The sequence below is a fragment of the Enhydra lutris genome, unplaced genomic scaffold (genome assembly GCF_002288905.1).
Source record: "Enhydra lutris kenyoni isolate GAN:26980312 unplaced genomic scaffold, ASM228890v2 scaffoldscaffold22, whole genome shotgun sequence".
Taxonomy (NCBI): Eukaryota; Metazoa; Chordata; class Mammalia; order Carnivora; family Mustelidae; genus Enhydra; species Enhydra lutris.
Window position 1 is genome coordinate 27,229,268 of NW_019154106.1, and position 144,179 is coordinate 27,373,446.

At 43.0% G+C, this 144,179-nt stretch overlaps 3 protein-coding genes across 5 annotated transcripts in view; 2 read left to right on the forward strand and 1 right to left on the reverse strand.

Moving 5' to 3' along the window:
- The first annotated feature begins 16,011 nt into the window (after nucleotides 1-16,011).
- On the forward strand, nucleotides 16,012-39,474 carry LOC111150066 (E74 like ETS transcription factor 5). 2 transcript variants are annotated; one of them, XM_022507400.1, is made up of 6 exons: nucleotides 16,012-16,132; nucleotides 26,124-26,357; nucleotides 29,370-29,420; nucleotides 36,724-36,792; nucleotides 38,148-38,343; nucleotides 38,786-39,474. In XM_022507400.1, the coding sequence occupies exons 1-6, from the start codon at nucleotides 16,012-16,014 to the stop codon at nucleotides 38,880-38,882; spliced, it is 768 nt and encodes a 255-aa protein (XP_022363108.1). In that variant the 3' UTR covers nucleotides 38,883-39,474. The 2 variants fall into 2 exon arrangements, with proteins under 2 accessions (XP_022363108.1, XP_022363109.1); XM_022507401.1 differs by lacking the exons at nucleotides 26,124-26,357; nucleotides 29,370-29,420 and having other exon boundaries at nucleotides 38,786-38,882.
- A 6,873-nt stretch (nucleotides 39,475-46,347) lies between these two features.
- LOC111149443 (catalase) lies at nucleotides 46,348-85,175 on the reverse strand. Of its 2 annotated transcripts, XM_022506527.1 has the most exons (13): nucleotides 84,993-85,175; nucleotides 69,427-69,598; nucleotides 68,243-68,353; nucleotides 66,875-67,005; nucleotides 66,377-66,481; nucleotides 65,654-65,779; nucleotides 62,605-62,796; nucleotides 61,553-61,705; nucleotides 57,910-58,048; nucleotides 54,883-55,013; nucleotides 48,933-49,040; nucleotides 47,387-47,470; nucleotides 46,348-47,061 (listed from the first exon to the last, which is right to left on the reverse strand). In XM_022506527.1, exons 1-13 carry the CDS (start codon nucleotides 85,056-85,058, stop codon nucleotides 46,996-46,998), a joined length of 1,584 nt encoding a protein of 527 aa, XP_022362235.1. In that variant the 5' UTR covers nucleotides 85,059-85,175; the 3' UTR covers nucleotides 46,348-46,995. The 2 variants fall into 2 exon arrangements, with proteins under 2 accessions (XP_022362235.1, XP_022362234.1); XM_022506526.1 differs by lacking the exon at nucleotides 46,348-47,061 and having other exon boundaries at nucleotides 47,118-47,470.
- A 58,722-nt stretch (nucleotides 85,176-143,897) lies between these two features.
- The window catches only part of LOC111150043 (ankyrin repeat and BTB domain containing 2), a 179,549-nt gene continuing 179,267 nt past the window's right edge, over nucleotides 143,898-144,179 (forward strand). Inside the window, exon 1 of the mRNA XM_022507363.1 lies at nucleotides 143,898-144,179. This exon is cut by the window's right edge and continues 820 nt beyond it. Within this exon, the coding sequence (XP_022363071.1) occupies nucleotides 144,117-144,179 (63 nt within the window). The 5' untranslated portion in view covers nucleotides 143,898-144,116.

Here is a 144,179-nt window from a genome sequence, read left to right on the forward strand (position 1 = left end):
AATCTAACCGTGCAGGCTCTGAGGACATTATTATCAGTCAAGTGTAATTAAAGATAGCATAGTTTTATTAATCGGCTTCCTAAGGAGACTATGTTTATCTGATGGCTGTGTGTGTAATGGGTGCACGGCTTTGGGGGGTGTTCTGTGCTGCGTGGGTTGGTCTATGGGGAGGACAGGATGTCGGGGGGGCCATGGTGGATTTGGGGCGTGTGGCTAGAAGTGGCATCTCAGTGTTATGTGTGCTCTCTACATGAAGGATGGGAGTACATGTGGTAGGACTGATGGCCTGTGTGTGTGTGTGTCTGCGTGTTTGCGTGTTTGCTCAGGTTCACACAACTGGGCTTGAAATTGTGCCTGTTCCTCTACTATACCTTGCATTGGCCAGAACTCCGTTTGCCTCAAAAAACGGGCTTTTCCCTATTTGCACTTGTCTATAGAGTTCCCCAATGAGATTCCACCAGCACGTGCCCTCTTTAGCTCCTAATTGTCAGCGGTTTTCAAATCTTATCTCCAGCCCTATCTCAGCATGCCTTTAATGTCCATTACCTCAAACCAGTTTGTCAATTGCAAAAGATCCCGAAAGAGCCGGGGCAGCTCCTGAATATTGTTTGGCCTGACCTGAAGTCAACTCCACCCACCTCAGGGCGGGAGAAATGACCTCCTTGGGGCCCAGCCCCCCAGAGCTGTGCCGCATACAGTCTCCGTTCTGGTTTAAACTTGGTTAAACAGTCAGCAGCCAGGAGCGCGTCAGGTAACACTCCCAGGCCTGGATCCCCCTCTAGGAGGGAGAGCCACTGACCACAGAGGGCCAAGCTGGCCCTCTCCACCCTTCCCTCCAGTCTGTTTGCAGCATTAGAGACCCAGAGAGGCCTATTGGAGCTCAGGAAACAAAGTTTGGATGAGGGAATAAACATCTTCTAAAAAGTATTGCTGTATTTAAGATCATTAAGAACTCTTGCCAAATACCATAGCCTTCTCCTAACTCCCAAGGTTGATAAACTTTTTTTTTCTTTTTTTAAGATTTTTATTTATTTATTTGACAGACAGAGATCACAAGTAGGCAGAGAGGCAGGCAGAGAGAGAGGAAGAGAAGCAGGCTCCCTATTGAGCGGAGAGCCCGATGTGGGGCTCGATCCCAGGACCCTGGGATCATGACCTGAGCTGAAGGCAGAGGCTTTAACCCACTGAGCCACCCAGGTGCCCCCATAAACTTTTGATGGATACCAGAAAAAGGACTGAAAATGGATGGATGGATGGATGGATGAATATCTACTGTGAACCAGATGCACCCACCCGTATTATTTCAATTAATCTAGTGAGTAGCTAATATTATTCTCATTTGGCTGATCAGGAAACGGAGGCTTTGATAAGTTTAATAGTAATAGTAATAATAATCTGTAGTAGTAGTAGTATAGCCATAAGTTATTATTTAATATATGCCAGGCATTGACAGAAGTATTACTTACATTATCTCATTTATTCCTCACCCAAACTATAGAAAGTAGCAGTTTATTCACCCAGGCTTTTAGATAAGGAAATCATGGCTCAAGGAGATATGTTACTGGCTACCAAGTGGTAGCTCTGAGATTTCAACCCACATCTACCCACTTTTTCTAGTGCTGGTTTTTCCTTTGCTGCTTTTTCATTTGGCTTTTGCTCCAAGCAACACCACGTTTAGTTGCTAAATCACCTGAAAATGTTCAGCCATGTGCCATATCTCACTGGCTCTTTAGAACAAAAGGGACAACTGTTGACTCAAAATGAAACTGAATCCTGCCTGTGGGGTCTTCCCACACATGGAAAAGAAATGGAAACATTGTTTCATGAAAAGAGATGTGGGCAAGAACCAAAAAAGACACCTGTCTTCATTTCCTCCCCAGTAATGTGCGCCCTGGATGTGCACCCTGGGGAATGACAAGTTTCCAATTGGAACCTCCCCAGATTTACAAGGTCAAGGTTTAGGGGAGTTAGTGCTGATATGAGCCTCTTGGTGAGCCTGGGCGTCTTCTTAAATTTGACGGCTCTCCCCTCCGATTTATAGGTACTGGGAATCACTGGATTTCTGTTAGGGTGTGATGACATATTCTGATAAAGGGATAAATCAGGAAAATTTATAATATTGATAGACTGAAATTTTAGAAAAAGCATAATGCCAAAATTCTTATACATTCTCTGTTTATAACCGAGACTATATCTCTAAATGAGCTCCTGGACAAAACCAAACTCAGGAAATTTCAGTGTAATTCAGACCACTGTACGTTTTAATGGCAAATTGAACTGTGGAAAGTTGTAAATGATCGCAAGGAAACAGCTATTTGGAAACAATATTAGTTCACATTTGGTGGAAGGAGAAAACCCAGCAACAGAATCCCCTGAGAAATAACAGCGTGATCCTAGAAAAAATACATGGACAATGAGCAGGAGAAAAATCAAAGCTTTTGACAAGATCTCATTGCTGACCTGCACAAAATTGCCCCAGAAGAGCAGTCAGGATTTGGGGAGCCTCCTCAAACTCAAAGTCCTCAGCAACTGGCCAGAGACTCCCCTCATTCATAGCCAGGATTCAAAATCCGGGCCAACCTTGCACGAGCAGTGTTGGGGGATCCCCGCCTCATTCTCTCTTCCTACTCACCTGCAGGCTTCCTCTTATTGGAAAGACCCTCTCCTTCTGGTCATCCCACACATCCCAGAGCCTAGTGGCCAGGCCATGCAAGGATTGAATCCTGGCTCTGCTACTTGTTAGCTCTATGACCTTGGGCAAATTACTGAAGATCTTTGAGCCTCAGTTTCCCCTTCTGTAAAATGAGGATAATAACAGCCCTACTCCTTCAGTTGTTGTGCTTGGCACATAATAAGCAACCATTTTTAGCTAGTCATTCCAATTTTCATGGCCCAACTCAAATGTCACAACCCACAGGAAGCCTTTTCTGATGGCTGCAGCCCTTGCTGACCACACTCTCTCTGAAATCCTACAGCCCCAAATTCAAAGTTTGGCTTGGAATTATGTACTTCCTCTAAGTGTTTCCTCATGAATTCTCTGTTAGTGACACAACTGGGTCTTAGTTTCTTTTTAATATTCCTCAGCATACTAGCCCATTTAAAACAAATAAATATATATATAGTAAATAGAGTAATTAAATATGTATTTATAAGCATAAATATATATTAAATACACAAATATATATTTTTGAATAGATATTGAATAAATATAAATACATATACATTTAATTACTATGTTTATCACATTCACATTTTAATATTTCTGAAATCAGGATAGGCTTTAGAATCTATCTGCACCTTTAACGCAATGCTTTTTTCCCCAAGATGATGATCTAAATCAATGATGTACACCAAAATCAACAGTGTCTTAGAAGTAAGACTTGGCTGATTGATGAGGATAGATCAGCATGAGTCAGGCCACAGATTTCCCCTAGCAACGTTCCTCACCCTCCACTCTCCATCCTCACACCCTTTTCAGCCCCCATTCCAAGACATGCCTTTGGATGACAACTGGCATGAGGGAGTTCAATCTGGAGACATGCAAGACAGCGTGGTTCCCACACGTTATCAAACTACATGCATGATCACTCCCACTTAACAGGCAAGGAAACTGAGGTTCAAATAGTTAACTTTATCCAGGAAATCTGCTGTCAGCTCACTGTGGGAAGAGTAAGTCCTTAAAGATGGAATTGCTTGATTTTCTACTGAAAGTTGAACTTCATTAGTGGGGTTCCTGGATTAACCAAGCTATTTAGCCATTGCTGGAGGCACTGGTCCATTCTGCCAACATTTCAATGGCAGTACCATCAGCACTATGTCCTCCAAGCAACATCATGGACTGGCCATAGGAATCAATGTCATCCATTTCTCAAATGGTCACCCTCAATAACTCTTTCAGAAATCAAGCCCTCATACCTACCAGGGGACTGATGTTTGGTAGGAAGACAACGAAAGAAAAGTCTGTCTTCATGAGCCCTGCCTTTGAGAAGGCTTCCCCTGGTTGGACCTCTCAGATCTGAGCCTTAAAAAGTTGTTATTGCCTCAGATATATTCAAGCTGACCCAAAACATGGCAATTTTGATTAGTTTGACTATCTAGTGTCCTTCTAGCACACAGGGAGACTAGAAATACAGTCATGCAGGTGTGATAGCTGTTTCATAAAAATTATCATAATAATTCAACCTAATGAAAACAAAATCAGTATTCTTTTTTTTGTGTGTGTGCAAATGGTAGTTTATTAAAGCATGTCCAAAATCAGTATTCTTATCTTCATTTTCATTACGCATCTGCCAACCATTGACTTTGCCACTGTTTAACCTCCCTAATGCCTTCAGTGCTAGAAATCACACAAAGATCCATTGCCTTCATGAGGCTCATGGTCAAGGAGGGACTGTCAGGGGAGCTACTTCACTGTTTCCATCTACTGAACTAGGGCTCCTGGTCAGGCCAGCATGAAGAGCTGAAGGATGAGATGGATATAAGGGGCTGGGGAAAGATACCTCAAGAGGAAGTAAAGGAAATACACAATCAACCAACAAGAACTTCTTGAGCACCTTCTTGTGGTTAAGTCCATGCTGGGTGTTTTAGGGGACAATGGGTTTACAACTCTTGTCCTTACTTTCAAGGATCCTTCCAGCAAAACAGGATGCCCAAGAAAACTGGTATCTCTTCAACTTCGATTCTGCCTCCTCCAAAGGTACCAAATCCTGTCTCCTCATTAGAAAAGTTCGGATAATAATAATAATGGCACCTGTGTTGGAAGAATGATATAAGGATTCAATGATTTAATACCTGTAGCATACCTAGACACTTTCTGGCACCTAGTTAAGGGCTGATAAATGGAAGTGATTACCATTATTCACTGCAGAAGGGCAACAGTATCCTTCTCAGTATGGTAATGCTCCAAGGTCAGCAATCTCAACCAACATCCGCACTTCTCTCCAGAGACCACAATGGCCGCCATTTGGCAAGAACTGACTATGTACCAGAAATCACAGTAAGTACTTCCAGATGAGGAACCCGAGGCCTCACTGAGGCCTCACTGAGGAACGAAAAGTTTGTGCCTCATTGAATGTTCTCAAGGTGGCAGATCCCAGGAGTTCATTGTCATACACACTCACTGACAGAACACTTTTCATTCTTCAGTGTTGGAGCCAAGAGAACATTAAAAAGTAGAATTTCTCCAGCAGATTCTTTTCTAAAAATGGCATCAAGATAATACAGACAGGGATCCTGATCCCAAACTCATGCATTCCACCATCACCCTGATGCTAATGACATCATCTGTGAATTTACCTAAATGTGGTTTTTTAACCCCCTTGTGTTTTCAGCCTCTGCTGCTGGTTGAGCTGGTGGTGAGAGTGGCACATAGAAGGGGAGAAGATATGACTACGGAAACATTGGCCCAGGTTAAAGAGGGCAGGTTCTAGGAAAAGCATGGAACCTATTATATGTAGCAAAAAGAATTAGGTAGGAGTCTCGGTCTTATGTCAAGTGACTTGTCTTTGACTTTACTTCTATGGTACACATATGTGTTGAGTGTCTTCTTTGTCCCAAGAACCATGGGACACCCTGGGTACTGGGGATCAATGAGGTACCAGAATTTCCACTCCACAGTGAGAGACAGACTATGCCTTCAATAACAATGAGACCTAGAGATCTTGAACCAATAGAGAGGGAAGGATCCCCTCAGAAGGCAGTACTGAGGCCAGAGCAAAAGGACAGAGGCTCAGGGCAACCTGAGCTCCTGTGTCTGCAGTGTTGTTAACACTAGGCAGGCCTGACTTGAGCCCAGGCTTGGCCACCACCCAGTTAGGTGACACCCAACAGGACTGGAGCCTCTGTTTCTTCAAGCAAAAAAAGAGGGTAGTGATAGCTAATTCCCAGAGTTATTGTGAAAAATAACCAAGGTGAGCCAGAAGAGCATTCTAGCACAATGCTTGGTACATGGTAGACGCCCCATGTGTATACGATTGTTTCTTCGCTGACCACACACAACGACCCCAGGAGCACTTACAGATTGGTTATCATGATAGTTAAGAGGACAGGCTCTGGAGGCAGGCAGCCTGGACTAACACCCTTGTTCTCCCATTTATGAGCTGTGTGACCGTAGGCAAGTTACCTAACCTCTCTGTGCCTCAGTTCCTTTATCTGTAAAACAGAGATAATAAGTAACTCCCTCATCAAAGAGTTGTGAGAATTTAATAGCACGAATATATTAAAAGATAAGCTGAGGTATTTGTAAAGATTTTCAAGTGTTTATTTGAGCAAACATCATCCCCAGCTGGGCGTCGCCAAACTGAAAGGGGTTAGTGGCCTTCCACTGACAAGAGCTAGGGGAAGGCCTTTTACAGAGCAGAATGGAAGCGCGGCAACAAAGTAAGGGAATTATTTGATAGGCTAGAGCTTAGGCTCTTGCCTTATTTGGGAAAGGCTACTTGGCAGTTTGTGATTGTGGCTTTTAAATTTCATTTTTTTTAATATCAGTGCATTCATGATTGAGTCTGGCCTGGGTTTTGGCTTGTGTGTGCAGGCTCCCAAGACATTAAAGCGACCAAAGTCTAGTGGCCTCTTCGTGTAATTACTTAGACGAATCTAACAGCGCATGGGTAACAGAGCTCACACTTACCACTTACGTAGCGCTCCTGCCCCTCCCTCCATGTTTTACTCCATTTAATTCCCCCAACAACCTTGTAAGAGATGTACCCTTCTTCCCCATTTTATAGATGAGGGAACTAGGAGGTAAGGACGTCCAATAAGCTTCCTAGGCTCAGCCCGCTGGCAGGTGGCCAAGTAGGGATTCGAACAGGAGACCAGATCCTTCCAGAATCTAGTCTTAGTCACTACGTTGCTCTGATGAGCCTAATTAAGGGTTACCTGTTATTACCGTGCAGTTGAGACATCAGGAAGACAGGCTGGAAATTCTAAAATGCTCCATACCTTCTTCTGCCCTCCTTTCCCCCATCCCCCACCCCATCTCTTGCCTTCTATCAACATTCATAATGTGGTCATTATAAACTAAGTGTTTGATGTTGTCAAAGATCTCCACTCCAATCAAATTTAGGTTCAATGTGATAGTTAGACTTAATTAGAGTCAAATTCCTCTTTTATTTTGGTTTTATCTTAATCACCCCTTTTATCCACTGGTCCAGAAGCCTGTAATTTCCCGCATAGGCCCTCAGAGATGCCATATTATGCATTCAGGACCAGGAGACAAACAGAGGTTGTTGTCACACGCACTGACTGCCAGAAAAGTTTTCACTCTGAAGTAGTTGAGCTGAGACAGCATAAGGGGGAAAAGGTGTCATTTCTCCAAAAGACTGTTTTCCAAATACAATAGCAGAATATGATGCTTTCCTTGCAAACCTCTCTACCAAGAGGAACATATGTGTGCAGATCCGAACATAAGAATCGTTTCAGAAACCAGTGACAAGATGGGAAGTGCCCAGCACAGGGGATGTGATGTATAGAACTGTCTTGGTTCCCTAGACACCAAGGAGCAAGAGGCAAACCACAGAATTTTAGAGCTTAAAGGATCGCAAAGACCATCTAATCCAGTTCTTTGCAAACTCCCTTTCATCGCAGATTCTTTTGTTCAAAGGAAATCCTACCCTGGAGATTTATATAAAAGCTGAGGTGCTCTTATTGAATGAGGGAGGAAAGGTCTAGAGCTTGACCGCCTGGGCTCCTGGCCTTCCATCCCCAGCAAACCCCCTAAGGCCTCCCAGAAACCCCTGGAGTTTTCCAGGATTTGTCCCTGTGAATTTGAAGATCGCGCTTCTAATCCAAACTCCGCCTTTCACCCGGAGAGGAAATATGCCCAGAGAGGCTGCTGGACTTGCCTGAGGTTACACAGCAAGTTAGGGTGACCTTATCTTCCTCCAGCAATTTTTCCGTGACAGCCTGAGTCCTCCAGTGAACTGCCTTTTGTTTCTGCAGACCGTGTGGGTTTGTATTTGTGTGTTTGTATCTGTGCCCAGAGTTCCCAAGAAAACCCAACAAACAAGTCCCTGCTCTCACTTTAAAGCTTGGATTCTGCAGTTTGGACACAGTGTCTTGGCTGCCCAAGAGAGCTGGAAGCACACTGCAAAGAGGCACAGCGCTATAAACGGCTGTCCCGCAGGCAACCGGGGATACTGCGTTTCACAGCCTAAATTAGGTCGAGTTTCTGCTCTGAGGCAGGGGGGGGGGGGGGGGGGGGGGGGGGCGGTGCGTGGATACTACAAAGCAGGTAGTTCACAGCAAGTCAGGCCCCCAGCCTCGTAGCTACAGACACCTGCCTGGGCCACTAAACTTTTCTGTCTCTCCATGCATAGGGAAGGGAAGGGAGAAAGCCTCCCCGTGGCTCATTGCATCCGAAGATGCTAGAAGTTAAACAAGGTAATGTTAGAAGTTAAACAGATAAATGATGGCTTTGAGAGACAAAGGAGAAGAAAGGCCCCACATTGTCTCCACAAGCTGGCTGTTACCTTCATCAAGTTGCAAGGCACAGGCTGGAGGAGTGGTAGAGAAGGGGGTTTCTCATTGATGTGTCCCTCGAGGAAAACAGCTCACAAGGGGCTGCCCTCGCATGAACTCATGTGACCCCCAGCAGCCCAGTGGGTAGGCACTCTTATTTGCATTAGAGCTAGTTAAGTTATTAGCTAGCTGGTTAAGTTATTCAAGGTGACAAGCTAGAAAATGACAGACCTAGAATTTGAATCCCAAACCACCTAGCAGCAGAGCCTGTGTGCTTAACCCCTGCCCCAGCCTGGCCCTGCTCTTTGCCTCACAGAGGAGAAACTGAGAGAATGACATGATTTCCACAACCGCAGGACTCCGCCGGCCCAGGAGGGAGGCGGCAGAGACAGGCACCAGGGCTGGATTGCTTTCCTCTCCAGCTTGCACCAACGAGAATTCCCAGCAAACGCAGGGCATTTCCAGCAAAGCTCCCAGAGGCAAGAATTCTCATCTTGTTTACTGAGTCCCCTGGAAAGAGGGGGAGGGCGGGCGGGGACCGACAGAGGTGCGGGGGCGGGGGGCAGGGAGGGTGAGCTGGGCACAAAAACAGGATAAAGGTAAACTTTCTGCATGTGAGAACCATTCCCCCCCTCCAAGGAGCCGTGTCACACTGTATGTCACCGTCATCAAAGGGGCTGTGCGTAAACCTGAAAAACCAAACGGACCTGTCTGTAGGTGTTACTTATATCACAAAGCTACAGGTGCCTTTATTTCCACCGTACGCTGGTGCTGGGAGCACCCGCCTTCTCTTGCCTTGAGAGCCTCCTCTTTGGACCTAGTCACCCACCGCGGTCCTCACGTAAGCACCTTTTCTTTGCTCTTTTCGATGAATTGTAAGGGGCATCAGGGCTTAGAGTCCCGGGCTGGGGCCTGGGTCTTTTCATCTGGTCTGCACCTCCAGATCACCCCCACCCCCCAAATGCCAGTTCCATCAGTCACAATGCCTCCTGGGAGCTCTTTGACGGGGATTTTAAGTGCTTGCCTGGGACAGTCATTTTTCCTCTCAGGCTGTCTAGCCACCCCCTCCCTGGAACCCCCTTGCGCTAAACCAAGGGCGACTCGCAGAGAATATGTACAGGTACTCAATTCTCTACCCGTTCCTAAACCTGTCTGTAGGAAGGGGAGCTAGATTTTGCACCCAAAATAGTCAGCTTCAAGGAAAGCCCACCAGCCCCCTGGCTAAAACTCCCCCTTCTGCCTTTGGCCCTGCTCACGGCTCCCCCTTGATACAGAGAAGAGAGCTGCCTTGTTACGGTTTGGGGCCTTTTTCAGGAATTTGTCCATACATAATAGCTTAAAAGAAACCTTTTTTTTTGCCCTCCTACACCACCTCAGTGTAGACGGCTTCCAGAAAAGCAATGGTTAGAGTTTTTCCACTGTATTCTCAGACCTTCTCAAAGACTCTGCAGGACGTGGGGTTTGTGGGCATCTGCCCCCTTCTGGCCGCCACCGGTAGCACATGCCCCCTTCGCCTGAAGAAGGGGACCCATGGATGGTCTAAAACTTTTACAAGAAGGAAAGGATGTCAGAGGTCATTAAGGTCAAATGATTTAGGGAGAAAGCTTTGTGCTTTAGTCTAGTTTAAAGATACTGGGAGAGGGATCGTTTGTTCCTCTGAGTGAAGACGTAATTCTTTGTCCTCATGTTGTCGCTGAGAATGGTTTTCGTGACTCAAGGTGTTCTAGGCAGGCACTTTCAGAGTTTGGTTGTCTTTCTTTCTCAGAAGTCACCAGAATAAGAACCTTTTTGATATATTGATGACAGTTGATTCTCCCCTGCCTTGGCTCAGGCATCAAGATATTACACCCAGACTCTTGCATATATGATCTGATTTTAATAAATCTGCAGGACATCCTGAGAATGGCATGTTAAAATCCCATTTTAAAGATGAGTCCAGAGAAGAGCATGGGTTTTTATAGACCTCCCCTTTGCGAAACGAAAATAAAGAATTTTGACAAGCTGACTAGTAAAACACCTAGATGTCCCATGTCCCTTGCCCTTGTGGGTGGCAGAGGTAAGATTTAACCCCTCAAGGATTTCATCCAAAGCTGATGAGCTCTGCATCGGAACCCCCGGTAAACTGTGTGGCTTACCTTCTGTGGGTCTTTGCCACACCTTTGGAGAAACAACTAAGGACAAACTAGCAAGCTCCCTATATAAGCTAAAGGAAGATGAGGAGTCCCTCGGTAAGACGAGAGCAAGTCCATTCTCGCAACTGTTCTGCTTTCTCTCAGAAGAACAAATATTCAAGCACCCCAATTCTTTAACTACAAGTGTCAAAATAACCCACCAAGACTTCCCCCCATGTGTGCCTCCTTCGGGAGGTCCAAAGTGCAGGCAATTGACCCTGCTTTGCCCCCAGGAATCGGGACCCTGTGGACACTCAGGTTTCACTGAGGCTTTGGAGGAGGAAAAACTTCTTCCCCATTGCACTGCCCAGATGGCGGGATCAGGAAAGGCCCTTCTTAGCCCCCCGTTCCATGGTTTCCACCCTCATGGCCTTGCTCTGTCTGGTGATGTTTTAGTGCATAAACAGCCAATGTGTAGATGCTTAACTGGGTGGATTTTTGGTCACATGCCCAGAGTGAAGCTGATGATCTCTGCCAGGGTCAGGAAGGAATTTTCCTTCTCTGGCAAACTGGCCAAGCCTGGGTGGTTTGCTCCTTCCCCTCTCTCTGGAAGGCTGAGCAGAGGTGCCTGGTTAATCAGGCCATGGGCACCACACCTGTGATTGCTGCCTCTGACTCGTGTGGGGGCAAGAAGCCCACAGGCCTGTCCCTCTGACTGTGCGGACCCTTCCCTGTGCACACCTGGTGAGTGAGCCGGCTCCCAGAGGGGTTAGGAAGCCAGTGCAGCCATCGGGGACCCAAGCTTCTCCACTATCACTGTCTCATTCCAACAGGTCCCTGCAGTCAGGCTTTCTTGCACGTGGAAGGGAACCCACCGACTTCCTTTCCCTTGTGTGGATTGTGCTTGAAACTTCCCTGCTCACTAAGCAGCTATGGTGGTGTTTGGGGGAAATGGATTCTAACAGTGGTGGGTGTGTGGATGGGCAAGAGGTGAGTGAGGGTTTGAAGCGCTTAAGGGACCGGGCTAGCCCAGGCAAAGAATGCCCGGGGCCCACTAGGGAAAGTAGTGGGCATGGGAGGGAAGGGGGAAGAGGAAATCAGGGGGACTTTGGAGAACTAAAGTTAAATCTCCATTTTAGTGGCTGGATTTGACTCCAATTTAGATAGCTTGCTCGACCACAATATCCAGTATAACCGACATATGTGCATATGTGTGCGCACCGGTGTTTGGATGTGCTGGGCCATTCAGGTGGACGTCTGGAGAAAATCATGGAGCCAGGGCACGTCTCAGAGTCCCCCTCACCAGTGTGGTCAAAGGAAGAGCAGAGGCACAAGAGGCAGAATCATGACTCTCAGCCAGTGCTCTTTACAGGACGACAAACCAGGTGCCCCTCAAAACCCAAAAACATAGGCCTAGGATAGCAGGCTGGGACCCTCCCTGAATCTCCCTTCTTGTCCTGCTGCTGACTCTAGGTCTAATCCAGTGCTTCTCAACCATTTTTTTCATTGTCGTTCCCAACTGAGGAGGTTTTTTAAATAATTTTGTCATAGTCACTACCCCCTATCATTTATGCACGGTGGCCCTTTAGAGGGTCTTGAGACATAATAATGGCTACGATTTTTTTTGACCCCCAAGAACCAATTTTTCCCCTCTAAGGTCCACGTCACCCACCTGGGAACGCCAGTCAAACTGTGAGCCTGGGCCTACATATTCCTAGACCTCAATGTACTAGCTGAGAAATGGGCCCCAAACAGCTGGTTTGGGGGTTCTTCCCCCCCCACCCTCACCCTGTTCCACCTACATTAAGGAACTCTTAAGAGCTAAAATGTTCAGTTATTGCAAGGACTTTCAAGGGCCTAGGAAGCTAAGCGACTGAAGACAAAGCAGCCATTATTCCTGAACTCACACCTAGCGCATGCTGGCTAAGTAGCCAAGGGCTTTTGTGGAAAACCCAGAGTTAATAATATGCTCTCCGACTGTAATAGCATAAAATAAAAAAGAAATATGCTGCTTTTATAAAAGAAAATTTTTTTCCAAGAAGCAAGAAATAATTACAGGAAAAAAAATAGCCCTTGGTACACCTGAGAGAGTCCTTTAAGAAAACTCAATGGATATAATTCCTCATAGAAGAGATTACCAAAGGGAATCAGATTGGACGCTGTGTACAGCACTAGGGAGACTGCAGGTCAAGCGAGCAGGTTGGTGTAAAGAAGAAGAGAAATCCTTAAAAGAGGTAAATATTCTATTGCTCAGAAATACTCCTAATGTTTGGTGATCAAATTCAAGTTACCAAATGACTTTTAAGAACTATTCATGCCAGGTGTTAAGCACGAAAGTGCCCACTCCTGCTATCGTGTTTTTTTACCTGGAGGGTTTCTAAATGAAGGGGAAGACCTGGAAACAGTTCTGTTTCCTTCCATGTGGACTACACCCCTCCTTTCTCCAAACACCCCCAGGAAGGTCATGTCAGAGTTCAGCCATCTTCTCCCTCAGTTTTCTGAGATTTTACCTTTTGCCCTCACTTATGGGAGCTTTTTTGAGGTCAAGTCCAAAATGCAGAAGAGGGGTTTTGAGCTCCAGGGGCCCTTCCCTCCCTCAAAACCTCCCACCCCCATTCCTCTTCATCCTACCTCCTGCTCGGGATATAAAACCAGCAAATCCGTGGGAAAATCAGAGTCTAAACTCAGGCAGCCTTGACCTCTGTTTGATACGGTTCCCAGGGGGAGATCCATGAACATGATAACCCACTGAGCTGGTTAACCCTCTCTGGGCACCAGCAAGGAGGCTTCCCAGTAGGGTCTGGTGACTCTCCAGTGACGGCCCAGAAAGGGTGCCAGAGTGTGAGAATTTGAACTTGGTTATTTCTCTATCACAGGAGAGCAGTTCTCATGCACAGTTGATGAAGCTAACGATGGTAGATTTGCAAGCACCCTCAGAGAATTGCCCTTTGATTCTGGAATCACACAACCCCTGCCTTTCTCAGTACTGGGGTTCCATTTGATATGTAAGTGTGTTAGGGATATGTCTGTAGGCAGATGTGACTGTGAATGTTTCTAGAAAAGGAAGCAGATGATCCAAAATTCAGAAACCTTAAGAACTTGCTACAACATAATGTTGACATCCATTGGCTGTGTGACCTTGAGTGAGTTACACAAATTCTCTGGGCCTTACTTGTCTCAGCTATACAACAATGGAGTGAAGGGAAAGATTGGACTAACTCTGGACTTTCCAACACGCGGCACTCACACCACTTGTGTGATACAGGAAATAGATCAGGTCAGGGGTAGGCAAACTTTTATTTCAAGGGCCAGGTAGTTAGTATTTTAGGATATACAGGCCAAAGGGCAAAACTGATTATAGTAAGTGGGTACATATATAACCATTTCCTATGTAACTATTTACAAATGTAAAATCATTTTCAGTTGCGGCCCATTTCAAACATAGGTGGTGGGCTGGATTGGGCCTGTAAATTGTAGTCTGCTAACCTCTGATTTAGGTGATGCATGGACCAACAGTTTTTATTTAAATCCTGTCTTTATTTTTCTGCATGTTGAAAGGAGACAGACTTTCCATCTATAGTGGTGATAAAAAGTCTTCCTTTTAAATAAATGTAGTTGTGTTTAAAAAAAAAAGTGGATTTTTTTTTTTTTTAACATATTAAGTAAATTATCGGGATGGTAGGCAAATGATTATCAAGTTTGCAAAACACTGAACTAGGTGATTACTAAGACCCCGGCCATCTGAAAATTCTATATGCTTAATATCTCAAGATCCAGAATCCAATCTTTGTTCATTTAATCTTTGACATTTAACCTACCAGCTGTGTGACCTTGAGCTGTGGGATCCCCTTCACAAAATGGGGGTAGAAACACCCTATCTCATCAACATGATTGTGATGATCAGAAGAGAGAATTTGGGCAAACCAACTTTTCTAATCTACCAAATATGAATTCATTTTTTTCCCCTGAATTGTGAGAATATGGGAAAAAGCAAACTTGAAAGATTACAGCAGCCTCAGCCATTCCATTCTGCCATATTTTCAGCCTCAACCAGACACCTTCTCCCAAATCTTCCTCCTCGCCAGTGTATGCAGAGGGGAGAGCCCTACAATAAAGAGAGTGGCTTCTTGGGGCATCTGGGGGACTCAGTGGGTTAAGCCTCTGTCTTCGGCTCAGGTCATGATCCCAGGGTCCTGGGATCGAGCCCCGCAAGGGGCTCTCTGCTCAGCAGGGAGTCTGTTTCCCTAACTCTGCCTGCCTCTCTGCCTACTTGTGATCTCTGTCAAATAAATAAATAAAATCTTAAAAAAAAAAAAGGGACTTCTTAAGTGGATAAACCTGAGTTGTTACCCAAACTCTACCATCTGCCCACTGGGTGGTTTGCAGTATATGACCTAAAATCTTAGCACATCCATCCTCATCACTGAGAAAGAACCTGTCTCAGAGTGTGTTCCGAGGAGACCATGAGTCATCAATACACAGATGTAAAGTGCTCAGAACAGAGCCCAAAGCGTAGTAAGTGTATGTTCCAACTATCATAGGTCCTCCCTCTCTGAACCCAAACCCTGGGACTAGATGTGCTGCAGAATTCAGGATTCCTCAGGTACTAGGAAGGTTATACAGTATGTATATGCTGCAGGATACAGAATCCTCTTGTCGGGGTATTCCTCCTAGGAGGCATATGTATTTTACATATCTTATGAATATTCATCTAGTAGAATAAACAAAATTATAACTATAATTACAAAACTATATAGCATATGTATAATGTACACAGTTATAATATGTTGCTTATATACATATACGTGTGTGTGTGTGTGTGTGTATCTATGTTTAGTACATGGTTTATATGCCTGAATATAGATTTATGGATATAATATATATGTAACAGTATATAAAACTATATAACTAATTTAGGACTGGTTTTCGTTTTGTTTTGTGTTTTGTGGGAAATGAGTCTGTAAACACACACACAACACATACTTTCCTTTTCAGAGCTTGTGGATTTCAGAATTGGGGGTAAGGGTTTGGGGTGTATTAACATATAGCCACACTTGCCTGGCCTTCAGAAGCATATGGCTGACCTTATAACCCGGAGTTCAGGGGTCACCTGTGAGCCAATAGGAAAAGTAAAGAAAGAGGCAGCATTGCGTCCTAAGAATCTCCATGTCAAACCCTGAACTTAGCCACTTACGGGCCATGTTACGTGGGCACCTGTTGCAACCCCACTATCTAGATTTTCTTGTATATAAGATGGGAGCAGATGTACAAACCTCACAGGATGCGAGAAGGATTGAGTAACGTCGTTGTGGCAAGCACTTAGAGGGCTGCCCAGTTCCTAGATGGCTGCGTGTTTGTTATTAAAAACCAAGTGTGCCCCGCGGGGGGCTCCTGTGCGGCCCTCGTCTGCCTCCTCTCAGCCCTCTCCTGCCTTTGTAGGGTGATGTTGGACTCGGTGACACACAGTACCTTCCTGCCCAACACGTCCTTCTGCGACCCTCTGATGTCGTGGACTGATCTGTTCAGCAATGAAGAGTACTACCCTGCCTTTGAGCATCAGACAGGTGCGTAAACCTGAAGAAGCCCATCTGAGCTGGGAAGAGCTGGGGTGGGAGGTGGCGCTGGCCTCTAGGAGGCGGCAAGGCCATGCTGGGGGCTGGAACGTGCCAGCTCTCACCGGTGTTCAGGGCAGAGGACTGGTGGAGATCTGGGCAGCAGGAGGGGAAGCTTCTGCAGGGAGAAAAGCACTGGAATCCTCACCCCAACCTCTTCCCAGCTCTGTGGCCTTGGGGGACTCTACGAATGCCTTTGAATCAATTTCTTTTAGTTATTATATTTAAGCAAAAACCTTAGCCCAGAGCCTAGTACGCTGTGATTTCTTGATATCATGGATTTAGCTAACATTTGCTGAACAGTAGCTGTGATTCAGGCCCTGTGCCAAGCACCCATCTCATCCTTACAGCAGCCCTATGAGAAATGAATTGGTTATTATTTCCATTTTATGAATGAAGAAACTGAGGCACAGAAAGGTCAATGACTTATCCAAGGTGTTATGGCTCTTTAGGTTTCATGCAAGTTGACTTGAGCACCTGTCCTCTTAACTATCTACACAGTCATCTTCTAAATCATCTTCTAACCACGTTGCCCTGCAGCTATTGATATGAATATGACTGTTTTTCTCGGAGCTTCTGTTTCCTTATCCCTCAAGCAGGGATGACGAGAATCACTGTGAGAATTAAGGGAGCCTAACTGCGTAAAATATATGGCTCGGCCCAAAGCATGCGCTCAGTAGACATGAATCCCCACGCCATCCACTAGGCCTGCCTTCCCACCCTACCTCCTCTCTCGGCGGGTCTTCTCTGCCTACAAAGGAAGCATGGGGCCTTGTGCAGATCCCATGCCAGAGGAGGGCCTGCTGACTTGGCCCCAGCATCTCCCTGAGGGCCTCTGTCCCCAGGTGCTCAGGTGACTGCACAACCCAGCAAGCCTGGCAGGTGCACGCCCTGAGGCTTGTGAGGTAAGTCCTCACCAGGCTGTCAGTCCTCCCAGGCCTTAACCCCAGGCATTCCGGCTCGGCATGGCCCACACTCGGGGGCAGGAGGCAGTTGGGTCCAGGAGAGACCAAGCCTCTGAGGACGCTGCGAAAAGGCCCCCATCAGAAGGAAGCCCCCGCCTCCGACCAGAGGCCAGGGCATCACAGACACACTTGGGGTGCTTCCCTCCATAATCCAGCCCCACACCCGCTCGCACCACCAACGCAGGGGCACGCGCACGCACAGCGTGTCTCTCACCCTATCTGAAGGGTTCTGAGTCAGCCAGATACATAGTCCAAATCTCCTTTAGGCCTAAGAAACACTTTGATCCCCAGAAAGAAAATGAAGAATGTCTTCTATTTCTGACCCTCAATATTGGGCTGAGGCTAAGTTTGAAGGAGGAAAATGAAAGCTTTTGTGTCCCCATTGTCTCCCCTGCGTCCCATGATGGCAGGGTCCAGGGAGAAGGTCCTTCTGTCCACACATGCATAGCAGGGACTTGCCATCCCGGGAGCCCTCTCTTCCTGCCCATTCTGCCAGCTGGAGAGGGGGGCAGGAAGGGATGGCCTGCCTGCCCCAGGGAGGAGTTCCAGGCCTTGGAGCAGTTTCTGTAGTCATCCAGAGCTCAGACTTCAGAGCTGGGCAGCCTAAAGGCAAAGTCTGGCTTTGAGATTTGTTAACTGTAGCACCACAGCTTCTCGTGCCTTCGTTTTCTCATCTGTGAAAGGAGATAGCAAGAACGCCTACCTCATAGAATTGTTACCAGGGTGTTTATTATTATGTGGGAGGTGTTTGGGCCACAGTCAGGTGCAGGACAAGCACACACGGGGGTTTAAAATGAAGGACTCATTTCAGTTTGGGAAGATGAAAAGGTCACGGAGACGGACAGAGGAAATGGTTGGCACAATCTTGTGAATTGACTTAATGCCACCAAACTCTACACTTAAAAAAGAGTTAAAATGGTAAGTTCTAGATCTATTTTACCACAGTAAACAACAACAACAACAACAAAAACGAAGGGTTAACAGAAGTGAACACCAGTAGGCTTGCCAATGGGGCTGATACCTGACAGTCTCAGACATAAAGACACAGCCTTCTCCTGTCTGAGGCCTCTGCATTTCCAACAGTCTAATGAGAAGTTGGACTTGGTCATTGCTAAGACCCCTTCCAGAAGCTTCTCTGATTCCTGCATCACAGCTGTAGCCCTCTTCTCCCACCACCCATTGAGAGAAGACAAAGTCCCGCCAAGGCATGAATATCCCGCAGGAGTCACCCTCCCTGAGGGAGGAACCCGGCTTTTGACTGGCCACCTGGCTCTCTGGATTCCCGAAGGAGCTGACTGTCTCTGACCTCCTAAAGGTGGAGAGAAGTTGATTGCGACAGGATAGTTGAGAGCTGCCTGGACACTGGGTGGGCCCTGTAGGCCGTGGCCGTCCTCAGAACCAACACGCCCCATGGGAAGAATATCTGGTCTGGCCTCTGTGCTTTCCTTCCGAGAGAGGTGACCCCTCCATCCGAGTCCTCTCTGAGAGGGAGGCAGCAGGGGACAGCAGACTCGCCTCTGTACACTGCTCTGCAAACTCTCCGTGGTCTGTGGCCAGTGAGACATCCCCCAGCCCCACAGGAGATCCCACCTTGAATTCACAGTTGTCCCCGTGGCAGCTTCCTGTCCACGTCCAGGCTCCCCAGGCCGACACTGCCACAAACCACTGACGCCATGACCTTGGCAGGTTTTTCCTAATAACTTGGAGATATACTTTCCCAACTGGAAAAACATCAGCCACCTAGGGCTGGGAGGCCTGCTGTGCCACAGATGAAGTGTTTCATGACATGCCAGGCACTCGGTAGGTGCCCACCATTGCCAGGAACACCTCACAACTCCCCCCGCTAGTGGAAAAACAGCTGGGTCTCTCTCCCGTCTTCATTTTTCCTATTGAACCAAAGCAGCAAAGGGCCCCGTCTCATCCTTTCCAATTCAGGATGTGACAGCTTCGGTATTTCGAGACCAAAGGGAAAAGAAAGGGAGAAAGGAATGATGTGTCCACTAGAAGAACAATGTCTACAGGAGGGCAGGGAGGAATAATCAGCTTAGTCTGGAAAACCAGCTGTCTTCACAACCTTTTCCAATGGCTTTAGCAGACAGCAGCCAATTCTGGGCCTGCCACACGCTAACCACAAAGGATCAGACCTGCTCTTTGAAGCAGGCCTTCTGCCTGGCCTCCCTGCAAGACCCTGGAGTGGACTGTCACAGATTGCAAAATACTCTAGAATTTCATTAACTCCCTCAGGCCTTCCCTTCTGCTCTCTCAAAATAAAGAACTAGCGATACTGGAAAAGTTGATCGAAGTGTGCAGGGCCGGCTGTCTGACCTTGACAAGCGTATGATACTTTTTAAAGATGATTTCTCCACTGAAGTTCTGACAAGTCATGGGGTACCCTGACCTCAACACCTCATTTCTGGCTCTCCGCCGTGAACCTCCACACACCCACTCACCCTTCCCCTGTTTGCTGAGGTGACCACGCCGACATGCGGTGCCCCTCTGCTTTGGATTCTGGTTTCCACTTTGTCTGTAGCAGAACTTTCTAGATTAGGGCCATTCCAGGGGTTCCTGAGAGGTCCCTCAGGACCCTGGGTGATGGTTCAGGAGGCCGGGCTCTAGCTCCCGCTCTCCATCCCCGCCGTCAAGCAAAGCTCTTGCACCTCAAAGGCACTAAGTTCCAGCAGCAGGAGCTGGAGAACACTTAACATGACCTACTTCCGGCCCTGCCACTTCCTCAGAGGACTTGGTGGCATGTGCGGGGGGAGGGTTCACATGAGCACAGAGGACAGCACGCTAACTGCTGCATCCTAGGTGCTCGAAAAATGTGTCAGCTGTTGCTATACCTTGGGAAATTTTATTTAAAGAAGGAATTTTATCTGAAAAGGTGCAAAGCCTTTCGGGTATTAACATCCAGAAGATCAGGGACAAGGCATTTGGGTGCTACATGGGCTTTTCTCAGCAAGATTCATGTGCTGGGTATAGAAGTCCAAAAGCTCATGCAAGAGTCTAAGAATTTCTAAATCAAAACCAGACAAATCAACAAAATCACTGAAGAGTGTCAGGTGGGCCCGTGTTCATGATCCTATCCTGGGAGCAGCCCCAGAGAGAGACCTCAGCACTCACCACAAGCAGCCCACCCTCCACACGCCTGAGCCTTCTGGGCAGCTGGGGCTTCGGGACCACTTGGGGCGTGGTGCTCCCTGTGCCTTCCCAACCCCACATGCCCCAGGCTGTAGCTCTATGCTGATCCCCACCTGCCCTTCTAGTCTCTTCTCTATCCAGTTCCTTAAACTACTCCGGACTTCCCTCCCATTCCACCATCTCATGGACAATCATTCCACAGGCTTGGAAGGAATGCCAAGAAGGGCTGTTGGATGGAGCTCAACCATCTCTGGGAGGAAACCTGGAAGCAATTTTTCATTTCAGGCTCCCCTTGCCCATAAAGTCCTTCCTTTCGGTGACAAAGCCACAATTGATGATGTCCCGTGGTACCCAGTCCACTCGCCGGCTCTCTCCAGTGCGGCCCCAGGCAAAAAACTTTCCCAACTCCCTATGCTAATAAATCATACTAATTATGGTCCAGGCTGTCAAACTCGGGCCTCCTCTGACCCAGACTGTCTGCCTCCCCACGCTGAGCCCTGGGCTTGCTTTGTTCTGCTTGTCCCTCAGCTAGACCAAGGCTTCAGAGGGAGGAAGGCCTCATTTCCCTGGAGAACAAACACAGTAATAGTAACGAATACAGGTGACTTGTATTGAAGGCTTACTGTCCTCCAGATAACTGGGCTATGTTCTTTACGTGTATCATTTCTTTTCCTTTTCACAGCAAACTTCCTACAAGGTATGCACTATTGTTCTTGTCGTAGAAGGAAGCTGAGGTCCAGGGAGGTTAGGAAACTCCTTTAGGATTTCACAGCTAATATAATGAGGAGGCAGAACTGCAAATCGGGGAGGTCCTGTCCCCAGCCCACACTCAGTTAAATCCACACAATCCTCAGCTCTCTTCCAGGCCCCTCCCTGCAGGTCCCTTCCTCTTCAGGTCATTTGATGGAACCATGGAATGGAGGATGGGAACGAGAGTCTGATTGAATTCCGGGAGCTGGCAGGTTCATTTAGCATCACAGAGCCTCTCACCGAGGCTCCCCGATCAGCAGAGGAGAAAGACCGAGTTCTCCTGCAGAAGGTCCGGGGACCTAACTCAGAGCTCTAAGCTCAAACGACTCTCACAATCTCTGGTCTCACCGATTTTGCATTCTGCTGCATATCTATGTTGTTGTAATAAGAAAAGTCAAACTCTCCCCCACATTTCAGCTTCAAGGGAGGTTCCCCCAAAATGAACAGTGCTGGTCAATGTAGAAAGGGCTCGGGGCAGCAATCCATTTGGAAGAGATGGCAAAGGGACTGATCTAGAATTTTTTTAAGAGCACTTTGCCTAAGATTCAGAAGACCACAGGTGTCTATAACAAAGAATGAAAGTCGTGGATTACTGGACCCACTCTCTGGCATTTCCACGGGAGATGCACAGGCATTAATCATGTGGGCACAGTTACCCTTGTCACCCTCTGTCCACTGTAGGCGAGGGGGATGGGAATTAGCCCCTGCCCCTCCACCCCAGTCTCAGAAGCATGGGTCTCATGTGTGACCTGAGCATCAAGCATTTTACAAAATCACACAGACTGGCCAATATCCCCACATTTTGAGCAGTACTGGCCACCTCACTCACGCTGGCTATTCAAGGACAAATTAGCTTCGTTTATAATATAACTTCCTCAGTTTTTGTAAAGAAAATAAATCCAAATCTCTAGAAAGGAACAAAGTGGCTGACCTACACAGACACACACACACACACACACACACACACACACACAACATATTAGAAGTATTTGAGAAAGTATAAAGTAGTTATATGGCTAGCCCCAATATTAACAAGTATACATGAATGGTATTTAATGAGCACTTACTACATGCCTGCCTCTGTTCTAAGCACCTTCTGTGGACATTCCCTGCTGACTGTGTGGGCATTTGGGTGTGCCTCCCATGCTCTACCGGCTTAAGTGCTCCCTCTGAATTTAAACACATCCCAAGTTATAGCATCACTTGTGAGAATTCCACCCCCTCCCCCGGAATTGCTGAAAACCCCCTTAGCTGCTCAGTTCTTCCTCCCAGTGTAGCTGGCCCTTGAACAAATGTCCTGACCTACTTCCAACTTCAAAGGAGCTGACTGAGACCGTGCTTAATAGTGGCCTGTGGACATTTAGATTAAGGGTACCAGGCAGGGGAAGTGGTTCATCCCCAACCCCGTCCACACAGGCAGAAAGGTTTCAATGCTCAGCTTCTCCAAAGGGTTTTGGTTATTTTATAAATGCTCGATGCACTGAGAAAAACACTTTGTATTTCCAGACAACACAATTTGTTAAAGATAACATATCCTGTGGGCGCATAACCCTACTTTTATTTACTCTGAGTTTATCTCTTCCAAGTGGCAATAGGGTCTTCATGTCACCACAGAGGTTGCAAACCTTGTCATCACCAGAGTCTCATCCTTTTTCTGATTTTTTAAACCTCTTGTAACCTAAATTTATATATATGTAAAAGATATATATATATCTTCTACATTTATATATATATATATATATGTATATATATGTAATGTGTACATATGCCTTTGTCCAAATCTTTTTCATTCAGTCTTGGAGATGTGTGTCCAACTTGGTCCTCCTCAACCAAGAATAGTGAGGCCATGATATGACACAAAATTCTCACATTTAAAGAGAGAAGAATTGCTTTGGACCTAACTTCCTTAATGACTAGCCATATGGCCCTCGTAGAGTCACACAATCCCCCAGAACCTCCTCTTCCTCACCTATAAAGTGGGGATAATGAGCCTTGGTCATTCGGCCAGTCGGTTACACTCATTGGGCACCCACAGTGGGGCAGGCCAGTCCCCAAGCACTCCTGACTCAGGGTGAGCAAAGCAGATCTGGCCAGCTGTGTGCAGTTCATGGCTGGCGGGGGCGGGGTGTGAGGCATGAATCCTTCTGAGAAGGACACCTGAGGTGTGGGCATGGGAGGTTTCTCTGAGATGGGGGCGTGAGCTGTGGTCTTGAGGATGAGTAGGAATCAGTTAGGAGAAGGTAGATGGAGCCCTTGTTCCGGGCCAGGAGCAATCCTGAGGGAACGATGGGGCCAGATGAAGCAGAGGCCAGATGAAGCAGGCTTTGCTCACCTCTGTTGGTCTCACCTCTGCACCCCTCTAGTGAGGACAGGACCATAGAAACACACCACAACCAGAAAGCACTCCATGATGCTGGCTCTCTTTGCCCTCCATGTAGTGAGAACAGCCATTTTCCTCTCAGCTCCCAAGGCTGGGGGAAGGCCTTTCCTGGTGAGGAGAGCCCGCCATGCTTGGCTCTGGCTCTGGCTTCCTTCCAGAAGGAGCCACACACAAAGCCTGCTCTGTGGGTGAGCTTCAAAGGAAAGAGCTGAAAGGAAGGTGAGCCTGCCAGCAACACCTCCTCATGTCAGTGCCCACCTCCACCCGGGCGTTTCTCCGAATCCTCTAGGCCCATTGGCTTCCAGAAACAACATGGCCCTCTTCACGTGCCAAAGAAAATAACAAGGGGGTGGAAGTAGAGAGAGGAGGAAATGGAGACTTGGCGAAATCTTTCCATGAAAAGAAATAAAGTCTGTCCTCCAAGTGCTACACACCGATAGCCATCTCTGTTGGGGGCTCAGCTCAGAACCAAGGATGGTAGAATTTCAAGGCTCATAAACATCCCTCATCAGAATACCAGGAATGTCAAAGGCCCCCTAGGTTTACTCAAGCCAGAAATCAGTAGATGAAAGTGCAGACCAGACCTGAGAATGGCCACCCTATTTTCTCAGGAGACCCTATTGGCCGCAAGGGGCCCCCCCGCAGGCTAGTAGGCCAGCTCTAGGCAGCAACCAGCAAGTAAGGAGAGAGCCAGCCCCCTAATCTCCTTACCCACCAGGGACAGGTAACAACATTGACCTCAACCATCCTGGCAGAATACCAAACCTTTACTCACATGCATATAAAATTCTGATTAAAAATGTAAGATAAATTAAAACAAATCTATTGTTTAAGTTGATAACCCCTCAATCCACTCCATGGTGGGAAAGGAGATTTCCGGGAGGGCTCTGAGTTTTAGGGCGAGCCTCAGTTTCCTCCTTTGTGAAATCATACCTGTTTGGGAGGATTTCAGGAACGTAAGCAGCTGACACACAGGAGTTGCTCCCAAGGAAGCAATACCCCTGACAGGGCAGAGAACATCTCTCCTCCCTGGGATTGGAAGTGCCACAGACTCACTGGGGACAGTGGCAGTACATGCAACATTATGGGAGAATCAGAATAGCCTGGTTGATATTTGCTGTGGTGTCTAGCTCATGAGTGACCTTTTCTGTCGTTCACATAGCCTGAGCCACACTCTCCTCTCTGCCATTCTCCTCAGGCCTTCTCACTCTCTCTAGTTCTCTGTCTGCCCCTGCCTCTCCCTGTTTTATCTCTTCTCTGCCCTGATGCTCTGAGGACCAGTATGACGGAATGGGAAGAGCAACGGCTTTCAAGTTCTGACTAGGGTTTAAATCCTAGCTCTGCCACACACTAGCTGGGGGTTTTAGGGCAAGTCTTCTGTGACCCTCAGGTTCATAATCCGTTATCTTCCAGGGGACAAGGACCAAACCTCTTACCATGAATCTTTAGCTCACAATTTGTTGCTTTACACATAACAGGTGTTCAGTGACAATCTCAGTAATAGCATTAGAATATTCCATGCTCTGTTCTAAATACTTCCGCATATAGTAGCTCATTTAATCCACAGAACAACTCTATGACATAGGTGCTATCATTATCCCATCTTGCCAATGAGGAGACTAAAGCTCATTTATTGAACGAATGAATGAATAAATGAATGAGCACCATGGCAGCCACAAGACTTGTGTGTCAGAGGGACTAACCAAGTGCCTGGTATCTCACTTCCTCCACACCCCTTGTATGCCACCCTTTCTGTTTCTCCTTGCATTGGGACAGAACTGTGGTACACCCAATCTCTGTTCCAAGCCAGGCCCATGGCCATTTCTCAGCCTCCCAGACAAAATGGTGCCCACCTCTGTCTGGGTTTGTATGGGGCTCCTTTGAAGGAGTGAAGTGTCTCAGCTTTGGGATGGAAATTCCTCAAAACATCATCAAAACCACAAAAGCAACAATACAACCAGCTCCCCGACTTCTCTCTTCTCCACAGCTCCCTTGGCCTCTGGGCAACGTCTCACCAGCTTGAGGCCCTCGGCCCAAGAGGACCAGAGGCAGAGCACAAACCGGCAGCTAGTGTTGGCAACTGTGCCTAAGAGCAGAGGGAATCAAATCAGCTTCAAATTGTGCCTGGCACACAGTAGGCATTTAGTAACTCTCAAACTGGTTGATCGTTTTCTGGGCACTACATAGCTTACACATGTCCACTCCGAACTGTGTAACAGCCCTGTGAGCTGGGCATATTATACCCATTGCAAAGATGAGGAAACTGAGGCTTAACTGTCTACGGCCTTGCCCAGATCAAAAGCAGCCCAGCTTGGGTGTGAACCCAGGCTTGTCGGGCGCCAAAGACTGAGCTCTGGATACCCTTTTGTTTGAAACCCAACCACACTGAAGGGCCTTGCTCTTCCCTTTCTCCTCTAGTCCCCCTTTCCAAGTACCAAAACTAGGCCCCAGCACTCCCAAGCCATGACAGGTTTTCTCACAGGTCCGTCTCTCTCCTGGCCCAAGGTGCACCCGGAAGATCCAGTCTCTTCTGGGTTGTGCAGTGGAATAGATAAACCTGGGCCCCCAAAGAACACCCCAAAGCCGGAGGCCCTTTTAACTCACAGCCAAGGGATGTAGATGATAACCTGATGGGAGCCTCCTTCAGGGGGCCCCCTGGACATTTTCCTGGTGACCGCGGTCCCTCACTTGTCTCTCTCTCCTGCCGTAGCCTGCGACTCCTACTGGACGTCCGTCCACCCCGAGTACTGGACCAAGCGCCATGTCTGGGAATGGCTCCAGTTCTGCTGCGACCAGTACAAGCTGGACGCCAACTGCATCTCCTTCTGCCACTTCAACATCAGTGGCCCGCAGCTGTGCAGCATGACACAGGACGAATTCATCGAGGCGGCCGGCATCTGCGGGGAGTACCTCTACTTCATCCTCCAGAACATCCGCTCGCAAGGTCAGTGTCCGGGACCGGGCCTCAGGGGGAGGGGTCGGGGGTGGGGCCACGTGACCACGGAGGTCCTTCCCCACCTTGACACTCACACCGGGGATCTCAGGAACTGGAACGCCCTTAACCCACATTTCTCAATCCCTGGAAGTGCTTGTTTGCTAGAATTAGAGACTGTAGGTCAGAAGGAGCAAGTTACAAGGAAGCAAGTTGAGTACTTTCTTAGCAAGAAAAGAAAACCTAAAAAGACATTCAGGAACCAGGCAGATACAACAAAATAATGTATTCTGTTAAGATTTGCCACCAGAAGACACGGGGGGAAAGGGGGTTTCTGTTCAACTTTTCATAGGCAGGAGGAGAAGAAAATGAACTAGACCCTTTGCCTTTCCGTTTCCAGAAGAGACATTGACATTTCATCCGCGCTTGCCTAATGGTCAAGGATCAAACGGCCGGAAGGTGGCGCCAGTGGGATTAGTTAACATTTCATCAGGCCCCGCAAGACCAGAATGTGGATGAACAGGTGTTTTCAGACTGGAAAGGTTTCTTTGAGAACATGTAATTCTGTGTCCCCATTTCACAGATAAAGGAACTAAGGTCCCAAGCGATCGGGTGACTTCTTCAAGGTCACACAGCACACACAGCTGCTTTATGGAAAGTCAACACAAAGGAAGGGCTTTGAGTTTGGAAGGATCTGGGTTGTAACCCTGACTCCAGCACTCTGAAGCCACAGGTCCTCTGACTTCGTCTGGACAGTGGGATAATAACACACACCTTCACGGGTGACAGGACTCTGTCAAACAGGACCCGAAGCAGCACATAACGATGCAAATGTAGTAAATGGCAGCTGTTTTTGTCATTATGAATATAACCAAGGGGAAAGATATTTTAAAAAATAAAGGAATCACATCTCAGTTCAATTTTAAGAAAGACTTCTAAAATTTAGCCTCTTTTTTTTTTTTTTTTGAAAGACTGCCTCAGGAAGATACTAAAGATAAGAAGCTCCCCATCACTAGAGATAATCAAGCAGGCTAATCGCCCCCTGATTGATGGGATGCTGAGGCAGGGATTCCTGTTTGGCCAGAAAACCACAGAGGATCTTCCAACTCTAAAATTCTTTGCTTTCCCTTTGCTCTCCCCCAGCATGGATGCCCAAGGGCAGGAAAGCTATAGATGTTGGCCCTGGGCCACTTACTTCTCAGCTTCTGACCTGGGAACCATGACCCACCAGGGGTGAGGAAGGGACCAACAGACCTGCTGTCCATCGTTGTCCAGTCTTGGCTTTGTGACAGCCAGTGACAGCACCCTGCCAGAAGCAGTGGCCCAGAGCATAGAGTGGGCCCTCCGCAAAAAGGAGAAAGTCTGAACAAATCACAGTAGCTCAGGGAGGGGTTCCATTCAGAACCTTCTGAGGGAACCGCTTTGCCGGAAAATCCCCGGGCCACGGAGAGGGACGTGTTCTATCTTGAGAGGGGATGCAGCTTGGCATTGCCAGCCTTTGCCAAACATCACGTCAGTCAAGTTTGTCTCCAGACCCCTGCAGCCCCTATGCTGGAGTCTCTCAGCCTGGGCGCCTCCCTTCCCTGACACTGTTACATCCTCGAATCCCTATTCTGGGCACCGTCACCTCAGGACCCACACAAAACAAGCCAAACACAATTGTTTTTCCAACAGGCTGTATTTTGCCTCTTCTTATTCTGAGGCATCCCTGGGGTCACTAGGCCAACTCCAGTGGAGGAATTTCAGGCCAGGGTCCTTACCGTGTGGAGTAGAACTACCTACACACCACGCCACGCCACACTGTAATTCCTCCTTCAATGTTCCTCAAGCAGGAATGTACACTACGTATCGCGATCATAATACATGTGTTGAGAGCAGAGTTTACAGCATCTCAGTGTTCCCGGAACATGCTGTCTCACCTGTTACCACAGACTAATTATTATCAGCGCTTCATTCTCAAAAGCATCTGCATTTGTACAATAAGTTAGATGGTAATCTGATTATTACCTAGTTTAGGCCTTTTTTTACTGCCTGGATTAGGACTCCGGCGGTTTGGACAGCAGAAGGAGTTACACAGGGGTAGGGCCCAGTGTGATATCTGGCTCAGGAGGCATCTCAATAGAATTCGAGGGCCCAGAAACACAGGGACACTGGTCACTGGAGGGTGAGGCCAGCAGGGAGGGCAGGGGCCAATGGGTGGCTTCCACGGTAGGAGTGGAATGGGTCCCTCATCGGTCAGTCCTCCAACCTGTTCTTGGGCAGCCCTCCAGGCAGAGTGCGCCCAGGAGCCCTGGCTGACCGGAACCCATCAGAAAATGGCACATTTTCTGAATAAAACAGTTACAAATGTGTCCTGTTCCAGGCCCCTCAGTCAGTGGAAGTTAATCCTATTGGACACCAAGCTAGAAAAGACGTGTCTCTTGGCCTGTGCCTCCTTGTGGTAACTTGATTTGAGACTCTTAATCCGCGCCCCCCCCCCAGCCCACCCCATTCTTCAGAGGAGCAAACCAAGGCCCCAACATAATCTCCCAAATTCTTATTACAGCCTCTCAGTGGGTCTTGCACGCCTTTAAGCTTCCTATGTTCATCTGCCCCCTGACAGATAATAATGGCATTCAAACCCCCAAGGGATTGGAGGCCCCATTGCAGACCACGGACCCTACGAGCTGAAGTGGAAGGGGAACTCACTCAGTGGGAGTCTTGTCACAATCTGCCCGGAGACTGAGTGAGGTCACACTGGGGGCAGTGACACAGCCCACCTCAGTCAGGGCCCAGGTCCCCCTGCTGGAATGCCTGGCCTCGGGCCCCGCTCCGGGAGCCCTTTAAAAACTAGGAGACTGTCCTCTCTCAAAGGTGCCTTCAGCATGGCCTAGTAAGAGCCAGGTGTTCTCGAAGGTTCTTTCTGAAATAAAACTACCCGCCAGAGGGGACAGTTAAGTGTTCCCCTTCTCCCAGGCAGCCCCTCTCCAGGCGGGGAAACCAGGATCGTCTGGTACAGTTTATGGACTTCTTTTTCCTTCCCAGGTTACTCCTTCTTTACTGACACTGAAGAGACCAAGGCTGCCATCAAAGACTGTAAGTAACCAGGTTCAGGCGGCCCAAGGCGGTGGTGCCCAAGGCCGCTGGTGGGCGCATGGGCTTGACGGTTCTTTTTTTACCACAACCAAGAAGTTAATGACCTAAAATAGTCACAGACCAGGAGAAGACAGCAGGGAAAATGTGGGGGGCAGAGCGTGGGGTCTGGGTGTACAGATTCCTCGTCCTCCCCCAGACTCAGTTTCCCTATCTGTAAAACGGAGCGACCCTCCCTGGTTGTGGTGAGTTAGAGAAACAATACATATGAAGTGTCTGTGACCCAGATGCTCCAAGTACGGCTCTCTGTGAACAACAATTACCATAATGACTAAACCCAGGGGGCTCCGCAGTGGACACTGTCTCCATCCAAGCTCACCAAGCTTTGTAATTCTAAGATGATGGAGGCCCTCCAGCGGCCTGTTGATTCTGAGAATTAACACTGTCTCGCTTTTGCAGATGGAGGTTTAGGCTTTCATTGTTTTAAACAGGATGATGTTGTTGCTTTTGGTTCCTGAGTGCCACACAATGGCCCTGGCCTCGGGGCCACTGGGAGACGTGGGTCCTGGGCAGGCCCCTTCCCTCTGTGGACTTCAGTCCCTTTAGCGGCAGAGGGAGGACAGAGTATTGTGGGGGGGGGGGGGGTCCCGAGGCCTTAGAGGGGCCGACATGGAAGGATGGTTTCTTATGACATATTTTTCCTGTCCTGAGAGTCCCAAGCAATCAACTGAAGATTCAGGTTATGTGGTTAAAGCAGGTTATCTCATTCAGAGTTTTAGCACAGGAATAGTTGGGTCCATCAAGCCCACGCTGCAGACTTACAGAGGCCCGCCGTGCCCCACAGACCCTCACAGCCCTCCCAGGAGCAGTTCTGCCTTCAACGTGATGTTTCCCCACTCTCAGGCCAGAGGGCAGAGCCTCTCCTCCTGCCTGTGAACAAAGCTCCCATGGAGTTTCCTGGCCCGGCCTGGAATCCCTTCCCATCCATCCACAGTGGTCTGTGGCATACAAACCCTGCTGAATGACCCAGCCCAGTCCAGGCAAAGCCCCCCAGAAAGAAAGGAGCCCACTGAGGCCCAGGGGCCATTACTGATTCTGTCTAGGGGCTCCAGCCCAGGGCAGGCACCTGCCATACTCCTGAGCAGCAGAGAGTTTGACCAGTGCCTCTGCCTATAAATGGGTATCTTTTTGCCAGCCTGCCTCCCTCACAGCTCGGCAGAGATAGTGTGTCCCATAAGTTCTTTAAAAGTTGTTACCTGAGCATAGGCCTAGCCCCAATTAGAGTCATGGCAATGATAATAATAATAATAATAACAATAACAGTAATAATAATAATATTGGCAGCTAGCATTCACCAAGTGCTTATAATGAGCCAGGCCCCGTGCTAGAATCTTGGTAAAGTTCAGGTAATCTTTCTCATAACCCTGTAAGACAAGACCTTGTACCACAGAGCAACTAAAGCTTAGAGATTAAAGGTGACAAGGTTAGGAAGGTGACGAATAACCCAGGTGTGGCTAAATCTGAAGCACTTAACCCCTTCTTCCCCTCATGCATCCCTGCCTCCCTTTCCATTCATTCAGCAAACATTTAGTATACACTTACCATGAGCCAGGCCCAGGCACCTACTATGTGCCATGGCTGCACCAATGAGTGCAACCTTGGTCTTTCCCTCATAAAGCAAGCAGAGAGAGAGAGAGATGTTAAACAAATAATCCCTGTCGTAAGTTTGCAATGGCTAAGTATGATGATACTAAAAAACGAAAAGGACAGGGTGACGTGTTGTGTGATGGGAGACAGATTACATTTCAACTGGGGACAAGGGAAGAACTCCTGGAGGAAGAACTATTTAAATTAAGTCTAAAGGATGAGCAGAAGTTAGCCAGGAAGAGGGAAGAAAAGGGTACAGGGCATGAGCAGCAAGTGCAAAGGCCCTGAGGCAGGAACGGTTTTGGAGTCCTTGAGAAAGAATCAAAAACCTAGAACCAGGAGGCTTGATGCAGTAAGCAGTAGCCACAGGCGGCCATGAAGTTTAATTAAAATTAAATAAAGTGAAAATTCAGCTGCTGAGTCACATTCCAAGTGCTCAATAGCACAGGCAGCTAGTGGCTACCTTTTGGGACTGCTCAGATTTCCAGCTTCATGGTTCTCCTGGATAGCACCCTGGTAGATCGTCAGCGACAACAGCAGGAGGAGGAATGGAAGCTGAGGCCAAGAGCAGGGCAGGAGCAGGTCACATACGGCTTTTGAGTTTGGATTTCATTCTGAGCAGACTTGGAAGCCACTGAAACAGGAAACAATAAAACCTCATCTGTATTTTAAGAGGATCCCTCCAGATTGCCGTATCTGGTCAGGAAGGAGCCCAGCCAGGAGGCTGCTATCCAAGAGGCAGAGTGATGGTGGAGGCCCAGACCAAGTGATGGGAGGGATGGAGAGAATTTTCTGGAGATAAAGGTGGTGATAAGACATGGGCTCTGAACTGGCATCTCTATGGAGACAAACCCTTCGTGATGGCAGCTGCCCCAGGCTCTGCCCCATGCAGGCCCTGCCAGGCTTACCAAGGAGAGAGGCACCTTTTCTAGACCAAATTCAGGGCTAAGTGGTCCGTGAGCACACTGAAAAGCAGCACCACAGCTCTGCCAAATGGCAGCCTCCACTGCCACAGCCAGGAAACCGTGGTCTTCCCATGTGGCCCCTGAGGCCCATCTCTGGCTCCCCCACAGCTCTTCCAAAGCAGAGCCCCTAACATGTGGTTTAATAAGAACAAAGACAACGGACTGACAGATTATCCAATGAGCCTGTTCTAGAAAATGCAGGATGTATGATCACGATGCCTATGGCCCGGCTGTTGTTTTGTGATCTTGGTCACCCCCAATGCAGAAAGGAGATGTGCTGGCCAGAGGCCAAGGCCGGGCCAACAAGGACAGCTGACATCCTAGGGCTGCAAGCAGCATTCCCATCAGTCTGCAGCAAAGACGAACATCTACCCTGACCAACTATGGAGCCCTGTGTCCCGGGCACCGCCGGGCGGAGGGTTTTACCTGCTCTAACTCACTGAATCCTCATTCTAACTCCTTGAGGTAGGATGCTTGCCCCCATTTACATCTGAGGAAACCAGAAGAGCAGGAACTTGCAAAGAAGTATACAGATGAGATTCCAACTCATTTTCTCGAAGTCTGTGCTTCTATACATTGGGCCATTCACCACATGCACACACGTATGCACTCCCATATACACATGCACACACATATGCACTTATGCACACACACACATACATGCGCATATGTACACACACACACACACATACGCAGACACAGGTGCACATACCTCCAAAACCTTCCCTTCATTCCACTGCCCACCTCAGCTGAGATCCAAGGCTCCAGACTCTTCTAGGTTTGGGCCCAGGTCTGCAGTGACCCAGAGAACAAGATGATTTTTAACTCAGTACCTGCGGAAAGGGCCCAGCCCCGACAAGCTCTGAAGCCATAGGGCTGGCCCAAGTGATACCCCCCAGCCATTTGCCACTTGTCTCTGCTCCTCCCCCCCCACCCTTTTCTCACCCCCACTGACAAAATGCCAGAAAACCAAGCCTGCAGGCCTCGGGTCGCCCCAGGAACCTTTTGTTCTGAGGCTTAGAGCTTCTCCTCCTGGCATGGAGGGTGGGCTCTCTAGCAGCCCTCGTGGCCTGGGGGACATCAAGAGCTGGTTTTGGAAACTGCCCCTCCAGCCCCCGTCTCCGCTTCGGGACTTCAGTCAATGACCAAGAATATATCCTGTGGCCACTTTTCAACAGTCTCCAGTCTCAAGGCACCGAACCTCTCCAAGTCGCACAGACAGCAGAGAGCCCAGGCTATGTTGCCCCACACCAGGCACCGCCCAGTTGCGGGGACCCCTCTGACAGGAAGATAGTTCAGAGTCCAGGGAACTGTCGCCAGTGCGCAGGGGACATCTGCAGGGGAGTTCAGTGGGGTCCGGGGGCTACCATGGAGGTTGTGACTTGGTGACCCCTCTCAGCCCAGCTATGCTGGTGACAGCTACTATGCCTTTGCCCCCACGGCCACCCCACGGCCACCCCCAGGAGAGCGAGCTGGACCCGGGAGTAGCATCAAAGCCACCACTGGGAACTGGGAGCAGACAACATAGGGACATCTCTGACAAGACCCACAAGGAGAAACCCCCCACGGGCCACACAACTCCACATCACACTGACCTGTCCCGGGATCCGCCGACCAAGCCAAAGATCCCTCATCCGCGGCACACAGGAGAAATCCCACACATGAAAAGGGCGAGGTTTCCCTCCCTCTTCTTGCCATTTTGGCATTTCAGGGCAAGATTTCCGTCTTCTCACCGCTTCAGAATTCACCTGGTTTTATCTCGCGCCTCTGTTTGCGTTCTCTCCTCTTCAAAGATGAAGTTGAAGCAGCGCTCGACGCGCCCTGCAGGTGGCGCCAGGCAGCACGGCGCTCCGCAGGCAGAAGGGCCGCCCGCTCGCCTCCGGTCACTGCCCTGCGGGCCCTGCCTACGTGCTCGCACCCCCTCCGCCCGGCGGCTCTGTCAGCTGAGTCCGCCAGGGCCTCCATTTGGGCTTTGCACACCCCTGCCTGGGTGCATGGACCTGGTGTTCCCCATCGATGCGCTTCCAGCCCATAGCCCGTGAAAAAGGTGCAGAGGGCACCCTGAAAGCTGAAGGCCCGCGTTCCTGTCATTGTTCGTTCCAGCGGACATGCGCCGTAGCTACTAGAGCCGAGGGCTTAAGGCCAGTGGGCCTGGGTGCAGAGTTGGGCTCTGCCCCTGGCCTGGCACGTGACCAGAACTGTGCCCCGCAAACTTCCCCGGGGCTGGCTGCTTGCCCACTCCTCGTCCGGAGTCTTGTCCACTGGCTCTAATTAAGAGTGCAAGGTTGCTCACCCCCCTTCTCCTACCCCCAATGTCTCCCTACCCTCACCCTGCTTCAGTATTCTCCACAGTTACTGCTTGTTCGTTAGATGTTTGTACCCACTTGGATGTAAGTCCCCAAGAGCAGGGACTTGCTTCGGCCTGTGCCTCCGGCACCCGGCACCAGTGAGCACACTGTGGCTCAACGCTCATGAATGAATGAGCGAATGAGTGCATGAGCTGCAGTGAGCCTCACTGTGCCTCCATTTACTTCTCTGTAAAATGGGCACAGAAATAGACGTTCATCACAAGGACAGGTGAAATTGAGTGCCTGGCGATGCTAAACACTCACCAAACACAGCTAATAAGTATTCACCAAGTGTGCATTGAACACCTACTATGAAAGACAAGATAGAGTAGTAATTCTGAGAACAGACCTGCTCTGGTTCAAGCCCTGCCTCCACCACTCTGGATAAAATTCTTAGACTCTCTGGGCTTCAATTTCCTCCTCCATAAAATAGAGGTAGCCCTAGTCCCACATAGGGTGGCTGCAGGGACTGAAACAGATAATGTATGTGAAGCACTTAACAGGCATCTGGCATTTAGTAAGTGCTCTATAGTAGAGAAGAGATGAGGTCTGTCCTTACAGTGGTGTGGACTAGTGCTGTGATACTAAGGAACACACCGGTGTGTGGAACAGAGAGGGGATCTAACCCAGACGGAAAGTTCAGAGAAGACTTTATGAAGAGGTCTGGAGAGTACAAGTCAGCTCAGTGGAACTAGGGAGCAGGGAGCCATGCAAAAGCCCTGAGGCAGGAGAAAGCCAAGCAACACCGGGACCCTCTAAACCAACAGAAGGGAAGAAGTTGGGCAGCAGCAGCAGAGAAGGCCAGATTGCTGAGTGGGGATCAGTCTGTGAAAGTCCTAACAAGCATGGCGGCCTTCGTCTGGGAGACAATGGGGAAGCAACCGCAGGACGGTAAGCCAGGGAATGACATGAGCCAGTGGCACTGAGATTGCCCTGGGCAGCAGTGTGGTACACGAGACACCATTCCTTTCCTTGACAACATACTTAGTCTTTCATCCAGATTATGACATAATATACCTACTAGACTATACCGTGTATATGGTTGCTATAGACTAGCATCTGGTCTAGCGGCTGCCCAGTACATTACTGAGCACCTACTATGTGCCATGCTCAGGGCTACGTGTTTGGGGGATACCTCTGGAAACATGAATCCCTGACTTCTGATGGGAACAGAGAGTGAACTAAATAAATAAATACACAATATCCTATGTTCGATGATGATAAGTATTGTGGCCAAAAAATAATAAGGGAAGTAGACACAGAATGCTGGGTAGGAGTGAGTGTGTGTGATTCCACTGAGAAGGTGACTTGGAGTGAAGATTGAGAGGAGGGCCCAACCCATGGATATCCAAAGAAAGAGGCCTTAGGGCAGAGGGAGGGCACGTGCAAAGACCCTGGGGTAGAAGGTGAGGGGGAGTCTCAGAAAGAGGCAGGAGGCCAGTATGGCCAGAGCAAAGTGAGCCAGGGGAGCGGCAAGGCTGGGGAGATTGGGCACTACCTCTTTTTTTTTTTAGATATCATATACTCCTTTGAAATAACGCTGTGCACATGTCTCAGATTGTTACTTACAGCATGAGTCCTGACTGAGTTCTGTATTGAGTTGATGCCTTGCTTCCTGCTATTCCTAAGCTCTGGTCTCTTTGCTTTTACTCGTGTCCCTTCTAGTGTGTTCCCCACACACTAGTCAGAGAAGTTCTCTTAAAATGTGTATCTTGTCAAACTCCCAAGTCTTCACTTTATTCTTTGAACAAAATCCCAAGTGCTTACTGTGGGCTGGCAAGGAAGGCCCCGTGGGCTCTGTGGGCAGCTGGCTTCCCCAGCATCATCATCTAACCCCCCTCCTCCCCGCCCCTGGGAACACCACATGCCTCACTGGTTCTCTGTCTGTGCTGCTCCTTCCCTCTGGATGCCTCTCTCGCCTCCTCACATCAGCGTAGATGACTCCTGCGCACGAGGCCCTCCTTGGCCACTCTAAGCGGGCAGCCCCCACCAACCCTTCATTCTCTACCCCATGTCTTGCTGCTTTCATAACACTCACTATGAGTGACTTGTTTGACTTGTATTGTACCTTGCCCACGAGTCCTTGAATTCCAAGTGCATGGGGACCAGAACTGTCTCGTTCTCGCTCGTTCCCAGCACAGAGCCCAGAACCTGGCACCAGGCAGGTCCCTAGTATTTGAATACAAATGCCGCCCCCTTCAAAGGCAAACACCTCCGACCTCCTCATGACCCCCAAAGCGCCTCCTGTGGGATCTCCTACCACAAATGTGTCCAGTTCATAGTTGCTCATTTAGGTGTGCCTGGAGGTCTGAACTCGTTCTATTGCTGTAACTCGTTCTATTGCAGATGCTGATTCCAACTGCTTGAAAACAAGCGGCATCAAAAGTCAAGACTGTCACAGCCATAGTCGAACAAGTAAGTGTAGCGAAGCCCTTCCTCATTTCTAATTTCCTAAAACCGTTCAGGAGACAAAGTACTCTAATAAGCTTGGACACTGAACGTTTGAAGGGGACCAGGGGCTCCCCAAAGAAAACAGCAGATAAACTGTTATCAGAATTACATTTCTTTTCACTTGGACATGATGTTGTGAGAATTAAAATGGCGAAGCGAAGAAATTGTCTAACCATGGTGAATTTCTGAATAAGGGTTTATTTCTCCCGGTCTGCTAAGGGTCCTTCTCTCTCTCTCTCTCTCTCTTTATTTATTTATTTGACAGACAGAGATCACGAGTAGGCAGAGAGGCAGGCAGAGAGAGGGGGAAGCAGGCTCCCTGTTGAGCAGAGAGCCCGATGCGGGGCCGATCCCATGACCCTGAGATCATGACCTGAGCCGAAGCCAGAGGCTTAACCCATTGAGCCACCCAGGCACTCCAAGGGTCCTTCTCTCTTAAGTCCTCAGGGATGATAGTAAACGCCATGTGTTCACAATTCTCATAGCCTTTCCTGGCCCTAAGACAGACCTACCCAGGGCCGAATCAAGTCTGCCCCACTCGATGCCAGTCACTTTATTGTTAAACCATAATCCTCCAACTTCTCTCATGAGGTAGGTAACCCTCTGGTCCCATTTTACAGATAACTGGAGAGATTACAATTACAGAGCTACAAAGAGGTGAATTCAGGCCCCAAACCCAGGTGGTTGGACACTAGAACCGGTCTTAATGACAACTCTAATGGACCAAGAGAAACACCAGCTTCTCATGAAAAAATTCATTGTAGGATCAGTCTGCCAGACTGGCGTGGCTATGGGATATTAGTACCATCATACTGTCTGTCAGAAAGATCATATGACTGTCATTTTATTAATTCCTAAGAATTATTCCATAGTTCCACAGAGCAAGGACAGACTGGGAGCCACGGTGTTTCTAGTCGGTATAAATTCGGTGTTCCTGTATGTGTATTTTATGATTGCTTTGTTTTTTTAAAGATTCTATTTATTTGAGAGAGAGAGAGAGAGAGGCAGTGGGGTAGAAAGAGAAGCAGACTCTCCATTGAACAGGGAGCCCAATGCGGGGCTCGATCCCAGGACCCTGGGATCATGACCTGAGCTGAAGGCAGACACTTAACTGACTGAGCCAGCCAGGTGTCCCTTACAATTGCTTTAATAGAAGAGAAATATTTCACAGCCCAATGCAGGTCCAAGTAGAGCACTTGGTCATAATATGGAAAATATCCCCATTTAAAAAGCAGCAATTCTCGGAGTTAATAAGAAATGGTACAACTCTTAGAATTTTTTTTTAACTGTTAAGTAACTTTTTTTTTCTTTCTCAAAAGGCCTCCAAAGTTCTCATCTATGGGAATTTGTGCGAGACCTGCTTCTCTCTCCTGAAGAAAACTGCGGTATTCTGGAATGGGAAGATAGGGAACAAGGTATTTTTCGGGTAGTAAAGTCAGAAGCCCTGGCAAAGATGTGGGGACAAAGGAAGAAAAATGACAGAATGACGTATGAAAAGTTGAGCCGAGCTCTGAGGTGAGTTAATAGCATGAAACACCATGAGCCTTTGGGCAGAGTTATACAGAACGGCCAGCCATAGAAAATTAAACTATGTTTTTGCAGCTTTTTCCTTGATAATCGAAAGGTCATGAGACAACACTCTGGTTCTTAGTTACAGGTGGGATTATAGTTTGTAAACGGACACGCTGTCCTTCTCATTCTTGGCAGTGGCCCTGGGGATCACTCTGAATGCCGGCCGTCCCACACATACACATGCAAAATGCGTTTTGATCTGAATGTGGTGAGGCTTAGCCTTCAAGGTGTCTGGGAAAGGTTTAAGTGTAAGCTGATAACAGGGTGTGGAAATACCAGGGTTACCAAAAACCAGCCTGGTCACCGGAGAGGAATGAGGAGAGTGTTTCTGTTGTCTTCCCGGGGTGCGGGTCTCCCCACATTTCTCTTATGCTGTCTTTCTCAGGTACTACTACAAAACAGGAATTTTGGAACGGGTCGACCGAAGGCTAGTGTACAAGTTTGGAAAAAATGCACACGGGTGGCAGGAAGACAAGCTATGATCTGCTCCATCATCAAGTTCCTTCTACGGATTTCTTGTCTTCTCAAATAATCACATCGCAATAGACATTTGAAAGTCTCGTTGTTGTTGTTGTTGTGTCGCCGTGTTAACCTGCAAATGTGCTAACATTTCTCCACTTCTCAGCTTCCATTCGGATTCAGAGTTGTTGTTGTCTGCTCCCACGGTGAAGCAACCCTTTAAGGAATTCTGTGTTTTCTTATCCAAGGGAAGGAAGGAATGGTCTTTTGTGGTTCCCTGACAAACATTCCTCCCCTAATCGAGAGTTACAGAAACACGATAGCCCGTGCTATTGGTGCTACTCTGAGAAAAAGGACCCACTTCTGCCATTTGAGATTCAACCAGGGGCTCCCCTTCCAAAGGCTCAAAAGTTTTCTCATATTTAACTGTGGCAGCTCGCAAAGGAAAAACAGGAAAAGTGACTCTTTGGTAGTTATTTTGGTAGGAGGGGGTGAGATGTGGGTAAGACAGACCTACTGTAGATTTTAAATCATTAAAGCCAAATGCCATAGAAAAGTTGCTTAATTAATAAAAGAAAAGGGGACATGCTTTGTTGATTTTGTTTTTGTTTTTGTGTTTTTGGACCCCATTCTGGAGGGCATGATTGGATTTAGCATAGGGAAATAATAAGCTTCTGAACCACAGTATCTTTGGGGGCACTCAGCCAACTCCCACGGCCATCTTTCGAGGGCCACACAGTTAAAATTAGGCACATTATTAATTCCTACTGAGTTTATTTCTCCTCTTCTCCTGGTGGTGGTGGGAAGGGAGGGTAGCTGAGTTAGTCCACAGATCCTCGCACCAATTTCCAAATCACTACTGTTTCTGATCCGAGCCGTCAACACCACAAAACTGTAGCTTGTTCATTCTGTCTGCGGCCCAGACGTTCAACCTTTATAGAACGGGCCAGGTCCTGATAACTCTGTAATGGCTGATTACCTGAGAAGTCTCCTTTGTTTTGTCTTCCTGGCATGTACTCAAGCTCTAAAACTATTTCCTTGATAAAAGAAGGAACGGTGAATTGCTACCAGTAAATGTTCACCGGTTAAAGTCTGCACTGACATCTCCTCATCGCTCACTGGTAGGGAAGCCACTGGTGACCTGCGATGAGGCCGTCTGCCCTGAGGACTGCTACCCCAGTAGAGTGGGGGGGCTCTGTGCAACCAGGCACTGAACCACGAGACAGGCTGAGGACCTCTGTGCTTAGAGCTTCACTTCGTAGCAATTTGTTTTTAAAAAAATGTGAATTACTGTAAAATAATCTATTTTTGGACTCATGTGTTTTCCAGGTGGATATAGTTTGTAAACAATGTGAATAAAATATTTAACATGTTCAAGTGTCTCCGTGTTGTTAAATTCGGCAAGGCAGGTTCAGGAAAGGGATAGCGACCTAAAAAACCTTTTAGGACACTTCTGTTGCTTAGCATTTTGGAGATGGAGATTTTTAAAGAGCCCCAAAAGATGCAAGAAATATATGCAATGATCCTACCCACCACCTCTACATCCTAAGACAGAGGGTCCCCTTGCAAAATGGAATATATGGGCCAGTGGGACCTTAGAGATAGGTTTTTGTTTGGTACACACACACACACAAATGCACACACACACAAATGCACACACACGCACTTTTTTTTTTTCTTTTTTGCTATTTGTTTTGAGGTTTGGTTTTGTTTCTTACTATGAATAGTTAGTTACCTTATGTAAAAATCAGGGGGTTTACAGAAAAATCCAGATTTCCAGCTTCTTTTAAAAAATCAGATCTGTCAACACTAGTTCCTCAATACATTGTGGCAATAATTTCCTGGAGCTAAGTAGAAACAGCCCCTTGAGGCACAGCATTTGGTCACCAGTCATACCTCTTTCCAGGCATTCAGCTTTGTTCTTGCATTATTGTGGTTGGTTTTGGTTTTGGTTTTCATACATCCAGAATGCTTGTACATTTTGAATTTGGGAACCCCATCCTGGCCATCTAAAGAGGTAAGTACCATGTCAATGGAAAGGATCAAAGCCCACAGTCCCACTAAAAGAAGAGATTGTCCAGAAAATTGGAAATATTCTAACAGGAAGTAACGAGGAACTTCTGGGCAGAGCTTGGAAGGAGCAGAACCAAGAAGCTGAGGCAAGGGGATGGAGGGAAATGAAGTAGGGGCATAGCAGCTTGTGGGGGGGAAGGGAAGAGTAACAGGGGCCTCAAGCAATTCACAGAACAAAAGCATTTCTCCCTCTGCCACTCAAGAAGTTTTCCCTTTACAAAATCATTGAATCAGCATCCTCTCTAATTAGGTTCCTAGTGCTGCCCATGAGAAATTAATGGAAGGCTTAAAATTTGGAGGCTTAAAACAAGAGGAATTCATTCTCTCCCAGTTCTGGAGGCTGGAAGTCTGAAATCAAGGTGTTGGCATGGCCATGCCCCTCCCTAGGCTCTAGGAAAGAATCCTTCCTTCTCTCCTTCAGCTTCTGGTGGCTCCAGGCCTCCTTTGCTTATGGCTATAAGATTCCAATCTCTGCCTCCATCTGCATGTGACCTGCCCCTCCTTCTCCCCTTTGGTCTCTTAAAAGAATACTCATCACCGGATTTAGAAACCATCTTAATAATCCAGGAGGATCCTATCCTGAGACCCTCTACTTAATGACACCTGTAAACTCTTTTCCAAATAAGGTCACCTTCACAGGTTCCAGAGGCTGGGACATGGGCCATCCTACTGGAGGACATCATTCAGCCCACTATACTCTTTAAACTGTGAACTTTACTTAAACATAAACCTTCATGACACAATTCACTGAACAACCGAAAATACAAAGAGCTGCTTAAAGTACCCCACTTCCAGCAAACGACACTGAAGCAAAACAAAAACCTAAAACAATGTAAAATTCACTTCTCAAACAGCCAAATGAGGGACTAAGATCCTTTAGAAAAAAGATCACAATACAGCTTTCCACAGAAAACTTTCAGTATATTCCTGTGTGTTTAAAATTGTCCAAAATTCAAAAGTATACAGAACTTTTTGAGTTCACCTCTACCAACCTTTCGCATCTTTAAAAGCTCTGGTAACGATTTTAAAGCCTTCCATTTTTCTTATCAGCTCCTTTAAAGTGAAATTTGGCCATTTGCTTTGCAGTCCCATACTAAGAGGCAAAGAAATGGCCAAGCAGCTTGGCCACGTTCCTCTCAGAAAAGCACGTGCTAAGTTCTTAAAACTCATTTCCTTAGTAGATCAGTTAAAATGATACTCCTTTATCAGGGAAACACAAAATTAACATATTTTTAAACCAAAATTCTGACACTGATTTTGAAAAGAACGAGATCCTTCCCACAGCTTAAAAGCCCAGACCTAGTCCTCTTTTCAGAAGAGCAAGCAATCAATTTTAAAATACCAGGAGTTGAGGGGCACCTGGGGGGCACAGTCAATTGAGAGTCTGACTCATGGTTTCAGCTCAGGTCACGATCTCAGGGTTGTGAGATCGAGCCCCGCATTGGCTCCACGATAAGCACGGAGTCTGCTTCAGTTTCTCTGTTCCTCTTCCTCTGCCTTTCCCACTCATGCACGGACTCTCTCTCAAATAAATAAATAAATCTTAAAAATAAGGAATATAACATAACATAATGTAACATAACATAACATAATGCCAGGAGCTGATCTTTAGACAGCAGTGTGCCAGAGGTTAAGTGAAAACGCCTTTAAAAGGCGAGAATATGAGAAATGAAAACATGTGTCCCCACAAAAGCACGCATGTGAACGTTTTCAGCTGCATTATTCATCTCATAGTGGCCAACAAGTGGAGACACCCCCATGTCTACTGACTGATGAATGGGCAAATAAGACACAGCATATCTATACAATGGAACATTATTTGGCAATAAAAGGAAATGAAGTACTAACACATGCTACAACGTGTAAGAACCTTGGAAACATTTCACTAAGTGAAAGAAGCCAGTCGAAAAGACCATACACTGTAGGACTCCATGTAAGTTAAGTGTGCAGAGGAGGCCAATTTCACATAGCAGCTGGATGGGTGATGGCCAAGGGCTGGGGCAGGATTCAGTTGGGGGAATTGCTAATTGTATAGGGTTTCTGGGGGGTGGGTGGAGTGCCAAAAATGTCCTAAAATCAATTGTGATGACTACACAACTCTCTGTATACACTAAAAAACCACTGAATTATATATTTTGTTTGGATTTTATGGTATGTAAATTATATCTCAAAAAAGTTCTTATGCAAAAAAAAAAAAAGAGAGAGAGAGAGAGGGAGAGGTTCCAGTGATCCATTGTGTTAAATACTGCTAAGAGATCACGTGAGTGAAGAATGAGAATGGACCATTGGATTTCTTTTGTTGTGCTAAAATATATATATACAAAATTTAATATTTTAACCTTTTTTAAAAGCTGTATTTGAGAGGGAGAACAGAGGGGAGAGCAGAGAGAGAGGGAAAGTCTCAAGCAGACTTCATGCTAAGCGTAGAGCCGGACATGGGGTTCAATCTCATGACCCTGAGACCATGACCTGAGCTGAAACCAAGAGTCCCTTTCTTAACGAACTATGCCACCCAGGCACCCCTATTTTAACCACCGTTAAGTATACAATTCAGTGGCATTAAATACATTCACACTGTTGTGCAATCATTACCACACTATCCATCTCCAGAACTTTTTCCTGTTGCCAAACTGAAACACTGTTAACTATTAAACACTGTTTCTTCCTCCCCACCATAGGAACCTCATGTAAGTGGAATGATGCTATATTTGCCCATCTGCATCTGGCTTATTTCCCTTGTGTCATGTCTTTAAGGGTCATCCATATTCTATCCTGTGTTAGAACTTCCTTCCTTTTTAAGCCTGAATAATATTCCATTGTGTGGATATACCAAATTTTGTTTATTCATTCATCCATCAATGGACACTTATGTTTTTTTCCGCCTTTTGGACATTGTGAGTAATGTAGCTATGAACACTGGGTGCAATATTCCTTCAAGTCACTGCTTTCACTCCTTTTGGGTATACACCCAGAAATGGCACTACTGGATGAGAGTATTGGATTTTAGTGGCATGGAAGCCACTGGTGACCTTGGCGAGGGCAGCCTGATTGTAGTAGTTTCAAGGAAGGACAGAAGACAGGAAGGATAGCAAGTAAGTAAAGGAAATTCTTTTAAAGTATTTTTCAACAAAGGGGGCAGTAACAGGAGAGCCCTATGAGGACAAGAGAGGATTTGATGAGATTTGGAATAGCAGGTTTGCAAGCTAACAGGGATGAGGTAGGAGAGGGCAGGGGGATCCAAGAGCAGGAGGAAAGGCATGGGGTCAGTGCACACATGAGGTCTGGCCTTCAGCAGGGACAGAGCTCATCTCTGTCAACAGGAAGGAAAGGAGAGCATGGTGATGTCGATGCTGGCAAGTTGGAAGACTCTGGTGGAGGAAAAGATAAGGAAGCTATTCTATCCTTGGTGAAATAAGGAGCTGAAGGGAGAGGGGGAGCCAAGCAGGAGGATTTACCAAAGAGAGAAAAACAGATTTCCAGGCAGTACTGGGGGCCCACTTGAGGTTTGTGGTCAAATTTGTAAAAGCCCAGTCAAAAGGGCTGTGGTTTGCTTCGGTCATGGTCATTTCCAGTGCGGAAACTGAGTCGCTGAGAGGCATCCTTGACCAAGGCTGGGTTCTGGAGTAGTTCTTATTTAGAACTAGATCAAATATAAACAAAGTAAGAAGGGAACTAAAGACACAAAGAGGGTGATGACCATTCAGAATTGATTAAAAATCCCAGTAGTGTGGAAGAACTAATGGGAAGGGAAGTCTATGGTAGATTAATGTTCAGATAGACACACACATACACACACACACACACACACATAAAGAGTCACATCCATGGATGGAGTACAATTTCTCACACTTGGAAAAAAGAAAAAAGAGTAGGTTTCCCTTTCTTGCATTCTTGCACTTCTGCCATCACTAGGAACTAGCCATCACCATGTGTCCCAGAAGGATGAGAGACATGTGACACAGAGCCACATCAACAAACTGCCACAGCTGAGCCCAGCCTCGATCAGTCAATCCCTAGCTGACTTGGAGACATGAGTGATATATGATTATTGTTTCAAGTCACTGAGTTGTGAAGTGCTTTGTTACAAGGCAGAAGCTGACCAAGATGAGGCCCTGGGATACTGAGCTGGAAAGAAGTGGTGGTCAAAATCAATATTTTGAATAATGACCGTACAATCCTATGGACATAGAACAATTAATGGTCCCCCTTAGCGATGAGGGAACTAATACTGAGAGGTGAGGCAACTTGCTCAAATACCACAGGTGGAAAATGGCAGAGCACGGATCTGAATCTTGGTCTCTTGTGGTTCTAAAGCCTTTGTAATATCCTACCTCTTACTAATTTTATTCTCCTTAGGAATTTGGCTCAGAAACTCTCAGGATGTATTTTAATGTCACCTAAAAGGAATATAATTGGGTACTGCTGCCCAGGAAGTAAAACCTGAGGAAGTTAACCTCATCAATATTTATCTTTGAAAATTATAAAAAGAGGTCTCCAGAGGACAAAAGTGGAGACACTTGCAGGTGTCAGATTGTTACATACCAGAAACATGTTAGATATATGTGATTTTTAACTACTGACTTATTTCTAGAGGACAGAATAGACCAAAGCAGAAAATTATCTCAAAAACCCCATCTTTGTGTTTATGACCAATTTTCAAATAAACTCTTTCCCCCATGTCAAACTACATTAATTTTTATGAGTTTATCTTATATATTTAATCATATAAAAAGCCAGAACTGTAGTAAAGTCACTAAATTGAAAGTATTCACCAGCAGGCACAAATGGACAATTTTACTCTCTATGTTGGCAAACAGAACAGTTTCCAAACACACTCAAATATAGGAAGGATTTAGGCAGGAGAATTTGGCAGGGAGGGGTAAAAAAAAGTTTGAGCTGAAGGACTGCAAGTTTGTATCTACTAGGGGTCCAACAGTTTCCTGTAGCCCAAGATCCCAGGGAATTTCTGAGAGCGAGTAAAACTGGTTTTGAAGAGCTGAGGTGACGGGAATAAGGATTTTCAAAGAAAAAAGGTTTCATTCAGTACTCAAGAGCTCACGTCTAGAGTATTCCATTTAAGCATGATAGGCAAAGATGATAGGCAAGAAAAAAAGAAAGAAAAGAACCGGAGGTTCTTATTTTAAAAATTCATAAACGGATAAGGAAGTGAACTAATGGACAAGAGACTTAAGTAACTTTCAAAGTTGGAAAATTTGCTATTTTCCCAGTAGGATGAAAAGTTCTGGTCCAGAGTTTCTTAGAAAACTGTGTCTAAAGGCTACTGGTTTAAACAAATAATATAGTATCACTGTAATATTGGTATTCTCAGTTTTAAGGGTAAGCATCTGAAAATACATGATATTCAGGCTAAGAGTCCAAGATATATACGGAGCCCAAAGAAATCAAACACCATTCTTCTTATGTGCAGATTATTTTATTGTAAAAATGTAGCAATTACAAATCAGTCTGTTGCAAAATCAATGCTATATGAGCATAGATGTAATTCCAAGTTCAGAAAAATCTGATCAGTTCCAGGCAGGAGTAAGCATTAAGCTATGATGTCAGTGAAATTATTTTCAAAAGACATCAATGCATTAAATGTGTTTTTCCTATACAGAACTGAGAAAAATGAAAATTACTGAGTAGATGATCTTTTCTTCTTATATAATTACAGCCATATTTTTATACAATAAGGCCATGAGATGATAAGTAAACATACTAATTTCACCAAGATTTTTTTCTCATCAAATAAAATCATATTTCTTCCAGAAACTGTCATTCTAGTCATTTTAAGTGAATAATCCAATCAACTGTCAAAAGCGAGTATGTTTTCTTTTTACCATTATTAAGCCCTATCCTTATTCCCCCCCCAGGGAAATAGCACTAAACGCCAATGCTACATTATTTGCGATAGAAACCTGGATTATTATTTGAAAGACATGGCTTGTGATTGTGCACCAAGCCCAGGAGAATCTTCTATCTGGCAAAGAATGGGTAGGTGTGTGAACACCATGGTTTGCTTCTCAGATGGAGAGCAACTTGGGGCAGGCCCAGGGCCCCGACTCACAGGTTGGCTTTCTCCCGTGCCGCCAGGTGGGACCCATGCTGCATAAAGGTGTGAATCGCATTCTGTTTTAAAAGAACAAGACCAACAGGTTAATTAACTCGCTCAGCAGCAGCAGCCCGGTGTTCATCTTGGCTTTAATTTGTGCTCACATGAAGATAATAACCATTGGGAATTGCATTTACCTACATGACCTTATGTGGTCCAGAGCTAAAGCAAAGAGGGTGTGCTGTGCAGGTGAGTTCTTTACCTGGCAAGGGAGTGTCTGAACAGCTTGGAAAATTTAACAGTTGTCCCTGGGAAGAATCATCACTAAGGAAACCAAACTTTCCAACCAAGTCTGATCCAGAACACCCTTCCTTTACCCCAGCCGGGCTGCTCTGGGCTCACCTTGGGTTTCTGAGCATTGTATTCATCCAAAAGAGCCTGGATGCGGGCCCCATAGTCAGGATGGACATCACTGAAGTTCTTGACCTAAAACCAAATGACAAAAATGTAAACTGACCCTAGCCCCTCTTAGGCTGGCCTCCGGCACGCGTGGCACAGTGTTTACTCTGTAGGAGAGGAAGGAAGGCACAGCAATGCAGCGTATAATACCACAGAGTAAGACTGAGAGGATTCGGGGGAAACCCTGGCACACACCGCCTGAGCAACCTTGGAGAAGTCATTCCTCTGAGCGTCAGTGTCCACTCCCCACAAAATGAGTGACATAATGAAACCTACCTCAGAGAATGAGGTGAGTGGCACTTGCTGCACATAAGGAGCGGGCCTCGGGGTGACTCTACAAGTCACAGTGATTTGTAGACCAAGACGGGCCCAGACACCACCTGACTTCAAAGTGAGGTGTACAAAGACGGTGGCCCGCGCTGGGCAACTCCACATACTTCAAGCAGGAGTTCCCAACCACAGGCTGACCCTGAGCGGACAGCAGGAGGGGGGCACTGTGAACCCCCAGGAAGCCTTACAGTTTCAGCACAGGCAAGAGAAGAAGACCAAGGGTTCAAGCCCAGTTCTGCTGCTTACACATTGTCCCACTCGTTCTCATCAGTGAGATAAAACCCGCCCCCGCCTACCTCACAGAGCAAGCGTCCAGCTCTCAGCTGCAGAAGGAAACGTGTAAATAGTGTCTCCGCAGTTTAAAAGGTTATTTTTAGACACACACTTGTGAGAGACAGTTAAAGACACAGAACTTTGCCTACAGAGAAAGTGCCCAGCCTGCTGGTACTTGTCCCAGGCCTTTGAACACATCCCAGAGAGCTGCCGGTCCAGCTGTCCCTTTGAACAGAGAAGCAGCGACCAAGACAGGCAACTACAGGGTTGTCTCAACTTCCAAGAAGCTTACTCCTGTGGCAGGCCCCAAAAACTGCGAGCGGGAAGGCTCCATGAAGCACAGTGAGGTGCCGTCAGAAATACCCTGGCCCCTCAGCTCAGGAGTTCAGCCTGAGCTGTGGCAGCGGCTCAGTGCTCCCCAGAGACAGTGCAAGTTTCCAGCTACTTCTGAAGGAGGGTTAGGTGTCATGACACCGAGTGGTTAGAAGATAGGCTCCGCAACACAAAAAAAAGCAATCCGTATTTCTTATTGTCTAAAGTTGAAGCAAAATTGGGGCAGGACCCACATTTTTATATTGGACAAGACTCTAGCACAGAACTTGGTGGCAGTCGATGAAGAGCGTAGGACAGAATTCACCCTGAATTCAACTCAATTATTACACACTGAACAAAGAACTGAAGGATGAGCGGCTATGCCACATTCCCTGGAGAAAAAAACATGCAGAGTAAAGAATCGGGGGTGGGCTGGGGATCAGTCCTAATTTTTTTTTTTAAGTCCAATTAGCTCAAGCAGAACAGAAGCGACATTCACTTAAGGGTTCTCTCACACAGCTGCGCTCTCTCCTCCGGCCAGCAGATGTCACCCGCCGGCTGAAGTATCACTCACCGCTTTCTTCTGGATGAAAAGCTGTGCATCCTTCAGGTGGCCTGCGATGTTCTTGCACAGGCGTTTCCTCTCCTCCTCATTCAGCACCTTCGTGTAGAACGTCCGCACCTGCGCAGGGAAAATGCGCAATGCGGTATATATATATATATGGATTATATATATAAATAACCAGTCTGTTGTGAACAAAATTCACCCAATGTGCTGCCTTTGAAATGAAAAAATAACTTCTCATTGGTGTAATGAGAAAGTGTTTAGAACTGAAGGGTAAGCTATAATTCTAGCAAAAACTGTCATTTGTATGGAGTTCCTCACATTTCGTTTTGTGGAACAGGGAGAATTCAGTTGACAACAGCTCTCATAACTGCTTCTTGGAGTCATGTCCTTTGTAGTCAGTGTTTTTAGATGTCTCTTACAAGCTGAAGACACAGTAGAGCCTACAATTAAGAATCCCACACCTTGCTACAGACACGTCCAGAGCCGGCAAGCCGTCATCAAATGGAAACTTAGCATGATACAACCTTTGTTCAATTCATCCAGAACCATAGAGGAAGAAACCCTAATTCATTAATATATACCTTAGTTTCTCAGAAGCAATGCTTTCTTGGAGATGACACATGTTAATAGTTAAACTGTTTATATGATTAAGCTTGCCTCTAATATGAATATCAATCGATTAAAATGAAAAATAGCAACTTAGAAGTAAGGTAGATGAGTCCTAAGGGCTTTGCTCACTTCTGAAACCAACCATTTCTAAGTAACAACTATGATTTTTATTCTAACATGTCATTCATTCATTTATTCAACCATATTTATTTATAAAGTTTCTATAATATACCAGGCACCATCCTATGTCCTATTCTACTAATGTTTATAAAGTCCAAAAATACCCAATTATCCAAAGTTTCAAATTCATACAATGTCAAAGTGTTCATAGCTTTTCTAAGTGTGTTATCAAATATCAAGCCATAAAAACATTTTAAAAATTTGAACAAATTGGGGCGCCTGTGTGGCTCAGTGGGTTGGACCTCTGCCTTCGGCTCAGGTCATGATCTCAGGGTCCTGGAATCGAGCCCCGCATCGGGCTCTCTGCTTGGCGGGGAGACGGCTTCCCGCCCGCCCCCGCCTGCCTCTCTGCCTACCTGTGGTCTCTGTCTGTCAAATAAATAAATAAAATCTTTAAAAAAATTTTTTTTGAACAAATTTTACATTTGAAACCAAAGTTTAAAAAATCAAACTTTGGGGGCGCCTGGGTGGCTGAGTGGGTTGGGCCTCTGCCTTCGACTCAGGTCATGATCTCAGCGTCCTGGGATCAAGCCCCGCATTGGACTCTCAGCTCGGTGGGGAGCCTGCTTCCCCCTCTCTCTATGCCTGCTGCTCTGCCTACTTGTGATCTCTCTATGTCAAATAAATAAAATCTTAAAAATAAAAATAATAAAAACATCAAACTTCGGACATGACCACAATCCAAACTGCATTACGGGGATTTTCTCAGATCTGTCCCCCAATTCACTAATTCTCTCTTCAGCTATATCTAACACACTGCTTAACCATCCACTGAGATACTTTAGTATGTTAAATTTTTATTCGAAAGATTGTACTTTTTGTTTCTAAAAACATCTATTTGGTTCTTTCTTAAATCTATTCATTTTTGTTTTCCCATATCTTATTTTTATCTTGTAGATCATATCCCATTCTCTATCTCCTTGAATACAGTATACATGCTTATTTTAAAGCCCTTTTAGATTATTCTGTCATGTACATGATTCTTCCACCTATGGCATGTGCAATTTCTCAGGGCACTGGATTTCCCTACTTGTACTATAATTCTTCCCTGGGGCTCATCTCCAACAGGAGTTATCTTCTGCAGAACCATCACCTGCGTCCAAATTGTTAAGGGGTCTTGTGATTTTTTTCACCATTTCTGCAAAGGGGCCTAAAGGGTTCGCTGACTCATTGTTTCTCAGGCCAGGACTTCTAGGTGGTTCTAAGTGGAACAAGAGTGCAGAGACCTCACCTAAGAGGAGGAGAGTAGAAGAAGGGATGCCCAATTTCTCAGGAAGTATAGAGCCCACAGGCTGGCAAGCTGTAGCCTCAGTCTGGTGGATAGTTTTCCCCATGGAGTGCCAGTTCCTGACTCTCATCATTATGTCACAAGTCAAGAGGCCAGTTCTAGCTCTCTGCAACACATGGAGTCTGCAGCCTAAACTCCAAGCCCCTTGGAGTCATAAAATCTTGATAAAGATGTAAATAAAGTCTGGTTACCCACCATGATATATATACCTTTGATGTTCATGCACTATTATGATTCCTTTTTCATTTCTAGAACCCAGAGATTTAATTTTGTTAGTTCAACTACTTTTCTTTTTATTTTTTAATCTAGCATGTCCATGTATGACAAATAGAAGTGTGGCCTCCTATGTTCCATCAGTCTATCATCAAACTAAAAGGAAATTGGTCCTGCAGTTTCAGTGGTGTGCTGGAGCCCACCTGCTTATGAGAGCAGATTGTTATCTTTTTAAGAATTTTGTGAGTTGTTGGGGCACCTGGGTGACTCAGTGGTTTAAAGCCTCTGCCTTCGGCTCAGGTCATGATCCCAGGGTCCTGGGATCAAGCCCCACATCTGGCTCTCTGCTAGGCAGGGAGCCTGCTTCCCTTCCTCTCTCTCTTTCTCCCTCTTTGCCTACTTGTGATCTCTCTCTCTCTGTCAAATAAATAAAATCTTTAAGAAAAAAAAAAAAGAATTTTGTGAGTTGTTAAAACACGGTTGTTATTAAAAACTCAATTATATGTTTATATATAATTTACATACTTACAGTTAAATTACATTATAAACAAAAATAATAAACCTTCAAAATGTATGCTTAATTAATACACTATTACCTATGTTCCTGAGATGATTTGTGTCTACTGTATTACTACAGTAGAAACAGAACAAAATAGTGTGATACTGAACCTCATGTCCCAATGCCACAGATGTAGTGACGCCATGTTCCTAGCTTGGAATCAGCTCTAGAGAATATTTTCACCAAGAAGACTGACAAACACTATAGGTTATCTGGGTGGCTCAGTTCGTTAAGCCGCTGCCTTTAGCTCAGGTTATGATATCAAGGGTTCTGGGACAGCGGCTCTGCCAGGCTCCCTGCTCAGCAAGGAGTCTGCTTCTACCTCTCCCTCTGCCCCTCCCCCTGCTTGTGTTCTCTCTCTCTCTCTCTCCCTCTCAGATAAATTAAATCTTAAAAAAAAAAAAAAAAAAAAAAGGAAAATTTACAAACACTATAAACCAGGGCTTTGCCCCCTGTACACAAATGTTAATATTTATCAACACACCACTCAATAAAACCCACATAAAATACTTGCTCTCCCAGAGATCTGGTTAATCTAGCTCCAAGAGAGTAATAAAAAAGCACATGAACAAACACAAAGAGAAAGAGCGCCCCTCTCTCAGCAGGTGGACAACTCAGCCGGTGGCTGCAACAGAAATAGTATGGTCTCCCTACCCATCTGAACCCGGCTTCCGCAGTCACACTGCTCGGGCAAAAGGCAGGCGGGACTTGGAAGTCGAACTGGGGAAGTCTCCAGGGAGCTCTGATCTGCACAGCCTTACACCTGGCTAGCAACCACCATCTGTACACACAGCTCAGCGGCTCAATGCAGAGGGGCATGGACTCCACACACAGGACAGCTGTTCAATTTCATTGACCCGATAAAGATTCTAAATGGTTTTATCAGCTCCAACACCTAACCATAGAACTTTGATAGCAGGACCAAATTCTTTTCAAAGGAAACGTGATATTTTTACTAGTATACACAAATTGAGAGAATGATTTTTCTTCTTTCGTAAGCTTTTTAAGTGTTACAGCCCTATGGTAAAGGGCACCAACCCTAAGTGTGGGTTCAATGATTTCCCAGTGAACATACTACGCAACCACCACCCAGATAAAGAAGAAACATCACTTACACCTCAGAAATCTCCCCACCAGAGTCCCTCCTTCCGGTTATTATCCCCCTTTCTCCAACTGCATCCCCAAATGTAATTCTTTTGACTTCTCATATTTTCAATGTGTTCTGGCAAATGTGCTTATCTAAGCTCTCGTTGAACAGCTGCGTAACAGGAACAGTCTTGCACATGTCTTCCGGTGCTCACATGTCTACATTTCTATTGGGTTCCTACATAACAGTGTACTTTACCAGGGTCAAAAGACACACACGTGTTTAGCTTGAATGGATACTGAGACACAGCTTCCCAAAACAGCTAAACTAATTTCCACTCACAGGAAAGAGAGCGTTGTTTCTCGTTCTCTCAACATTTGGTGTGGCCAGTCCTAATTCTAGCCACTCTGGTGCCTAGGTAGTGCTATCTCTTTGTGGTTTCATTTCGTACATCCCTGCTAACTATAGAGATAAACCACTTTTCTGTATGTTTTTCATTCATTTGGATATTGTCTTCTGTGAAGTGCCTGTTCAAGTCTTTGCCCATCTTCCATTCCTTGGTCTTTTTCCTCACTGCTCTGTAGGAGTTCGTTATATATTCTGGACATGGGTCGTTAGTTAGATGAACTGCATATATGTTCTCTCACTCTGTAAGCCATATATTATCTAAATTAATTTTTGCAGAGGTAGTATTAGCTAGTTTCACACCAGAGCAGAACTCATGCAGGCAAAATTCTTTGAAAGGTAGGGACTGTAGTACAATATATTGGTATCATCCGCATCACTAAAAATAATGCAGTAACTACAAAAGGCTTTTAGAAGATGTTTCATTTCATCTAAATCTGGTTTACATCCTACCATGCACGCATCCCTTTCAAATAAAGATGTCTTCATGGTGAATTAATTCATGTATTTAAATATCTTTTACTTAGAACCCACATTTATAAATTGAAAAAGTAGATACAGTTCCTATTCTAATTTAAATAATAAGTTTAACACCAACCACCCAAACCGAGCTCTAGGACAATTAGACTTTTAAATCTCCTTTTTCTCTTGTGTGAGGTCTAAGTTGTACTGGACACATTAATGAGGAGGCTCCTCTTTAAAGTGACAGGGTCTCTTTCAGTGCACCCACCGAGAGAACCTCACTCGGACAGCTATCGGTGATCAGAAAGAGGGTGGGCTCTTGACCTGGGAGGGTAGCCACAGGCTGGCCAAAAGTCAATGATGCAGCCTAGAGTGAAAACACCAGTCAAATCAATTCGACTCCCTCTCTCTAGAATCTGACACAGAAGTACTGAGAGAGAGAGACAGTGAAAAAGGATCCCCCGAAAAAGTAGTATATGGAAAAAGAAGCCATAGAGAAGAGTTAGGCGAAGGTCACAACAAAGCCACAGCAATGTTAAAACAGAAGCTATGAGGAAGCGAGGAGGAAGTCAGGAGGACACGGTAAGAATAAGCAACTGGTACTGAAAAATAGAAGCCGACAGGTGGAGTAGTTCGGTCCCCTGAACCGTGCCGGTGACCAGGGCGCCCTCCAGTGGACACAGCCACACTCTTGCTATGGAGGCTCCTAGTGCTACTATGAATCCTGTTCTAGTCCCTTAAATCTGGGCTGTCCTGCCTGGCTTCTCAGAAGCGGTTTTACTTAAGCTTTATTTACACATTTCTTACATTTCCATGCATCACTGCTTCCCCAGTGGCCCCACCTATAATCCCTTCAACAAAATTTGGGGGAACCGAAAGAAGTCTCCATACCTTATACTGAAAGAGCACAGAAACACAACACTTCAACTCCATCTAATAAAGGCACTGATTTATGATTAGAGACATCTTCTGTGAATTCAGTTTAAGACATATTAGACACCTTAAGAGGGGAAAATTGGGGCAGCCTGGGTGGCTCGATCAGTTAAGCGTCTGCCTCTGGATTTCGGCTCAGGTCATGATCTCAGGGTTGTGAAATCAAGCCCCACATCGGGCTCTGTGCTCAGCGTGGAGTCTGCTTGCGATTCTCTCTTACCTGAGTGACGTTATCTTCGTTGGCACTGTTGAAGCGCTGCACATCTGGAGAGCACTGGCTGCTATGTTCCAGGGCAGAAGGCTGCTGTTCCGGAGCACTAAAGCTATTGGGGTAGTAATTCGGAGCACCACCTTCAAAAGAAAACCATACAGATTCACTTGGGGAGGTGAAGAATGAATTAAGTCTACAAGCAGTCAATGTAGTAAGATATAATTCAAGTGGCGATCCCATCTACATGTATGTCCCGACACATATGCATGTGTTTACACACACAATCCATATGCATGTACAAGCCATTTTTAACATCTCCTATTTAGCTATAGGCAGGACTCAGATTCCTAGAGAATAATGCCACCTTCCAAATGCTCTCATGGGCAGTCCCACTCTGAGTTCTAATGAAGAGATCTTAAGTCTTCTTGAACACTTCAAGTGATCTGTTCTTGAAAATCTTCCGCTGCTTACTGGTACAAATACATTTATACATGTTTGATTTGGCCCCCACAGAAGATGAGACCCAAAGATACATTTCAAATCTGAGCATTTCATTTGGGATTGGGCTCAATTCAAACACTGAATCACAGAATCTTGGGGAGCAACTGAAAGTTCTAGCTCTGCTCCTTTAGTATACAGACACAGATAAACCGAGCTCTGAGATGCTAACTGCCTGGGCACAGTCATGTGGTGGTTAGTGCTAGAGCTGGGATCTGGGATCTGTCTGCTCTCTTCCATCCCAGCACAGACTACACTCCCATTACAGAACTCTATTTCACTATTTCTTCAAGGTTATTAAGATTCTCAGAATATCTTTCTTTTATTGACTACGACTTTATTCAATTCTAGCTTTACTTTCACTTCCTTCTACAAGTAAATAAAAAAGGACTTTAGTCCTTTAGTTTGATATTTCTAGTATGGCAGCACTCATTTATCTGGACTTATAGAAGAAGTAATGACAAATGCAATCAAAACATATTTTCTGACTTCTGGAATAAATTAAAAGGCCTTTTTTTTTCATTCTGGCATATTTGTCTTCCTAACTGCTTCAGCTGATGTTGACTGAAGCTTGAATTGCCTGAGCACATGTTGCCTAAGCAGGAGTGGCCTAGAAACCTCTTGAGTGTTTTGAACAAACCAGTCTGAGGTTGGAATTTTAACCAGCTCACTGCCAGGACAGATTATGCAGAGTGGATAATCAGGGTGTCTACAGATCACACCCATCAAGGCATCAAGGGCATGTAGGACAAAGGAAGGCCCCATACTATTATGAGGCCCAATCATTAGCCCTGGAGATTCATTCCAGGTCAGCGTTATCTATCTATAAGGCAAAGTGCTCCAACAACCAGCCACCACAATGGTCTCCCGCACTAAGAATTAGCTTTTTGAAATGTGCCAATTTGAGTAATTTTAAAATTCTGCCTCCAAATGAGTTCTGACCTTTTCTCAAAGTGGGAGTTATCTTCAAGTCACTGACTACTGGGAATAATTAAGCTCTGTCATTAAACTTCAAGAGCACAACCCAAATGCTTGGCTTTTAAAAGTAGGCAAAGGGTGTGTCAAAATGTATCTTTGAATAGTTTTTTCATACATAGGCCACCATAATGGTAAATAAGAAGGATAAACGTGAAGCAAGTACTTATTAATGAAGTTCCAGAATATACATGAACCTCTCCAATACAGCCAGTCTCGGGAATGAAAGGACTGCTGAATATGAAAGGAAGAAATCACTTTAGAATAAAAATGCAGAAGACCGACACAGGAAGTATCAGTTACTTTGGGCAACAGCACATCCCCTGAGCTCTGCAAACCTCAGGGAGAGGTACTGCAAATTCCTGATGTAATCAGTTAGTGAGCAAGTAAACTCATTAAACACATAGAAAAGGCTTAGTCAAAATGGTAACAAATGCAAGGCACAAAATCATATAAACAAAATAATCTTAAGTCTCCAAAAAATAGACACAGAGAAAACTGGCAGGAAATAAAGCAAAATGCCACAGTTGTGGCCTCTGAGTGTTGGGGCTGTAAGTGGGCTTATTCTCCCCTTCTCTTCTCCAAATTTTCTCTAGGGCACAATGTATTATTTGTATCAGAGAAAAGCAAACATTGTTTGAATACAGACATCTATGGCTATAAATATAAATCAGTAGTACATTTTCTGAAGGGATCACTGTAATCAGGCTCTTACTAAAACAAATGTGCCCTAAATGGTGGGGGGGAAGAAAATTAAGATCGATATTAAACTAGAGAGCATTAAAAGGAAAAAACATTAATCAAACATTCTCTAATTAGAACAAGTAATAAAAAATAGAGGCTGTTTTTACATGGGCACCAAAAATAGTGAAAAGAAAAAAAAATCATAAATTAGGCTGTTTGTACATGGGCACCAAAAAGAGTAGTTAAAAGAAAAAAAAATCATAAATTTTATGAATGAGCTCCAAAGAACTAAATACAGTAGCATCTCATCTCACCAGTTGATTTACATGAATTCAACTATATTCACTTTGAAAAAAAAAAAAAAAAAGTGAGGGAGAATTCCTTGATTTACTCTGTCTCCTTTATTCTAAACTGCCCCATGCCCTCAAAACCCCACCTACGTTTCTTCCTCCTTGGCCCCAGCCAATTACAACGGAAAACAAGAAACAGGAACTCTTGCCTTTGCACTTCCAAAAGTCTTAAGTCCTAGTGATCCAAGAGTGATAAGGAACTGTCCACTTTGTGAAAAGTCTTTGAAACCTAACCCCTAAGCTGAATGCTACTCTTCAACAGCCATGAAAGATCTTTCTCCCACCTTCCATGATCTGATGGACGGCAAGGAAAATCTGAGATGGGAACTCTTGATTAAACATATCAAACAGGTAAAAAATATGGAGTCTTCGGGCAGTTTAAACCATCCTTGCTTCATGGAGCAGAAGGTCCCCTTGGTCGTCTTCGCAGAGGAGGAGCCCGAAGACCATGGGCCTGGCAGGGCCTCCCCCACCCTCCGCTCAGCGGCACCCTCGGGCTCCCCCCGTCTCCCAGACATCTGAGGCCTACCCTGATTGTCGAGCATGCACATGGGGCCGTCACGCTGGTAGTTGGCCACTCGAGCACGGAAAGGACAGTTCACAGGTATCTGAAGATAGTTGGGTCCCAGGCGGTGACGGTGAGTATCAGGATAGGCAAAAAGGCGGCCCTACAGTTACAAATGAAACAGGCGCTGACTATGTGCAGTCACACACACAACAGAATGGTCTGCACACTTGCTTCTCAAACTTCAAGCACGAAGCACTCTCTAGAGCGTTACCACCAAACCCTGCCGAGCCCCCCAAAAGAGCAAAGTTTCGATCTCATGAGTTCTCCCGAACTGAACAGTCCTTAATCTTCTCCGTCATGCAGCCAAACAGCCATGAATCTTCATACCTGTTCCAGAAGAGAACTCTTTTTCTTCTCCTCAAATAACAAATTAGTGCCCTGCCTTATATTATTTCCCACTCTCAAGGATGTATCATATTGTAAAATACATCTGCTAGCACCCCACTGATTGGAATCCATGTCCTTTCCACAGTGATCTGGCTTACCACTTTGGGTAACACTTTAAAGTTTAATAACATGATCTTGAGAACATTGTTCATGACCATACAGCCACTGTCACCCTCAGATGCTCTTTAGTTCCCATCAGAGTGATTTCAAAGTCCCCCTACCTGGCTGTCCACTTTCAGCCCCTCTTCCACCATCACTGTCCTACATGTTCCTACCAAAGGCATCGGCCTCAGCCGCACACAGATTACATGACTTACCTACTCAAAAAACCTCAAACGTTTCCTCACTGGTCACCGAATGGCTAAGTAAGCACAGCAGTTCTTCCATGCTGTACGTATGGTTTCTCACATCCTCCCTAGCGTCAGAACTCACAGCTAACTGACGTATGTTCTAAAACAACTGAGCCAGGGACTGATATCTTGACCACACCTACTAAATAAAGCCCTTTCACCTTCTAAACACATTAAAAAAAAAAAAAAAAAAAAAAAAAACAAGACAGCACAGAAATTTAAAATACGTTTGCCACAGCCAAGTTAATACTGACAGAAATTATAGGATTCATTCATACAATTCAATTCACTAACAGAATTGCATTTCAGTTTATCATCTTTTCTCAGGACCCTCTTCCCAACAGTTTCAAATGAAATGTCTCAGACACTTGGTTTTTGTTGTTGCAGAGAACATGGATATGATCTGTGGTCCTTTGCCCTGGGCCGAGGCCTCCACCCAATGCTTCTCAGGTCTTCTAACTGTATGACTCAGTGTTGTTAACTGTCTCCATGTCTCACTGTGGCCCCAGAGAGCCATGGTGACCTGGATCATGAAGAGAATTTGGATAATATTTGTTCTTCAACCTATTCCCTCAATACCAGAGTTATGCAGGCTTAGCTCTACCTGTGACAAGTTCATGCCTTGGCAAATCCCAGTAACCTCCTTCAGGTTCAGCTCCCTTCCAACCCCAAGGCAGGGAAAGTTGGATGCCCAGGGTCCCAGGGCTTGGCCTCCTTTACTCCTTTCATACAAGCACTCCTTCCTGTGCTCTGTGAGCTGCTTGGCTCTCCTTCTCTATTCCCTGACCTCCAGTTCACCAACTGGACTGATTCTACTTGATATGCACACATCACATTTCTCAAAACCGAAAGGGACAATCGTACAAACTTCTACTCAAGCACTAAAGTCCCCTCTAACTGATGCTCAATGTACCCAACCTTACTTCTTCCACTCTAGGAAAAAGTGACTGTTTACAGTTGAAATACACCCAACATGGTCCGCCTGTACTCAGGCCTCTCTCCTGCCCTATTTTATCTCTGCTGAAAACTGAAATCCTACCCATTCTTTAAAAGCCATCTCAAGGGGTGCCTGTGTGGCTCAGTCAGTTGGGCATCTGCCTTCGGCTCAGGTCATAGTCCCAGAGTCCTGGGATCAAGCCCCACATCGGGCTTCCTGCTCAGCAGGGAGTCTGCTTCTCCTTCTCCCACTTGCCCTGCTCATGCTCTCTCTCTCTCACTCTCAAATAAATAAAATCTTTAAATAAATAAATAAAAGCCATCTCAAATGCTACCTCATTCTTGAAACTTTGTCATCATCCTCCTAACAGACAAGATTTCTCCTAACTCACATGACATTCTGCCTTATATTATAGTTATCTTATGTTTTTATATGTTATCGCAGCCACAGCAGTCTATCTTATGCAGAGAGATATTCAATTTCTTTTAGTTAAGGGGCGCCTGCGTGGCTCAGTTAAGCATCCAACTCTTGATTCTGGCTCAGGTCATGATCTCAAGGTTGTGAGATCGAGCCCCGCATCAGGCTCCACACTGGGAAATGGAGCCTGCTGAAGATTCTCGCTCCCTCACCCTCTGCCCCTTCCCCTCACAAGTGGCCTATCTCTCTCTCTCTCTCTCTAAAATAAATAAATAAATATAAATAAACGCGTGTGTGTGTGTGTGTGTGTATGTGTGTGTGTGATACAGATCTATATGTTAGTTAAACTGAACTGAAACCTAATGAGAAGCTTATTTTCTATAAAAACCTTAGATGTTCCTAATGTCAAAGCAGAAAAGTTACTATTAAAAAAAAATAATACTGTGAAGTTTGTAAGCCTGACGATTCACAGGCCTGTACCCCTGAGGCTAATAATACATTATATGTTAATAAAAATTTTAAAAATAATAATAATAATAATAACAGAGGGGCACCTGGGTGGCTCAGGTTGGTTAGGCAACAGTCTTCGGCTCAGGTCATGATCCCAGGGTCCTGGGATCCAGCCCCACGTCCAGCTCCCTGCTTAGCAGGGAGCCTGTTTCTCCCTCTGCCTGCCACTCCCCCTGCTTGTGTGCTCTCTCTGTCAAATAAATAAAAACAAAATCTTAAAAAAACAATGGAATCTTAGCTTGTCTCCATGGAGAGTGACACCTGAACCAGAGTCAGATGCTTACATAAGAAGTAGCCATCAACCACGGTGGCCTGATCTTGGGTAATAATCCTTCACCTCTGCTTCACGGTCAGAGTCCAAAAACACAAGAGATTGATTTACTCAATAATTATTAAGCCAATTATTTTCCTACTGATTTCTGGTCCAAAAAAAGTATTTTTCACTCTTTCTACTCTTGAAAGAGCCTAGTGGAGAATAATGAAAAAAGAGTGAATGCACAGAAACATGACTGAGACAAACAGCTAAATTAACCCACTGTCTTCAATCACTGGTGACATACGTTCAGTTCATAAAAACCATCTCCAGTCTCTTTTTACAGATAGAAAAATTCAAGCATCACCATGGGAGAGGAAATGAATCGAGTTATACTGACCAGTTAACGATATTTCCTCCCATCAATAATAGACTGAATGAAGAGTGCTTCACTCTACAAATATCTGAGGCATTTCTCTTCTTTTAAATTAAAAGACTAAATATCAAAGTCTTAGCATACTATGAAATTTGCTTTATACTGTAATACTGTAACATCAGGATGCTTCCATCAGACTCACAGGAACTAAGGACCCAGATTAATTAACATTTAAGTGATGTTCTAGTTAATTCTTCATATATAGGTCATGCCAAATTAGAGCATGTGTATGTGCGTGCGTACACGCATCCGCACATTCACCCATGCACATGCCTGCACGCCTGTCTCAGAAGATCTTACTCCACCAAGCTTACCTGAAGCATTTTGTCAGGGCTGGGCTCAATGCCAGGTGGCATGTTGCTTGGGTCAAATGCCAACTGTTCAACCTCAGCGAAGTAATTAACTGGATTCCGGTTTAAGACCAGTTTACCAACTGGGATAAGAGGATAGTCCTGGTGAGGCCAAATCTAAAAATAAATGTCATATTCACAATTACCAAACAACCAACTAAAAGAAATTAACGTACTTATTAAAAATACCAGTTTTCGAGGTGCCTGGGTGGCTCAAGTTGATTAAGCATCTGCCTTTGGCTCAGGTCATGATCCCGGGATCCTGGGATTGAGCCCCACATCAAGCTCCCTGCTCAGCAGGGAGTCAACTTCTCCCTCTCTGTCCTTACCCTCACCCACCTTATGCGCACTTGCTTGCTCACTCTCTCTCAAATAAATAAATAAAATCTTAACAACAACAACAAAAAAACAGCTTTCTAATATAATGAAGCCAATGATAATAAGTGAAAATAATTTTTTAATCCAGTAAAGTGAAAAGAACTTCAGGTGAGTGCACTGGTTACATCTTTCACAACCGTAAACAGTAAACACGGACATCTTCCCCAGGCAAAAGGACATCAGCTTTTCCAGCTCTGTTCCCTGCTGATAATGAGAGATCAATCCACTTCGAGGAACTCAACGAACTTAGCAAAAAGGAATTAGAAGTGAGATGCACAGGCCAGGAAACTGCAAAGTGGCTGCACTGTATTTCGTACATAACTTCTCTATCGTTACAAATACTTGACTGGAATTTGTAAAATTAGGTACAAAGAGACTTAAAAAAGAAAACAATTGAGGGGCGTCTGGGTGGCTCAGTGGGTTAAGCCTCTGCCTTCGGCTCAGGTCATGATCTCAGGGTCCTGGGATCAAGCCCCACATCAGGCTCTCTGCTCAGCAGGGAGCCTGCTTCCCCCTCTCTCTCTGCCTGCCTCTCTGCCTACTTGTGATCTCTCTCTCTCTGTCAAATAAATAAATAAAATATTTTTTTAAAAAAGGAAGAAAGAAAGAAAAAACAATTTAGTTGTTAACATACTCACCTTGGTAAGATCAAATGGATTAAATGGAAAGGTTTCTGCCTGATTAAAAGTCATGACCTGGATGTAAAATGTCCAAGAGGGGTAGTTGCCCGTGGCAATGGCATTGAAAAGATCCCGCAGGCTGTAGTCAGGATCTTCCTGAGAAAGTCTTGCAGCGTCTTCGACAGAAAGGTTTTTGATGCCCTGGTCAGTCTACAGAATGAGAGAAAGCAGCTCAAACTGAAATGTCCTGGCAAACTTATGGAACTTTCATCAGTTATGCACTGAAGGATGACGAGGAACACAACTCAGACTGGATTTTCCTTGTTCAAATCTGATACAAATGGGAATTCACCAATAAGAAATTCCATTTGGTTATCCTGATTCTTTTAAATGCCCAGGGAATCTGTATATACATTTCACATTTAAAATTAGTCCTATCTTTCTCTTTCTGTATCCTGTATCATTTGAATTTTTTTAACTATTAACATTTACTTTCAATTTCTTAAAATTGAAAAGCCAAGAAATTTTTGGCATAAAATACACATAACATAAAATGTACCACTTTAACCATTTTAAAGTGTCCCCTACCTGGCTGTCCACTTTCAGCCCCTCTTCCACCATCACTGTCCAAGAAATTTTTGGCATAAAATACACATAACATAAAATGTACCACTTTAACCATTTTAAAGTGTCCAGTTCAGTGGATTTTTTTTAGTATATATCTCAAAATATGGTGGCCGGATCACATGGTAATTCTACATTTAATTTCTTGAGGAATTTCAAAACTGTTTTCCAGAGTGGTTATTTGAATTTTTACACTCATGTTACTTTTCAAATCAGAAAAAAATAAAATAAAATAAAATAAAAAAATATTTTTAAAATAAGCAAATATTTTGCATGAAGTAATTTTTGAATTCCTGTTTTGTAACAGCTCAGATCAATTATTGAGATTGTGCTAGCCAGCATCCCTCCACCCCTACTCTCTTCCTTTTATTTTTTTTTCAGAAATCACAGGATCATAGTTCACAGAGCTGAAAAGAACTTCAGTAGAGCCACTCTGAACCAGTTCTCTACCTACGAGTAGGCAAAATTAGTATTCTGACTTCCCAAGCAAGCTATGAAGAGCCAACTAACTTAGTCACTTTCACCAACGCTCCTACTATCACACCATACTGCCTTTTCAACAGATTCTCTCCTGTATCTTATTCTGAAAGATCCCCACAAGCCAAGCATGGAAAGATTTCCTCAGTAAAGTCAACTCTGAATCTCTACCACAGAAATCTCGAGTCTCTCTAGCTGGTGGCAAGATTTGAACCCTTCTTTCTACAAGACCAGAAGCACAGTCACCTTCCAGATTTAAAAATGGAGGTCACCATCTGCAGATCATCCAGAGAGCTAATACATTAAATTGAGCAGTAATATTGCAATACCTTTCTGATTTTAACTGAATCCCTTGGGCTTAGAAAAGACTAGTCATAGGTCAGAATAATCCAGATTGAAATATCCAAGTAGGTCTTGGGCTACCCCAGGGCCCTCTGCTCAACAGGCCCATAAGCAATCCAATCCTTCCAAGGTCATGGACAGGTACTATTATTATCCCAATTTCACAGTGACAAAACTAGAGCACAGAGACCTTTTAATAATATGACCAGGTCAGAGTTACCTAGAAAAGGGAAGATCTGAATTCACAACTGGTCTGCCTGCAAAGCTACCACCACACAGGTGCCCCAGACACAGTCATTTAGCCCTAGCTCTCAGTGACACAACACTGCTCCCTTTGGCAGCTACAAGCCAATGGGACAACTGTTGCTTAAAACTGTCCACTGCCAAAGCTTATATATCCAAGTTATAAGTATAAAGAAGGGAGACAGTTTTCCTGTTTGATATACCTACATAAGTTGTTCAGAAAAAGATTAAGACAAGACAGAAGGAAACAGGTCTTGGGATAGATACCATTAAGGAGACTATATTTGTCCCAAGTCCACGACTGTTCTGTGCTTATTTTAGCAGTAGTATTTGGAAACATGTTCTTAGGCAACCAGATACTTTTTAAAATACCTTCTAGAGTTCTCTGAGACTACTACTTATTGTAACAAATGCCAAGATCATTATGAAAGAGCTCTTTAAAACACTTCAATTAATTAATATGTTCTCAAAGCTTCCCCCAAAGGTAACTTATTTGATATGATTATATGAAAGGAAATGAAAAAAAAAAAAAAAAGATTTTTATTATTTTACATTTGTAACTGATTTTACTTTTTTTTGCCCTGTTCATAATACACCCTCAATAAATGCTAAATAAATGGATCGATAAGTTAAAAAAAAAGTTAGGAGAAATGTTTCTGGAAAGATAGCATCAGACTGAAAGTGATGGTGAGGTTGATACTAGAGAAAGGAAGTCCCCATTTCTGCCATAGTCCCCTCCCGGACCACAGAAGATGTCTATGTTCAGCACAATGACTCAGGGCTAGGAAACACAAAGCACAGAAATCTCAAGTCTCTCTAGCTAGCAGCAAGATTTGTTTTACTCTGCTAAGGCTTGATTCTAAACTCCAACAAAGAAGTCTAGAAAGCTAGGCTAAACCTGGTAGAAATCTTTCACATAGCCTGGAGGCCTATACTATCTCCTCTCATTTGAGGAGCCAAAACCTTAGGTCTTCCCTCTTCAGGGAGAGTGTATATTCACCTGCCAGCACCAGAACATTAAGCTAGAGAACCAGCATTAAATGAGCATTTTCCCAAATATTTACACATTGCTCCCGGGGTCCTGAAGAAGAAAAAAGCTTAACCATTGGTAGTAGCTGTGTACTCCTATCCTCCGGCCACATAGAAAGAGGAGACCAAAGAGAGCCCACCCAGTTCCCTTAACTGGGCAGCGGGCATCTGTTCACTTGGGCAGAGCCAACATTGGAGTCCTGGTCCACGTCACCTGGACCAGTACCTCTCGGTCTTCAGAGTGGAGGTAAGGGAAAGGCGAGAAGGGGCCTTGCTCTTCGCCCAATCCTCAGGAATAAAGAAACATGGGCGGTAGAAGCCTTGTACCGTCTCCCCCAAAGGCAATATGTACCTTATAATGGAATTTGCAATAAACTGCCTCTCCCTTCTCATTGATCAGCTTAAAAGTATGCGATCCGTATCCATTCATGTGCCTGTGTCCATCTGGAATCCCTCGATCACTGAACAAGAAAGAAACCTAAAGGAACAGGAAAATAAAGCCTAACATTTCTGTTTCAATCAAAACATCCTAGATTTTTTAAAAGATATTCCTAAGTTTTCCAAGAATCTCTTGATGCCATGGAACTCACTAAGCAAGTTCCCATAGGAAAGGTTATCATTAGAATCATTTACACAAAATAACAAGAATTTTAAGGCAGAATGACATGTAAATCATTAACCTCATGGCTCAGAATTCAGTGAAGACAAAGAAAAACAAATCTGAAAAAGTAGCCTAACTTATTATTCAAAATCTGTTTTCACAGTAAATACGTTTGGTAACACTATTCCCTTCTTTCACTACTATAAGAGCTTTACTTCGTACTAGAGACTTTAATCCTTAATATTGCTAAATATCAACTGATAATGTTTCTAGCATCACTTAAGGTCTATGAACGGGGGAAAATTAACAAAATCAGTCATCATAAAAAACTCTTCGGGGCCAAGAAATCTGAGAAAACCTCCCAAAGAGAAAGTCAGAAATCAAGTCCAATGAGAGAGCCAACACTGGAGAACCACATGATGAGGCACAGTTCAGGTGAAACATTACAACAGAGTGAAAAAGAAGAGTTCCCACCTGATGCAGAGACTCGGGGCGCAGGCTCCAGAAGTCCCAGACCATGTCGGGATCCTTCAGGTGTGTTTGAGGGTTTCTCTTTTGACTATGGATAAAGGATGGAAACTAAACAGAAAAAGAGAAAAAAGTCCCAAAACTAAGTTTATAGGAATTGTGGTGTCTTACATTATACATTGCCTATGGCTAGGTCTACAGATTGTAACTCAGAACAAGATAATCCTAGAACTTTACACTGCCAAACCCTAAAATGAAATTTACCCTCTACATGTTTCCATGGCAAAGTGCCTCTTTTTGTTAATCTTCCAGGCTCTACAAAGAAAACTGGACTATTCCCATGAAGTCAGTGAATCTTGAAATGCCAAACTGAAGACCAATCCAGCCAACCCAAATTCTCTTCCAGCTTTTCCTGGGGCTTCTCTTTAAATGCCAGTCAATACAGAGTGTTTGAAATCAATTTAAATTAAACATTTGTGGAGTGCAATATACTTTATCACCTACCAATATGGCATCCCTGATGAAGAAAATGGGGGTGTTATTTCCAACAAGATCCCAATTACCATCCTCTGTGTAAAATTTGACAGCAAACCCACGAGGGTCCCGAACTGTGTCAGCTGAGCCTGACTCTCCAGCTAGAAAATTCAAATGGGAAAAATGAAGGATAAGCCAGGGTACTTGCCATCAAAGAAACCTAAAGTCATAAAGAAACGCTGGGATCTCTCCTCTCCAATCTACTTCTAAAAAGGGAAATCAGGGGCGCCTGGGTGGCTCAGTGGGTTAAGCCTCTGCCCTCGGCTCAGGTCATGATCTCAGGGTCCTGGGATCGAGCCCCACATCAGGCTCTCTGCTCGGCGGGGAGCCTGCTTCCCCCCCGTCTCTCTCTGCCTGCCTCTCTGCCTGCCTCTCTGCCTACTTATGATCTCTCTCTGTCAAATAAATAAATAAAATCTTAAAAAAATAATAAATAAATAAATAAAAATAAAAAAAATAAAAAGGGTAATCATTCAGTTAAGTGCCTGGGTTATTATTTCTACCACCTACTAGCTAATCCGAGTCTACCAACTAAACAAAAGAATTCATTGAGAGTGATAAAAGAGTATATAACTGTAAAAGCTAAAAGGATTATCCATTTAACATTAGATAGCCTTGTTTAAAAGGTAATTAAAATTTAAATGAAAATAAAGAAAATACTTACAAAGATTAAGATAGCAAACAGAATCAGCGAGTAGTGGAAATTGTGAGGTTAAGGTTAAGAAAATGAGTGAAAATACAGATTCTTATTCTTAATGTCATTTACTTTTGAATCCTCAGTATTTTAAAAATGCACAGACTGAAGAGAAACAGCATTAATCGTGCATTGTGGGGTGTTGAGAGGTGGCATGATAGATCTAACTCATATTAGCACTACTGAAAAAATCACTGTACTTCTGACTTCTGAAATAGAATTAACCCCACCTTGCAAAGTAGATCTACAGATGAGATTACAGCTAATGTCTGTAAAGCACACAACCACGGATGGCACAGAGTTAATTCCCGATAAAGGGCAGATATTGCAGTTGCTGAGTAAGTGCCCCACTCCACGTTTCCATCTGAGGCAACCACTTGTAGGAAAGTTCTTTCCAAATGTCATAGAATTGCAGTGCTGGCCTGTGCCTGGTGTGATTTCCTAAGACCTCAAACAAATAAAATTTAAAGGAACTTTCGGCATGTCTCAGAATTTTTTTTTCTACTGTAAAACCTGGCTATCATTTGGAGAAGTGTTTTTTTCTATCTTCTAATATGCCTTCCTTGCAATGTAGTTATAAATGCCCTGAAGAAGGTACACGGTTGAGTCATCGCAATGCCAGTCATGCAGACAGACAGACTTACCGACAGTGGAGAATCGAACAGCAATGGGAGTCCTCTTTCCAATATGCTCAAACACCTTCGCTTTGGAGTATCTGGTAATGTCATGAGTGACCTCAAAGTAGCCAAAAGCCCCTAATGAGAAAGACACAGAAATCTTCATCATGAGACCATTGCAGACCACTCAATAGGCCCTCATTGGGCATCTGGGAGACGAGAAATGGATGGTGCAGCACTGGCCTTCTGGGAGCTTCCAAGATGACTGGAGAAAGGAGAGACAGATGTCCAAACACAAAATGATGGGTGCACATGCAAAGCCCTCAGTGCTACACTGAGTGCTATGCAGCTAGAACCAAGAGGAAGGAGAGATGAGTGGGGCTAGAACTATGGGTCAAGGCTGGCCCAAGGACACAGGGCCTGAGGTGGTCTGGAATCACAGGGAGGAGCCAGGAGGGAAAGAGAAGAAAAGGGGGAAGAAGAGAAAACACAGGGAATGAAAAGATCAATAAAACACTCAGGAAGACACCACAGGCCAAACTACAAACTGAACAGCATACCAAAGCCTTGACAGAAAAGCCACACAGAAAAAGTTGGAGAAGATGGAAGGTAAAAATAAAGAAACTAGAAAGTTCTAACTGGGAGTCAGAGCAAGGAGCTAGGAGACAAACATGTTCTTTCTATCAAGCTTTCTTGTCCAACTGAGTTTTCAGCTTTCTTTTAAACATTACCCTATGTTGCGTTTCTGCAATAAAAGCAAGATAAAAAGTTTTACACAACTTTTGGACAAAAAAGGAAAAATCACCACAAACCCACCCCCTAACACAACTATCCTCAACTTTGCGCCGTTCACACCAGTATGTATCCCATCAATGCACCATCTAAATCTAGCTATGATTTCAGCATGCCGTGTCTGCATTTTCATATTTTTATTTCTTCACAAAAGTGCACAAGGAAAAAAAAAGTGCACGAGGGAAGAAAAGGAAGATCACTTTCGTTTTTACTAAAATATTTAATATCTCATGTTCAATCCGGAGAAATAATCATCATTTAATTACGAGTTCCTCTCCCAATGGACATTTTTTTTTCCCCTTTCTCCCAGGAAGGGAGATTTGCTACTTCTATTAAAGGAGCTCCAACCCTGTGAGAAGGAATTTTTAACCCAAGTGTTGTGCAACAATCCTTTCACGACAAATAAACATGGCTCTCACCTGCTCCTTTGGCGTGCACGACTCTCTCAGGGATTCTCTCCCGGTCAAAGTGAGCCATTTCATCGGTGAACACCACATCCTGAACGAGAAGGGGACCCCGGGGCCCTGATGTCATAACATTGAGTTTGTCTCCGACTGGATTACCGGCACCGGTGGTCAGGACATCAGGTTTCTAAGTGAGTAAACAGAAAAGGACAAAGAGAGCAGGAGAGTTGGTACCCATTAATCAACCCATTATTCACACTGTCAGAGGGCACACTGTTTCCCAATTTTTAGACCTTCTGCTCAAAGTCTTTTTAATTTTCCTGGGTCCGAAATGCTGAAATGCTGCAAGATACGCCACTGCCTGAAGTTCAGAGTCGGGTCTCGGAAATCCTTGAAAAATCTCAACACCAATCTGTTTGGCAATCTGCTCTGAAGAGCAGAAAGAGGGCTAAGTAAGCTGCCATCCCTCTCAGCCCCTGCTCTTAACAAAGTCCCCGAGCTCCACATAGGAAAGCTCTCCACACGGAATGTCTGAGCTGATCGTGAGAAGACGGTCTCCGGAGGAGCCATGCTGGTCATCAGTCAACTTTCAGCTGCTTTCTGAGTGCTACAGCTGTTCACGTGGGTCACCCCAGAGAGCACTCCCCTCTCTTGAGCAGCAGATGCCAGCTTTCTGTAATGTCACTTTCCAATTCCAAAACAAAAAAGCCAAAAAAAGTCACGGCTTTTATTGTCACTGAAAATAAACTGTTGCTGCTAAGATGGGTTGTAGTATCAATTGTCTAAAGATGTCAAATGTCCCTGAAATGGGACAGGTTATTTTACCATAACAAAGAATTCTTTTTTTTAATCTACCCAATTTTCCAATATCAGTAAATACATCGGAAGCTCCTGGCTGTCCCTTCTCTAGGATGGGAGCCCCAGCATTTTTTAATAAATGATCCTAAGCAGCTCTTGGAATCATCTTGACCCCTACACTGTACTCCTGACCAGGGACAATTGCCTCTCCAGTGTTCTTCCCTGGCCACCGGGAAACCAGAGGAGATGTGTGGGGGAAGCAAAGCCCAGCCATGTCCATCAAGAACAACTCAAAAAGGTCTAGTGATGGAAGTCTATGGTAACCAACTTTATGTGCCTAGAATTTTCACAAACCTGGAATGGAGTGTATAATTTTTCCTCTGCAGGTACCCCCGCTCTGAATATTAAAAGAAGGTCAATACCTGTCTTTTCCCTAGAAGGGGATATTGGGGGGGGGTCACTCTAAAAGCCTATAAAAATACCATGAGCTCTTTGGGAAAATGCACTACACAAGAGAGATCTTGGAGTCTTCAGAATTAATAAAGAAGACTCCAACACCCACTAGAGTTCTCCTCACATTGAAACGCAAAGAAGCCAACATGGAACCTTAGAAAAACCGTGAGTGCTGGCGTCAGAGTCTGGGTCCGACTTCCAGCTCTGCCAATCATCAGATGTCTATGTGCTGGCATGTTACTTACCATTTCTGAGTCCCAACTTTGCATGTGCAAAATGGACAAGAAACAACAATCTCCCAGAGTTAATATGGGGATTGAAAGCACTAAATTCCTGCAAAATGAGGGCGCCACACTAGGCACGCACACGCTACCGTTTTACTGGTCATGTGGAGTGATCTGATAGCAGAAGCAAAGCATTTTAGGTTTTCTTTTCTAACCACCATGACACGTGTGTGGCATCCATTCAGACTCTGTCTGAGCAAAAATCTGCCCACACTGTACCATGCTCTTCTCCTTCTCAACACATAAACACAGCACTAAAGGATCTTTAAAAAAAAAAACAATCAATCAAGGGGATATGGCATAAAGGAGAGAAGTATGACAGAGGATACCAAGAGGCTCAGGAAAGCAAAAGGTAAACAGGTCTGAGTTGTCATTTATATCACTCATGAAACCAGTAAAAGCACATCACACACCCACTCCGGACCACCAGGTCGGAGCGATATGGTCAAGAATAAAAACCAGGCCCAGAGAAGGCATATGCACAGCAAGGCAGATGAATGGACGGCTGAATAAAGAACTAAAAAAATGAGATGGTCTCACCTGATGGCCCAGACTCATGCAAGTCAGGAGTGAGAATGCTGGAATTTTGCGCCAAGGGGCTTCCCTCTCACCCGATGCAGGAAAGTCCTCTGTAATACCAATCCACTAAGAAGTGAACCTGGGTTTCTCCACCACAAGTATAGCATCCAGACTCTCTTCCTTGCTCTAATAGATCATCAGTCCTAATTTTTAACAGCTTTCCTCACGCACGCTCGTGTGTATATAATCTGCCTTCAAAAAAAGTGTGCCAGAAGAAGCTTCAACTGGGTCAGCAACACAGAAGGGAGTCCAAAGGGAGGGCAAAGACTAGAAGAAAAAGATCCCTGACTTCAGGGGCTGTTTAGGGCAACACTCGATGAGAGAAACCAACCTGAACTAAAGAGAAGAGAGTGTATCTTAGAAGGTGAGAAGGATGCCATGTATTTGCTGAGAAGAAAAGACCTAAGGAAATGAAGCTGTATTAAATAAAATGAGAAGTGGGGCAGGGGAATGAACCATGGAAAACGAGTTTTTAAACATGATTTATGAAAAATAAAAAGTGCAAGGCTTTAGAGAGATTTCTGGAAGATAACAATAGCTTGGTGCGAGCAGCAATCTTGCCTCAAAATGCCCTTTTCTCATCTCTATGTTATGAGGAAGTGATAATGGACACTCCGAGGTTAAAGGTTCCTCCTTACAGAACCCAAGACAAAAAAGAATGAAAAGCAGTTATTAAATGCATTTGCTTGCCTTGAGGGACACTATATTCCAGATACATCTCCAAAAATACTACAAAATAAGCAATTAAATCATCTCCCTAGCTTCCCTTTTCTACTCCCTAGGTATATTCAGAGTCAGGAAGAATGTGTGCATTAAGATTTAGAGTAAATTTACCCAACAGCATTACAAAAATGCACTTCATTCTCATGGAACTCAGTCTACAGGGGTTGTTCAGTGTCACATTACTTACAGCAGCGAAAGCTGACATGTAACTTAAATATCCAAAAATAGAGGCAGAGTTAATGAAATACTATGCCACCATTAAGAATCTCATGCACAGGGGCGCCAGGGTGGCTCAGTGGGTTAAGCCTCTGCCTTCGGCTCAGGTCATGGTCTCAGGGTCCTGGGATCCAGCCCCGCATCAGGCTCTCTGCTCAGCGGGGAGCCTGCTTCCTCCTCTCTCTCTCTGCCTGCCTCTCTGACTACTTGTAATCTCTATCAAATAAATAAATAAAATCTTAAAAAAAAAAAAGAATCTCATCCACAAAAAAATTTAAGTAACAATAAAACTATCATAACATTTAAGTGATATCATTATAGGTCATTTTAATTTTCTTTAGATTTCTATTTTCTTTCCTAAAATAATTTTTAAGTCAGAAAGTCTACCTACATCTAATCAAATATCAGAAGTTTTTCAAATTATCTGTATTTTGTATTGACTTAATGAAGGCAATGTATATATCCTCATGTCCTACAGTTCCTAAAAACATGTTTTAAGGTCCTATTTTATTTATTTCAGAGAGAGAGATAGTGCAGATGACTGGGAGGGACAGAGGAAGAGGGAGAAACAAACTCCCGACTGAGCAGGGACTCTGACTCAGGGCTCCATTCCAGGACCTTGGGATCATGACCTGAGCCGGACACAGACGCCTAATCAACAGAGTCACACAGGCGCTCCCTTAAAAACATTTTTTGGGTTTTTAAATTATTATTATTAACATGTAATGTAGTATTTGCTTCAGGGGTACAGGTCTGTGAATCCTTAAAAACATTTTTAATGAAGACACCACAAGTGTCCACTTCCAATTACCTAATTACTTTCTAAAAAACTCCCTAAATTATGCTTTATTTTCACTTGCCCATGTAAATTTAAAAACATGAAATCTCCATTTGGAGTTACATCTTCAGCTTAAAATGACTGCATAGAAAACAAAGAAGCATACGATAGATACAACAGATATGTAATTATTTTTACATTTTAGGGAAAGACCCTAAATAAGGTTCTTCTTCTCTACTTTCTTTCTTCAGAGAAATAATTACAATGCAGAGAGAAAATTCTTCAGAGAATGGGCCGCTGCTGAGCACAGGCTCTTAAACAAATGTTACCTATCATAGTTCATTGATGGTAACATTTTTAAAATAATTTTTAATAAATAATTTTAAATTTTAATTTTAATTAATTTAATTTAATTTTAAATTTAAATAAAAATAATAATTTTTTAATAAAAACAATTTTTTAATAGTTTAAGATCTTTAAAGCTGGGGTATGTCCTACCATCCATGGCATCTTAGCAATGCGTCCTGGTTTGGCCAGGCAGGGTTTTCTCCTGAGTAGTGTATAGGGCGCTGGTACATTTCACAGTACCTGGCATCTCAGACTCAATGAAATAGGACATTCGCTCGAGGCTGGGAAAGCACAGTCTTAAAATCCAACTCAAAAGCAGCTATATTTAGTGTGTAAATTCCTTTGTCAAGATTGATACACTGAAACTATGGCCACTAAATGCTGACAGAAGAGGGGCAGGGGCAAAAGAATATGTGTGTGCCCGTGACCGTGAGGGTGCCAGACATGGAAGAGGGGCAGGGTGAGACAAAAGAGACCAGGACAGAGCACTGAAGGACAGCACCATCCCCTCGCAAGGAAGGGAAGAGGCAGTGAAGGAGAAAGAATGCATGGAAGCTTGTCACAGAGTCCAAACTCTGGGACAGAGAATTTCGGGACAGAAGCCAACAGTGGCACTTGCTGCACAAAGACCAATGGAATTGAGGACTGAAAAGGGGATTCTGGTCTTGGAAACCTGGGGCCTCTGGTGACCAGTCCCATGACAGTTTCAAGGGTAAATAAAATAAAATGAGAGAGAGAGCCAGCCACTGACGACTACTGATGGTGTGACTTGAGCCAAGGAAAAATGACTCTGACGGGGTGCATCTGAGGTCCTGTAATAAATTGTGACCATTGTCTTTGACTTTAAATCAGTGACCCTGGAGGTGTAAGTTTCAGCGGGCCGGCCCAGGAATGCAGAAGGAAGGAAGGAAGCAGAGGCTATGAATGCAGTGTCTAGAACGGCAGTGACAAAAGGAAGAGGGGAGAGGTGGTGGCTCAGAAGGCAGTGAGTGCCCCGTGTCCAATTCCAGGGTCAGCACCATGCACGGAGCACTGCGATCAACCCCAGTCTAAACACAATTTGTTTTTGTTCTGGTTTAGGGCAAACTTGCAGCGATCTCCAGCATTTCAAATACTTCTGAACGAGTAAGCGGAGAGCAGTGAAAACCAGCCCTTCGGGGCTAAAAACAACCACAAAAATAGCCAGGAACGGGACACTTAGAAGAGGTTGCCTGGTTAGGGAGCCCAGTCAGGTGAAGCCAAGCCACTCTCTGCACCAGCTGAGAAGGGCAGAGTCTGGTCAGGAGGGGATGAAAGGAGAGAAGGGGGAACAAAAAGCCCACAAACGGCAGAGCCAGCAGCCTCAGGACGAGGTTAAGGGCAGCAAAAGGGTGGCAGGCTTTATATAGATGCTAGGGGAGAAATGGCTGGAGGAGAAAACAAGTATGAGCCTGTCTGCAGGTCAAGGTCATAAAAAACAGCCATAGGGCACCTGGGTCACATGAGAAGCTCAACCATCCCAACATGGACTCATGGTACCATCCAGAGGGTGCGGCATTGAGAATAAGGGCCTCTCAGGCACACCCAGTTCAACTCACTCATTCACTCCACTGGCCTTGCCCCGTCCCCCCCCCCCACCCCGCCATCCCCACAGACCACAGAGGCTGTGAGGCAAGAGGAATCTCTATGTTCTGCACAAACAACAGGACAGGCTGCAGTCTTGGAGGAGGGCAGACCACAGCCATGCCCCGCAGCCTGTGCCCCTGATTCTTGCCAGCTACAGACCAAAGAAACAACACCCCAGGATGCCAGCTCTGGGCTTTCTCTGGTAAGAGGACGGAGAATAGCTATTTCTGGTCCAACGCTAACCAAGAAGAACAGAGGATCAACGCAAATGACAGAACTGTACAGAATTGCTAATTTCTCTTCCTAACAGCCATTTCTGAGCCCCCTGCCATATGTGAGGCTTTATCCTAGCTACCCTTACATAAATCATCTCCCTTAAGCCACCAATAATCTAGTGAGAGACGGGTTATTATTTCTGTTTAATGAGTAATACTGTATGATTGGAGAATTTCAGTGATTTTACATAGATTTCAATGTTGGGGCACAGGTCTACCTGTTCTATATAACAAGTATGATGGGCAAAGAGATTTCTTCCAACTTGCTGACTATTATGTTGCTGCTGTTATTGTTGTTTTAAACTCAGATCACTGAGTTTAAAAACTCTTTAAAGTTTTTTAGGATTATAATTTTAGGATTCACTTTAGGATTAGAATTTTTTAATGACAGAAAAGCTTTTCATTGGTGGGGAATTCTAGGAGCTCGCTCTCTCTCAGGGAAAGCAGCATTTGTATTTGCTAAGGTATTTATGTCTTTTTGGCTGACAACTATCCATGACATTCATACGTGCTTCTCCTGAACAGGCTCTTCCTGCCCCCACCCCATGCCATCCCTCGAGGTAGGCCAAGGGCATCTGCTTGTTCCCCACAGAACAAAATATTTATAATTCCCTATTGCTTCACTGTTTTTCCTCTCTAGACAGTATACTCGTTTTACATCTATATCCCTGATACCTGACACGATGCCGTTATCAACAAGTATACAAAAAAAGGCTTGTGTGGGACTCCTGGGTGGCTTCATCAGTTAAGCATCTGACTTTTGATTTCGGCTCAGGTCATGGTCTTGGGGTCATGGGACTGAGCCCTGCTTCAGCCTCCATGCTCAGCGCAGAGTCTGCTTATCCCTCTCCCTCTGCTCCTCTCCTTGCTCTCTCTCTCTCTCTCAAATAAATAAATAAAATCTTTTTAGGGGCGCCTGGGTGGCTCAGTGGGTTAAAGCCTCTGCCTTCGGCTCAGGTCATGATCCCAGGGCTGTGGGATCAAGCCCTGCATCAGGCTCTCTGCTTGGTGGGGAGCCTGCTTCCCCCTCTCTCTCTCTGTCTGCCTCTCTGCATACTTGTGATCTCCGTCTGTCAAATAAATAAAAATCTTTTTCAAAAAAATCTTTTTAAAAAGGCTTGTGGGGGCGCCTGGGTGGCTCAGTAGGTTAAAGCCTCTGCCTTTGGCTCGGGTCATGATCCTAGGTCCTGGGATCGAGCCCCGCATTGGGCTCTCTGCTCAGTGGGGAGCCTGCTTCCTCCTCTCTCTCTGCCTGCCTCTCTGCCTACTTGTGATCTCTGTCAAGTAAATAAATAAAATATTAAAGAAAAAAAAAAAGGCTTGTGGAGTGGTTGGCCAGTTAGCTCAGTTGGTTAGAGCGTGGTGCTGATAAAAAGGCTTGTAGTAGATTCAACATGTGAATAAATTAAGCTATGGACTAATACAAAATGGCCAAGAAAGATTATTTCTAATTGGAAAGAAAGAAGCAACAAAGTCTCTCTCTCTCCCCCTGCATCTCCCCTCCCAAAAATAAATGGGAAATGTCTGAATTTATAACTTCAAATTCTGATCAAACACCTTTAGACAAATGTTATGAAAACTGCTGCAGAAATTGGCAAAGAAGGACTCTGGCTTGTCTAAAAACTGACACCATGATCAAAAGTAAGGACTCAAAGTAAAACTCCATTTTGGCTTTGCTTTTTCTATTTTTGGCTGGAGTTAAGACATGAATGAAGAAATTTTCCTGGGAGGAGTAAGGCTGGCTTTCTCTGATAAAATATTCTATCAACAGTTTCCATTTATTAGTGCCCTCTGCTTACAGAAGTTCCAAGAACTTACTAAACATCATTCTTCCATGTTTTAATTGACAAAGATCGGTAATACAGCCCATCCCTAACTTTCAGTCTCAAAGGAGTCATAATGACATCTTGTCATTCTCAGAGATCAACACAGAATATACGATATTTTCTAGCAAATTATGGCTTAACATTCTACATTTATTCAAAAAAGATTCATCAAATATGCACAATGTACACACCCATGTACAGAAACCAAAGACTGTCTTGGCCCTCAAATTTCTTTGGAGGAAAGGGGAGAGACCAGAGTGCTCCAAGCCTCCCGACCCATTCCAAGGGACTAGGCAGTTTAGGAAAAGAACCCAGGGCTCACAGGGTCCCCACCCTTCTCCCCTTTGGAAGCCAGTGGCCACAGGCAGCACACATCCTGCTCTCCCAGGGGCTGGCCTGGTAATCTCCACTGCCTAAATGCAAGGGGTAAATTCAACACAGGGGTTATTTTAGCAAGTCCTCTTGGCCAAAACGCCTAAGCCACATTCTCCGACCAAGCCTCTACCAGTAATGAAAATAACACTTGGAACTGACTCATCCTGCTGATTCTTGCTTCAGCTTGGGTATGGAATTTGTGGGTGAGAGGTCTCACTTACAGAACTTTCTCAAACCTCATAATAACAAAAACAACTTAGTATATAGGCATTATTCTAAACTCTACTTGGGTTAGCACATTTAATCCAGCTGTGTGAAGTATGAGTATACCTTCGCTATAAAGAAGAGGAAACTGAGGCACAGAGAAGTTATGCAATTTACTCCAGGTCACCCACATAGAAAAAGGTCAGAATCAGAATCTGAACCCAAGCAAACTGGCTCAAGAATGGAAACTCTTGGGGCACCTGGGTGGCTCAGTGGGTTAAGCCTCTGCCTTCAGCTCAGGTCATGATCCCAGGGTCCTGGGATTGAGCCCCCATTAGGCTCTCTGCTCAGCAGGGAGCTTGCTTCCCTTTCTCTCTGCCTGCCTCTCTGCCTACTTGTGATCTTGGTCTGTCATATAAGTAAATAAAAAATAAAATAAAATCTTAAAAAAAAAAAAGAATGCAAACTCTTAACCACAATACTACAGCATTTCTTAAAACAACAGAGCTAACATGTCCTGTATGCATTCTATGTGGTGGGTAATTGACATATATTAATTTACATGCATGTATTACATAAATGAGTCCTCAACAATCCTTTAAGGTAAGGAGAATTATTAGCCCAAATTTAATATGGAGAAACCATGGGGGAGGGAGGTGAAGCAACCTGCCCAGGAGTCAAGTGACAATTTGAATCCTATCGGACTGTAAAGCCTGACCCTTTACTGCTTCATAAAACCACTAGGAACTGTGTTTATAACTACCAGAAGAAGGGCTTAAAAGACATATCAACCGATGCAACATGTGAACCTTATTCAGACTGCATTTAAACAAAGCATTAAAAAGCAGACAGAGAGACAGACAGACGTGCCAAGAGTCCCCAAGACCATCTACCTCCAGGTGATTCCCTAGGAGGAGTCATGGGACCCAGCACTGAGTCATACTCAGGCTGTAATTTATTATAGCATTTTAATACAAAGCAAAACCCCGGCAAGGAGAAAGGCAGGTGGAGTGAAGTCCAGAAGAAACGAGCACAAGCTTCCAGAGTCCTCTCCCGGGGCGAGGGGTGGGGGAGGGGGGGGTCACCCAAGACACACTTAACCCTCCAGCAAGATGTGGCAACACCTGTGAAATGTTGTCTAGCAGGGAAGCTCATTAGAGACTCAGCACACGAAGTTTATATAAGGAGCTGATGGTGGAGGTGCCCTCTGGCTCCCAGCAGGAAAGCAGAGACTCAGTAAACACTACATTGTTTGCACAGCTCTGGGAATCAGTTGCTCTTACCAGCCCAGGTAGGGGAGCCTTCCTGAAATCCAACTTCCAGACACCAGCCAGGGGCCACTCTTGCAAGTAGGCCTTTCTACAGTCAACTCTGGTCTGTAGGTGAATGCTTTTCTGCACAATCAGGGAAAGTGAACACACTGACTGGCTGAGAAAGGTAAGCGATTACTGCTCAGGTTCTAGATGTGACAGTGGTATTCTTACAGAGTTATTATCTTTTGGAGATAAAGGCACTTATGAGGTTCATTATATGATCCTCTCTACTTCAGTTCTGGTTTCAAATTTTTCACAATATAAAGTTTCAGGGTGTTTTTTTGTTTTTTCGAGTTTTTTTTAACATCAAGAATCAAGGAGAGATGTCTAATAAAAGAAACAGGAAGAAGGTGAAGGGAGAGAAAGGGCAGGCTGCATCAGTAACTCTTAACAGGTGGGTGCTCATTGTGACCACACTCCATACTGAATTCTTTCCCTAGAGCCACCCATTCGGTCATGACAAAGAGCAGAATTTAGCACTGCACATAAAATACACACTAGGCAACCGACTAGATGGTTAATGCCAGCTCCTGCCCAGAGAGCGTGTACCATCATGAGAAAATGTGAAAACCCTAACTACCAAGGCCATTTAATACTAAATTCCAGATGTAGTTGGATTGGCTTTATTATTATTATTATTATTGTTATTATTAACCTTAAGACATTCTAAGCATCAGAAGGCACCCGACCTTAATTAAGGGCCCATCACACCAGGGCGATTCACAAGATCAAAATACATGAAGTGATAACACTGGGAAAAGTTTCTGATTGCCTTCATGACCAAAAAGGATGCTTTCTGGGATACACGCAGAGACTTCTCACTGGGATGCACTTTGTCCTGTAAGCAAACTTCATCATGGTTAAGCCACCAGGTGCCTTGTATAGGTCAATGCCAACAGGTCATTCTAAGCTCTAGAAGCAAGACTGATTTTCATTCTACTTTACTCATTGTCTAAGTTATCCTGTTCCCTCCACCTAGGGTATGGTCACTCAAAAAAATATATTAAATAACGTATCGTGGAAAATGTCAAATCTTTTCAAAAAGGGTAAAAAAAAATCAAGTCTTTTTTAAAAATTTTAATTAACATACTCATACAACATACTGATTTCACAATTCTATATTCAGTGTTCATCATGATAAGTGTAGTCACCATCTGTCACCATACTATTTTCCTATAATACTCAAACTATGTTCTTAATAAAGAACACAAATGGGGGCACCTGGGTGGCTCAGTCATTAAGCGTCTGTCTTCAGCTCAGGTCATGATCCCAGGGTCCCGGGATTGAGTCCCGCATCGGGCTCCTTGCTCAGCAAGAAGCCTGCTTCTCCCTCTCCCACTTCCCCTGCTTGTGTTCCCTTTCTTACTGTGTCTCTCTCTGTCAAATAAATAAAATCTTTAAAAAAAAAAAAAGAAAAGAAAAGATCCTATTGGTACTAAATAGGGTACATTGAAAGCTTCTAAACAGGCCCTTTCAGCATGGTAACTGCTACCAGAACTGCAACGTTTATGGCCTTGGACCAACAACAATGCCCTGAGCAAGAACAAGAAGTGTTATCAGGCACGCAGAGAATTGCCTGTCCCTGCTGTTGCACTGCGTCAGGGAAGGGTGAAGGAGCAAATGACACAAGAAAGTAAGAAAGATGCCAGAAACAGAACTAGTGGGTGTTTTAACCCAGAAAAAAATAAAAGTTACATTTTACAAGGAAGATAAATGTCAGACTTAAAGGTCATATATCACTCTATCTCTGAGCACACACAGACTGAACACACCCCCTCCTTCACCCAAATAGGAAAAGTTTGTTTTTCAAGCCAGGCTGTTTTATATTAGTACCTGTAATAGTCAAAGTGTCACAACAGTTGCTAATGTGTTGTTGTTTTTTTTTTTTCTCTTCTTGGTGAGTTATCAAGGCTTCCAGCAAGAAATGGTCAAAACATTGCTATGGGTTTTCAATCATTAGCAAATATTTAAAATAATCTTATCAAGAATAAAACCTTAAAATAAAAATAAAAACTGAAAGGGCACCTGGTGGCTCAGTTGATTGAGCATCTGACTCCTGATCTCAGGGTCGTGATTTCAGGCCCTCTGTTGGGCTCTATGCTGGGTGTGGAGCCTACTTAAAAAAAAAAAAAAAAAAAGAGAGAGAAAGAATAGAAAAAGAAAAAAATAGAGAGTGGGAGGGAGGATGTTGATAAAAAGCTGCCCACTTACACAGAAAAATGACATACATAAAAAAAAAAAAAAAGATTATACCTCCCTATTACTACATCACAAGAAATGACTAAATAGATTTTCATATGGAATCTATGGTTTGGATAACATAGTAAGTCGGCTACCAGGATTGGGGTAGACGACATTTCCCAGCTGCCCTCTCTATTAGGTGTGGTCATGTAACAGGCCATTGGAGCCAATGTAGCCAATGGAAGATGAGTAGAAATGACCTACACCACTTATAGCCCAGTCCCTAAACCCCCCACATACCCTTCTCCATGTTCTTAACCTTCTACAGATGGGCAGTGATGCCCAGGGCAACCTTTAAAGCTAAGCCTGGAACCCTCCCACAATAACTATAGGCCATAGAGTACTCATCCCAAACCACTTTGGCCCATCATGTAAGAAACAAATTTCTATTATGTTTATGCCGTAATACATTTCGGAATTATTACAGCCCTTAGTCCACATATGACTTCAAAGATGAGCTATGGATCAATAATAAAAAGACAATCTAGTTTTTTAAAGGACATAGCTGAACAGCTATGTCAGAAGAACATAACCCAATGGTTAATAAGCACCTGAAAAGACGCTCATTTGCACTGGTCATGAGAATAATGCAAATTACAACCACAGTGAGACACCACTTCGTACCCACAAGAATGGCTAAAATTAAAAGACTGACAACACCAAAGTTGACAGAATATGGAGCAACTGGCACTCTCATACACAGCTGACAGAAGTGTTAAATGGTATAAATGCTTTGGAAAAAGACTTAGCATTTCTTATAAAATACTCACTTACCCTATGACCCAACAATTCTACTGCAGGCATTTCCTAAGAGAAATAAAAGCATATGTGCACAAAAATTTCTGTTTAAGACTTTTCATTGCAGCTTTATTCTTAACAGCCGAACAGTGGAAATAGCCCTCACGCCCAGCAACAGTGTATACAAATGGTGCTGTATTCATGCAATGGAATACTACTCCACAATAAAAATAACAAACTGCTGATACAAACAGCATCATGAATGAATCTTAAAACACTTTTTTCTTGTTTTAATCTTAAAACATTTTTGCTGAATTAAAGAAGTGTTAACACAAAAAAGCACCTAAGCCAAAGGCTAAAAAGAAATCAAAAAGGAAGGTTGCCTGGGGCAAGACTGCAAAGGTTGCAGTAAATCACTGGGAAACAGCATGAGAGAACTTTCCAGGGTGACAATAATTATCTCTGTACCTTGAGGAGGGAATAGGATTCACCGGTATATATGTATCAAAATATCACCGAGGGGCGCCTGGGTGGCTCAGTGGATAAGCATCTGCCTTCGGCTCTGGTAATGAGCCCAAGGTCCTGGGAATCCCCGCTCCCTGCTCAGTGGGAAGCCTGCTTCTCCCTCTCACACTCCCTTTGCTGTGTTCCCTCTCTCTGTCAAATAAATAAATAAAATCTTTTTTAAAAAAATCATGGAATGGTACACTGAATATTTGTGTATTTCACTGTACATATTAACTTAAACACATAAACAAATATTGAACTCTGTTTTGCAAGTTTAGTGTTTAGGGGTGAAATCTACTGATGGCTATAACCTACTCTGGGATATACAAAGGAATGGACAGTTACAATAACATGTAATTAAAAAAACATGTAATAAAGGATACATAGCAAAATGTGGTGAATATATTTAAGTAAACACTGCAGGATTCCTTCAACTTTTCTGCATGTATGAAATTTTCCAAAAAAAAGCACTGAAGAATTAGAAAGGCTATGGGACATATGCAAAATTCTCTTTGGAGGATCCGGAGAAGGAGGTCATCTCAAAGAAATAAGCAGTTTTCACCAAGAGCAGCTAAAAGTGAAGAACAAGACATTAAAGTGACTGCCAATCAGGACCGTCCACACAGCGCACAGACATGCCATCGGCAGAGAAGACAACAGTATTTCAACTATCAGCCCCCCATTATAGATGTGTTCTTGTAAGCCCAATGTTTCACACATGGGCAATCATGTAGGGCAAATCGCCACTAGTGCTGTAATGATTTAACAACAGTTAATGATTCTCAAAATATAGAGGCAAGCTAGTTTCAGAACAAAATTTAAAGGGGTCCTTTAAAAATGAATAAATTGTGCTTTATGAAACACTCACTACATTGTCCATATTGCTCTCAGTTCACAGAGTATCATGACAACTTCAATGTGAATCAGGATTTAGCGACCACTAGATACAGAAAGAATCCTGGCCCCCAGCAGGTAAGTTCTAATCCTGACTCTGCCCCTAACTGGCTGCCCATCCTTGATAAGACTCCAAGTCTCTCTGGTTCACTTTAGGAACTCATGAAAAACGGAACTACCCTCCTGGCATATAATAAAGGACAAAACAAGGAGAGAGAAGTGCTAGGCCCTAAGAGGGGCATGAAAACCTTCTCAAGAGCAAAGAATTATAAAGAGATCCACAGGACAGTTAGCATTAATACTCCAGTTCATGAATAACTAACTCAATTTTGAGAAAGAGCATTAAGATGAGAAAAAGCATGGCTCTGGCCCTCTCTCTGCCATGGAAACTGGGCAAGTCCCTCAAGACTCTCTGGTCCAACAGGACAAGAGAAGACTGAGATCAGAAGCACTCCCAACTAACCCAACCTGCTCAAAGATGCTCTTTGAGACTCTGCACCCCTGGATACAGGCCAGGAACGCCTCACCCACCACCACGGAGCTGAACTCCTTTCTCATCTTTAAAGTTCTTGCTCAGATGTCACGTGCTTTGGGAAGTTTTCCAGCCAAGTCCAGTCACTCCCTTTACACTTACAGATAACCTATAATAGAGCCCTCACCACGCTGTATGGTAATCACCTGTTTATCTGTGCTGTCTCCCTGACTAGACTTTGAGCTCCCCTACGCTCTAGTTCTTGCCTCACCGGCATCTGTACACCTCGTCTCAGCATGGTGACTAGCACAGGCAGGCACTCCAAGAATACGTGTGAATAAACGCATTAACCAAGCCCTGACGTCGCTTCTAGCTCCAAAATGCTAGGCATGGTGTTTTTAAAATGCAAATGGAATTACGGACATAAAAATTCTTTATTTCGTCGTTGACTGCCATGCGTACGGAGTACTTGTGACTGCTGTTGGGGCTACCGAGATGATAAAACAGGATCCCTGCCCACATGGCACCCGGCAAATATGGAACCTTGGAGTAACTGCTTGAGCAAGGTCAAGGCTGGAGCCCCGTTCCCATTTCCTCCCTCACTTCCTTTCTTGCAGCTGTAGCTCTCTGCCTCTTTCCCCCGTGAGGCTTCATTCCTCCAAGCTGCGACCTCTGTCCCAGCTGGCAAAACTGCAAAACTTGGAGCCAATCACCCACGCTCTGCGGCCCACAGCAAAACCAGCAGCAGCCTTTCCCCCAGACCCAGAACCCTCTCCCCCTCCTCCCGAGAATGGACCAGTCCACCGGGGCTGAAAAGCAGCGCCCACCCCGCCCGCGATCAGTGGTGCAGCCCCCCGCACCGCCGCTGCGTAGGCGAAGCCTGGGCCGTTACTCGCCGATGCCCAGCTCCCTGCGCAAAGCTTCTGGCCCGCTCGGGGAACGCGAGCTATACCTGCGCGGCCCGCTGCTCCTTCCAGAACTTCATCTGGTCGCTGGCTGGATCCCGGCCGTCCGCCATCGTGTGTGACTGGCCTTGCAGAACGTTGCAGGTGGCCTCGGCTCTCACGTCTCCACCCTCAGCGGACGACGCCAACTACCGCCGCGCGACCTAAAGTAGACTACTTCTGCCTCCGCCGGTCACTCCGCCCCTCAGCTCCGCCCCTTGTCCCGCCCCTGCAGGGAGACTGTCTCCTGATTGGCCGCTCCAGCGCCAGGCAGGATGGGATTGGAAGCCAAATACGGGCGGGAGGAGACGGACAAGGAGCTGGATCCCCTTTAGGGGGAGACGAAACCTCGGGACTGAGAGAGGCCAGAAAGGTGGGTGAAAAGGGAGGGGAGTCCGGCCCCTCCGACCCCGCAAGGCTAGGGTTTATGAACCCAGAGCTGGGCCCCACCTCTGGGGCTCTGACTCTCGCCTCGGGTTATCAGCATCCCTCACGCTGCCCCGCGACGCGACGGCGGGTGGCCGGCTGGTTTTGAGGAGGGAACGTTGAGGCGCTGCAGGGTGGGGCTTTGCACTTTAAACGCGATCTCAGCTCCTAATAAGTCAAATCCTGGGTTGAATTCCTCTGTGCAAAACGAATTTTTGACTTAACCTAGTGTTAGTATCGTTTGCCACTGAGGGATTGATGGGATTTGGAATAAATGCAAACGCTGCTTCCGCAGTTAAGTTTGAACCACTTAACTTACTCTCAAATGTCAGGTCAGTTTTCCTGGACACAGACTCTATACATAATAGTCAAACCGGAAAAATGAAACACTGGCAGGTTCTTAATACTCGTAATAGTCTGAAATGCATTAAGAAGGAAGTTCATTCAGCCTTTTAGGTTCCCTTCTGGCTGAGCAGGCTGCCCTTTTTGGAGTGTCTACCATGTGCTAGATGCAGCTAGATGTTTGCCAGACTGTATCATTTAATCCTTACAACAACCTCGTGATGAAAATCTGGTTATCCCCCACTTTATTTTTTTTTTAAGATTTTTAATTATTTGACATCTCAAGTAGGCAGAGAGGCAGGCAGAGAGAGAGAGGAGGAGGAAGCAGGCTCCCTGCTGAGCAGAGAGCCCGCTGTGAGGCTCGATCCCAGGACCCTGAGATCATGACCTGAGCCGAAGGCAGAAGCTTTAACCACTGAGCCGAAGGCAGAGGCTTTAACCACTGAGCCACCCAGGCGCCCCTTTCCCCACTTTAAATATGAAGGCTCCGAGGCTGAAGAGAGGTGGAGGAACTTGCCCAAAGCTTAAATACTCGCAGAATGTCAGAGCCTAGGTCCTGAGTCTTCTGATTTCAAAGCCTGTGCCCTGAACCACTGGGCTATCCTGCCTTTCTAAGAATAAGAATTTTGAAAAATTCCAGGAATTTTGGCTCTGTGTTTTTAAAGAGCCATGTTGGAAAATTAAATGCTTAGTAAGTTATTGACTCGTCTGTCATTGTAATCAAATGGACTGAATTATTCTCCCCTTCAGGTGCTAGGATTTCTCTTTAAACACCTTAATACATATAAACCTGCCATAATCTTCAGATCAAGAGTGCTCAACTTTTAAGTTTGACTTTTTTCAATAAAGCTACAAATAATGGGTGGGCATGTGACTGTGGAAATTTCAGAAAATCATGATTTTACAAAAGCATGGTATCAAGAATCTGTCCTAAAAGTTTAACTTTTGCAGTTCATTGAAAAGCAGCCCCCAAATCAATCTTCAGTTCCCTGTATTTTTCCTTCATTACACTTAACTGTGAGGATGCTCTTTGCTGTGTGATTTGTGTGATGTCTTTCGCTACCCACAACTCAGGAAACTGAGGCATAGAGAGGTTAAAATAAGTAACTTGTCCAATATTACACCATTATTAAGAAGAGAGTCAGGATTCTAGCCCTGACCGTCTCCTGAACTCAAGCTTGTTGAGCAAATAAATGTTGAAAAAATCAAATAAATCATTTTCTTCAGTGACCAAATTTCAACAAAGTAAATAAAAAGAGACCTCACATGTTAACTTTTGTTCTTTACGTGAACATTGCTCTGTTTATTTTTTTTTTCCCCTCTGTTTCCTTTAGTGTTGGTTTGGATTCCTAAGGAATTTCCAGCGAAAAAGAAATGGAGAAACAAGACACTTTCAGCTCATGTCATATCTTGTACATTAAAATAAGGTATGTGCTTTCAAGTAATGACAATGAATTTATTTTGGTTACACACCTAGTATTATATTCATTGACCTCACAACTATAATCTTAATACAGTTTAAGTGAAAACACTTCTAAAAATCATCCCTAGTTAAAAAATACATGACATCTATGTGATTCCTAAAGGTAATTCCAAGTGATTGGCTCTGTAAACAAATTTGGTCCCAGATTTGTATATTTTATTAACATAAACACAGGAGTATTTTCGTGGGTATTAAATACAATTGTTATTTAGAAAATGGATTCTCTGATTATTCAGAACCCAATGAAAAAAAATGTCCTGGCACAAAACAGAATGTTGTGAATCCTCAGATCATCAAATCTAGAACCAAGCTTACAAGGTAGGCCATACAATAAACGTTGAAGTGAAAAGGCTGGCCATGCAGCTAGGCACCTTTATTGATAAATTTTCTTTCATCACTTACTTGAAAGAAGAGAATGGAGAGGACGAATTCTGTTTTCTTGGCTGACAGGTACACAGGGCAGCATGAACAGTAACAGACACCAAGGTTGTTATTTCTGTTCTGATTCCAGCTTCCCTCTTAGGAGCTGAGAATGTTCCACATATTTTTAATTCATTCTCTTCACAATGGCCTTATGGAGTAACTTGGGGATGGAGGAGGAGGCAGAAGGAACAGAGTGTAAAAGAAAAGAGATGTTTTGCATTCCAGAGTACCCTGGGAGGGAAGGATGGTGAACTCTACCACAGCTGTGTGTTTCTAGCCCACTGTGGGCTAGGCCTGAGCAGACAGGACGGGGAAGCCGAATCTGCAAAAAGTGCCAGTGGTTTTATATGTGGCAGTGACATGTACCCTCTACTCTGCCTACTTTGCTTTGCCACACCTTACTCCTGCTTTAATAAGAACAATTATTTTGGAGGACGTAGCCCCCGTGTCCTTTGGCGTCTGGTAGTGGCCATAGTTGGAACTATCCTGAGGGAAAAAAATCCATGCGCTCTTTCTCCCCCAGCCCACATGTTCCATGTATTGATCTGGGTGTTTGAGCAAAAGGAAACACAGAAATAAGAATTTGGAATTTATTATTACCTAACTTCTTTTTTTTCTGATTTTAAAAGTAATGACTGCCTACTAATGGGGGCTTGGAAATATAAAATAATGTGTAAATTAAACACTTATCTACAGGTGGTAATAAATAGATATCTTTTTTACTTATATTTTCTCTCGTGTATGTAATGTGTGTGTGTGTGAGAGAGAGAGAGAGTGAGAAAGAGAGAGAGACTAATAATGGATCATACAGAATATATAATTTTGTGTGCTGCTTTTTTTTTTTTCAACAATTAAATCTGTTTGGTAAGGACAATTTCATTCATACCAAACAACAACAGCTTACAACAATCTGAGTGCTGGACACACCAGCAGAGACGGGGAGGCCCTGCGGGCACTTGGAGCCCTTCCCCCACACCCAAAGACCCTGGGTCCTCCTCCACCCCCTTGCCCCTGAGGGAGATGAGAGCTGAAGTATTACTGCCACCCTCTGCCCAAAAAGACTGTAGCACAGAACGCTTCTCATGTTGCTCATTAGTACTGGGGAAGGGCCCTCCCCTCACTGGCTGAGACACAAGAAGCTGAGTTATTGGGGGGGGATGGTGGGGATAAAGTGGCAAATGGGCAAGAAGCAGAGTGGAGACATGTTTGGTGTGAAGACCCCCCACCTACCCACCCACCTAGGCCACAGTGGAAATTTGCAGGACTACAAAAGTGGCACTGCCTTTGCCCACAAGTTGCCCTTTTTTAAAACTTTCAAAACATTTCATTTCCCCTGAATTTCACGTGATACAAAAGTATTACAGGCTTAAACCTGTCATCGAAATAGAGGGCTCTTTCTGTTCTTCAAGCCAGCTTTCCTCAGAGGCAAATAAATAAGAAACAAATCATGTTCTATAGATCATATATGGAAGAGTTTCCTTTACAAGAAGAAAAATATCTAAGCACATGATATTTAGTATAGCTTAGCATCCCAGTGTATGTTGATAAATTTAATTAATTGTTGGGCAGTACATTAAATACATAAAAGAACTCAATAGACAGCAGAAAGCTTAATCTTTGATTAAGGACAAGGCATCTGACAGTTTTTTTATAGTTTTTTTAAAAAAGATAATGCCATTTGTAAATTCAGGTTTGGCCCGTTTTAGTCTTTTTGCTCAGTCTTTTGAACACTTGCATTGTTTTCATTTTGTAGAGCTTTTGAACTTTGTCTCTCTCATTTTCTCCTCTCATACTTTTGTTTCTTAGCAGCACACTTAGCTTGTACTTGTTCATGTTTTTCTTGTGCTTTTTCATTGGATTTATTTTTGTTTGGAATAGTAATGAAGTCTACACTTTTGCTACACTCTCATGGCCGAGGCTGGTCAACCCTACGTTGTTCTTCACACAAAACCTGGTCAGTGCACCCGGCAGTGGTCAAACACCTTGTTCTGCTGATAGAGGCTGCTTAACTTTTCTAAATCACTTCCTGAGCCTGCCTTCTTCAGCTAATTAGAGATGTTCCAGATTGTCAGGGCATCTCTCCTGCGAACAGGAATTCTTATGAGCTTTGAACCTTCTTCCATAGCAACCTCGTAATTTTGCTGAATCTTCCTTTTTCTTGAAATGCAAAGCCTGTCCTTTGGGAACACTCCCCCCGAATGGTTAGGTCACCACAACTGTGGTTTAAATTTCTCATTCCTGAATCTGATGAGAAACTCCCTTGCCATGTATCCCCAAACTCCCTGTCCACCACGTTCTTGCCAGCCTCCCAGCACCATGACAGAGCAACCATGCCCTATGTCCTGCTTTTTTTTGCTTAACCTTATGTGATTAAATTCTCCCTGAGTCATTAAATATTCTTGGAAGTGTGTGTATGTGTTTTTTCGTAGTTGCACAATGTGCAATCAAAACACTGATCCCTTATTTACACATTCCTTTACTGCAAACATTTAATTTTTTCCTAGTATAAATAATAGTACAGTGAACATCCTTCTTCTGTATTTGTATTTACTTCCTGAGGACGTGTTTCTAAAAGTAACTTTGATTCAAATCATATGAACATTTGAAGTCCCCTGACATATGGTCTATTGTGTTCTGCAAAACTGAGCCAGTTGACACTCATCAACACTGAGAGTAAGGACTGGAAATAAAATTTTAAAGATAGGTAAGTAGTTAGATTCTAGATGCCTATACAGTGCATATCTTAGTAGATTGTTGAGAAAGAGCAACACCTCTTGTATTCTGTTCAGCCATTACCACCACCCCCATGGGATTTAGTCTAGTGAATGTCTGCAGTGTCCTTTGTGCTCTGCTGCTTGACTTTGAGAACATAGCACTAAAGGAGATAGGCATGGGCAAAAACAAAAAAAAAAAAAAAAAAAAAAAAACCTAAAACCAAACAAAAAAACCTTGAGGAGGGACACCTGGGTGGCTCTAAGCATCTGCCTTTCCAGGGTTCTGGAATTGAGCCCTGCATTGGGCTCCCTGCTCAACGGAAAGCCTGCTTCTCTCTCTCCCTCTCCTGCTCCCCCTGCTTGTGTGCTCGCTCTCGCTCTCTCTCTGTCAAATAAATAAATAATCTTTTTCAAAAAACTGCCAGGAAATAACACTATGTGAAGAGTGTTCTGAGAAAGGAATTAGAGCTGCTGCATTGGTACCAAAGAAGGTCACCTAACCTGAACTTGAGAGATCATGGGAGGCTTCCTTGAGGAAATAATAGCCAAATGAATCTTGAAGGATGAACAGGCATTAGGAATAGTGCCAAGAATAAGCATTATGTTAGCCCAGCTGTGGCCACAGAAATCTAAAGAGATTTCTTCCGTTCTTTCTTAAAAGCTTGACTTCATCAGTGATGGTGTTGTGACACCTTGTCTAGTATGAGAAGAGCAAGCAAACATTTGCAGCTGCGGTTCAGCCTTTCTCAAGTTTACCCAAGCACGCCAGCCTCTGTATCTGACTCAGACTGGCTTTGGCTCCTGCTGTTCATCCACTCTGCTTCCTCATCTTTTCCCTCCCTTACAAGGGCTGTGCAAGTCCATCGTGTTAACTACTGGGATTATTATGTCTGGCTTGAGTTATTTTCCAGGGCTGCTGTCCTTGAGGTATTTTAATGGTCTCCTTGGTGTAAACTATGAAGTGTTGCATTTGTGCATGACTCTGATCTTAAATCTGTATGCAGAAACCAGACTTGGTTAAGCTTTGACAATTTGAAAAAATGACAAAGACCTCATAGATAAATCAACACAATCAGTATGGTTGAGACCACACAATTATGTATCTGTGAAGAAAATAATAGTTATAAATTGTACACGTTGAGTGTAACTATGGGATGTAGACCAGGACTGGGACTGGTGTCTCTCTCCCCCTATCTCTCCCATGAGCCCAGATCATAGACCAGCAGGGCTCCAAGGGGCAAAACAACATGGTACAGTTAAAAGTCTCAGCTCTAACATCAGAGCACTTGGGTTTGAATCCCACTACGGATTCTTACAAACTGGGTCACTTAATCTTTCTAAGCTTCCATTTCTCACTTTTGAGATGGAGGTAGTCACACCTTCTGTATTAGGTTTAACCTAGGCTGCTAAATGAAAAGAAACCCCCCAAAACACCATGGTTTAAACAATGTAAAAATGTATTTCTCTCACACAAAACATCTCAGACCTAGATGGCATGGCTGGCTAGGCAGTTCAGCCATCCTCAATGTGTAGCTTTTATCTCTGAGTCCCCCTCCCTCAGCCATAGCTGTATGCCAACCAATGAGAAGGGAACAGAGGAACAAAGGGAGCATATGCCTGTTCCTTTTGAAGGCACGACCTAGAAACGGCACACTTGATTTCCGCTCACAGTCCCTTGGCTAGAATTTGGTCACATGGCCATGCTAAGCCATTCAGTAAGCTGGGGAATATAGTCACCAGCAGTGCAACCATGTGCTTGGCAAAACTCAGGCATTCTGTGATAAAAGAAGAGAGGGAAGATGGAGATTGGTGGTCAACCGACAGGATCTGCCTCACTGATGTCGTTGGATTGTTGTGAGGATCAAGAGAGGTAGAGCGTACAGTGGGCCTTAGTGCCCCGCATTTCCCAGTATTGCTCTTGAGCCACACATGGTTCTTTCATGGATGGCTACAGCTGTTGAGGAAATACAGCAAACTTGGCATTAAGGTATTATATCACAGCCCACCCCTATAGAGTGTGGTGGAGTGAAGAGACTGCCTCTGGCCACTGCAAGTGTAGCTCCTGGTCCACATGGTGATTGACAAGGACCAGCCACTGCCCTAAACCAAACCTTCCTGTTCCAACAACCGTCACCTCAAACCTGTTTTATGTATTTATTTAATAGGCAGGCATATGATTCCTACAATGTCCCATGTTCTACTCTAAAAGCATCTCCCAATATTAACCCATGGAATCTTTACAACCACCCCATAAAGTATGAACTCTTATTATCTTCACCCTACATATGAGGACACTGAGATATAGAAAGGTAAAGTAACCTCCCAAAGTCACATAGCTAGTTAGTGTCAGGGCCAGGATTCAAACCAGGCCAGAAGCCACATCTCAACTCTGACATGGTCCTGCCTGCCACAAAGCAAGTAGAAATACAGGAAGATCTGGGGTGAGTGTCCCACATTCTTAGAACACAACTGAAGCAACATACCACCTCCCACCTACCTGCAGACCTGGCTTTTTGGGAAGGACATATCAAACCACTTGTGAAGCCCACATAATTGAGAAAGACCACAAGAAAATGACATTCCATTCCAGAGCGTCTTTGAAAGGAAGAATGAGAAATAGTTCAAATACATTATACCCTCTCATTTCCTTTTTAAATATATTTTCCTTCAGGACATGAAAGCTTTATCATGTTCAAGAGTGCTCTTTTAAAAAAGAAATGTGTTGCTACCCATCCCAAGCCTTCCGACATGCTGTACCAAAAGGAACACATCACTTGTGTGATACTTCTACCAAACACACGTAACCCGAATCTAATCATGAGGAAACATCCGACAAATTCAGATTGAAGGACATTCTACAAAATCACTGGCCTAGACTTTTTTAAAATATCAAGAAAATGAAAGAGAAAGACTCTAAGGCTATCCCAATTTAAAGGAGACTAAAGAGACTTATTTATGCCAATTAAGTAGGAAGTGTGTTCTTGGATTGGATCTGGAATGAGTGGAAAGGTTTAAAGAATATTATTGGGATAATTTATGAGATCTAATATAAACTATAAATTTAGCATGAATTATATACTTATATATAATATAAATTTAGTATGAATGATAACATTGTATCAGTGTTAAATTTCCCGGTTTTGATCATTGCACTGTGGTTACGGAAGAGGATGTTTTGTTCTTGGAAAATAACATATTGAAGCCCTTAGTGGTAAAGAGGCATGATGTCTGCAAATCACTATCAGATGGCTCAGGAAAAAATACATACATACATACATACAAATAAAGGAAGCAAGCAAATGATAGAACAAATAGAGGAAAATGTACACAATTACTGACTCTGGGTAAAGGGTAAATTGGGGTTATTTGTAGTATTTTTGTAACTTTCTGCAATTTTAATATATCAAAGTAAACATTTACCAAAGAAATGTAAATACATTCCTCAGAGAGGTCATATATAAATATTTCCTCAGGTAATACCTTAATTATAAGTAATGTAGTAGCTGACCAAGGCCCAAAATGGGGCCCAGTTTAGGCCTTATGTGGGGGTGAAGACATATCAAGAACAAAAAAAAAAAAAGAAAGAAAGAAAGAAAGAAAAAGGAAAATGAGGAGGAAGCAGAAGCCATTGAATTCAAACTTTACCTAGGTCACAGTTTTGCCTTGGACCTAGTGATTTTTTTGTAGGAACAATTTAAGACACAAAGACATAAGTTAAAAAGTAAGAAAATATAAACCCAGACAATCAAGCTACACAGAGAAATGGCCATACGATTTTCTTAATGCTCATATATATCATAAAATATAATATATTAGTACTTATAAAACCCTGAGATCATCCAACCTTAAGTACTGTAAGCTAACCTTACGTGATTATCCTGAGGTAAGGAATTACTTGCCAGTGAACATTTGTTTTTGACTTCTCCTTATTGTGTAATTAGTTGATTATTTTAGTGAATATCTGCTGTTATCTTCAAAACAGGCCCTGATTTTATGGCCACCTTTGTTGGTGTTTGGGACATGACCTACATTGCTATATGATCACAATGTGAAGTTTAAAGATTATTCTGTATATTGTTCTGTTAACAGAAACCCTGGCAATACAAGTCCTGTGTGAAGTTAATTGTGTGGGAGGTTCACCCTACTTCTAGCAACATGCACTCCTTAAACAGTCTCACTTCTGATATCCAAGTGTCTATAGTAAAAATCAATCATAAAGTAAATCTTGAGCAGAGGAAAGTATCATGATACTGGAACGGGGTTCAGGCAGCTGAAGTCCACAATATGCAAAGGTGCCAAAATGTTAGTCACCAAGACTCCTCCTCACAGCACCAGTGAACCCCACAGGGAACCTCACAGTTGAAAGAAGGATCTAACAGTAGCTAATCACAGGCTGCATGGATGGGGAATTTAACATAAACTATGGACAGAAGCAGGGCTTTGGGCTGGGGACTGAGGTATATGGCCTGTACCAGGAAAAGTATATGCCCTCCTTATATCATATTCTGCCATGTTATTACTCTTTGTCCCTTCCAAACATACCCACACAAAGCCCTATGCCCTAAAGTTAAAAAAAAAAAAAATTATTTGTAACTCTCAGAAATGCTCTATGACATGGAACAAAATAGTTTATGAAATTAGTCACATAAATTGTGAAACCAAAGTCAAAGTTCTAGTTGTTCTGTACCAGTGTATAAAAGAAAGGCAGGGGTGGGGGTGGGGATGGGAAGCATATCTGCAAAGAAAGAAACTGAATAACAAAAAGTATTGTGTGAAACAGATAATTATGCCAAAAAATGGACAGAAGACATGAACAGACACTTCTCTAAAGAAGACATACGAATGGCTAACAGACACATGAAAAAATGTTCACCATCACTAGCCATCAGGGAAATTCAAATCAAAACCACATTGAGATGCCACCTCACACCAGTTAGATTGGCCAAGGTTAACAAGACAGGAAACAACAAATGTTGGAGAGGATGTGGAGAAAGGGGAAGCCTCTTACACTGTTGGTGGGAATACAAGTTGGTGCAGCCACTTTGGAAAACAGTGTGGAAATTCCTCAAAAAATTAAAAATAGAGCTACCCAATGACCCTGCAATAGCACTACTGGATATTTACCCCAGAGATACAGATGTGGTGAAATGAAGGGTCATATGTACCCCAATGTTCATAGCAGCAATGTCCATAATAGCCAAACTGTGGAAAGGACCAAGATGCCCTTCAACAGGCGAATGGATAAAGATATGGTCCATATATACAAAGGAGTTTTATGCCTCCATTAGAAAGGATGAATACACAACTTTTGTATCAACATGGACGGGACTGGAAGAGATTATGTTGAGTGAAAAAAGTCAAGCAGAGAGAGTCAATTATCATATGGTTTCACTTACTTGTGGAGCTTAAGGAATAACATGGAGGACATTGGGAGATGGAGAAGAGGAGTGAGTTGGGGGAAGTCAGAGGGGAAGATGAACCATGAGAGACTGTGGACTCTGAGAAACAAACTGAGGGTTTTGGAGGAGAGTGAGGTGTGGAGGTTGGGTGAGGCTGGTGGTGGGTATTAAGGAAGGCACATATTGCATGGATCACTGGGTGTAGAGCATAAACAATGAATCTCGGAACACTGAAAAAATAAGATCAAATTAAAAAAAAAAAAAAAGTACTGTGTGTGCAGCCCTGAAGAGCCCTGTCTAAACCATGTCAGGGGCGCCAGGGTGGCTCAGTTGTTAAGTGTCTGCCTTTGGCTCAGGTCATGATCCCAGAGCCCTGATCCCCACAGCAGGCTCCTTGTTCAGTGGGAAGCCTGCTTCTCCCCCTCCCACTCCCCCTGCTCGTGTTCCCTCTCTTGCTGTCTCTCTCTCTCTCTCTCTGTCAAGTAAATAAATAACATCTTTAAAAAATTAAAATTAAAAAAATGAACCATGTCAGATCCTCCAAAAACTCCACTTCCAACCATTTTAGACACCCTCTACATGGGTTTATGACTACATCTAGGAAATGAAAAGCAGATCGAAACATTGTCACTACAGCCAATATTTGTAGCAGACTCTCCTTCCCTCCAGGGCATTACAGATTTGTGGTTGTGGGGCCAGGAAGGCTGAATCATAATTCAATGCAGATGTGTCATTATTTAACACTCTTGTGGATCTAAAAGAAATTATGACCTGGGGGTCAAAGCTAGTACCTCCCTGAGAGCCCAAGCCACACAGGTGGACGACAAGTGTAGCTGTGGGAAGCTGGCTGCAAAGGAAGCTTAGGAGGAACTAAAGAGATAAGGGTGAGTTGATGGAGATTAAATAGTCTGTCCTCATCAGAGAAAAAAAGGAAGGAGGGTAGGGGGGAAAGACAGAAAGGAAGGAAGGAGGGAAGAAAGAAAATTTGGGAACATAAACAGCAATCAAGACTCAACTTGGAAAGTACTATTTGTCCAGAATAAAAAGATAAAATTTGTTCCAGCAAGGTCCTGGGAATGGTGGCTGAAGCAGGGATTAAAATGGAGAGGTGGAGGAAGCAAAGTCTGGCTCCAAAAGACGTTTTCACTTAGAAAACGTCCTGTTTAAAGCAGCACTTGCCTAGGAGAGCAGAGAGGAACATTGTGTGTTTCGTCATAACTGGTTCTCAGCAGCTACAACTGGTTAGGACTGTAAACTTGACCTCAGGGCATCAGACTGCAAAGTATTTCTTGACCCATGAACCACAGGTCCTGTTCAACCAGCATATAGGTCCGTGGACTTACTCTTTCCTATCCATGTGCTAGTTTTCAATCCTTGATTTGGAGCAGGTAACAACTCCTGACTTTCTCCCTTGGCAAAACCACTCAGTGAATTTTTTCTGTAATATATGTTCCAATGCATGGTGAATCAAGAAATACTTGACTTTTTTTTTTTTTTTTAACAGAATGTGAACAAGAAAGATAAGTGATGATGTGTAAATGAGCAAAAGGTGACTCTAGGCCCCAAAACTAGATGAAGTCTGGAAAGAACCCGCTCGTGTTTCCTAGTCCCAAGTGTTGGGGCAGGGCAACTGAAGAGCTTCGTGTTTCCTAGTCCCAAGTGTTGGGGCAGGGCAACTGAAGAGCTTCGGAGAGATAAGAATGGTAAGGTAAGTGTGATCTTTGTCAGTGTAGTTCTTGGGTCCTCGCCACCACACCTGGTCCTCCACCTCCATCCCAACATCTTTGATTTCCTCATTACAACAACAAATTGTTGTTGTAACAACAATTTCCTTCTGGAGCTGTCTGCACAGCTCTTCTCTTGCAGCTCAGATCACTGCAACTGCCAATGGCACCACCATATCTTGGTATCACTTCTTTTTTTTTTTTTTTTAAAGATTTTATTAATTTATTTGACAGAGATGACAAGTAGGCAGAGAGGTAGGCAGAGAGAGAGGAGGAAGCAGGCTCCCCGCTGAGCAGAGAGCCCGATGTGGGGCTCGATCCCAGGACCCTGGGATCATGACCTGAGCCGAAGGCAGAGGCTTAACCCACTGAGCCACCCAGGCGCCCCTCTTGGCATCACTTCTAACAGACCCCTTCACAGTCACTATGGCAACTGCCACCTTCTCTTTTCTGATTGTCAAAACCTCTAAAAACCTTCTGTGGCTCTGCCAAGTACATCTCCTGACCCCTGCTGATGTTCCCACCGTACAGGGAGACCAACATCCCCGTTTTGTCTGGGACCAAGGGGTTTCCAGGGATGTAGGACTCTCACTGCTAAAACAGGAAAGTCCCAGGCAAAGCAGACTCGATTGGCATCCCACACCACTAGTGGTCACGACTGCCACGGCCGCTGACTTGTGTCTTAGAATTCAAGGTGGGAACAGTGGAATCAGGAGCATACTTCTGCCCTACGAAAAACTACTGGGGGGGCTTTTTCCTCTGCCCTGAGGGCACTCTGCTGGGTCTGCTGGAGAAGCTCACAAACCTCCGTTTCCCTAGATGGAACTCTGCAGCCCTAGGAAGCTGCCCTTCCTCTCCGCAGTCCTCTCTCTCCGTCCTGCTCTCCCCCCAGTGCCCTTATCTTTGGGAAGGACCTACCCTCACAACCAGAGTGATGTGGCCTGTACCTATAACTTACTATCATTTTTAGTATGTGTACAGTGAGATACCATGTGGATTTCTCACTCTTTTTTTTTTTTCACTTTAAGATGCTAATATGTTAGGCTAAATGGTACAGAGTAGGGATACTTCCAGATAGGTATATTTGCAGATTTAAAAAAAAACAAAACCCTGAAATCTTTTGAAGAGAAATTTAATCTCACCAAAACCTTTTTTTCTTTAATAAAAATGGGAATTAATTGGCCAGTTTTTATAAAAGCCACATAGGCTCATTTCAAGTGCTTTAGAAAACAGAGAAAATCATATTAACTTAACCAAAAATATAATCCCAAATCCCACCACTCTAAAGATAAGCACTATTAATATTTTTATCAATTAGATACATTAATATTGTATATGTCCTTCTATCTATGCCTATATATGCACTTAGATATAGAAGGCTTTAAATAAAAATGAAATCATATATAGGTTATGTATATTGTGCATGCTATATTTCTTTTCATTAATATGTCATGAACATCTTTCCTTGTCAATAAATAATAATCTACATGATCATTTTTTTTTTTAAGATTTATTTATTTGACAGAGCGAGAGATCACAAGTAGGCAGAGAGGCAGGCAGAGAGAGAGAGGAGGAAGCAGGCTCCCTGCTGAGCAGAGAGCCCGATGCGGGGCTCAATCCCAGGACCCTGGGATCATGACCCGAGCCGAAAGCAGAGGCTTAACCCACTGAGCCACCCAGGCGCCCCTACATGATCATTTTTAATGGCTACAGAGATGCTCACTCTAGGTGTTCTTTAGCTGGAGTAGGGACTAAACAAATTTCCCAAGGAGAAACTGTTAAGAAAGGATTTTTCTTAGGAGCTAAGAAAGGATTTTTCTTAGGGGCTATCTCCATTTCATTGTACTGTTGGCACCTCTTAAAAATCTGCCGTAACTCCAATTCCAAAAAAAGTTTACAGAGTAGTCCATAAAAGTCCATAAAATATCTAAAAGTGTATCTTTATCAAACATCAGCAAAAAAAAAGGGGGGGGGATAGAAAACCCAGAAGTCTGTTCTAACAGACAATGAATCGTGTAATGTAGACAGAAAACTGTTCCAGAAAACAAAAACTAAGAGGAGTAAGTAACTCACCTGCTCACCACTGGCAGTATAGCCCCAAGAGTTGAAAAGCAAACTGATAAAATCTAAATGAAGAAGCCAGCAGTCATGATGGGAGCAGAGGTAAAAATCATAGCAGAAAACAGAAAGTCAGCCCTTAAGATAAGAAAAAGAAGGCAAATATGAAAGAACATTCCAGAACTTGAAGATTACAGTAGACAACAAAGAGGAGGAGTACTAAAAAGCAAAGCAAAGGGATAAGAAAGCAGTGCAAAGTACAAATCAATGCTTAGATGTTTTCTTAAATCGGAACAAACTTTTAATTATGACACAATTCATATTTAAAATTTTGGATGTGATACAATTCCTATATATGTAATGGATATACATTATTATAAATAATAACAAAATCAAACACCATGGACCCACCCCTCAGCCTAAAGAATCAAACATTACTAATATGGGTAATGTCTTTTGTATATCCCTCCCTGACACTTTCCTCCCTCCCCTTTGCTTGTCTTTATAGTTCAGCCAAACACCTATGTCCTATAAATATTTGGGGAACAGGTCCTGCATATTTTTTAACTTTATGTAAATGCTATCACAGTGTATGCGGTTTTTTTTATAAACATGAAAACTGCCCAACTGAGTCCATCTGTAGGACTTGGGATGTAGGTATGTCTGCCAGAGTAATGGCGCAGACAAAAGGGAAGTCTCCTGCTTGAAGCCTCAAATGTCTCCTATCCAGAACCGCAGTTGAGTGCACAGTCATGAGCCAGAGTTTCTGGGCATGTCCAGTAAACTGGTAGCAAGGTCCAGCCCAAATCTCTTTGCAGAGGTCCTGAGAGACCTCTTACAGAACCACTCCTCCTACGAGAAGAAAATCCAGGCATGAACTGCAGGATCCAGGAACAAAAAAACCTGAATTATCAAAGAGAAGTCGGAATTCTAAATAACGCCTGGGGGCTGTGAGGCAGACTTTGGGTGCAAGTTGAATTCCAACAGTACTGCAAAATAAAAGATTATTCTTTCTCTATATTCTGTAATACAGTAGAGCCCAGACAACAGCTTTAACATACCGCCAACAGACTGTGACAAAAGAGAGAGAGAGCCATTCTTTCTGCCATTCCTTCTCACTCTGCCAAGGTCAACCGTGGCTTCAGGAGGGCTCAAGATGCCCAGCAGAAGGACATGGGGAAGCCAGTGGCACCAACAGAAACACAGAGAGCTTCCTTGGCACCCAGCAAAGTGAAGCAGCAGCATGCCTGGCTGTCAGCTCAACTCTCCTTTCAATATATGGGACTTCCTGTATCTGAGAAGCTACTGAGACCAGGCATTGATGCTAATGTGCTTCCATATTCATCTTCAGGCTGGTGAAGTCTGAGGAAATGTCCAGTTATAACTACATTAGCACATGATCCAGGGTAGAAGTAAGTACTGCATGGGGAATGCAGGGATAATTCAGTTTACCTGGAACTTAGGATCTCTGGAAGTTATTGGAGGGTGTCTGGGAAACAAGGCTTCTTTCAAGTTCTGTGAGACCCATGTTTTTACAAACATGCCCAGCCACTGTGTTTTAGGAAGATTAATTTGTCAGCATATAAAAAGAGGTCATAAAATGGGGAGAGTGGAGATCAGAAGAGCGGTCGTAAGATCACTAGAAGAGTCCAGATAAAATGAAGGAAGAGTAGTGGCAGTGGGACAGATTCTAGAGCTAACATTAAGCAGAATTGATGAGGACCAGGCATTACATCTAACACATCATTCAATGATGTTTGCAAAACACGATAAATGATGCAACTCAAATATATATGAAACTTGCTGAATTTTAATGCCTTTGAAAGTGAAACCACAATGACACCTAGAAAATACGTTACTGTGGAATGTCAGTGTTGTTGTAACTCTAGTACAAAACCCCTAACAGATAAATGCATTCTTCACATACATCCCATATCTTTCCCTTTTTATTTACGTAAAGGAAAAAAATGTCCTAGAAGGAGAGACAGGAACATGTCAGTTTTCCAGAGCTTCAGATTGCTAGCCTGGTTGTGTGAAGAGAAATCTGAAAATTATGCTGTGCTTTATTCTAGAGAATCTGAGAAGCCAGACTTCAAGTGTGGTGTCTCCATCCAGACTGTGCATGTTGGGGATTTGAGTGAGATTTCTGGGGGGGTCCCTGATCACATGCCTACCAGACACTAACATCCGCAGTCAGAAGTGCTGTCCCACAGCGCTGCAGGGAAGGGGACTGCTTTCTGTGCTGGCTGGGCACCTATGGCCCTGTGAGTGGGCTGCGAGTGGGGGTCATGCCTAGCATCTTCCTGACAAGAGAGCCATGAGCTCTGTATTGAGATGGTGGTGTGCCCCGTTCACAGAAAACAGATTTATACATTGATTGAATGGTTCATTCTAAGCGATTCCAAAAGAGATGAAGAAGAAAGCGACCTCTCCAGGAACGACCCCATTCCAGCAACTCCTCTCCTGTTGGAAAACAGCCACCAAATCTTAACCGAATGACGGCTGCCCACTTGCTGATCCAGCGCCCCTCGAACCTGTGTCCCCGGATTGTCATGTGTGTGTATAAAGGACATGTGGCAAGGTACAGGGTGGAGACAACTCTTTTAACTTACTCCTTTAACTTGTTTGAACTTTAATACATTTATATATCAGCCAAGAGGGGTTTTTGTTCGTTTACTTTAGAAGAATAACCTGTGCTCCTTATAAAACAAGATGCAACAAAATAAAAATGTACAAAGAGTGAGAGTCCTTCCCCTTTGTGACCCACTCTTTTGCCAAGCTCATCATCTCTCTCTCTCCCACTCCCCCCCTCTCATCATATGGTGCACACTAATCTGAAAATTGCTTATGTTACTCAAAAATACCTTGGGACTGTGCTTTTGTGTCAATATGGACAACTACACCTTGTTCTTCTAGGTCCCCACGTAACATTCTATAGGATACACACACCATCATATATTTAACCATTCCCCGAGTAACAGGCATTAGGTAGTCTCCAATGTTCATTTTTATAAACAATACTGTCATAAGTCTATCTCATAACGGTACACTTTTGTATACTTTCATAAGTCTTCCTATAGGAGAAATTCTTAGAATTTGAATGGCAAAACTCCTCCCTCCTACACACAGAACTCCCACGCTGGCCAAGTATCCGTCACACCAGCCTTCAAAGTCAGACCTCCATGGTCCTTCTCCCCCATTCACATCCACTTCCACCTTTCATCTACATGCTGCCCCTCGCTGGTTTCACTGGAGGCAGGCCACTTTCTTTTGTGCTCAGGGGATCTGCCCAGGCAAAAAGAAGCAAGAATTCATGTCGTTAATATAAAACACACTTTCAAAATGATGGTCTGAGAAAGAGCCTACTGAGAAATGGTGGATAAGGAAGTGGGTACTCTGAGGTCATAAACTAGACTGAATGTGTTCTCGGAGTCCCCAGTAGTTCTTATTTTTTACTCCCCATCTCAGTGCTGGGTAGGAAGCATTTCTGAGTATTTTAGTAGATTCTCTTCCCTAACCAATAGCTCCTTCATTAGGCAGCTTGTGCCAGGAGAAGCAGACGGGCTGGTGCCAACAGTTGGTGATGCGTGTTGCAAGGTTCCTTTGTAAGCCACATGTCATTTAGTCCCTGCAACCATCCCGGAAAGGGTAGGGGCAATGACAGGGGCCCAGCAGTGAGGAGGTGACTTGCCTGGCCAGTGAGTGAGGCCCAGGGTTCTGAGACAGGTCACCCTGACACCAAAGCCCAGGTTTCTTTCACTATTTGAGAAATTTGTTGTAGTCTTACTCCAGACCATTTCTTCTAGATAAGTGGTTAAACGATCTCCTTGTACAAGTTCACCTCCTCCCTAGTATCAGAAAGAGAAAATCAGTTTCTGCTGGGTTGAACTCATGGTCTGTTGTTTGCATTTATTTCTTGAATTATTTTTGTCTTCCATCCATAGATAAAATTTCAATAAGCAACAGAAAACCTTCATTTGAAATTGGCCCATTGGGAAAGTAGAGACTGAGTAAGATACAGCTTTGTCTCTAAAAGTCCTTTACTCCTTACGCATGTGATAGAACATGAAGGCAGAACCCAAGTTCAACTGAGGACTGAGGGATGGGCAAAGCACCACCTATTCTTAGGAAAAAGAAATTCTCACAGATCGTAGAGTTGAAGACTGACTAATCTTTGGTTACTTGACCTTGGAATAAAGCAAATGGAAAGAAGAAGAAATTTATTTTTTTTAAAGATGTGTATTTCCAGAGAAATTCATGCCTTGCAAGCAATAAAAGCCTGTAATTACTTAGCCATTAAGGCAATCCACAAACTCTTAAATCCATAAGGTATAAAATGATTTTGTAATTCATGCAGCTCCCCCCACCAAGAGCTTTCCAAAGTTTTTTTGTTTTTATTATTTGTTAAATTTATTATTATTTTTAATTCCAATATAATTAATGTACACTGTTATATTAGTTTTAGGTGTACAATATACTGATTCACCAATTCTGTACATTACTGAGTTGTTCATCATGATAAGTGAACCTTAATCCCCTTGATCTATTTCACCCAACCCCCTACCCAGGTGCCTCCCCTCTGGCAACCACTAGTTTGTTCTCTGCTTGAGAGTCTGTTTTTTTTTATCTCTTTTTGCTTTGTTTGTTTGTTTTGTTTCCACATATGAGTGAAATTGTATGGTATTCATCTTTTTCTGACTTGACTTATTTCCTGTAGCATTTACCCTCTAGATCCATCCATGTTATTGGAAATGGCAAGATTTTGTTCTTTTTTACGGCTAAATAATATTCATATATTATTCATATATATATACATACACACACATACACATACACTATATATATATATATATATATATATATATATATATATTCCACATTTTCTGTACCCATTCATCTATCAGTGGACATTTGGATTCCTTCTATATTTTGGCTAATGTAAATAATGCTGCAGTAAACATAGAGTGCATATACTTTTTCAAATTAGTGTTTTATATTCTTTGAGTAAAAAGCCAGTAGTGGAATTACTGGATTATGGGGTAATTCTATTTTTACTTTTTTAAGGAAACTCCAGACTGTTTTCTACAGTGGTTGCACCAGTTTGCATTCCCACTAGCAGTGCACAAGAGTTATTTTTTCTCCACACCTTCACCAACACTTACTGTTTCTTGTGTTTTTTATTTTGGTTGTTCTGACAGGTGTGAGGTGATATTATGCTTTTGATTTGCATTTCTCTGATGATTAGTGATGTTGAGCATCTTTTCATGTGTCTGTTGGCCGTCTGGATGTCTTCTTCAAAGTAATGTCTGTTCATGGTTTCTGCCTATTTTTTAATTGGTTTCTTTGGCTTTTTGGTGTTGAGTTGTATAAGTTCTTTATATATTTTGGATAGTAACCACTTCGCAGATATATCATTTGCAAATATATTCTCCCATTCAGTAGATTATCTTTTTGTTTTGTTGATGATTTCCTTTGCTATGCAGAAGCTTTTATTTTCATGTAGCCCTAATAATTTATTTTTGCTTTTATTTCCCTTGCCTTGGGAGACATATCTAGAAAAATATTGCTACAGCTGATGTTAGAGACATTACTGCCTATGGTCTTTTCAAGGATTTTTATGGTTTCACGTCTCACATGTAGGTCTTTAATCCATTTTGACTTTATTTTTTGTATGGTGTAAGAAAGTGACTCAGTTTTATTCTTTTGCATGCAAGCTGTCCAGTTATCCCAATACCATTTGTTGAAGAGACTGTCTTTTTCCCATTGCATATTCTTGCCTCCTTTGTCAAAGATTAATTGACAATCGAATCATAGGTATATTTCTGGGCTCTATTCTGTTCTAGTCTGCTTGTCTGTTTTTGTGCCAGTACCATATTGTTTTGATTACTATAGCTTTGTAGTATATCTTGAAATCTGTGAAACCTCCAGTTTTGTTCTTTTTCAAGATTTCTTTGGCTATTTGGGGTCTTCTGTAATTCCATATAAACTTCAGGATTATTTGTTCTAGTTCTGTGAAAAATGCTGTTTGTATTTTGGTAGGAATTGCATTCAATCTGTAGATGGCTTTGGGTAGTATGGACATTTTAATAGTATCTGTTCTCCCAAGCCACGAGCAAGGAATATCTTTTCATTTGCTTGTGTCATCTTTAATTTCTTTCATCAGTATTTTATTGTTTTCAGAGTACAAATCTTTCATCTTCTTGGTTAAGTTTATTTTTTGGTGCAATTGTAACTGGGATTGTTTTCTTAATTTCTTTTTCTGCTACTTCATTATTAGTGTATGGAAATGCAACATACATCTGTGTATTGATTTTGTATACTATGACTTTACTGAATTCAGTTTTATCAGTTCTAGTCAGTTTTGGTGGAGTTGTTAGGGTTTTCTATACATAGTATCATGTCATCTGCAAATAGTGAAAGTTCTATGTCTTCCTTACCAATGTGGAAGCCTTTCTTTTTTTTTTTTTTTTGTCTGGTTGCTATGGCTAGGACTTCCAGTACTATGCTGAATGAAAGTGGTGAGAGAGAACATCCTTATCTTGTTCAGATCTTAGGGGGAAAGTTTCCAGTTTTTCATCATTGAGGATGATGTTAGCTGTGGGCTTTTCATATATGGGTTTACTTTGTTAAGGTATGTTCCTTCTAAACCTACTTTGTTGAGGATTTTTATCATGAATGGATGTTGTACTTTGTCAAATGCTTTGTTTGCATCTATTAAAATGATCACATGGTTTTTATCATTTCTCCTGTTGGTGTGATTTCTCAGATTGATTGATTTTCAAATACTGAGCCACACTTACATCCCAGGAGTAAGTACTACTTGATCATGGTAAATGATTTTTTTTTTTTTTTAAAGATTTTATTTATTTTATTTGACAGATAGAGATCACAGGTAGGCAGAGAGGCAGGCAGAGAGAGAGAGAGAGAGAGGAGGAAGCAGGCTCCCTGCCGAGCAGAGAGCCTGATGCGGGGCTCGATCCCAGGACCCTGGGATCATGACCTGAGCCGAAGGCAGAGGCTTTAATCCACTGAGCCACCCAGGCGCCCCTGGTAAATGATTTTTTTAATGTACTTTTGGATTTGGTTTGCTAATTGTTGAGAATTTTTGCATCTATGTTCATCAGAAATATTGACCTGTAGTACTCCCTTTTTTGTACTGTTTTTATCTGGTTTGGTATTAGGGTAATGGTGGCTTCATAGAATTAATTTGTAAGATGTCCTACCTCTTCTATTTTTGAGAAGAATAGATATTAACTCTTCTTTAAGTGTTTGGTAGAATTCAGGGCACCTGGATGGCTGAGTCGGTTAAGCATCTGCCTTTAGCTCAGGTCATGATCTCAGGGTTCTGGGATTGAGCCCTACATCAGGCTCCTTGCTCAGCGGGGAGTCTGCTTCTCCCTCTCCCTATGCCCCTCCCCCCACTTTCACATGCTCTCTCTCTCAAATAAATAAAGTTAATCTTTAATAACTAAATATATATATAAATATATAAATAAATGTGCAGTGGAATTCATCTGTGAAGCCATCTGGTCTTGGACTTTTGTTTGTAGAGATTTTTTTGATTACTGATTCAATTTCATTGTCAGTAATTGGTCTGCTCAATTATTCTGTTTTTTCCTGATTCAGTTTTCAGAGATTATATGTTTCTAGGAATTTATCCATTTTTCTTCTATAGTGTCCAATTTGTTGGCATATAATTTTTCATAATATTCTCTTTGTATATTTCTGAGGTGTCAGTTGTTATTTCTCCTCCTTCATTTCTGATTTTGTTTACATCCTCTCTCTTTTTCCATTTTTTAAAAAAAATATTTTATTTATTTTATTTGAGAGAAAGAGAGAGAGCAGGGGGAGGAGAAGAGAGAGAGAGAAAGAGAGAATCCCAAGCAGACTCTGCACTGAGCATAGAGCCCAACTCAGGGCTCAATCTCATGACTCTGAGATCATGACCTGAGCCAAAATCAAGAGTCAGACACTTAACTGACTAAGCCACCCAGGTTCACTCTTTCTTTTTCTGAGTCTAGCTAAAAGCATATCAATTCTATTGCTGTTTTCAAAGAACCAGCTACTGGTTTCATTGATCTGTTCTTTGTTTTTTTAGTTTCTGTTTTGTTTATTTCTGCTCTAATCTTTATTATTTCATTCCTTCTACTGATTTGGGTTTTGTTTGTTCTTTTTCTACCCCCTTTAGGTGTAAGGTTAAGTTGTTATACACAAACAATGAATCATGGAACACTACATCAAAAACAATGACATACTGTATGGTGACTAATGTAACAGAATAATAATAATAAAAGGTTTATTTGAGATTTTTCTTGTTTCTTGAGGTAGGCCTGTATGCTATAAATTTCCCTCTTAAAACAGCTTTTGCTGCATCCCAAAGTTGGACAGTTGTGTTTTCATTTTTATTTGTCTCCATGTATTTTTTTAAATTTCACCTTTGATTTCTTGGTTGGCCCATTCATTGTTTAGTACCATATTATTTAACTTCCATGTATTTGGGTTCTTTTCTGATTCTTTTCTTGTGGTTGATTTCTAGTTTCATAGTGTTCTGGTCAGAAAAGAGGCATGGTATGATTTTGGTCTTTTTGAATTTGTTGAGACTTGTTTTGTGGCCTAACATGTGATGTATTCTGGAGAATGTTCCATGTGCACTTGAAAAGAATGCATTCTCTGCTGTTTTAGGGTGGAATGTTCTGAATGGAATGTTCTGATCTGTTAGATCCATCCATTCCAATGTGTCATTCAAAGCCACTCTTTCTTTATTGATATTCTGTTCAGAGGATCCATCCTTTGATGTAAGTAGGGTGTTAATGTCCCCTACTATTGTCATACTATCATTTACTTCCTTTATGTTTGTTAGTAGGTGTTTTTTATGTATCTGGATGCTCCCATGTTGGGTACAGAATTTTTTACAGTTGTTATATCTTCTTACTGGATTGTTCTCTTTGGATTATGTAGTATCCTTCTTTGTTTCTTGTTATAGTCTTTGTTTTAAAGTCTATTTTATCTAATATAAGTATTGCTACCCTTCACTTTCAATCTTCATGTGTCTTCAGTTCTGAAATAAGTATCTTAGGCAGGAAACAGATGGGCCTTGCTTTTTTATCCATTCCATTAACCTGTGTCTTTTGATTAGAGTGTTTAGTTCATTTACATACAAAATAATTATTGATAGGTACATACTTATTGCTATTTTGTTACTTGTTTTACTACTGATTTTGTTTTTCTCTGTTCCTTTCTTCTCTTGCTGTCTTTTCCCATGGTTTGCTGGATTTCTTTAGTGATATACTTAGATTCCTTTACTTTATTTTTTTGCATATCTATTACCGCTTTTTGAATTTGTGGTTACCATAAAGTTTATATATAACATCTTATGCAAAAACAATCTATATTAAGTTGATGGTCTTTTAAGTTTGAATTGATACTTTTTTTTTAAAGATTTAATTTTCAAGTAATCTCTACATCCAACATGGGGCTTGAACTCACAAGCCTGAGACCAAGAGGCATATGCTCTACCAACTGAGCCAGGCAGGCACCTGTGAATCCATTCTAAAAACACTAAATTTTTACTCCTCTCCTCCCACATTTTAGGTATATTTTGTCATATTTTATATCCTTATATTTTGTGACTACCTGGACTGACTTTTATAGATATACTTAATTTAATTTATTTTTTTTTAAATAAGTAAATTGGCTGTGGAAACCAACATGGGGCTTGAACTCATGACCCTAGGATCAAGACCTGAGCTGAGATCAAGAGTCAGATGCTTAACTGACTAAGCCACCCAGGTGTCCCTGGATATACTTTTTACTACTTTTGTGGTTCCTAGTTTTCTTACTCCTGCTTATGGTCTTTCCACTTCAAAGAGTCACCTTTAACATTTCCTGTAAGGCAGATTTAGTTGTGATGAATTCCTTTAAATTTGATTGCCTAGAAAATTCTATCTCTCCTTCTATTTTGAATAATAGCCTTGTTCGATAGGATATTCTTGATTGCAGTTTTTTTTTTTTTTCCTTTCAGCACTTTGAATATATCATGCCACTTTCTTCTGGCCTGCAAAGTTTCTGCTGAAAAATCAGCTGATAGCCTTATGAGGTTTCCCTTGTATATAACTATTTTCTTTTCTCTTGCTGCTTTTAAAATTCTCTCCTTATCACTACATTTTAGTTACTATGTGTCTTGGTGTGGACCTCTTTGGGTTAATTTTGTTGGGGTCTCCCTACATCTCCTTGATCTGGATTTCTGTTTCCTTTCCCAGATTAGGGAAGTTTTCAGCTATTATTTTCTCAAATAAATTTTCTGCTCCCTTTTCTCTTTTCTCCTTCTGGGATTCCTATAATATGAATGTTGTTATGTGTGATGGTGTCACTGTGTTCCTTTAACCTATTCTCATTTTTTATTAATTGTTTTTCTTTCTCAGGTTCAGCTTGATTGCTTTCCATTACTTTGTCCTCTAGGGCACTGATCCATTCTTCTGTTTCCTCTAGTCTACTATTTATTCCATCTGATGAATCTTTAATGTCAGTTATTGAGTTCTTCATCTTTGGTTGGGTTTTTTTTTTTTTATGTTTTCTATCTCTTTATAGAGGTTCTCATTGAGATCCTTCACTCTTTTCTCATGTCCAGTGACTATCTTTTTTAAAAGATTTAATTTATTAGAGAAATTAAGAATGAATGATGGCCAGGGAGAGGGGGAGAGAGAGAGGGAGAGAGGTGAAGCAGACTCCCTGTTGAGCAGGAAGCCCAGTGCAGGGCTCAGTCCCAGGACCCAGAGATCATGACGTGAGCTGAAGGCAGACACTTGACCAACTGAGCACCCAGGTATCCCTCCAGTGAGTATTTTTATGACCATTACTTTAAATTCTCTATCAGGTATATTGCTTATCTCTGTTCCATTTGGCTCTCTTGTTGAGATTTTGTTCTGTTCTTTTATTTGAGATATATTCCTCTGTTGCCTCATTTTGTCTGTCTGTCTCTGTTTCTCTGTGTTAGGAAAGTCAGCTCTCTCCTGCTCTTGCAAGTAGTGGCCTTATGAAGAAGAGGTCCTGTGGTGCCCCACAATGCAATGTCCCTTGTTCACCAGAACCTGGTGCTTCAGACATATCTCCTATATATGTGGCATGCACCTTGCTGCTGTGGCTGAGCTACTTTTTCCTTCTGTCCAGTCATCTTCAGTGACTCTCTTCACCTGTTGTGGGCAGGATTTGGTCCTTGTTTTGTTAATGGGCCAGTCCGGGGCCATCTTAGCTTGACTTGGGTGAGACCAGGCATTTGCCAGAGCTGTGGTGGCATTGAACTGCAGGGTGCTCTGCCTGTGTTATCCCCTTGGGGGCTTTCATTGGTGTGTGTGGCCCACAACAAGACCACCTGTCTGCCCCCAGCCCACTGCTGGGGCTACAGTCAAACTGGTGTGTGTGGTTATTTTCCCCTTTCTCTTTGGCAGGAGTCACTTTGGAGTGGCACTGGCCCCTATCAGGACTGCTCACACTTGTGGCACCCCTCCAAAGTCCTTTTTGGATATGGCCACATTTGTCAATGGACAAGGGGTGCCCTCCAGAAAAGACACCATTGGTAACCAGATGAGCTTGCTCAAGAAAATAAAATCTTGTAATTCCTGCCCATTAAGATATGCATGCTATGGAACAGAGGCCATTGTGTAATGTCTCCTATGCTGCCTTATTCTAAGTGAGTTTAAATTGTTTTTATTATAGTTATTCTTTCCTTCTCTACTGTTCTGTGTTGGGGTATTGGGATGATCAAACATCTATTAGCAGCAATTCATCTAACCACACAGAACTGTACCCAGATCTGAGAGAACTGAACACCATGAGGGGTCTTTGTGACAAAAGTAGATCAAGCGACTTGATAATGCTTTGGGTGATCTCCTTTAAGTAGAGAGGCAGAGCTGGACAACAGGAACCAAAAGCACCCCATGCATAGCAGAAATTCATATCCAGCCTCATGGTATGAAATGGGAGCTGAGGCAGGGCTTACCCACAGGGAAAGGAGTTGTTGTAAACTACATGTGTTTGTTGGAGGAGGGAGAAAATGCTATGTGGAAAAGAGCTGACAAATCCTGCATTGGCTGGATGACTGAATCCTATCACTATAGGACAAGAGCCCTGAACTTACTATTGCACTCCTAGTCTTGATTTCAGGTCCTGAAACTAGTGGAAGGCAGCTTCAGAAATTCATGAACAGGATAGACTTAGGACAGAGCAAAGGAGAGAAGAAAATTCTACTCAAGTTAAATGTTTAAATAATATTTTTAGGGCATGTAATGAGAATGAGTAGAAATAACCAGCCAATGAACTCTATATATTGGAGAAATTAATTCACTGCTTATAAAATGCAACTGTTATTCTGCTTTCAAAATTACTTTAAAATAAGTGCATATCATAAATTCAAGAAAATAAGAGAAGCAATAATATACTTTTAAAAAAATAAGAAAATGTAAGAAAAGGGCAACTTAAATTCAAAACTAATGGGCATGGAAAAGAACCAATTAGAAATAGTCCTGGAAATAGAAACATGGTGAACTAGATATACAGGCAGTCCTCACTTTGCACAGTGTAGTGTTAACGCAACTTATGCACATCAGAACTGTGTCCTCACTTGCATTCTTCTGTGATCATTGAGGACACAGTTAGACATGCACAAATTTCTTAACATGATACCATGCAAGGCAAGGATGGCTTGGATCCTAGGCTGAACAAAGTAAAAGGAAGAATTTGTGAATATTGGAAGCTAGTGCAAAAATTTGCTGATAGTATAATACAGACAAGTAAAGATATTAAAACAAGAATAGAAAACTAAGAGACATAGGGGCTAGTTTAGAGCGCTCTAAACATATTTTTTTAGGCTCTAGAAGAATAGAATGGAATAGAAAGAATGTTAAAGGGTCAATAATTGAAGAAAAATGTTCGTTTTCAGATTTTTTTTTTAATGTGCATATTAAGGGACACTTGGGTGGCACAGTTGGTTCAGCGACTGACTCTTGGTTTCTGCTCAGGTCATGATCTCAGGCTCATGAGATCGAGCCCCGAGTCACACTCTGGGCTCAGTGTGGGTCGGCTTCAGATTCTGTCTCTCTCTGCCCTTACTGCTTGTGCTATCTCTCTCTCTCTGTCTAAAAGAAATAAATCAATGTTTTTTTTAAAGTGCATATTAAGTGGGACACCTGGGTGGCTCAGTTGGTTGAGCATTCAACTCTTAATGTCTGCGTAGGTCATGATCTTGGGGTTGTGAGATAGAGTCCTGAGTCTAGCTCTATGCTTAGCAGGGAGTCTGTTTGGAATTCTCTCTGGCCCTGTCCTTCTGCCCCTCCTCCCTGTGTGCTCTCTTGCTCTCTCTCTCTCAAATAAGTAGATCTTTTTTTTTTTTTTAAGTTTGTACTAAGTGGTGAGAGAAAAGGGCTGGGGAGGATCTCAATAAACAAGTAAAGCCTGTGAGAGAGACTCCAGGGGGCCCCAGCAGAGAACCTCATATGTGTTCTGTCTGTTCAGGGACACAAGACACAGATATGTGACTCACATATGAGAAAGCAGCCTGTGGCAATGGAGTAAAAGCTGTGTCTGGGAAGTAATGGACCCACCACCAACCATAAAACTGACTGCATGAATGCTAGGGGCTGGGTGGGAATCTGGAAGAGCTACGTCAATGGAAAAACATTCAAAGGGATCTTGAAGGGCAGCAAGAAGAACCTATAAAAGTGCCCATGGGAGAAAGATCTGCGTTTAAATGTCTGCCAGGTCCAGAATGCCCAAAGCATTCTTAACAATAGTACTGGCCAAGAAAGACCTTTCTGATCCCCATGACCTGTCCTCCCTCCCCTTGCTTCGACACAAATGGGGTTAGTGGAACAGCTAAGGGATAGAGGAGGAAGAAAGAGAGAAGAAACTCCCATCTCTCCTAGATGATGTGTTCTTATCTGCAGTAGGCCCTAGCTGGGAGAAGAGAAAAAACTTAAATACCACACTGAGGCTGAATTTACAACTTAAAGTGACCATAACATTTTATTATCTAAAATTATTGATTGTCCAAGTTTTCATTCAGGAGTGGGGAAGGACTACACCTAGGTTTAGAGAAACAAAAATAAAGTTGCTTTTACTATTATACCCTGGTTCATAAACTGGTGACAGTAATTTCAAATACTACTACAAGTTGGAGCCCCAGATCGAAAATAAACCTACTGGTCCTGCCTAGTACCCACAAGCCCTCCATGTAGCAAGGAGCCCATTTACACTCTGAAAACTTATTGAGAACCCCAAAGAGTTGGCTTTTATTAATATTGGAATTACATATACACACACACAAACATACACACACATACATACATATATACACACATATATACACACAGAGAGATAAAAATTTTAGAAATCTATTTATTCTAAAATAAAACCAATAAGCCTAATATATGTTAATATAAAAGATATAGTGTTATGAAAAAGAACTATTTTCAAGATAATTAGTGAGAATAATGATATTATTTTACATTTTAGCAAATCCTTTCATGCCTAACATAACAAAGGGCAATCGGATTCTCATACCGGTCTTGGAATTCCATCTCTTGCAATATCATGTCATGTAACTCTTGGGAGACTCCACCATATACCTTTGAAAGAACGAAAGCAAAAAAGGCAAATAATATCTTAGTATTACTAAGATCATCTTTACCTCGTAGGCCCCCTGAAAAGGACTTGGGAACAACACTTTGAGAATCAATCACTGGTGTAGAGAAAGAGACTGATTTTTGAGAGTTAAGATCCTTACATTTTGGTCCTAATTCTGCCATGTCCCAGCAATGTGGTCTGCAATAAATTATTTAACTTTTTTAAAACATAGTTTCCACATATACTAAGTGAAGCACGCAAGCAGAACTTAAAATATTACTAATACTAAAATTCTTTAATTCTTTAACAGAATTAAATGTTTACTTAAAGAAGTATTAACTGTCTTTGAGTCACTTTGGAAGTTACCTAATGAGATGTCAGTATGGTTCATCTAAATGTTAATGGAAGTCAAATGCCATAGTGTTGAGCTTCATTTCTGAAGGCAGGCAACAGAAAAATAAAGAAAGAAAACATTATATCTAATTATGATTTATTTTGTTGAGAAATGCATATTGGAACTCTCAATCTCAACATTGCCAAACCATCATTAAAGATACAATGTGGTTATGATGAAACATAAAGCTGCCTTAGAAAATTACAATAATGATTTCCAACTTCCCATGAGTTAGGAACTTAAAGAATTAAGTGGCAAATATGTGGCCAACCTCAAAGATACTTGGCATAAATGTTGTGAATCCCCGCCACACCCCAAATGTAATTGTGGGCTAAACAATATTATTAAATTCTGAGGGTAGAAGTGCTCCTATTTTAAGAACTGAAGTTTAGGAAAAACAATATCCTCTGCTGCTGACTGGCTGGGTTGGAAAAAGGGCAGAGATGGCTTTTGTAACTCTCCCCACCCTTCCTGGGATGTGTCCAGCCCATTGAGCAGCCTTGTTATGGAACATCCAGTTAAACTGGATCTCTGGGGGTGGAGCTGAAGTTGTACTGCATCAGTGTGAGAGCAATGTGCACCAATAACACAATCCCTGCTTCTCCTTAATTTTTCCTGGGGTTTGATCTCCCATCTGGACCCACAGAAAATGGCCACTGGCATATGGGAAGAGTGATGATGGTAGAGACCAGGGGTAAGGGGAAAAGAAAGAATGGATCCATTGAGGAAGTCAGTTATTATTAGGTAGGTAGGGCAACATCGATACAATAGATGCCTGTTCCATTGAGAAAAGACTTTTGTTTAACATAGGGAGTTTTCAGTGTAAGTCATGCTCTTTGGGTATGTCATAAAGTGATCTAACCTGTTGATAGTAGGCTGGAGTATTGGAATCCTCACCCTTTACACCAGTGGAAACTGGTAATTGAATTTGGTTTTCTTTGTGGTTTCTCCAAATGCACACTGATTGTGAACATTTTGAGTCATAGCATAAGTGCTGTAAGTCGAGCTAGTTCTGAACTGAAAGTTGAATTTTGTGGCTAGCCTGTCCTCAGTTGTTCAGCATTCAAAAAACTTTTATTGAGTATCTACATATGCAGGCAATGCAGGTTCAACAGTTAGTAAACAGTCATGGTCTTTGCCCAACAGACCTTAACACCTACTTTCTGCAGTTAGCAATATCATCGTTCCAGAAATTAGGAGATCATCCGTTCCCAAAGGGCAATTGACTAAGCTGGAAGGAACAATCCACCCCCACCCCTCAAGTTATCGATTTTAAAATAGGGGTTCAACTGTATTATTCTCTCTCTCTCTCTCTCTCTCTCTCACACACACACACACACACACACACATTTTATGATTTTGATGTCACATTTTATCTTTTTATCTTGTGTATCCTTAACTAATTATTGTAATCATAGTTATTTTTACTACTTTTGTCTTTTATCCTTTATACTAGTTTTACAAGTGATCAATCCACTAACTTTACTATATATTTACCTTCCCAGTGATATTTATCTTTCCATATTTGTTTATATTACTATTTAGCACCCTTTCTTTTCAAATTAGAAAAGTCCCTTTACATTTTTTGTAAGGCCAGTTTAGTGGTGATGAATTCCTTTAGCCCTTGCTTGCTTGGAAAATTCTTTATCTATCCTTTACTTCTGAATAATAACTTTGCTACCGTTCTTGGTTGGAAGGTTTTTTTTTTCTTTCAATATTTTGAAAATAACATGCCACTCTCTTCTGGTATGTAAAGTTTCTGTTGAAAAAATCTGTTGATGGTCTTAGCAGGTTCCCTTGGATGTAACAGGTTGTTTTTCTTTTGCTGCTTTTAATATTCTCTGCTTGTTTTTGACTTTGGCATTTTAATTATAATGTGTCTTGGTATAGGTTTCCTTGGGTTTCTCTATTTACAACTCTCTGGGCTCCTGTATGTGGATATCTTTTTCCTTCCCCAAGTTAAGAAAGCTTTCAGTCATTATTTATTCAAATAAGATTTCTGCTACTTTCTGTCATTCTTCTTCCCTATCTGAATGATAGTCTGTTTGTTATATCCCGTAGGTCCCTTAAGCTATCTTAACTTTTTTCATTCTTTTTTCTTTTTATTGCTCTGATTGGGTGAGTTTCACTGCTATATCTTTGAGTTGACTGATCCTTTCTTCTGCTTCATCTAGTCTGCTATTGAACTCCTCTAGTATATTTTTCAGTTTAGTTTAAAATTCTTTAGCTCTGTGACTTCTATTTGATACTTTCTCTTTTTTTCCTTCTTTTTAAACTATTTTATTTATTTATTTATTTATTTATTTGAGAGGGAGAGAGAGCACAAGCAGGGGGAGGGATAAAGAGAGAGGGAGAAGCAGACTGCGTACTGAGCAGGAAGCCCAATGCAGGACTTGATCCCAGGACCCTGGGATCATGACCTGAGCTAAAGGCAGATGCTTAACTGACTGAGCCACCCAGGCACCCCATTTGATACTTCTTATGTTTCCCATCTCTTTGTTATAGTTTGTACTGCATTCTTCAAGTGGTGAACATCTTTATGACCATAACTTTGAACTCTTTATCAAGTAAATTACTCACCTCCATTTCATTAAGGTTTTTTCCGGAAGTTTTCTCTTCATTTAGAATATATTCCTGTTTCCTCATTTTGCTTGACTTTATGTGTTGACTTTATGTGTTTCTATACAGGAAATGAAACAACTACGTCTCCTAGTCTTAGAAGGAGTGGACTCATTTAAGAGATGAACCCTGTGTTTCAACCCTGCTCTAGCTCTTTGTTGTCTCTCAAAACTTTGTGCTTGTCCAAGGAGCCTATTATACTTCTAATAGATCCCATAGCTGAGGGTGTGCCAAGACCTGTCACTGTCCCAAAGGACCTCTGTGCCTAGATCAGGCTGACCGGAAGCCAGACCCTCAGACATCAAATTTTAAAATATGCAAATAGATACAGTCCTGTGGAACTGCAAGCAAAGCCCTCCTGGCCACCAGAACCAAGCAATCAGAAGGGGCCCCTAGATGGCAACCACAAAATTCAGAGAACCAGAAATGTGTCAAAGTTCCCATCTGGGAGGTGCTGGTACTCTAGACCATGGCAAAGAGAGCACAAAGATGATGCTCACCAATCTCCATCCCCATGTTTTCCAGAAGGCTTCTAGATGTGTGTGTGTGTGAAATTAGATACCTGCACTCAGGTTGATGTTTTAATATAAGCAGGTGAGCCTCTTTCACTTTAACTCTGGGTGCAGTCAGCTCCCTCTGAGCTTCACCCTAAGGCAGATGAGATCAGGAACAAGGTAAAGATGCCTGTTCTCAGCACTTTCATCCAGCATAGTATTGGAAGTCCTAGCCACAGCAATTAGGGAAGAAAAAGAAATAGAAGGCATCCATATTGGAAAGTAAGAAGTAAAACTGCCACTATTTGCAGATGACATGGTATTATACATAGTAAACCCTAAAAAAGTGTTAGAAAAAAAGATGAATTCAGGAAAGTCAATACACAAAAATCTCTTGTTTCTATACGCTAATAAAGAACTATCAGAAAGAGAAATTAAGAACGCAAACCCATTTACAATTGCATCAAAAAGAATAAAATGCCTACAAATCAATTTAACCAAGGAAGTGAAAGACCGATATATTAAAAAATATAAGACATTAATGAAAGAAATTGAAGACTACACAAATAAGTAAAAATATATTCCATGCTCATGGATTGGAAGAATTAATATTACTGAAATGTCCATACTACCCAAAGCTATATACAGATTCAGTGCAATCCCTATCAAAATTCCAATGCCATTTTTCACAGAAATAGAAAAAACAATCTTAAAATTTGTATGGAACCATAAAAGATCCTGAATAGCCTAAGAAGTCTGGAGAAAGAACAAAACTAGAGACATTGCACTCCCCAATTTCAAACTTTATTACAAAGATTTAGTAATTAAAACAGTGTGGTATTGGCATAAAAATAGACATGCAGCTCAATGAAACAGAGACTTAGATTAATGTAACAGAATAGAAAGCTCAGAAATAAACCCATGCATATATAGCTTATTTATGACACGCAAAGGAATGAAACAGGACCACTATCTTATACCATTCACAAAAATTAACTCAAAATGGATTAAAGACTTGAACATAAGACCTGAAGCCATAAAGCTTCTTAGAAGAAAAGATAGGCAGATATAAAAAATAGCTTACTAGCTCTTTACTGTAGGACTCAGTGATGATTTTTTAAATCTGACACCAAATGAAAAGGCAGCAAAAGCAAAAATAAACAAGTGGGACTACATCAAACTAAAAAGCTTTTGCACAATGAAGTAAAACATCAACAAATGAAAAGGCAAACTACTGAATGGAAGAAGATATTTGTAAAGTATATATCCGATAAAGGATTAGTATCCATATATATAAAGAATGCCTACAACTCAGTTGCAAAAAAAAAAAAAAAAACACAAAAAACCCTGATTAAAAATGGGCAGATCTGAACAGACATTTTTTCAGAAAAGACATACAGACAGTGAGCTCGTACATGAAAAGTTGCTCTACATCATTAATCATCAGGGAAATGCAAATCAAACCACAAGGAGATATCATCTCACACACCTATTAGAATGGCTATTATCAAAAACACTAGAAATAACAAATGTTGATGAGACTGTGGAGAAAAGGAGCTCTTATGTACTCTTGGTGAGAATGTAAATTGGTACAGCCACTATGGAAAATAGTGTGGAGCTTCCTCAAAAAATTAAAACAGAACTACCATCTGATCTAATAATTCCACCTCTGGGTCCTCATCCAAATAAAATGAAAACACTAAATCAAAAAGATATAGATGCCCCCCCATTTTTACTGCAATATTATTTATAATAGCCAAGATATGGAAACAACCTGAGTTGTTTAACGAATGAATGGATAAAGTGTGGTGTATATATAGGGGCGCCTGACTGGTTCAGTCAAAAGAGCATGCAACACTTGATCTCAGGGTCATGAATTTGAGCCCCATGCTGGGTATAAGAGTAATAAACAAACAAACAAGTATTGTGTGATATATATATATACCTCAATGCGTTGCAAATGGCAAGATTTCATTCTTTTTTGTGGTTGAATAACATTCTAATATATATATACAAAGATATAGATATATATTTGTGGTTGAATAACATTCCAATATATATATCTAATATATATCTAATATAGATCAAAGAAATATATATCTCTTTGATATATAGATTATGTGTATACATAGATATCTTTGATATATATATCTCTTTGATATACATATATGTATCTTTGATATATATATATTTGTATATATATTAGATATCTGTATATCTAATATATATATTAGAATGTTTTTCAGCCACAAATAGGGACTGAAATCTTGCCATTTGTAATGCATTGATAGACCTGAGATTCTGCAAATCCAACAAGCTTCCAGGTAGAGTTGATGCTTCTGGCCTGAGGACCATACTCTCTCCCTTTCTAGACCATACACTGGGCATCCTGCTAAAGTGTTGCATAGCACAAGCTTTCTCCCTGGGTCCATCTTCCTGTCTATAGCCCACATTACTGGTATGCATACCACCAGGACTGAGGTCTACTCCAAGGAGTGGCTATTTGAGGGTGAGGTGACGGAGCTTAGACATGCAGGGATGTCCATGATTGCATATGAAAATGCCCATGGTGTGAGATGATAAAAGAAGGGGTATAGGAAGAAAAGAAGGAGGTGTACTAGGAGTGGGTGGGAGATTGGTGGGCAGGGTCTGGCTCTCCCCACACTGCCAAATTCCAGTAGGGAACCAGAAGAAGTCCAAGAATTCTGTTTCAACCTGGCCTTATAGTTTGTTATGAAGGCAACTTCGTCAAGGTAGGAGGACAGGATAAATTTTATTTTATAGTTTAATATGTAATAGTTTAATAGTTTGTTAAATATTTAGGCAAATAGTATGTGAGCCTCCCTTCTTATTGCCTGCCCCGACTTGGGCCATGCAGTCTAGGGACAGGTCCCTACAAAGATTTGCTTCAAGCCAGACCAAGAGTCCTGTGGGAGGTGGAACTGGCCAGAACAAAATTTCACTAGGAATGTGTAGAAATTCTGGCAAAGATGTACAGTGGGAGCCTTAACCTAATAGCTGGATGATATTTAAATATTTGGAAAATATCAAAATATGATAAGGCAAAATATGATAAGACTGTATGTACTTGATAAAAAGATGGCCTCATCCTCAGAAAGCTTACAATCACATTAGAGAGGATGTAATCAAAGATAAGTAATACCTTAGCAACAATTTATCTGATACATTGAATACACACACACACACACACACACACACACACACACACACACAGTGAGGAACTATTGAACACTCAAGCAAGTTAAATAATGTCTAAAATGTTGAGGGCATTACATCAGTTTTCTACCTAATAGAGAAATGGCAAAAACTAGAGAGAATTACCAAGTATTATTTCAGTGGATCTGTACTTGACCTTTCAACATGAAGGTTTGCAACAAGATTCCAAAACCACAGTCACACCTCTGTGTACACAGAAAACCAGAGTGCAAAATGTTCTTTTCTTCGCAAAATCATTGAAAGTCCTGACAAATCAAATTTGGAACATACTTGCTGTTAATACCCACCAGAGTTTCTTTCTTATTGGCTAAATGCAGTGGCTATTAGAGACCAAGACTGGCCAGGTCAATTAGGAGCAGTATCAGGTGTGAGGACCCTTGGCCCAGAAGTCAGAGACCACTGGATTTTTTTTTTTTAAAGATTTTATTCATTTATTTGACAGACAGAGATCACAAGTAGGCAGAGAGGCAGGCAGAGAGAGGCAGGCTCCCCGCTGAGCAGAGAGCCCAATGCAGGGCTCAATCCCAGGGCCCCGGGATCATGACCTGAGCTGAAGGCAGAGGCTTTAACACACTGAGCCACCCAGGCGCCCCAGACCACTGAATTTTAATCTCAACTCCGACTCTAATGAGCTATGCAACCCAGGGAAGCTGTTAAACCTCTCTGTGACTCCTCTTAAAACTAACATGACTATGAGGGCTTCGGCATTCTGTGGTATCTATGAAAATATTATTGTTTTCACTCTTCAAGTATTGCTGCTGATGGTATGATTTTCTGTTGCCAAAAGAACTGACACACATGACAGAATCAAAGAGGAAACAGAAGTTGAGTCTCATTTTTGCTTCTGAGAATATCAAGGCTCAAGTTCAGAAAGAATCTGTGCCAGTTAAGGCTCACATATACAAGGGAAATTTATTGATTTGAAGTTAAAAGTCCCATGAATAGGCAAGGTTTTCAGGTGTTCATTCTCCTAGGTTCAAGTTCAATGAAAAGTCACTCACTCTGCAGTCTAGGCTCATGTTTGAATTTCCCTACAGTCCCACAAGGCAGGTATCATGATTCCCCTTTATTAAATACAAGTACCTACTTGGTACTTGTATTTGTGGATGGATTTGTGCTGAATTTAAAATAAAGCCATGCATTAAAAAAAGCATCCAGCACAATCCCTGGCACAAAGTTAGAGCAATAAATATCAGCTATTTAGATATATTTATATATATATTATTATATATAATATATTACACACATTTTATTGTCTATGCTAGTGGACTTTGAATTGTGCTCCAAGGAAAATAAAAGTTTCCATGGATTCCAGAAACTATGAAATATCTGCCATCAGTAATGAGAATTACTGAGTAAGGAGTCCATTTGTTGATTTTTTGAAATTTAGTTTACATATTTGTATGTTCTGTGTAAAACTTTGCTTGAAATAAATGGGCTTGATGGCTAAAAATATATTTAAAAGCCACTGATGTGTTCCAATCTATTAATTTACAAATTATAAAACTGAATCACAAAGAGCTGAAGTTCTTAAATTCTCTGCTTTGAACATCTTAATAATATCTGTTAGGACATACTTGGTTGCAAGTAACAGAAAATCCAAATTAACTGGCTTAAATAATAAAGGCAAATAATCAGTCACATAGCTAACAGAAAGGTCTATAAGTAGGGCCTATGTCCCGGTTGGACTGATTCAACAGCAGCTCAGTGATGTCATCACGTCCTGTCTGTCCTATTTGCCTCCTCATCAGTTTTATCTTGTCCCTGGCTTCCCTATGGTGCAAAATGGCTGCCACTCTTCCAGGCTTGAAGACCATCCCAGGCTATCCAGAAAGAAAGAGCGCTGACACGTCAGCATGCCATGTGAGAATGCTAACGCTCACCTTGATTGGACTGGTTTGGGTCATGTGTTTACTTCTAAGCCTTTCTATGTCCAGGGAGATTAAATATGCCATTCAGGGTACAACCTTGAAGTTGAGTTGGATGTTATTCACCTTCCTCCAAAGCACACAGTCTGTGAGTGAGGTATATGCTCAAACAAAAACCTGGACACCATTCGGAAGAGAGGAAGAGGGAACAAGGGCTAATACAGCCTAAAATGTGTGGTTTTGGGTAAGTTACTTTCCTTCCCCTATCAAATAAGATATTGGACTTCCCTTCCCTTATCAAATAAGATATTGGATATCAAATAAGATATTGGACCAGGGATCTCAAATGTTTATATGCATAAAAATTGCCCAGGTTACTCATAAAAACTGCCAATTCAAAGACCCCATGCTAGGCAGCTTATGTTTTTCTGAGGGTCACACATAGAGAAACACTGGACAAGATCAGGGCTACTGAAATTGAGGGCCAAGGACATGTGCCCATTTTTGAACTGTTTGTTACTGCTCTGTAATGAGGTAAGGAGCTCATTCCAGAATACAGATCAATTGTGACACTCAGTACACTATTTGAGCTAATTTTTTTTTCAGTACCTATTATGTGCCAGTAACAGTTCTTCACACCTGTGCATCAGTAAAATGAGTAAAAACAAAACCCCAAAACCTATGCCCTTGCAAAGTTTGTCCTAGCAAACCTAAATTAACCCAGTTTCCCATCATTCTAGGTACAGAGAATAAAGGAAACATTGAGTTAGATAGGAAATACAGCAGAATGATAAGTAGTCCACTTTAGTTAGAATATAAGCTTTTTTTTTTTAATATAAGACTTTCTTGATGAAAAGAGCAGTACACTGATAACTGGATCACAGTAGAGTTTCATTCTCTAATTATACTGATTATCAGAAGGCAGCTTCTCTGCAGACACTGATAACCAGGGCATAGAGAAGGTGGGTCATGGTGAAATATAAAGGGCTCCAACGCATGGGGGACCACAAGGCACTAGACGCCACAAAATCTCACCCTTCAGGCAGCAACATGGAGAAAGTGAGGGCAGGAACAGTTTACATGGCCCTAAGGACTTTTTCCCTTGTTATGCCGTTGTTGTCAACCAGATAATACTTCCTTAACATGATGTTCTGGAATTAGGTGGCTGATTCATAGGGAACCTAAATTCAGAAATGGCCCCATGCCACAGCTGAAGGCTGGGCAACAGGGCAAGCTGGTACTGATCCTTGTTTTCTTTAGTTTTCTGGTTGAAGCACATCCTTTGTGACAAATCATATATCCTTCCATTTATATGTTCCTCTGGGGTATGTTATATTACAAAACATTTCTCAGGGATAATATTTCAAAATTCTGTTGGAATGAGATAAAGGGGCTTAAATTTAGAAAATTAGATTTACCAATTTCAGCATCCTTGTATTTTAGAGTTAGATGATTTGAAAAGCAGTGTTGGGTGTTGTAAAAAGCCCAGACCCTGAAGATAAATAGATTTGAGTTTCAATCCCAGTTCTGTCCATTCAACTCTGTCACTTGGGCCTTATTTCATAAATGTTGGTGATATTTGTACTTACTTCTTTTTTTTTTAAGATTTTATTTATTTATTTTGACAGAGAGATCACAAGTAGGCAGAGAGGCAGGCGGGGGGTGGGGTGGGTAGCAGACTCCCCACTGAGCAGAGAGCCTGATGTGGGGCTCGATCCCAGGACCCTGAGATCATGACCTGAGCCAAAGGCAGAGGCTTAACCCGCTGAGCCATCCAGGCGCCCCTGTACTTACTTCCTAAGGTTATTGTGAGAATAATAGGAGCAATTCATCTAAAGCGTTTAGCACAATGCCCAAGCACTTAATAATCCAAATTAAACATAAACCAAAAATCTAATCAGCAAGTTAAGATTGTAATAAATGTAGCAGGTATACTGGTAGTAGTAAAGATCTAGGTTAGTGTAAGAAATCTTTTTATTCTCTGATAACCACACTCCAGTTTTTCTCTCAGAAGTCACCTACATCCTGCCCCTCCCCCAATCCATGTGTTTACGGATGAGTTGATGCCACCCCCAGATTCATGACTAAAGTCTGATGGGTCAGGTCATTGCATGACACTGCCATTGTAATGGCTTTAGCATGAGAACATGACCCAGTTGCAGCCAGTGACAATTTTGCTGGGAAAGCTGAGAGAAACCTGACTTTATTCTCTTGAATTTGAAGCTTGAAGGTGCCCATGGCTTTTGGCAGTCGTTTGCCCCAGATAAGGGAAGAGGAGATGCAGGGAAGCCAACACAGAGAAGAGCAGAGCTCAGTGATGAAGAGAAAAAATCCTGATGACATAATTTGATGCCTAAATTCACCTGTGCCAAAGTTTTGGTTAAATGAGACAGTAAGCTCCCTTTTTGGCCTGCATTATTTTTGCAATCTAAAGAGACTAAACTGGGGCACCTGGGTGGTTCAGTCATTAAGCATCTGCCTTTGGCTTGGGTCATGGTCCCAAGGTCCTGGGGTCGAGCTCGCATCAGACTCCCTGCTCAGCAAGAAGCCTGCTTCTCCCTCTCCCACTCTGCCTGCTTATGTTCCCTTTCTCACTGTCTCATTTGTCTCTCTGTCAAATAAATAAATAAATAAATAAATTAATTAATTAAAATCTTAAAAAGAGCCTAAACTGATATACCCACAGATGCACATTGTAACATACTTTTATTAGAAAGTAGACCTAGAAAGTCTTCAGCTAATTTTCTGAGGCTGGTACATAAGTAATGATGGGGGCGGGGGAAACATACGATCATCTCAATGAATACAGAAAAGAGATTTGATAAAATTCAGTATCCACTGATGATTAAAAAAAAAAGAACTAAAAAAAATCAGGAATAAAAGGAACCTTCCTTAATCTTAATTGAATAAATGGTATCTGGAAAAAACCCCAGCAAATAATCAGCTGAGTGTATCATTAAAGACTTCCCCTTGGAGACTGGAAATAAGACAAAGACAGTGCTAATCATAACCTCTACTTAATGTTGTTGGGTATACTAGAGGCCCTAGATAGTGTGATAAAGCAAGACAAATAAAGAAAAGACACAGCAATTAGGAAAGAAGAAAGAAAAAGTCATTTACAGATTATATAATAATGGCATTAAAAAATCCAAAAGAATCTATTTTATATTATAAGGGAAGGCAGAGATTTTAGCAAGGTTGCTAGGATACAAAGTCAATAAAGAAAAATAAACAACATTTCTGTACCAAAAACAAATAGAAAATAAAATCTGAGAAGGTGATACTATAACCAATTGCATTGTTACTACTAAGTACCTAGAAACAAATTGTTTTAAAATTATGCAAGATTTCGGGGCACCTGGGTGGCTCAGTGGGTTAAAGCCTCTGCCTTCGGCTCAGGTCATGATCCCAGGGTCCTGGGATCGAGCCCCGCATCGGGCTCTCTGCTCAGCGGGGAGACTGCTTCCTCCTCTCTCTCTGCCTGCCTCTCTGCCTACTTGTGATTTCTGTCTGTCAAATAAATTAAAAAAAAAAATCTTAAAATTATGCAAGATTTCTACAGAGAAAATTATAAAATTATATTGAGGTATATTACAGAAGACCTGATTAAATGGGAAGATATACCATATTCATTGGCCAAAACACTCAACAGAATTTGGGGGTTTTGTTCTGTATTGTTTTGTTTTAGAATTTGACAAGCTGAATTTAAAACGTACGTATATGGTAATACAAAGGACAAAATATATCAAAGGCAATCTTTTTTTTTTTTTAAGATTATTTATTTTTAGAGAAAGAGAGCAGAGCAAGTGAGAAAAACACGAATAGAGGGGGGAAGAGGGAGAGGGAGAAGCAGACTCCCCACTGAGCCAGGGCCCAACGTGGGGCTCGATCTGAGGACCCTGGGATCATGACCTGAATTGAAGACAGACACTTAACCAACCAAACTATCCTTATCCAAGGCACCCTTATCCCAGACAGTCTTAGATAAGAAGCACAAACACACACACACACACACACACACACATAAGAAGCACAATGGCAGAGGATTTTCTCCAATAGATACCAAGGTATGTTGATATCAAAGCTACAGTAATTAAATCTGTGTGAAGCTGATACAGTAATAAAGAAACCAACAGATAAGAAAAGCATATCCTAAAAAAGGACCCATACCTTTATGGACTTCGATTTAGACATAAGTAGCACAGGGCATGGGGAAAGGACAGGGTTTTTTTGTTTGTTTGTTTGTTTTTTTAATAATGCCGAGATACTTAACTATATATGTGGGAAAAAATGAAACTGGACCTAAAAGGTACTGACCTCATTGATAAACAGGCACATGCAATTTAAAAATCCTAGGGAGATATCACTGCACACATCAGGACACCTGAAATACCAAGTGGTTTGAGGGTGTGAGGCAATAGGCATTTTCACACACAGCTGATGGGAGTGTAAATTGGCTCGATTGCTCTGGAAGACAGGTTGACATGATTTATTAAAGGGTAAGAAATGCACACTCTATGTCCCAGAAATCCAGTTCTGCTCCAGGAATACGCCTACATGCACAAACATCCAGAACGAAGCATATACGTGGTTTGTCGTGACCAGAAGCTGGAGACAACCTGAACATCCAGCAGCCGTGGAAGGGATTCTTCCTGTGCTGGGATATATCCATGTGAGGGAACACTAGATAGCAATGATGGTGACCAAACATTAGTTAAATATGAGTGGGTGTGCGAAACAGCCTAGAACCAAGACAGCAGAAACACACACTGCAAAGTTACATCTTAAAGTTCAATTTTGGCAGAACTTAAAACATACTGTTTTGTGTGCTTACAGAGGTGGTAAAATGATTAAAAAAAAAAAAAAAAAAAAAAGCAAGAAGAAGCCCGATGGAGAAAGGGATGTCTAGGGATAGTCAATATTCTATCAGTGCTATCCAGTAGAATTTTCTGGGTGATGGAAATTTTCCATACCTGACCCAGCCAACACTGAGACCTGTAGTCATATGTTGCTATTCAGCACCTGAAATGTAGCTGGTGTGACCAAGGAGCTGAATGCTGAATTTTAATTTAATTTAATTTAATTTTTTTTTCACTAAAGTGAAGATTTAAATAGCCACATGAAACAGTTGCTACTATTTTGGACAATATATTGGTATCTATTTTGGATCAGTCAAGGTCCTTTTTTTTTTTTTTAAGATTTTATTTAATTATTTGAGAGAGAGAATATGAGAGGGGAGGGTCAGAGGGAGAAGCAGATTCCCTGCTCAGTAAGGAGCCTGATGCAGGACATGATCCTGGGACTCCAGGATCATAACCTGAGCTAAAGGCAGTCGCTTAACCAACTGAGCCACCCAGGTACCCCCCGGCTTTTAAAAGTGTTTATTTATTTGACACAGAGAGAAAGAACACAAGCAGGGAGAGCAGCAGGCAGAGGGAGAGGGGAAAGAGCTAGATCCCAGGACCCTGGGATCATGATCTGAGCCAAGGGCAGGCGTTTAACCAACTGAGCCACCTAGGGGCCCCCGATCAGTCAAGGTTCTAATGGGAAACAGCAGGTTTACTTAAAATAGTATAATCTGAAGAGTATTAACTTATAAGACAATAATTACAAAGGTACAGGTGTAGGGGAAACAACCTGGGGCTAGCGGCAGCTAAGTTGTTACCACGAGTAGGCCTGCAGAGGTAAGGGGAATGATTGGTTCCTGGAATCAGAAGGATGGAAAATTACGTAGATTCTACCATGTCAAGAGGAGTGGAAAGACACAACCAGCCTGAAATGGCCTCACACTGGGAGCCAAGGGAATAGATGCCCTACCCCTACTCTCTTTCCTTCCTCAGATCTCCAGCAGAGACTCCCCATCAGCCAGACCCAAGAGAGAGTCATACGGCAAAGTTGCTCATTGGCCCACACTGGTCAGCGTCCAGGATCAGCAGCAGGTAGGCAATGAATCTAGGGGGAGAAACAGAAGATATATGGCACATGGATCTTGCCCCCAGTGCTTGCTTCATTATTGTTTATTACCTCATACTTATACATATTATTCTTTTTTCCCTATGGGATTGTGGTTTACAAAAAAAAGGGAGGGGGAGGAAAAAAGGGAGGGAGAGCGGGTTTAAGGGGAGTGAAGGAAAAGAGGAAAAGATAAAATGGGAGATGAGTAAGAAAGAAAACAGATCTGATCAGTGAGCTCCTGTATTATATAACGCTAAGAACCTAATGAATTTATCAAAACTGAAAAACAGTAACAAAGAGTCTGAATAAATGAACATTATCAAATGTTTTTGTCAAGTCAATAAAACAGTAGAATTTTTCATGCTATCTACTGCATTTTGTTACCCATGATGAATCTCAGATAGTACCCTCTATTTTTTAATCTTACAATCTTTCTTTTTAAAGTAACCAGGAATTAAATAAAATGTATAATGCGCTCAGGAATGCTGTGAACAAACTCCATAGTGCTGTGAACCTTTGGTTTTGTTTGCCTTGGTATGTGTTGGAACTGCACTCCAACGTTCTGGATAAAACTAGAGCCATGAACTTGAACTGCGGTTTGTTTTTAAAGATGGGTGTATTAGTCAGGAATGCTTTGGCTGACAGTGAAAGACAACTGGCTAATAGTGGCTTCACAGAGACTATTTTTCACACATTAAAAAAAAAAAAAGATCTGGATACAGGCAGCTGCTGATGCTGGTTCAGTTGTTCAGTAATTTCTGGGCCGACATCTTCAAGATTCTTCTGAACTTGTCCTGCCAGCCACCAATAGCTAAAATGGCTCCAGGCATGAAGTTGAAGGCACCTAGTGTGGAGCAGGAGGAGGTTCTGGAGGGTATAAGCATCAGAAAATAAGTTTTCTTCCTTAGCCCTCAACAAACTACATTTCATTGGCTAGAACTGCGCCACATGGCTACCCTGAGAGGCAAGGAGGCTGGGGACAGGAGTATTTAGCTCTTGCAGCCTCGTTTAGGGAAGTTGGCAGGGTTAAACAGCAGTTGTTCAGCCAATTCAGCTATGAATGCCTAAAATATCTCACCTGCAATGTCCAAAACATCTACCATGAGAATGATGAATTCTTTGGCTTGAGGAGTAATTTCTAGAAGACCTCTATTTATATGTACAGGTTGCCTTCAAGTGTGACACATCACCAACACACTTGGGCCCTTTATCGTGTTAGCATTGATTGTTTTCTGAAGATGGGCTAGCAGTTGCCAAGTATAAAGCCACCCGCTAAACGAATAAGATAATTAGGCTTTAATATAGTAGAAATCTATCAGGAAATCGCCAGACATTTAGAGTAGACCTTTAGTATCAATCATCAGGGGAAGTCACTAAATTTAGCAAGCTGGCCAGGTAGGGTAGAAGACACTGAGAGATAAATTTCACCCACTGTTCTTAACCCCAGATAACTCTCAAAGCCAATTTCCACAGGGCAAGGCAGATTCTCTCCGGTATATAATAACTTGATAGCATATGCAGTTTATAGTAAATGGTATGTAAGAGCTGGCTTCCAAAATTAGAGCCTTTCTCCTCTGATCTTACTGATTTTAGGCTTTAATATGTGTGTTTTTGTCAAAGTCTTCATTTTCTTTTTTTTTTCTTACTATAAAGGCAATAGAGGTTTACTACAAAGAATTCAGAAAAGACAAAGAAACCAAACCAAAGAAACTTCTAGCAATCCCTAATCTCCCTCCTTCAGATGCAACCACTCTGTGGATTTGATCCATCTATGTATTTTTGTTTACCAAAATTAGGTCTACTTTGCATACTGCTCTGTTTTATGTCCCTTTAAAAATTTTAACATTAAATTAGGAACATCTTTTCATATTTGTTTATTTATTTATTTATTTAAAGATTTTATTTGTCAGAGAGAGAGAGAGGGAGCACAGGGGCAGAAGGAGAAGCAGGCTCCCTACTGAGCAAGGAGCCTGATGAAGTCCCAGGACCCAGGATTCATGAACCTACAGTATCTTTTTAGTTGTCACAAAGTATTCTGTTAGATGGGTGTTCCATAATTACCCTTGTCAATTCTCTGGCGTTGGGGATTAATATTGTTTGTTTTGGTTTAGTGCTTTTGTTCTGTTAACCTTAGAAACAGACACTGACAGTTATTTTACCAGCAAAAGACGGGCTTGTTTGGGAAATAGAAGAGAATTGCAATCAGGGACAAATATGCTGCAGTAAAACCATAGGCAAGTTGGGAGGACAAAGAGAGGCTTTTTTTTTTTTTTTTTTTTTTTTTTTTTTTAAGGAGAAAAGGAATAATTTTGGAAAGGCTGTTATGAACTAAGTCCACTGGGTCGGGGGGTCCTCAGTCTGTTAAAACCCCAGCTCTTGATATCTGCTGAGGTCATTTGCTCAGGGTTCTGTGATACAGTCCCATGTTGGGCTCCCATTCAGTGTGGAGTCTACTTGAGGATTCTCTCTCCTTCTCTCTCTCCCCTCCCCTCTCTCTTTATCTCAAATAAATAACCTTTCTAAAACAAAACAAAGAAAGGTCCACTGGAGGAAACTGGAAGTTCAAGATGTGGTGGCTTCTCCTTGGCTGAACTGTTAATGTGGAGGTAAGAAAAGCTTGTCCTCCTCCAGCTGGAGCAATAGAGCAGTACCCATGTGCAAGGTTAAATCCAAGTAGGGTCAAGTCTATCTCTTCCTGTTGGGTCTGCACTTGACTACTGAGTGGTAAGGTATGAGAGCCCCCCCCACCCACTGCTGAAACCTACCCACTCCAATTCAGAGAGATTTCCCATGACTAATTTTCACAGTTCTTTCATTTGTTTTGGGTATTATACATGGAACTGTGATCAAGATCCTTAGAGTGACTTTCTTAGGCACATCCACAATAACTTCCTTAGGATAAATTTGCAGAAGTGAAATTACTAAGTCAAAAGTTATGCTATTTTTATTTATTTTTTTTAAAGATTTTATTTATTTATTTGACAGAGAGATCACAAGTAGGCAGAGAGGCAGGCAGAGAGATAGGGAAGAAGGCTCCCCACCGAGCAGAAAGCCCAATGTGGGGCTCGATCCCAGGACGCTGAGATCATGACCTGAGCTGAAGGCAGAGGCTTAACCCACTGAGCCACCCAGGTGCCCCAAAAGTTATGCTATTTTTAAAAGCTTTTGATGAATATGCTTCACTTGATCTCCAGAAAATATGCATGAAAGTATGCATTTATTCCTTCATCCTTCTTGAAAGGACTAAGTATTATCATTTGCTATGTTTGCAGTTTTCCTGAATACTTTGAGATCCCAAACTTGATGGTGTCTTTGAGGTAGAACCCACAACACAAACAGGTGATTTCTATAAATTATTTGTCTTCAGCCCTTGGCCCCTGACCTTTTTTCTTAACTTTGCCTTGAGGACCTCTTGTGGTGGATTGGATTTTTGCCCTGTTTACAACTGGAGATTCTTTATTCTTTATGTCAGATTCTGATTTGGTTTGAGAGTAGAGTTCCCGGATATTTCTGATCATCATATAGGTTTGAGAGCCACTGTTTTTTGTTTTTTTTTTCAAATCAAAGTTTATTTTAACAAAAATACATTGACTACATGCTTAAGTTAGAGCAAGACAGATGGTGTGATTGTGAACATCCTGCTTTGAAACTAAAGCTGAAATCTTTCAACATTCTTCGGTGAGCTATATACTCAATTATTCAACATCTACTCATCACACTCTACATTCCCAACCTACATACTAGGGATCTAAAGATGAATAATAATAACCCTAGCCCTGGAGAAGCTTGGGCTGAAAGGGAGGCAGATAATGTAAACAGATAAATCACAATGCAGTGTGAAATATGCTATTAAAACATTTTTCTCACATGTCACATTAGCACAAATTGCTCTGTGGGGACAATTGGACATTAAGTAACTAACGTTCGGTTCATTCATTTATTTTCATAATACTTAATAGAGCCAGGCCCTATAACTTTATTTTCAAAATGTATTGTTTTGGTATAACAAAGCAATATATACTCAATTCAGAAAGATTGTTAAACGCAGACAAGCAAAAGACAAAAACAAAAACAAAAAACTCCTACTTAAAAACTATAACCCCATCTACTTTATCTACCTTGAGCCACTATTAGAACTTTAGGATTTTAAGCTTTTTTTTTTTTTTAACAAAAATGGGATCCAAATATACATGTTTTATATGTTTTAAAGATTTTATTTATTTATTTGTCAGAGGGAGAGAGCAGAAACAGGGGGAGCAGCAGGCAGAGGGAGAAGCAGGCTCCCCACTGAGCAAGAAGCCTAATGTGGGGCTCGATCCCAGGACCCTGGGATCATGAACTGAGCCGAAGGCAGATTCTTAACCAACTGAGCCACCCAGGCATCCCAACATATACGTTTTATAATCTGCTTTTCTCATTTAATATATCATGAACATTCAAAATAAGAGCTATTTTCTATGTCATTTTAAATGGTTATATATTATTCTACTATGTTGATGTTCTATTATTTATTTTACCCATCTGGTATTATTATTTATACTGCAATGGATTGTTGTTGTTGCTAAATATCTGAGCTCATTCTAATTTCCTTACCACAAATTCCAAGAAGTAAACCCTGTAACATTTGAAGCACTTCACCTGTAGTGAGATTTAGCGACAATGACCACAATATAAGCCTTCCAGCTCAGCTGTGTTTTGTGGTCTTGGGTTTTAGTACTATCTGCCATTGATTAAACTGTATCACAGGTGCACGTTCAGGTAGGGGTAAAAGTTCAATGACTTTTACCCCTGTAGCTAGCTGGAGGGTATCACCATGCTATAAAACACAAGATTATGGTTAGTTCTGAAATGTAATGTCTTCTTGAAGCCCAAATGGCAGGCTGTCTGGGATAATTTGTAGACTACCTCCCCACCTTTTATTTTTCTTAATGTCAATATTTGTAATTCACGCTATCTAAGTGTTCCCTTGTCAAGATCCTCATTGGGCCACATTTAGCTGCAGCTTGCCAAAACCAGGAGTATATTTCCTGCTTTGCAAACTTTTATGTGACCTTGATCCACTCCCAGTGGACTGTCAGCATGTTAATTTTGCTCAAATAAAGAGCAGTTTGCTCTCCGGGGGGTTATATTCTTATTCAAAAAAAAAAAAAAAAAATGAAAAGCAGAACAAGGAGGAAGGAGATTCCCTCAATGTCCATGAACCAGGGCATCCAGGCAGGTCCAATGTGGGCATAATCGTACAGTGATTCCAACACAGCTTGCCTAGTTCTTCTGGCTTCAGCGTGCCCCAGTTTATCAAACATTAGAAACGACCCAGGAGTCACATCATAAAGCATGAAAACACATAGTTCCCAAGAATATACCCTGAGTTCCTCCAGCCCCTCTCAAGTCACCAGTTTCTGGACTAAGTCGGGCCAAGTTCTTATTCTGCTCTTTAATACTTTGAAAAGTGAATTCCAACTATATGACATTCTGGAAAAGACAAAACTATGAAAACAGTAGAAAGATCAGTGGTTGCAGTGGGGGAGGGAAAGATGAATACGTGGAACACAGGGAATTTTTAGGGCAGCGAAGCTATCCTGTAGAATGTTATAGTGATGGGACTCATGTCATGATACATTTGTCCAAACCCACAGAATGTCTAACACCAAGAGTGAACCCCCCAATGAAGACTATGGACTCAGGGTGATGATACTCAGTGCAAGTTCATGAGCTGAAACCAATATACCCCTGCAGTGAGGGATGTTGGTAATGGGGAGACCATGTATATTTGGGAGCAGGGAGTCTATGGGAAATCTCTGTACCTATCTCTTATTTTTGGTATGAGCCTAAAGCTGCTCTAAGAAAATAAAGTCCAAAGAAAAGAAGCAGGAGCAGATGCCAGCAAAGCAGGGTTGCCTCATCAGCAGTGTTACATCAGGTTGTAATTTCAGAATCATGGATGAGTGGGCGAGGCAAATGGCATTTATTCTTGTCATTAAGATGCCAGAATATGGACATGAAGGCAGCCACAGTCCGAGTCATCACTTTGTATAATTGTCATATTAACTAAAAGCAAGAAGAAAGAACGTTGACTCTATTGCTCCTGCTCCCCGAAAATAGAATTTTTATAGTGAGGTTGGTAGGTAATTGGCAGACCTACTTTATTAAGTAATTTTTAACTACGGACTAAGTGTTTGGGGTGACTTTTCCTGTTTGCTGTCATAAATGATGTATCTTGTTATAATACTGGTTTCTTCCCAGCTAATCTACCTGACCTTGAATCTTCTTCCCCTTGGAGAAAGAGTGCTCTAAATTGTAGTGCTTAGTGTGTATTTACAAATCCTTTGCTGTACAAGCTTCACAAGCAAACTGTGGATAGCCCCACAAGGAGATAGAGCTTTCAGTTTCTGAGCAATGAATGTTGCATAATTCAGTGTAAGTCAACTGAGTGTAATGCAACAAATATTTATTGAGTGCCTCTTCTGGGTTTAAACAGTGCTACTCTCTGGAAGAAAAAGGGCATAGAACAAGAGACATAAAACGGGCTTCTTCCAAAACCAGGTAATGTTGTTGGAAAGAAAAGACATATACCCAAGAAACAATTCGGTCATACTTTGGGCATACATGATAAATTTCATTCGTTCATCTATTCAACAAGAATATGGAATGCTTTCCCTGGGTCTGCGCTAGGTAGGAACCAGGAATACACAGTTAAATGAAATAAAACTGCTGCCTTCAAGGAGCTTACAGTAAAATGGAAAAAATCGGACAAGTAAACAGGAGTCTCATCACACTATGATGAGGGATGATTACAGCCGAAGTGGGGTTGGGTGTAGGGTAGGGTGTGGGAAGATTATATATAGAAAGCTTCACAGGGAAGATAATTCCAGGGGGCCTGACTAAAAGGAACTGGGGCTTTCTGGAGAATTAACAGATCCAGGTCTGAAGCAGGGAAATGTAAGCCTTGTTAGATATTTACATTGTTTCTTTTTTAGAATCACTGACAATACAGCAATGGATTTTGTTGTTGTTGTTGTTGCTAAACTAATTTCCCAACCACAAATTCCAAGAAGTGAAACCCTGTAACATTTGAAATAGGCATATCATTTGCTCATAAATCTCTCTTGCAAAGTATATTGTTTTCAGAACAGTCATGTATGAAACAGACAAGGGTACTGAGTGATAGATAAATTACAAATTAATATGGGCTAGAATACTAGGCAAAGTTTCACTTAGAAGCTGAGTAGGAACTCCGCTGCATGGAAGATATATAGGCTTTGAGAAGGCAGCATATAAATAGGTATAACATTTGGGGGAAAATTTGGTGACATATTTTTAAAAAAAGATAGAGCATACCCAGTGACCCATAATCCCACCTCTAGGAATCTGTCATATAGAAATAATTGAAAAGAGAGAAAGATTCATGTATAAGAAAGTTTATTAGCATTATCTGTACAGCAGAGGAGGAAAGGAAGAAATGGAAGGAAGGAAGGAAGGAAGGAAGGAAGGAAGGAAGGAAGGAAGGAAAGAAGGGAAAAAGGGAGGAAGGAAAGAGAAAGGGTGAGGAGATGGAGGGAAAGGAGGGAAGGAGGAAGAAGGAAAAGGGAAGAAAGAAGAAGAGAAGCCCCTCAGTAAAGGACTAGCTGAAGAAATTCTGGTATACCATGCAATAGAATATTGTTCTGTCATTGAAAGACTGCAGTAAAATACATTACTAACTCAGAAAGATGTCCACATTATCTTGTCACATGATGTCTTGCAGAACATGTGCATAATATAAATTCATCCCTATGAAAAGAAAAAAAAAGTGTGCATATGTGTGTGTGTTTATGTGTGCAGAAGAAGACCTGTCTGTGAAGCTCAAGGGAAAATTCTGGAAAGCCCAATTGTTAAGGAGCATGAGCTTGAAGGAATAAGCAAAGAACTTCTACTTCCTACTCTGTATAGTTTGTTAATTAGTGGGTTTATAGTTAGTACTTATCTTCATTGTATTTTTCCAAATGCAAATTTTACATATAGAAAGACATGTGAATATTACAAATAAAGTTGCTATCCTAGATTCCTAATATAAACTGTAAAAATATTTCTTTTCTAACTTAGGGGAGGGTGATGATTTAAAAACCAAAAACCACACTCTGGAAAAATAATTATTAGAGAATTACTCCCTTCAGAATCCTATAGACAGCCCCTTGATAAGGAGGGGGGAGTGTATTGGCTTCAATTCAGAAATTAAGAAAACAGATTAATAGTGGCTGTTTATCCTGAAAAAATCATTTTCACATAGGAGGGGAAAGTAATACTTCACCAAGTGTACCCTAAACCCCACAATCTAAAGCAGCACTCACATTTCCAAGTGTCTTCTTGGCATCAGGGGGCAGTAATTTGCAACCCTGGGGCATGTTCTGTTAATGTGACACTAGCAGGTCTCACACTAAGATTGGTCCTGTTGGGGTACCTGGGTGGCTCAGTGGGTTAAAGCCTCTGCCTTTGGCTCAGGTCATGATCCCAGGGTCCTAGGATCGAGCCCCGAAATGGGCTCTCTGCTCAGCGGGGAGCCTGCTTCCCTTCCTCTCTCTGCCTGTCTCTTTGCCTACTTGTGATCTCTGTCAAATAAATAAATAAAATCTTTAAAAAATTAAAAAAAAAAAAAGAATGCTCCTGTTATGGGGCATCTGGATGGTGCACTTGGTTGAGTAGACCACTCTTGATTTCAGCTCAGATCATGACCCCAGCGTCGTGCGACTGAGCCCCGCGTCTGGCTCCGTACTCAGCATGGAGTCTGCTTGAGATTCTCTCTCCCTCTCCCTCTGCTCCTCCTGCTCATGCCATCTCTTTCTCACTCAAATAAATAAATAAAATCTTAACAACAACAACAAAGGATCTTATTAAGCCTGCTTCAAACCACTGAATAAGCCTGGCACACAGACTTACATGGACATTGCTCAATGTTACGAACTTTGAGATTTGCTTTTAAAGATACTGGGAGATGGGGAAGCAGGTGACAGTGTAAACAAGGCTGCCATAAACTGATAATCCTGAAAGCTGGCTTTGAATGAGGGTTCATTCTCAAATTCTATCTTTCTATGTTTGGAATTTTCAGTAATAAAAAGTTTTTAACTAAGATCGTCCAAGCGGAAGTCAACAAATCTTGGTTATTAATCATGTGTCTGATTCTGGTTTGCTGACCAAATTGAGTCAAGAAAAGTTTCTGTGTTCTGGTGTTCATCTGTAATAGGGGGTCATCCCTAATGCCCACTAAGCTCTTCAATTCCAAGTTGATTATTTTGGACTGCTTTTTAAAAAGACTAAAATGGGGTTCAATTTTAAAGCTTTGGTGCTAAATTAATGAATATTCCCACCATAGCCTTGTCTTCAAATCAATTCAGCCTTGAAACAGCTGAAGAGACCACTCCCTGAACTCTGAAGGTCATTCCCTTCAGTCCATCCCTGCACTTGGAGCTGTGTGCAGTCTCCCCTGTAATATTGAGCATCCTTGCTTCAGGGAAGAAAGAAATATCTTCAGATTATGCAGTGAATTCATAAATAGGAATAGCTCTTTGGTCCCAAATCAATCCACTTGGGAAATTTAAAACTTGTTTAAAGATCCAGTCCCTAAGTCAAGAATTTCATTAAACACATTTTTAGCAAAACGCACAAGAGCGCCACCTGCTGGAAACCTCTGAACATCCTGACGTCGGGACTCCGTGCATTCCAATTACCAGAGACCCATAGGTTAAAAAAAAAAAAAAAAAAGTTTTGTCAGCCCCAGACCTACTGAATTAGAAACTCTGCAGGTATGGCTCAAGAATAAGCATTTTTGTATCAGTCCTCGGGCACTCTGAGGTTTAAGAAACAAATGCCTTAGCATTCTGGGAATGCTTGTCGAAAATACTTTTACCTGGATCACGCTCCAGGCTTCCTGAATCAGGACCTTCAAGAAAGGGAGCTGGGACTTCAGGTTTGCAATTAAAATGCCAGATGAGTCTTACAAGATGAATGTTGAGTAAATATCGCAGAGTTGAATATCATATGTCACCGTAGATATTCTCTATACCGGGACGGAAGAACACAACGGCAGTGCATTTTGAAAAACATACAGAATATTCACCTGTGGGATGTGGCATTATTACCGCCATGAGGCTGTTCCTTGGTTTTCTGTCCTCTTGTTTGAATGCAGCTCTGAGTTCCAGGCCATCCACTAAAATTCTTGCCCTTAATCCCCACGTGCTGATGGTTTCATCTCTAATAGCATCTAACAAATCTGAAACCAGTTGCCTAATAAGCAGAATTCCCCCCTTGGAGAGACAGTCTCTACCTCCACCCCACCCCACCCCACCCCCATCTGGTTTACTCTGTAAACCTTTTGACCTGCCCCAGTGCCCAAACCCACACCACCTCCTTTTCCCCTGTGGACCAGTGCTCTAGGTTTTGACCTACCTTTGGAATCACATTTGTGTCTAACAGATCACTAAACTCCAGCTTTAGACATTGGTTAGTGGGGAACGTTCCTCTGTTCTGGGATTTATCTGGATTGCTTCCAAGGGTCTTGCCTTACCGTCTCTGCATGAGCAATCTCATAAACATGGTCACTGTCTTCTCTGCTTTGAGCTAAATAAAAAGTTCCAATTACTTTTGCAGCAGCCCCGGGGCAGGAGGAATTCTCTGCCGAGGTAAGCCTGGTATATACTAGGTTCAAGGAAATATGAAAAAGCCCGAAAGGAAATACTATCCCTCACGACTATACTAGAGGGAGAAACAGAATGCAGAATTTCCCAAACGTGACTACTGATCTTTGTTTCACAGACCAACCCCTAACACCATTCTGCAGAATGTGCTTTGGAGAAGTGGATTTCTTTTTCCCTGGGTCATCTTGGGGGCTCTTTGTTCCAAATGATCTGTGTATCTCTTTAGTCATGAGGTCCAGAAAAGGGGGAGAGAGAAACAACAACTCTGTGTCAGGACTGGGCTAACATGGGTTGCATGGAATGGAAGTATCATCTCACAGTTTCCACAACATTGGTTCCTTTTTCATGAATGAGGGTTCTGCTGGATTTTCTGCCACAAAACTTCTCCACTAACCATGGCACATTCTTACAACGCCTGGCACCATTTCCAGCTCTCCTTGTGTTGCATGGAGTATTTTCTTCCTCGTGTTGGTGTCATGTCTCTTCTACATGCACCCAGCTGTGTGGTGAGTCAAAGAACTGACAGTGACCCTTAATCAAAATATGCAAAGCATATTTTGCAGAATAGTTAGTTTTGTATGCCTGTCTCACTGCATATTAAATATTTTTTTCAATGGCAGAAACCTTGTCTAATGCACCTCTGTAGTGTCTAGCACAGTCTAGACCCAGTAGGTATTCAATGAATATTATTGAGAGTTTACCAAAAACGATCCACAAACTAAATTGAAACTTGGTCACTCCCTAAAGTCAAGGACATAAGCGACCTTTCTCATATGAGAGTTCTGCCTGTACTTAGTTTACTTAGTTTTAACCCCTTTGCTTTCTCTCTCTCTCTTTTTTTAAGATTTTATTTATTTGACAGAGAGAGATCACAAGTAGTCAGAGAGGCAGACCAAGAGAGAGGGGGAAACAGGCTCCCTGCTGAGCAGAGAGCCCGATGCGGGGCTCGATGTGCTGCTTGATCCCAGGACCCCAAGATCATGACCTGAGCTAAAGGCAGAGGCTCAACTGCCACCCAGGCACCCCACCCCTTTGCTTTCAAGATAAATTCTATGGTATTTCATCCCTTAATCTCCAGATAGATTTTGATTTTGTAAGAAACTATATAACAAAATATGAGACATCAGCCAAGGTAAAGTTTCTAAACTGTATTTCAAGCTTCCTCCCTTATATATTTTTGCATGGGCAATCTCAGATTTTTAATTACTCACTCCACTGGGAATTCTCCCAATATTTGCCATGGTTTCATCATGTTCTTTTTAATGTGTCCAGATACATGACAGTTGTTTTTCTCCAAAAATGATATTTGGGCCAGGCCTGGGTTGGGAGGATACTGCCCCTTCTTCTAATATAATTTGCATTCCTAACATTAATCACATTACCACCAGATTGCCTTAATTAAGCACACACATGTATGTATAAGAAGCCATGTCTTTTCTTTCTTGATCCAAAGTTTTTCACCCTGCTTGCCAACTTCCCAAATGACTAACTGAAATCAATCAGCTGGTTAATTTCTAACATGGCTCAATGTATTTTGTCCTCTATCTCTACCTTTCTATGTTTCTTTCTATCTCTATCTCTTCTATGTCTCGTGTAAGTATAAGAAGCCATGTCTTTTCTTTCTTGACCCAAAGTTTTTCACCCTGCTTGCCAACTTCCCAAATGACTAACTGAAATCAATCAGCTGGTTAATTTCTAACATGGCTCAATGTATTTTATCCTCTATCTCTATCTTTCTATGTTTCTTTCTCTCTATCTCTCTCTCTTCTATGTCTCTTTACCTTCTATGTTTCTTTCTCCCCCCATCACATGTAACACAAAGAGACACACTCTGGGTTTACTCTGTATGTCCCGTCCTCAAGTTGGCCATAGACGACTTTGGTGAACATGTGAAAGACAAGAGATCTACAATCTTGACCAACTTTCATAACTTTCTAGTCCCTTTACCAGATTTTCCCATAAGAATTTTCTTCCTTTTTCTTATGAAAAAGTTACAACACACATTTCACTATGTATCTCTAAAAGTAGAGAGTATTTAATAAACATACCACACTACCATTACCACATCAAAAAGGTAATAGCGATTTCATAATAGCAAAGATCTGGGTGATGTTCCTGATTTCCAGTTGTTTCATAATGTCAAAAGTTTATTGATTCTAAAAAATCAAATTCCAAATAAATTCCACACATTATGACTAACTAGTTGATATGTCTTAAGTCTTTTTTAGTGTATAGGGTTCCTAACCATCTATTTCTCTCTTTGTAATTTATTTATTCATGAAACTCAACTGTTTTTCCAGTAGTAATTTCCATGGCTGAATTTTGCAGAACAAATATTTGCGAGTGGCTTAACATCCACAAGATTTTGAAATTTGTCTGTAGGCATGTTTGATTACACTTTTATGTCATCAAGTCATTTATAAGATAAATGGCATCGACTCTTTCCTAGATAACTTTTCCACTCAGTAAGTTCCTGTTTTAAATTTCTAGTTAAGAAATTTTCTCTGCTTCTTAAGGGTGTGCACAACAAAAAAAGAAAAAAGGAAAGAAGGAAAGAGAGAAGGAAGGAGGGAAGGAAGGAAGGAGGGAGGGAGGGAAGGGAGGGAGGGAGGGAGGCAGGGAGGAAAAATAAAAACAACCTTTGGGCAATTTCTTTCCTCTAAATGTCCATTAGAGGGCGACATTTGCTTTAAAATTATATTTCCGCTAATAAGTTTTAAATTGCATCACATTTCGTTTTTGGCATGTTGAACCTCAATACCCACTTTTGACTTATCTCAGTTCCATCCGCTGTAGTCACACCTTGTGTCCTCTGTTAACTTGAACTCGCGAACTTGTGTCTTCCACCCTTGACTCCGTTCTCTCTCCTGACCATGAGGCGGCGATATTGCATAAATAAAAGACCCGCAGAAAGGAAAAATTAAGCCAAACTGCCACAGGGGAAAAAAAGGAATTTCACAGGGAAAGGGCCATTAATTTCAGAAGTAAAGAGACAAACCAGACATTTCTAGTTCGTATCCAACTCACGGCCCGAAGTTGGAACTGTGTAAGATACAGCACAAAGGAGCCCTTCAGGAGCGGGGGAGGCTGACTTGGGGGCACCGCGTGCACAATCTCCTCCTTCACTTTGCGGTTGCTCGGGAGGGGGCATGTGCACGTTCGAGCACGTGTGTGTGCATAGCTGCAGGACAGCAGGCGGACGGGGAGGACTGGGAGTGGATCTGCTGGAACCACAGCGCTCTGGCTGACCGCTTCTGGACGCAGGGCCGGAGACAGGTTTACAAGGGCGCTGCTTGGAGGTCAGCACTCGCTTCACCCCGGAGGAAACCGAGTCCCGGCGGGGCGCAGGGCTCCTCCATGGGCACACCGTCAGGAGGTGGTGCATGCAGCCAGGTGCCGGAGCGCAGGCCAGTGCTACCTAGCACCCTTCTCACCTTCACACACACACACACACACTCAGACACACCCCGGACAGAAAGTCTCCACCTGACAGCCAGTCGTACTGTCCAAATGTAACGCGGAAGGCACGGGCTCTTTTGAGACTCTGATAAAAGTTAGGACCCTCTCCCCAGAGTTAATGCTCAGAAAACTGCGTAATTTCCCGTGGTGGGGAGGCAGGGGGACCACAGACCTCCTGGAGCCCGTCTATTCGTCAGATCTGGTCTGACTGGAACCTGGAGAGCACCGTAAAGAAAACCAGACGGATTCCGGAGAAGCAAGGAAGGACGTCCCTCCTCCCACTAAACACAAATGAGTTTCATCTCAGGAAACGGGAGGGGCCTGTCAGAAAGTCCGGGAGAGAGGTGCGGTGCCTGGCTGGTGCCTCCTCCCCTAGGCTGCTGTTCCACACCCCTCCTCCCAACCCTGGGACCACAGTCGACAAGTCAGCATCGGTGCAGGGCTGCAAGGGGGCTTGAAAAGGGGCTGCGAACGCCCAATGGCTGGACTGGGGGCAGGGGGCAGCGCACCGTGGCATTTCCTTTAAATTTTTCATTAAATCGTCAGCTCCGGAGCCTAACGCTTCGACCCCTCCTTTCCCGGTCTCTGCTCGCACCTCCCGCCGCTCCCGAGGGCTCGCGAGCTCTTCCCCCTCCTCCACCTTCATCCCCGCCGTTTTACCCGACCCTCGGCCTCCAGCCCCGCCTCCCTCGCCGCGGGGTTTCACCCGCAGCCCCGTGAAATCTGCATAGTGACCGCCCCTCGAGGAGATCATTGGTGCAGCCCCTGCCCGTCGCGGCCGATGATTGGTGAGCCGCCCCGGGTTATTTGCATGCCGGCGGCGGCTGGGTACCCAGCTGTGCGGGCCGCCCGCGCGGCGCAGAAGTTTGCTGAGCGCTTTCTCGCCGGCTGGTCCTGGACTCGCGCGGCGCCGCGAGCCGCCTCCTCCTTCTGCCACCGCCCTGTTCTCCCGGGATTCCTTCTCTGCGGAGGACAGACGCTCTGCTGGCGGGAGGCTGAGGAGGACCAGGGGGCTGCCGAGGAGGAGCGGCAGGGGCCGTTCCAGTGACAGCTTCGCGTCGGACTCTGGACGCGCGGGGCCCCGGCCGTGGAGAATCTCGCCCACCTTCCCGCGGCCTCCGGGCGGGCGATGCGGCCGCCGAGCGGAAGGAGGGCGCCCCGGAGAGCCTAGAGCCTGTTCCTGCCCACTCGGGGAAGGGAGCATGGAGTTGTGAGCGCCCCTCGCTCGGCGAGGCCACCGCCGGCAGGCTCCCCATGGCCGGGACGTACAGCTCCACTCTCAAGACGCTGGAGGACTTGACCTTGGACTCCGGGTAT

Excerpts from the sequence above, each read along its gene's own strand:
- LOC111150066 (XM_022507400.1), top strand. The coding sequence starts at position 16,012 with ATGTTGGACTCGGTGACACACAGTACCTTCCTGCCCAACACGTCCTTC. Across the intron at positions 36,793-38,147 it reads TCACAGCCATAGTCGAACAA|GCCTCCAAAGTTCTCATCTA; the intron begins GTAAGTGTAGCG and ends CTTTCTCAAAAG. Across the intron at positions 38,344-38,785 it reads AAGTTGAGCCGAGCTCTGAG|GTACTACTACAAAACAGGAA; the intron begins GTGAGTTAATAG and ends TGTCTTTCTCAG.
- LOC111149443 (XM_022506526.1), bottom strand. The coding sequence starts at position 85,058 with ATGGCGGACGGCCGGGATCCAGCCAGCGACCAGATGAAGTTCTGGAAG. Across the intron at positions 68,354-69,426 it reads CGTGCACGCCAAAGGAGCAG|GGGCTTTTGGCTACTTTGAG; the intron begins GTGAGAGCCATG and ends CTTTCTCATTAG. Across the intron at positions 66,482-66,874 it reads TCATCAGGGATGCCATATTG|TTTCCATCCTTTATCCATAG; the intron begins GTAGGTGATAAA and ends TTTTCTGTTTAG.